The following is a 144,179-nucleotide window of genomic DNA, read 5'->3' as shown; positions in this document are numbered from 1 at the left end:
GGGGAGGGAGTTAAATCCCCCCGGCCCCCCTCCATCCAAATGCCCCTTCCGCTACGCTGTCCTGACAGAGTCAGAGAGTTTCCGGAATGGTGGAAAAAACCGTCTTCCCACAATTTCCCACGACCCGACTTCCACACTTGCCCCTGCCCACCGTGGGAAGATGGAAGAGGAACCAGGAGAGTGGGGAGGATAAATGGAGGGTGAAGAAGAGATCTGGAAAACAGTGGGTTTCGAGCCTTCTTGTGACCCGTTGCCTGGTGATTTTGACACTGAGGTCAAGATCTTGTTTCATTATTATTATTATTATTATTATTATTATTATTATTATTGGAAAACAAACCCATTAAGATTTCCCAGAACCGGCAGGTGGGTCTATCCCACTGTAATCCCCACCACAATACTTCAGTTCCCTATTTCTTTACACCCATCTCCCCTACGTTATTTTCAAGAGTAAAGTGAATTGGCACCTCTCTCTCTCTCTCTCTCTCTCTCTCTCTCTCTCATTAAGAGATGGAACCTCCCATTCCATCACACTTCCTCTCCTACCCCTCTCCTCCCTACCCACTCCTACCCATACCCAGACACCCTACCCACACCCAGACACCCTACCCAACCACACAAACACGCAGCCGTAAACAACGAATAGCACGCACGCATGCGCGCGCACACACGCGCATACAAAGCCATCATCAGCGTGTCGTTAGGACTTGACGATTACGAAAATTGGACGGAAAAGAGAGAGAGAGAGAGAGAGAGAGAGAGAGAGAGAGAGAGAGAGAGAGAGAGAGAGAGAGAGAGAGAGAGAGATTCGTTTCTTCTCCTACGAATGGAAAGAACCATTAAAATGTATAAAAAAATAATTACGAAAGAAAAGAGAATTTTTTAAAAGAATGAGAAAGAATATGAGGAATGTTTGATGACTGGAGGGCGGATGATCAACATACCAATTTGCAGCCCTCTAGCCTCGGTGGTTTTTAAGATCTGAGGGCGGACAGAAAAAGTGCGGACGGACAGACAAAGCCGGCACAATAGTTTTCTTTTACAGAAAACTAAAAACACTGTACAATGCTGATATATTTGCCAAAATATTAACATTGGCCGGTTATTGTCTAGTATTAAAATCGAAGACAAACAATTATTAGGAAAATTGAGAAAACTCAATATAAAATTAACTCCAATTGTGTGGCCATGCTATTTAACAGTACATGTTGGAGCAAGGGCCTAATTCCTTCTATTATTATTATTATTATTATTATTATTATTATGCAGAAATGAACCCTATTTATAAGGAACAAGCCCACCAAAGGGACCACTGCCTCGAAATTCAAGCTTCCAAAGAATATGACGGTTTTCATTTGAGAGAAATAACAGAAGATATATGGGAGAAACACAAAGAAGAGATCAGTTATTAGAGAATAAAAGATAATATTAAACTGATAAATAACAAATAAAAATAGTAATAAATTATTGCAGTTGAGAGAAAGAAAGAAAGGAGTTTTCATTTCGTTTCCCTTCAGCCACAAAACCATTTGGGGGCAAATCTTTCTTTTTCTTATCCTAACCCCCCACCCCTTCCCTCTCTCTCTCTCTCTCTCTCTCTCTCTCTCTCTCTCTCTCTCTCTCCCTACAGGGGATGAAGAACCCCTGGTAAGCTACTGTTCTTTCCCGGCAGCTATTTCCTATGTGGAAGTGACAGAGCTCATGGAAGGAGAGAGAGAGAGAGAGAGAGAGAGAGAGAGAGAGAGAGAGAGAGAGAGAGAGAGAGAGAGACGAGAACACTATTTCAAAGATCCGGTCGTTTTGTCTCAGAGAGGTAGACAATAATGGCGGTATGTCAATGTCCTTCTTCTTCTTCTTCTTCTTCTTCTTCTTGAAATAGCTCGGTACGATCCTCATTAAGATCGTCAATCTACTGCGATCTTGCGGCCCCAGTGGCTTGCTTCGGATCGTATGTTAAAAGGGGGCGTTGCCTGGCCTCCAACGGCCGTAAGAAAAAGTCTCGATTTGTTTACATTTTGGATGTCGAAGTTTTCAGTTGTTGGAAGGAAGTATTATTATTATTATTATTATTATTATTATTATTATTATTATTATTATTATTATTATTAACAAGTGGTTTAACATTACATGTTAAATTTATATTCAGCAGGATGAATTTTGAATAGATTTCAAGACAATGAATATTTAACACTTGGCAACTCTGACAAACAAGCCTGTGAAAGATAGTTTTTACTACTATAAAAACAAGTAAAAAATACTGTTTTCTGTACAGCGTATAATGCTGTATGAAACTCTCAGCCTCGGCCCATGAAACTCAGCCGCGCCCCATAAAACTTTCAGCCACAGCCCTGTGGTGGCCTGTGTTGTTGGCACCTACGGCAGTGCCAGACGCACGACCATGGCTAAATTTAATCTTAGGTAAAATAAAAACTACTGAGGCTAGATGGCTGCAATTTGGTATGTATGATGATTGGCGAGTGGATGATCAACATACCAACTTGCACCCCTCTTGCCTCAGTAGCTTTTAAGATCTGAGTATGGACGGACAGACAAAGCTATCTCGATGGTTTTCTTTTACACAAAACTAAGACTGTGCAGAGCTCAGTAATCCTGAAAATAAAGTTTGGAGAAACAGTTTTTACCACAGTATAAAAAATCTTTAATCTCAGATTTTAGAAATTCTGATAAGTAAGTCTGTAGGGGTAAGTCTTACCCCAGTGAAAATCTAGATTTTATAAGATTTCTGATAAGAAAGTCAGATTTGAAAACAACAAGGAAAGTCTTCAGTCAGTTTTGAAAACAGTTTTTACCACAAGGAAAATCTTCAACCAGTTGAATAAATTTCTTACCACAAGGAAAGTCTTCAACCAATTGAAAACATTTTTTACCACAAGTAAAGTCTTCAACCAGTTGAAAACAGTTTCCACCACAAGGAAAATCTTCAGTCAGCTCAATACAGTTTTTACCACAAGGGAAATCTTCAGCCAGTTAAAAACAGTTTTTACCACAAGGAAAATCTTCAGCCAGTTGAAAACAGTTTTACCACAAGGAAAATTTTGTGTGAGCTTTGAAAACAGTTTTTACCACAAGGAAAATCTTCAGCCAGTTGAAAACAGTTTTTACCACAAGGAAAAGCTTCTAGACACAAAACTTGATCAACCTCATTCAGTATTCAACCTTCAGAACTTGGGGAAAACCGGGCCAGAAACTCTGCACTCCCAAACCGTCCCCTAGAGGAACAACGGAACGACAATTCTTCTACCCAGAGGTACGTATGTATGCACGTACTTACCTGCGGAGCTGGTGTACGTACAGTAGGTGTACGTAGATCCCCCCAAACCGCGGAGGTGTTCATAGGTTACGATATTAGACCTCTAATTTCCCAGGACTTATGCTACGTATACGCCAAGGACCGTAGTTACCGAAAGTCACCAAGAGTTACCACATCCTGTTGCCAGAGCGACGATGACTTCCAAGGTGATTCGATAGAGCCCTTGTTAATGTTTACCCGTTTACGTTTCGTTCGTTTTCTAGCTTCTAAATACAAACTGGCGTTTATTTATAGGTTAATTATTAAAGCAGAAGAGTTTATCTTTCCGTTAATTACGACAAATAGCGTCCAAATAACGGAGGAATCAGTTAATGACGCCATTAAACGATTTGGGAAACAAGGCCTCTGACAATGACTGACGAGATGGTGTGAGAGCCCAAGTTAGGTTTACGTTTTATTAAAATTCTAGCTTCTAAATACACCTGGAATATATTTACACGTTAATAATTAAAGTAAAAGAGTGTATCTTGCAGCTAGTAATATTAAATAACGTCCAAATAAGGAAGGAATGTGTTAATAACTGCACTAAACGAAGCTCGGGAAAGATAGTTTATTGATCCAGGTATGACTCATAATTAGCTCGCGTGGAAACTTGCGGGCTGGACTAACAGGTGTTGCTTATGGTCGTATATTTGAGAGAGAGAGAGAGAGAGGATTACCTCCCCGAGGCAGTCCCGTTTCTTAAACTGTGATAATATAATGATACTCCTGTTGGTGAGGCACTGATTACTTATGCTTAATCCGTTTTAGGATTACCTCGTCGAGGTCCTCATTATTCATGTTTGTACTTTTTTTGTCCTCTCTCTCTCCCCTGTTGTAGGATTACCTCGTCGAGGTCCTCATTGTTCATGCTTGTACTTTGTTTTTATCCTCTCTCCTCTTTTGAGGATTACCTCTTCGAGGTCCTGATGTTTTATGTTTGTATATACTTTGTTTTATCCTGTCCCGTGTTTTAGGAGTACCTCTTCGAGGTCCTGATGTTTTATCCTGTCCGTTATTTTAGGATTACCTCGTCGAGGCCTTGATCACACATGTTCAAGCCTATTTTATCCTCTCTCTCTCTCTCTCTCTCTCTCTCTCTCTCTCTCTCTCTCTCTCTCTCTCTCTCTCTCTCTCTCTCTCTCTCAAAAACTAATGGATCAGTTTCACCCAAATTCTGAGAAGAGACCCACAAGTCTTCTTAATAAGATGTATAGTCCTACGAGCTTGGTAAAGAAGGAAGACTATTAGGAGAACCAGGGGAAAACAAAAGCAGAAAGAGAATTCCAAAGCTTAGCAATAGAGGGAAAGAAATCTGGAAATGATATGAATTTAATTTATGACATAAAAAACATGACTGTAAATCTCAAGAATCTTGAAATTTATGACAGGATGGAGACAGGGGCTGATTTATGACAGTAAAAATAAAGACAGGCTTTAATATTATGGCTGGAAAACATGACAGGGCCTTGATTTATATGACATGAAACGCGAAAGAATCCTGACTTTGGCATGAGTGTGGCTTAGAGGTGATTCATGACAGACACTTATGGCCGAATAGACATGAGCTTCCACTGATGACATGACAAGAGAAATGAGAGTTAATTTGTAAAGGAAGGGGAGATATTATATCATTTATGAAATGCAGAGGAGTGTGGATGGAATTATGACAGGAACAAGTAAAAAATGCGCCGAAATTTCTTCTTCTTCGGCGCAATGGCGTTTTCTGTACAGCCCCTACAGCGCATAATAATCAAGGCCACCGAAAACCGATCTATCTTTCGGTGGTCTCGGTATAATGCTGTATGAGCCGCGGCCCACGAAACTTTAACAACGGCGTTGTGGTGGCCTATCCTATAGCGTTGCCAGGCGCACGATCATGGCTAACTTTAACCTTAAATGAAATAAAAATTACTGAGGCTAAAGGACTGCAGTTTGGTATGTTTGATGACTGGAGGGTGGATGATCAACATACCAATTTGCAGCCCTCTAGCCTCCTCAGTAGTTTTTAAGATCTGAGGGCGGACAGAAAAAGTGCGGACGGACAGACAAAGCCGGCACATTAACTTCCATATTTTGTTCAAAAGGTTCCGCAAGATGGTACCTCCCCCCCCCCGCCACTGTTTTTAAAAGGTTCTGCAAGGTGGTACCTTCCCCGCCACTATTTTTAAAAGGTTCCGCAAGGTGGTACCTTACCCCCACCATGGTTTTTGCATGCCTTCTCATTTAAAAGATTACACACAGCCAAAGTACCTTTATCAGTCTGACAGCCGTGACCGGGTCACTCTAAACGTGTGAATCCCCCGAGGGGGTGTCTAAATTGAGCACCTCCTATTTCAGGAGGGGCGTAGGATCTCTCTCTCTCTCTCTCTCTCTCTCTCTCTCTCTCTCTCTCTCTCTCTCTCTCTCTCTCTCTCTCTCTCTGCAGGATAAGTCTCCAGGTTGAAGAGGCTCCTATAAGAGATTTGGGAACCACTTGTATTTTTATGTTTTGGGGGGAATTAATTTGGGCGAATTTGTGATCAGTATTTTTCAGGTTGATTAATTTTTTGAGTTCAAGGTTTTTCAAGTTCGATGTTTTTCAGATTCATTATTTTACAGGTTTAGTGTTTTTCAATTTCGAAATTTTTCAAGTTCAATATTTTTCTGGTGAATTAATTCTTCAAGTCAGTATTTTTCTGGTGAATTAATTTTTCAAGTACAAAATTTTACAAGTTCAAAATTTTCGTGGTGAATTAATTTTTTGAGTTCAGTATTTTATAAGTTCAGTGTTTTTCAAGTTCAATAATTTTCTGGTGAATTAATTTTTCAACTTCAATATTTTTCTGGTTAATTAATTTTTCGAGTTCAAATTTTTCAAGATCAAAATTTCCCAGTTCAATATTTGTCAAGTTCTAAATTATATTTTTCAGGTAAACTCAGTTATTAACTCATAACCCCAGTTACTGAATGAATTAACCTTATGTGATTCAACTGTTGAAGGAATAATAATAATAATAATAATAATAATTCAACATGTGACCTTGAAGAATACCCATTACGAAGTGTTCACTTTTAGAGGTCACCTGAGGTCACGGTCAAAACATCTTCGGGGCATTGTTAGAAAAGATGCCAAGCTTCTCTCTCTCTCTCTCTCTCTCTCTCTCTCTCTCTCTCTCTCTCTCTCTCTCTCTCTCTCTCAATATCAAGTTTGGAAGATAGGTGACAGATTATACTATTGTTATAGTCTTAGTTTTTATTATTATTATTATTATTATTATTATTATTATTATTATTAATTCAACACTACCTCGGACAAGCACCCTCTCTCTCTCTCTCTCTCTCTCTCTCTCTCTCTCTCTCTCTCTCTCTCTCTCTCTCTCTCTCTCTCTGTGAATGTAATTTCAATATTATTATTGTTATTATTTAATTCAACACTATCTTGGATAAACCTTCCCCCTCTCTCTCTCTCTCTCTCTCTCTCTCTCTCTCTCTCTCTCTCTCTCTCTCTCTCTCTCAACATTGAGTCTGACTGATTATATTGTAGTCATAACCTCAGTTTTGTTATTATTATTATTATTATTATTATCATTATTATTATTATTATTATTATTATTATTATTATTATTATTATATCAACACCATCTCGGTCTATGACGTCATCAACCCCCTGACCAGGGATACCAACCTTTCCAAAATCCATCCACAAAAAAAAAAAAAATCTCAAAATCTCAAAATCTGAAAAATGGCGACAACATCACCCACAATTCCATCCTTTGTCTTCCCAATCCTCAAGACCAACCCGCAGTGGTCACGACTGGTCTGTCCCTGGTCCCACCGGTCCCCAAAAACACGTGGGCCAACCAGCCAGCCAGCCAGCTAGCAGCTGCTCCCGAAAAAATAAAAAAAAGATTAGAGATGGCCCCGGGGTATTCGACTTCCTCTCCCACGGGGCTGGTGGTAGGACGCGTGATTCTACTACTGAGAGCTGCGTACGTTTCTTGAGATTATTATTATATTAGTTATTACTGGATTATTTGGTTGTGTGATAATCGGTTTATGGTTGAATGGGCTGAGGTGGACGATTATTGAATGGTAATTGGTTATTTTTTGGGTGATGTTGGATGTGATTGAGCCTGTGATTTGATATGATATAATGAAGATAATTGGATAGAATTATATATATATATATATATATATATATATATATATATATATATATATATATATATATATATATATATATATAGAGAGAGAGAGAGAGAGAGAGAGAGAGAGAGAGAGAGAGAGAGAGAGAGAGAGAGTACATCGTCGAAAAGGTTTATATTTTGACGGAATACCATTCACTCGCATATGTCAACTCTCTCTCTCTCTCTCTCTCTCTCTCTCTCTCTCTCTCTCTCTCTCGGTACATAATTCCTCAGATCAAAATAAACATTTTGAATTTCGTCAATGAAACGCTGCCTTACAACCCTCTCCTGGGATCGAACTCGGGTCTGCTTACATTGAAGACAAGCATATCTTTGTGTGGACGTGTGTCAGAGAGAGAGAGAGAGAGAGAGAGAGAGAGAGAGAGAGAGAGAGAGAGAGAGAGAGATGACCTCATTTCCGGTGGTAGGAAAAAACTGAGGGTGATTTTTGCTGTGAGTTTGCAGATAGAGAAATTCCTCAACGTGCGTCGCAAAAGAAATGGTCATTCTCAGTTGAGAGACGATTGGCCATTAATGAGAGGTTGTGGGAGAGTTATTATTATTATTATTATTATTATTATTATTATTATTATTATTATTATTATTATTATTATTATTAATAGTAGTTTGTTGTACGTTAATTTACAGAAATTAGAATTCCACTGAAAATATTGCCAATATGAGGCCAATAAATTTTTAAGTTAATTTACTGTCCTCATTCTCCCTTCAACCAAAGACACAACCAACCACAGTCAACCATCCACCAAGTTCTTAATTCACCCCTCGGGTCCACAAAGGAATTTAACCGTATATAAAAAAATAAAAAAATTATATATAAATTTAACCAAATACATATCGAATATTAGATGGCTAGGATCTTATTCCATATTCCTGCTGTTAATATCCTTTAGGACAACAATAGGAGGCAGACAGGCGCCCCTTGCAACCAGGACGCGTGGCGGGGCTGAAAAGGATCCCAAAGGATCCTAATTAGCCTCAGGGACCGAAGGATATCCTCTCTCAATTCCCACGAGGGACCCCAGAAGGATATGGCAAGGGTATAGTTTAAGGATTTTCGAGACGGAGGTAGTTCTTTGCATTGTCGAGTTGTGAGTAATCCTCCACTCTCTCTCTCTCTCTCTCTCTCTCTCTCTCTCTCTCTCTCTCTCTCTCTCTCTCTCTCTCTCTCTCTCTCATGGACTCACGCACACAGCCATTTAAAAACAACAAACTGTATAACCATATAACTTTTTTTTCAATATATCAATATGTCAAGGTTCCCACATGAGTAAAAATACGTGTGGAATTGGCTTCACAAACACTTAGGCATTAAACAAACGCACATACACACACACACGCATATATATATATATATATATATATATATATATATATATATATATATATATATATATATATATATATATAGATAGAGAGAGAGAGAGAGAGAGAGAGAGAGAGAGAGAGAGAGAGAGATCTCCAGTATACCAAAGCCACCACTAATAAAACCCATTAACTAAGTTGAACGATTAAATAAAAATAAAATACAATATAAAAACTCGAAGAAATATATTTACCTTAGAAAATTTAGAAATATATTTATCTTAGAAAATATACTTAACGAAACCACAAACGTATCTAGACGGGTCAAGAATATGTTTAAATACCTTTCTTCAAGGTCAACCCCTTTTCCCTGGAGGGAAATTGTGATGCTAGTTGGCAACGTAGCTTTTCTATAAGTTTTCACTCGTTTTTTGATATTGAGTTCAAGGGGATGTTTTCTTTTATATATTTGTAATGAGGTTATGGAAGATGATATTTTATTTGTTTTTTTTTATTTTTATTGTTTAATTGAGGTTTTGAAAAATTATTTTTCTTGCTCATAATTATTGCAAATGATGAATGTATTATTACCGATTTTTTTAGAATTGTGTTTGAATAAATATTGGTACTGCTCCAGATTCGTAATACGCGCGCGCTCACATACATACACACACATATATATATATATATGTAAATATATATTATATATATGTAATATGTATATGTATATATATATATTATATATATATATACATATATATATATATATATATATATATATATATATATATATATATATATATATATATATATAAAGTAATAATTTTACTTATATTTAAAATATATAATAATATTATTATTTGCAATACTATTATTGTATTATTTGCATTAAATGTTAGTTAAATATTAGATGTTAATCAAATGATCAATGTTATATGTTAGTCAAATGTTTTCCTTTTTTTCTTTATTCCAAGGAAGAATTATCCGGATTTTGAGATTCCTAGCCGGATACGGTTACCCTTCCGGGAGGAGGCCTCGCTAATGTTACCGCCCTAAACTCTTTAAAAATAACGAGTTGAAAGAAAGAAAAAAAAAAAACGCGAAGGCCGGTTGCTCGTTAGTGGCTACACGAGACTGCTAACGAGCTTTCGAATTGTGGAGAGAGAGAGAGAGAGAGAGAGAGAGAGAGAGAGAGAGAGAGAGAGCTCAAAGGCAGTCACAAAGTAGATACGCCTTTTGTCCGTGTGCGGTATTTCGTTCTCGTTTGTGCCTGCCTTTTAAGTTTGTGGGTCTGCTCCTACTTTTCCTGCTACTGTTTCGCCTGCTTTTATTTCTCCTGCTTCTGCTACTTCTGCTCCTCTTTCCTCTCCCGTTCCTCCTGCTTCCAATTCTCCTATTGCTCCTGCTCCTACTCCTTCCTCCTTCTTCTGCTTCTGCTTCTTCGTCAGAAAAAGCGCGACATGACAAAGACATGTATCTGTATTTACTTGTGTCTGTCTGTCTGTGCGCATGCGCGCGACTTTCAGCGAAGCGTAAGGGATGGTGGAGGGGGTGTCCATGAATTGGGGTGGGTGGGTGACGGGGGTACTACCCCCCTGCTCGGTTAATAGGTACTAAAGATAATAATGACCCACTTTATTTATTTATTTATTTATTTATTTTTTTTTGGAAAAGCCGATGGGGCGGGCAACCGCATTTTATTGAGAGTAGGGTTAAGGGGAAAGTTTGGGGAAAGCAGAAGGTTTTTGGGGGGGAGGTTATGGAGAGAGAATTCCAAAGCTGGATATTGTTTTTTTTTAGTATTTGATTTTTTTTTCTCGTAATATTTTGGTAATTAGTCTTTATAATTTTTGTTTGAATTCTTTCCAGAATTATTCCGTTTGTTTCCTAATTTAAGTTTCCGTTTATTTTTAACCTCTTTCTTATTTTCAAAACTAATCATTTAAGTTTCCAATTAGTTTTAATCTCATTCTTTATTTTCAAAACTAATCATTTAAGTTTCCAATTATTTTTAATCTCATTCTTTATCTTCATAATAATCTTTTTTTTACTTCCTAATTTAATTCTCCTTCTGTTTTCTATGTCATCTTTTGTCTTTAAATCTTCCTTTTTTGTTCCAAACACCAATTTAAAATTTAAGTTACCATTTCTCCTGACACCACGGCTTGGAATTTTAATTTTATTTCTCCTCAGTCCTTCATAAATAATTCAAATTTTTCCAGTTCTTTCAAATAGCTTTATGTGATTAAATTCAACTTTTCTCTTCAGTAATCCGTAAGACATTACAAAAAGCCATTTCATTTAAACCTTCAATTCTATTTTTTGAAATTAGATTTTTGTGGTTTATCTCTCCTAAGAATTTTTAGAATTAAATTTAGATTTTCCTTTCCTTTAATTTTTTTTTTTTTTTGTATTTCAGTTTAACTTTTCATGTCCTGAACTGAATTCTTAACTCTTCATTATTCAAAATTAAATTGAGCCTCTTTCGACACTTCTCTCCATATTCAGTCTCTCCTTTCGATGTCTCTCTCCATGACCCGACCATCCCTTATCAGAATATCAAAATTCCCCAGTCTCCCTTTTTAGTTTTCTGTAAAAGAAAACTGTTGTGCCGGCTTTGTCTGTCCGTCCGCACTTTTTCTCCCCGCCCTCAGATCTTAAAAAAACTGCTGAGGCTAGAGGGCTGCAAATTGGTATGTTGATCATCTACTCTCCAGTCATCAAACATACCAAATTGCAGCCCTCTAGCCTTAGAAGTTTTTATTTTATTCAAGGTTAAAGTTAGCCATAATCGTGGTTCTGGCAACGATATAGGATAGGCCACCACCGGGCCGTGGTTAAAGTTTCATGGGCCGCGGCTCATGCAGCATTATACCGAGACCACCGACATAGATCTATCTTCGGTGACCTTTATTATACACTGTAAAAGCTGTACAGAAAACTTGATTGCGCCGAAGAAACTTTGAGTCAGAAGTTTATTATAAAGTCTTTTTGGGATGAAATTGCGAGCCCCACACTTAGTCCTCATGGATGTTTAAGTGGCTTATTGCTAATGGCGCCTGATAATCTAGGTGATCACCCGTCCAAGTATTGACCAGACTCAAGTTCGTTTAATGAGTTTGTTTGATTTTGTTGATCGAAAGGTTTGAGAGAGAGAGAGAGAGAGAGAGAGAGAGAGAGAGAGAGAGAGAGAGAGAGAGAGAGAGAGAGAGCAATTACTTTCAATAAAGCTTTTTTTGTATATCAGTCGTTCGTTTCCAAAAATTACCTGCGATATAATGTCCCTTACTAGCCCAGGCCTGAAGATACCCCCCCCCAAAAAAACATGGAAATATAAGGAAGAGGAAGAGAAATGAGTTAATAAAACGATAAACAGAACACCGACTAAGAAAAAGTAAAAAAAAAAAAAACCTTCACGTCCGCCATCTTGGAAAGAGACCAGACCACCAAACTCCAGGGGATACCAGATTTAGGAACTCCTGTAGGTCAGTTCGCGCCGCGGCAGATAGGTAAGGTCACTGCCGTAACTTATCGCCACGGCTCCTGAAGGCGCCGTGTTCCAGGTACTGCGGTCTGGAAAGACTGAAACGATTGAAAAAGTGTTTCAAGGCCCCTTCCAGGGGGCTATACACGCGCGCCCTGGCGCATATTTCGGCTTTTGGGGACTGCAGAGACATATTTCGGCTTTTGGGAAATGCAGGAACATATTTCGGCTTTTGGGGAATGCAGAGACGTATTTCGGCTTTGGGGAAATGAAAGGAGTTTTTACTTTTACAAACAAAATGTACACAACTGGAGCATTTTGCAAAAGGACAGTGATTCCATTTCTTCTTGTTTCTTTAATAATTTCCTTACATTTTTATCTATTTATTTATTGATTTGTTAATTTATTTGTTCCTTTTTAATAAGTGAGATCTCTCTTTCTGTATTTTCGACTACCTTCTGTTACTTCTTTGTGATAAACACTGTAATATTCCTTGGAAGCTTCAATTTCAAGTCAGTGGCCCGTTTGGTGGGCTTGTTCCATCTGAATAGGGTTCATCTTCTGAATAATAATAATAATAATAATAATAATAATAATAATAATAATAATAATAATAATAATGATGATGATAATAATAACAGGCTTTTCTCTGAAGCAACCAGTAGACTTGTAACCCCGGAAAAAAGATGGACTAATGTACCCTCAGAGGAGGGTTGGGGAGGGCCAACCCTACCCTCAAAGGGGTGGGGGGAAGGAGGATCTTTGCCTACCCCTAAACCGTTCGTGTGGTCCCAATTCATCATAACTAAGGAAACATTGCGTACTTAAACTCCATGAATAATGCATGTGACTTTTTTTCAGACTTGTGACCTGGTTGAGTTTGTCTTAATGAATGTTTTGACCTGTTCGTCTTTCTTGCGTTCTTACTATGTTCATTTTCGGGTCTCGTTGTGACCCAGTGCTTACTGACAGTCTAGCCTGTATCCTGAAGGAAAGCGAGGACATTGTACATTTAATGTAATTGTAGTTAGAGAGAGAAAATAACAGTTTACAATGACCAGATCAGCTGGTTTATCTTGGCAGAGATTTATGATTTTCCATTTGAATTTCTCCCTGCAGGAAGGTAGGGCCGTCAGTGCGCCTCATGCGGTGCACTGTAGGCATGCTTAAGGTTCCTTTCTTAGGCCCCTATAGCTGCAGCCCCTGTCATTCCTTTTACTGTAATTCCATTCATATTCTCTTTCTTCCATTTCACGTTCCTCAACCTTCTCCTGTTACACCTTTCAACCCTTGTATTCTCAATTTCCTTTTCAGCGCTGAATGACCTTATAGGCCCCAGTGCTTGGCCTTTGGACTAAGTTTTATATTCCATTCCATTCCATTTAATTTCTTGGTTGAATACACACGTCTTACTATAAATGAAATGCAATGATTGTAATCATAGTGTTTTTTGGTATAACCCAGACTTCTGTGCATATCTGTTGCTTAGTGATATTTCTCTATGGTAGGTCTGTGTAAAGTTAGTTTTCAGACCACAATACTCCTTATAGTGTCATTTTAAAGTTGAATAGTTAAACTTTAGTATAACTTGTTAAAAAACATGACTAACAAAAATAAAAGATCAGAATAACGAATTGAAATTAGACAAAGCAAAAAATTTTACATTTTTGCCGCAAAGAAATATTCAGCAGAGAAAATGCAATTTAGAAATAAACATTGCACGCACCAAGCATATTTTAGATAAATTGCTTTTCCAGTTCTACACAGATTATTGCCAATTACATCGGCCATTACACGGTAAAATACTTTACTGCCATTTTTTGAAGACGCATCGTATGTATATATTAAAGATTAATGATTGTTTTCATTTGCATTTATAAGCAGAAAGGTAGGATTGTAATTCAGCAAATACAAAAATGAAGTTAATGTACACAATATAGGCGATGAATTATAAGTATGAAGCAATTATTATTGTAATAATTATTATTATTGTTCAGAAGATGAACCCTATTCATTTGGAACAAGCCCAAAAGGGGCCACTGACTTGAAATTCAACCTTCCAAAGAATATTAAGGTGTTCATTCGCAAGAATTAGCAGAAGTAATGAGAAATACGGAAAGAAGAGATCACTTATTAAAGAAAAAGAGGAAATAAATGGATAATTTAATGAAAAATAGATAAAAATGCAAATTATTTAAGTACAAGGAGAATTGCTTTAGGGTAGTAATGCATTGCGAACTTCTGTAGAAATGATCTGAATTTAGCCATGATTTCTGGTGACACTGTAACCCTGGTACTAATATAATATATAAAAATATTTTTGGCGTTTTAGAAGTATACCTGAAGAAGCATATCTTGAGAACAGGTAAAGAGATTTAAGTATATCTTTGTAGATATATTCCTTAGGTACCTCTCTAAACATGTTTAAATTTTGGGAGAAATTGGCCCATAGCATTCTGAAATATAAGAGGTCTCACATTCATATCTACTGACAATACGCCATCACAAAAACCACCCGACCTCAAATTCCGTTGAGTTCCATTTTCCAAAAGACGACAGTGAAAACGTAAGTCCCTCCCCACCCCCACCACCCCCGCAGCAGAAGGAAGAGGTGCCAGGAAGTGCTTACACCAATTGTTTTGGGAAAAGGAGCCTAATTATAATTGGCCACTCGAGAATTAGCCACCATTGCGCAAACACTGTGCCTGGCGGGTCGAGCTGTTAATGACAGGCGTGCGCGTCGTGCGTTATTGATACGCTGTAATTTCCAGCCTTCTGTTGGTAATTAAAGCAAGGGGCTGGTGTACTCTCTTATTATTTTGCGTGCGAAAGAGAGAGAGAGAGAGAGAGAGAGAGAGAGAGAGAGAGAGAGAGAGAGAGAGGAATCATATCTGTATGCGTTGAATCACGAGAAATAATTTCTCCTCTGGGCGAGTTCTTATTCTTCTGAGAGAGAGAGAGAGAGAGAGAGAGACATGCTTTTCACTCAATTCAGAGGACCACAGAGATGAGTAAAAAAAATAAAAAAGTAGGTCTTCGGTGCTTGGGGAAAGAGAGATTCTAAAGAAATATAGCTTTCGGAGTTTTCAAATTCTGTTTTAGCAAAATGTCTCGAGAACGGTTTGACGAACTTCGATGGAACTTTGTACAGAGGCCATTGTCATTGTTATTAATATTAGTGTTCCCATACTTTCAAAAATGGCGGTATTATAAGAGAGGGTCGAGACACAACGTTGCATAACGTTTTATTATATGTATGTGTATATATAATTAATGCTGATAAGATGTGGAGGGTTTATTAGTCTCTTTCGAAGCAAGAGCCCGTGCTGGAATAATGCTAAGTAACTCCTTCCCTTAAAAGGAACGAAACAACATCAGAATGAATCGTAGGAACAACAGTTAATGCAACAACAATGAATGCATTCAATACAAAATTTTCAGTAACAACAACTTTTGTATTTCATTATACAGTAATTTGTAGTTGTTTTATTGTACTTATTGTTGTAGCCAGTGTTGTTTTGTGGCAGCAGCAGCAGCTGGAGCAACAACAATAAGTACACTGAAACAACACAGCATTACTGTAGCGCGGAACACAAAGAAAGTCAGTGACTATGACAACTGAGTCATTGACAAGGGAGGACTGAGTCACTGATGTAGCTTGAGTCATTGGTAGGGTCCACTGCTCTCTCTCTCTCTCTCTCTCTCTCTCTCTCTCTCTCTCTCTCTCTCTCTCTCTCTCAGAAGAAGAAGCAGGATTAGATGGCAAATTATTTTTCGTGACTGGACGCATGTAGGTATGAGTTGTATTCCCCTCTCTCTCTCTCTCTCTCTCTCTCTCTCTCTCTCTCTCAGAGGAACAGAACTAGGGGCTAAATGAGGAAAGAGGGCGATGCATTGAAACTCTCAGTAGAGGGAGAGAGAGAGAGAGAGATAGTAAATAAAAGAGAGAGAGAGAGAGAGAGATAGTAAATAAAAGAGAGAGAGAGAGAGAGAGAGAGAGAGAGAGAGAGAGAGAGAGAGAGAGAGAGAAAATCTTCTCCCGAACGGTTAAGAAAACATTGTACTCAACATGTAAACATTCAAACATGGATTGCAGGCCGTGCCATTATCATGTTAATAACCGTTCTCAAAGACTATAAGGTCGCGAGTGGTCTGGAAAAATCACACAGGTGACCCTCGAGAAATGCCGTTAATTGCAGGTAATCATTCATCCAGCCCTCCATCCTTTTTTGGACAGGACCTCCCCTCCCCTCCCCTCAACCCTCTCAAAAAACCACAGGACTCCCCAAAATCTCAGATCCTTCGCTCAGAAGTCCCTCTTAATAGTCTCCACGATGGCGCTTAGGATTCCCTAATGTGTCTTAAGTCTGCTCCAGCTTGGAGTTGGAGGTTTGCCAGTTAGTCACAGATGGACATCCTTAAGCTTGGAGGAGGAGGAGGAGGAGGAGGACCCAGGTGGCTTTCGGAAATCTCTCAGCCATCATCATCACTACCACTAAAACCTAGTCCTCGAGAGGATCGGTGGTTGGTAATTGCAAGGTGGAGGTTTGTCAGTACTTGGAGTGTAACCTCAAGACGAGTAGCAGAGGTACCAAGGTTTAAATCCAGTCCTTGAGGGAGGTAGTGATTTCAGACTTCAAGTTGAAGTACTAAGTAGTTGGATGTACCTTACAGCCTCGAGTCAAGGCTGAGAAAGCCTCAAAAAGTATTCTTTGAGTGAGTATTTTTCAAAAGTTTCAAGGAAGAAGCTCCCTAGAGCTTCGTAGATAGGGAGACAGCTTCAAAAACTATTTTTTGAGTGAGTATTTGTCAAAAGTTTCAAAGGTTAAGCTCCCTAGAGGGAAACAGCTTCAAAAACTATTTTTGAGTGAGTATTTGTCAATAAAATTCCAGGAAGAAGCTCCCTTGAAAGAGAAACACCCTCCAAAGCGAACTTTTAAGAGGAATATTTGTCAAGATTTCAGGGATTAAGCTCCCTAGAGCTCCCTTGATAGAGAAACAACCTCGAAAATGACTTTTTGGAGAGCCTTATTTGTCAAAACTTTCAAGGATTAAGCTCCCTAGAGCTCAAAACCTGCATTTTGGAGAGAAGTACTCGCCAAGAAATCTCAACGAGGAAGTTCCCTGGAGCTCCCTAGAGCTCCCTAGATCTCCGGAGCAGGTGGCATTCAGAAGCCCACAAAGACCATCCTATTTGACAACCACAACACAGACCTAATCACATGCATTAGCGACGACCAAAGCCTGTCATCTCAGACTAAATGAGACGGAGGACATCGTCTTCGGCAGGAGAAATGGACCTCGAAGACGAATCCTGTGGACTCTGCGGTGATTTTCTGAATGTACCCCAACGGTGGATCTTAGCCTTGATCTCGCTAGATTCCCGTATATAAGCGCCCCGCGGAGACGTAGTGGCGTGAGGTGCACTGTAGGCATCACTTATGGTTCCTAGCTGCAACCCCTCTCATTCCTTTTTACTGTAGCTCCGTTCATATTCTCTTTCGTCCATCTTACTTCCCACCCTCCATTAGCTGCAAAAGGTTAACATCTTGTAACACCTTTCAAACCTTTCTACTCCCTCAATTTCCCTTACAGCGCTGAATGACCTCGTCACCCCCAGCGCTCTCTGGGCCCTTCGGCCTAAATCTCATATTCCATTCCTGTACCAACCAAACAAAATCCTTCCATTAAAATCAAACCAAGAAACGATCAAGGGAAACCCTTAGAACTCCTTAACTATCTCTAAACAACCTCTAGAGTCTAGAGATAGCGGTTTAAGAGACAGTCTAAGAGTCTTGTCTACATCTGAACCCACCACAGAAGAGTTTCTAACCGCTGCTCTTAGTGACCACTTTAGACCCATCTCACGAAGATGAAGATGATGGCTGGAGAGTTAAAGGGAATATGTTACTGGTTAGCCACAATAAAGACATTAAGTCGGATGAAATCTTGAATCTCTCGGGAGCCTACGAGGACGGGCCGGGACGGTCTAGTTCCGTCTGAGATCTGGGGACGGGGAGGCTGTTAGAGGAGTGGACAGAGGGTGTTTCAAGAGCCAAGGATTACAAGATAATGTTGCTGTTGCTTAGAGATTCTGCAGAGAGGAATAGACAGAAGGTGTTTCAAGAGTCAAGTCTTACAAGGTTCTGTTGCTGTCAATTTTAGCAAATTGCTTAGAGGTTCTGCAAAGAGGAATAGGCAGAAGGTATATTCAAAGCCAAGTATTACAAGATCATGGTTCTGTCATCTTTAGTAAATTGCTAAGCAGATTTTGCAAAATGTGGACCTAATCGACATCAAACTTAAATTTTGCATGAGTATTTAGTGCAAAATTTAATAGCAAAATGCTAGCACAAACAAGTAAAAATATTTATAAATATTTATTATGCATATATTTAATTAAAGATACTTCTAAAATATGCATCCTTTCAGCATAACTAAATGTACCGACGGTTAAATAGACTGAGCCCTGCTATAACTATATATATATATATATATATATATATATATATATATATATATATATATATATATATATATATATATATATATATATAGATAGATAGAGATAGAGATAAAAAATGAATATCAACACAGAGACACGAAATGTAAAATTCATAATAACAAAAGCAGAAGATAAAACATCAGAATTAATACAAATATCCTGGTCAAATATTAACACACTCACGATATTACATTACACATAAAAATAACATGACGTAAGTGCTTCAGTATTTGACAGTGTAATTTGTATACCAACTTTGATGCCTTGCTTTTCCTGGGAAATAAATGTTGAAATGCTAAGGGTGATTGTGATATATATATATATATATATATATATATATATATATATATATATATATATATATATATATATATATATATATATATATATATATATTTTTTTTTACTTTAGAATTTACTGTTTTTCATTTTGGCAGCAACCCACCACAACCAACTAACCACCAGTTACATATCCAATAAATTCTTCACGAAAAGAACCCAAGTTTCCCCTCTGTGGGATTGAACCCGGGTGTCTCACTGTATTAGAGAAAAGGAATTACTGTAGAAGCTTTGAAATAGAACAAATTATTATTATTATTATTATTATTATTATTATTATATTACGTTGAAAATCAATATTTTATTCCCTCATGTGACAAAAGGTGGTCCACTTTAACTTCTGCCTTTGATGTGTGGTACTGTCGTCAAAAGCAGTGGACGTCTAAATTTAACCTATATTCCCTGGCTCTTTTATTTTTTTACTTTTTTTTATTGACGCGCGAGCAATTCTATTCCTCTGATGTTTGCTCTGCAAGTTTGGTTCTTGCAAAACATGCACGTTTTTCTGTCGAACAACTGATCTCTCCTGTCTGTATTTCGTGGTGTCTTCTGTAACTTCTTTCAAGAAGACACCATATTGTTTGGAAGCTTGAATTTCAAGTGAGTGGCTTGTTCTAATAATAATAATAATAATAATAATAATAATAATAATAATAATAATAATAATAATAATAATAATAATAATAATCGACCACTTCATTCTTTAGAAGCTTGAATTTCAAGTCAGTGGTCCCTACAGGCTTGTCTTCTGAATAATAACAATAATTGTAATATAATAATAATAATCTTCGCTTTGTATATTTTTCATACTCTTATTGGTCTGCTTTACAGAGCTTTTTTCATAGCCTTAGCTCTGCTCTTTTCCCCGTGCAATTCCCGTTGCTCTAATGTGCAGAGCATTATAACCATAACAGTGCTATTTTTCAGTTCTTCCCCTTCTGTATCTAACATAAAACTTTAACAGCCGAAAACTAACGGTCAGTCCGTAATAGATCTTCCTATTTAGACAATCTCTGTTCTCCCTTCTTATATTCTTATTGTTCTTCTTCTTCCTGTTTAGATTTCTCTCCCAGTGCCATCTGGACCTCAGGAAGGCCCAGCCAACCACGGCCGCAAAATCCAGCATTAAAGCTTCCCATAACGAGTTTTCAATTGTCGACGAAGAAGCATATGCAAGGGGCTTATGCTTACGCCTCGCGGATTTTACCAGATGCGAGACGCCAGTCCTCAAACTCAAAACCAGGCACTCATAACTCGCTCCCTTCCTCCTGGGTGTTAATTAGGGCCTTTAATTGCACACTTCCAGGGCTCTTCATGAGCTGGCTGGATCGGTTGGCTGGATCGCTGGCCGCAAGTGCCTCTGGAGAGCTCCAGAAGCCAAGGCAGCCACAGTTATGTGGTGGGGCTGTGTAAAAGTTGCAGTGGTATTGTCCTGTTGTTTTGCCAGAAGGCGCAGTTGTTTAGTGGGGTTTTGCACAGGTCTGACTGGAATGTCCTTTTTATTCCAGGAGACACGCTGTTGAAAGTCCAGGAGACATAGTTGATATTCCAGGGGCCACAGTTATGTGGTGGGCTTTGTAAAGGTCTGACTGGAATGTCCTTTTTATTTTGGGAGACACACTGTTGATATTCCAGAAGGCACGCTGTTGAAATTCCAGGGGACACACTTGCTATTCCAGGAGACACGTTATGTGGTGGACTTTTGTAAAGGTCTGACTGGAAAGTCCTGTTGATGTTCCAGGAGATTAATTTTTGGTATTCCAGGAGACTGTTGAAATTTTTGCTATTCCAGGAGGCACGTTATGTGGTGGACTTTTGTAAAGGTCTGACTGGAATGTCCTGTTGATATTCCAGGGGACACATTGTTGGTATTCCAGGAGACACACTGTTGAAATTCCAGGACACAAACCGTTGATATTCCAGGAGAAACATTGTTGGTATTCCAGGAGACACACTGTTGAAATTCCAGGAGACAAACTGTTGATATTCCAGGAGACACAGTTATGTGGTGGACTTTTGTAAAGGCCTAACTGAAACATCCTGTTGATATTCCAGGAGATACATTGTTGGTATTCCAGGAGACACATTGTTGGTATTCCAGGAGACAAACTGTTGATATTCCAGGAGACAAACCGTTGATATTCCAGGAGACACATTGTTGGTATTCCAGGAGACACACTGTTGAAATTCCAGGAGACAAACTGTTGATATTCCAGGAGATACATTGTTGGTATTCCAGGAGACACACTGTTGAAATTCCAGGAGACAAACTGTTGATATTCCAGGAGATACATTGTTGGTATTCCAGGAGACACACTGTTGAAATTCCAGGACACAAACTGTTGATATTCCAGGAGATACATTGTTGGTATTCCAGGAGACACACTGTTGAAATTCCAGGACACAAACCGTTGATATTCCAGGAGACAAACCGTTGATATTCCAGGAGACACATTGTTGGTATTCCAGGAGACACACTGTTGAAATTCCAGGAGACAAACTGTTGATATTCCAGGAGATACATTTTTGGTATTCCAGAAGACAAACCGTTGATATTCCAGGAGACACATTGTTGATATTCCAGGAGACACATTGTTGAAATTCCAGGAGACAAACCGTTGATATTCCAGGAGACACACTGTTGGTATTCCAGGAGACACACTTGATATTCCAGGAGGCACAGCTATATGGTGAGCTTCTGTACAGGTCTGACTGGAATGTCCTGATCATATGCCAGGAGTCACAGTTGTGTAGCAGAACCTGTAACGGAGTATTGCCATCACTGTACCTCACGTGGTGCACTGTAGGCATTACTAAGGGGTTCTTGCAGCATCTTTTAGCCCCCAGATTTAATAAATCAAATCATTTCTTTGATAAACTTCTGTAAAGTCAAAATAACAATCCTGGTCTTGTGATCATAATCATTTCTGGAGGCTTCATCGAGCATCACTGCACATGGTGTGCAACCAACTTGTTCAGCTTCCCTGAGCAAGATTGAAGAGTTGTTATGGTCCTTCTTCCAGTCCAGTGACCATCACAGAGAGGACTTTGGCCAAAACGTGGCTAGAATAGAATACAGAATTTACGCCAAGCGCTGGGACTTACGAGGTCATTCAGCGCTGAAAAGGAAATAGACAGTAAGAAGGTTTGAAAGGTGTAACGGGAGGAAAACCTCGCAGTCGCACTGTAAAACAATTGTTAGAGAGGGTGGATAGCAAGATGGAAGAAAGAGAATATGAACGGAGGTACAGTAAAAGGAATGAAAGGGATTGCAGGTAGGTGCAAAACATCATTTCAGGTGACAAGGTATTTTACGTTCACCCATCATTTGTTATATTTGATTAATAAATGATTTTTGTTGTTTCATCTATTATATATATATTAATATATTTTTGTATATATATATATATATATATGTGTATATATGTGTGTGTGTGTGTAAAGTAAAGGACGACAAGTCGAAAGGCCTTGCAGCACTCCATTGTGCCTCTTTCATTCGTGGATTTTGTCTTTATTTATATATTCAACGCGTTCCATATTTTCGTGTTTCAGTTATACATATATATACATATACATATATGTGTGTGTGTATGTATGTATGTATGTATGTATGTATGTATGTATGTATTTCAATATCAGAATTAGTGTTAGAAAGAAAAGGAAGCGTTGAACAAAGTCTCTACTGATCTAAAATTAAATTATTAAACCATTGAACAAAGCCTCTATAACCTACTATTATTAAAAAAAAAAAATAAGAACTTTCCCGCCCCTCAAAAAACCAAACGATTTCGGGCGCTAGTTCTTTTTTTATGATTATTTTTTTCTCCCTTCCCCAAATGACTTGCAAATTGGTCCCGTACTTCTTTGTGTTTGAAATTTGTCAGTGTGGTTTTGCCACGGTACCATTTAATATTATTTCTTTTTTTAGTTTTTTCTTTAGGGGAGCTTTCTTAATGCTGGCCTGGAGAGAGAGAGAGAGAGAGAGAGAGAGAGAGAGAGAGAGAGAGAGAGAGAGAGAGAGAGAGAGAGAGAGAGAAGATATATCTTGGGATGTAGGGAGAATAGGAAGGATCAGAAGGAAGAATGCTGGGAGACATATAGATGGTTATATTGATGATGAATTGTATTTGATGATGTAATAATAATAATAATAATAACACAAATTTATCTTGCATGCATAGGTAAAAGAACAATAATTAGTATTATGTTATAATCACAATCTACACTCTATTTATTAATGACAGTAACTAAGTAAACACCAGCAATAATAATAATAATAATAATAATAATAATAATAATAATAATAATAATAATAATAATCCCTCTTTCCCCTGCGTAGAAAGTCAAATGCTAAAAATCGTAAAATTATATATAATAGCCCCTTCAAATGAGATTCAGCTAATCTCAAGTACCAATAAAGATAAAACGAAGTAAAAATGGTTTTTTCAAAACCTCGATTCGAGACGGAAAGGTCGGGAGGTCGCGAAAAATGGTCCTCCCGAAATTACAAAGGTCATGTCAGCAGCCCACCAAGAGTATGTCTGATGCAATTCGGGTCAGTCTAATTGGTGGGGGAAAGGGAACGTTTTTATTTTTTATTCTTTTATTTTTTGTTTTCGTTTTGTGTGTGTGTGTGTGTGTGTGTGTGTGTATGTATGTATTTGTGTGTGTATATAGTGTCTACACACGTACACACATTCTCACAACATACACACCTTTTCAGACACACAAATCCACATCAATTCCTTATTCCTGTCGACACCTTACAACACTCATGGGTCGCCTTTTGGTGAGTGCAAGTGCTGGCATAAGGCTCACTTAATGTAACCCACTACCAGACACGTATATCTCGCCTCGTCTCTCCAGTGAGGAACCGGCGTTCGATCCCGGGGCAGGGAAGAGAGATTTGGGTCGCCTTCTCTAATATCGTGAATTCTTTTGACGTAAGCAGTTAATTATGTATGTGATAGTTAGTTGGCTGTAGTGGGTCTCAGCTAAGGTGAACGAGGGTATAGGGCTCGCAGCCTCATCCAAAACTGTGAAATGAATGGCAGAAATGTTTAGCAATCCTCGCCTGTATTTTACCCGTATGCTTGAGAGGAGAGAGAGAGAGAGAGAGAGAGAGAGAGAGAGAGAGAGAGAGAGAGATTTACCCGTAGATCTGCTCAAGAGAGAGAAAGTGAGAGAGATTTACCTGTAGATCTTCAAGAGAGAGAGAGAGAGAGAGAGAGAGAGAGAGAGAGGTGCTATACCCAGGGCATTTTTAATCTCATGAATAGTCTCTTGTTACCTCTGTAATCTGGGCTACCTGATATTTTGTCCCAGAGATTATTAATAGTACTGATGATGATACGACCTTAATACCCAGCTGTATGTAGGGGCGCCTTCCTGTATGGATAGATTACGAGGAGAGAGAGAGAGAGAGAGAGAGAGAGAGAGAGAGAGAGAGAGAGAGAGAGAGAGCCAACAAACCTTGCATTTTTACCTATCACTGCAGAAAAGGCCAATTATACCTAATTACCTGGACATTTTACACAAGCGATTTCCTTGACACACCAAACAGTTCCTTTTTTTTTCTAAGTTCCTTCAGGAACAGAGTTTCTCTGAGAGCTGTCAGACCCTTGGGAAAGTTTCACTCTTCAAAAGGAGGGATGGAAGGAACAGTTAGACTGTTTAATTCTATTTAATAATCTCTTTCCCAGCTCTTTATTATTTTTTTCCTTCTTGCACCAATTTCCGTTCTGAAAAGTTAGGCTTTTTTTTATGGTGTATTCTTTTCCCCAGCTCATTTTAGTTTTCTGTTAAGGGAAAACTATCGTGCCGGCTTTGTCTGTCCGTCCGCACTTTTTCTGTCCGCCCTCAGATCTTAAGAAAAACTGCTGAGGAGGCTAGAGGGCTGCAAATTGGTATGTTGATCATCCACCCTCCAGTCATCAAACATACCAAATTGCAGCACTTTAGCCTCAGTACTTTTTATTTTATTTAAGGTTATAAAGTTAGTCATAATCGTGCTTCTGGCAACGATGTATGATAGGCCACCACCAGGCCGTGGTTAAAGTTTCATGGGCCGCGGCTCATACAGCATTATCCAGAGACAATATCAACCCAATACCCAGTATAATTTCATTTTCTTTTACAAATACTACGACGCAAAGAGCATAGTTCAAATCCTCTGTATATCATATGAGAGATCTTACGTAATATTTGAGCGGTTGACTTATTTAGCCCATTCTTAAGTTATTTGTCTAATACTAACAAAAATCAGAGAGGCTAATTTTGCAAATTGCTTTAAAAGTTAGTCGATTTTGTTAAGGTATCATTCTCAATTTCTTCATACTTTTTGGTGAATGAGGTTCGAACCCTGCCACGAGTGTCAGAATTTCCTCATTTGTTTCTTCGTTCGAATTTTAGGCTTTGTAGTGAGAAATCTATCCGGAAAAATGTGAAGAAATTGAGAAGTTAGGAGGATTTTGCAGTCAAAATACATATTAGTAAAAAAAACGTGACCAGCAGATAATAAGACATTACTATGTACTCTCTCTCTCTCTCTCTCTCTCTCTCTCTCTCTCTCTCTCTCTCTCTCTCTCTCTCTCCTTCTTCATCTACTCATACGGCTTAAATGAACCTTCCCAACATGTTTACAAGAGCAGTAAATAATATCCAACTCCTACCAAACTTGAGCTAGCTGAAGACCACAGCCTCTACAGGGCATTTGTCAACTCACTTGGTGGGTGGGCGAGAGGCGTTCTGGTCCCTGACGGGCATTCAGTGGGCTTTGTAGGACTCTTCTCCTTCGAAGGATCTCCCGTAGGACCTTGCTGTCACACTCGCAAGCACTGGAGGGCGCCAATGTTGTACATAACGAGGACCTCCTGAGGACTTCAAGTTTGTGAATCGAGGTCTGTTCTGGAATCAGAATTTGTCTTTGGGATTCCAGGTCTTGAGGTTTTGGTCCTGGGGTCAAGCTGGATTTGGGGTTAAGCTTAGTTTTGGGATTAAGCTGAGGTTGTTTCGTTCAGATCTTGAAGCTTTATCTCTGAATACAGCTTAATTAGAGAATGTTGTTGAAAGCAGCTTGCTAAGGTATTAATCTTTGCTCTGGAATCTGCGTTTAAATTAAGCTGAAGTTTTGGAATCAAGGTTTCAAGCTTTGTTGGAATTAAGCTTTAATTTGGAATCAAGGTTTCAAGCTTTGTTGGAATTAAGCTTTACTTTTGAATCAAGGTTTCAAGCTTTGTTGGAATTTAGCTTTGCTTTGGAATAAATCTTTCTCTTAAGAATCAAGCTTTTTGTCTTGGAATCCGGCTACGTTCTGGAATCAAGCCTGTTTTTAGATTTATGGAATGAAGCCTAAGCTTTAAATAGACTTGTAAATAAGCTGCGCATTGGAAACAAGCTCAATCTATCAAGTTTCGTCTAATTCCAATCTGCGTCCCTGAGTCAAGCTTAAGCCGAAGTTTAGACTCAAACTTTATCTTGGCGTACACTAATAGGTCTACATTTGCATACTAAATCACTGCAGCCTTCCGAAATTGGTGATTTTTCTTAATTCAACTCTCTTGGGATCGAAAAGATTTGAACAGATCATTTCTTTCAGTTTCAATTCTTGTGAGAATTCAGTAAAATAAAGTTATTTCTGCCTATATTTTCAGATTCACCAATTTCAGTCTCTTGTAGATTTGAATGTCAGTGATTTTTTGAGTTCTGAATAGATTATTTCTTTAAGTTTCAATTCCTTTGAGAATTCAGTAGAAATAAAGTTATTTTTATCTATATTTTCACATTTTCCAATGTCAGTCTCTGGTAGATTTGAATCTCAGTGACTTGCTTGAGTTTTGAACAGATTATTTCTTTCAGTTTCAATTCCACTGAGAATAATTCAGTATAATTATAGTTATTTCTATCTATATTTTCAGATTTCAGTCTCTGTATAGAGTTGCTCTAATAACGAGTTATTCATATCTCGAAAAGGACACAGGCAATTAGCATCATTTTTATATCACTTCAGTAAACAATTAGCTTCTTTATCTTTTAATTTAACAGGGCGTGCACACACACACACGGTCACCAAAACAATAAACCACATTTAAGTCCATTCTTCTTCTTCCGAGAATTGTCCTTGAGGCATAGACGGTTCGAAGATCCCCAAAAAAAGAAACACTAGTTCACTATTTATTTCTGCACTCACTTCACCCCATATTCGTCCAGCAAAATTTCTCTAGATAAATCCATTTTAAACTGCTCTACATTCGCGCTCGCGCAGAGAGCAGTTAACGCTATCATGAAGTCGGGGAAAAAACACGGCAACGAACGGAGTTTACTGCTGAAAACCACGAGGTTTAATAACGCTGGAACCAAGAGAAACCTTATTTCTTTTGGACGAACGCGCGCGCTCCACAGCTGACGTGGGGCGGAGTCCGTTGTCCCGCAAGGCGAGTAGGAGACTAAACACTCCGGGACCCAAGAACTCCCCTTTGCGTTGTGTTTACTCGGGGAAAATTGAGTTGCCATGTCGGGATTTTTTTTGCAGCGTTTATTAGTTGTTTTTTTTAAATTTTCTTATTGATTATCGTTAAGTGATAAGTAATGTTAGTTATTCATGAATGAAAAATGTTTTAAATGGTAATTCTTCTCTCTCTCTCTCTCTCTCTCTCTCTCTCTCTCTCTCTCTCTCTCTCTCTCTCTTTGACAAAATTACAGGGGACAGAAAATATTTCTTGAAGTATTTTAGGACGGTGTATCAGACCAAGTCATCCTCTCATCTGGTTCATATTCACCACAGTTGACTGACCACCAGGACTATGACATTGTCTAGGCCATATATATATATATATATATATATATATATATATATATATATATATATATATATATATATATATATATATATATATAGAGAGAGAGAGAGAGAGAGAGAGAGAGAGAGAGAGAGAGTTTTCTTGTCCTTCCATATTCTTTTTCTTCCCTCCTTCGGGCCTGGGCTACTAAGGGACACCAAGTTGCCCGTCTCGATGCCCCTTGGCTCAGAAAAATACGAGAACTCAAATTTATTTCATGACAGGTTATTAGTATAGTTAAATAAGTCGATAATTGAGTTTTTAACATTTTTTTAGCACTGCCAAAATTAAAATTGTTATTTTTTATAAGAAACTAAATATTTTTTTATTTTATTTTATTAAGTTTATTATTATTATTATTATTATTATTATTATTATTATTATTATTATTATTATTATTATTATTATTATTATTATTATATCCAAAAAAATAAGAATGATATAATTCAGAATAACTGTTAATTCCGTTCTTAAACCCAACACTTACTTACAAAAGAAAGTGCCGGCGACAAACGGCAGCACTTAAGCAGGTAAAGTGCCTCTCTCTCTCTCTCTCTCTCTCTCTCTCTCTCTCTCTCTCTCTCTCTCTCTCTCTCTCGTTCAGCCAGGTATTAAATCCATGGCGTTAATTACCACTTGATTCAATTATCATATCAAGTCGAAGATTAGGAGCATTATATTACTATTCTCTCTCTCTCTCTCTCTCTCTCTCTCTCTCTCTCTCTCTCTCTCTCTCTCTCTCTAATGTGATTCCGACTGGGGAAGAAATAGGGACTTTCTCTCTCTCTCTCTCTCTCTCTCTCTCTCTCTCTCTCTCTCTCTCTCTCTCTCTCCCTGTCACGTGCTTCCGATTGGCGAAGAAAGGGTACTTTCTCTCTCTCTCTCTCTCTCTCTCTCTCTCTCTCTCTCTCTCTCTCTCTCTCTCTCTCTCTCCTTCCTCATCGACCACCGGAAGTCACGGCCCAGTGATGAGTGCTATGGGCCTTTCGTAAGCAATGTCCTGGAGAGAGAGAGAGAGAGAGAGAGAGAGAGAGAGAGAGAGAGAGAGAGAGAGAGAGAGAGACGTAGGCGTTAATTGTCGAATATATAGTAAGAATGTGAAGAATATTATTGTGAAGGATAAGAATAATAGTGTATGAAGAATTAGATAAGATTGATAATAATATGATCACAAGAGAGAGAGAGAGAGAAAAAAAAACTCAAAAGTAATATTATTCCTAATATTGATATGGTTCCATCGAACATGGATATTAATGGTGTGCGCACCTCAAAACCTTTCTTAGCCAACGTCACTTACGCCTCTCTTGTTCTCCGTTTGATTAAAAAAATTTTTTTGGATAAGCTTATTTCTGTAAGCAATAGATTCTGACAGAAAATTCTGTTATATATATATATATATATATATATATATATATATATATATATATATATATATATATATTGGAAACATACCCTTAGCATTAAAAAAATGCCTGACCCAAAATAAAACAAAAAAGTTAAGTCAAGGTCATTAAAAATCAAGGTCCACATCAAAGTCCAAGGTCAAAAAGACCCCGTGTTGAAAAAAAATTTTCTTACAAAGAAAATCCAAAGCGTGACGGACAGACGAACGGACAAAAGACAGACCCGACCTCGTTCTGGGCAAGCCAAGGTCACCAGCTGAGAGACTGGAGTTTTTTCTCTGACCCAAGAGGAAACTGAGGCATTTTTGCGGTTTTTATTTTTTTGGAATCCTGAACGACTGAGTCACTTTCGTTCAAATTTTAGAAGTTGGTGGTAGTTTTTTTTTGGCTGTTTATCAGATAATTGACTGTTGTTTATGTTAATTTATTTGTAAAATAATAGCATACTGTTTATGATATTATTTGTAGAATAATAACCGGCTGCTGTTATTTAACAAAGAATAACATAACCAGTACGCTATTATTTTACAAATAATAGCCTACTGTTCATGCTATTGTTTGTATACATAATGTTTGATATATTGGTTGGAGAATTGATGGTAATTATGTCTATTACAAATTATTTCTAATAATAATAATAATAATAATAATAATAATAATAATTACTGACTTGTGAAAGTCAACCTTCCAGCAACAGAAAAAAGTCAACACAGACAATTCCAGCTTCCAGTAAAATAAAAAAAAGCAACACACACAATTCCAGCTTTTAGTAACAGGAAAAAACCAACACACACAATTCCAGCTTCCAGGAACAGATCAAAAAGCAACACACACACAATTCCAGCTTCCAGTAACATATCAAAAACCAACACACACAATTCCAGTTTCCAGTAACAGAAAAAAGCAACACACACAGTTCCAGCATCCAGCAACAGAGAAAAAAATCACCACACACACAATTCCAGCTTCCAGCAACAGAGAAAAAAATCAACACACACACAATTCCAGCTTCCAGGAACAGATAAAAAAAAAAAAAGACAAAAATCAAACTTCCAGTAACACAGAAAAAAAAAGCACAGACACACACACACTTTCTCCAGTTCACAGGCCCAGCAAACCTCGAGCGACAGAATCTTTTTTCACACCTCATTGGCAAAAGTCTTCTTAAGAAGCCAAGAAGGACTTGGGTAAGTTGTCTTCCAGACATGGAGTCATTAGCTCCAAACATTATATTTTTAACTTGAGCAGAAAGGTCTGAGAGAGAGAGAGAGAGAGAGAGAGAGAGAGAGAGAGAGCTTAAAGAACTTTTTCTTAGCTCAAATTGAAAGCTAGGATTACATGTCTTGTCACACCACTGGTTTGCAACCAGTTGTAGTGATGGTATTATTATTATTATTATTATTATTATTATTATTATTATTATTATTATTAAATGCTTAGAAACTCGCAACAGACCTTACAGTAGGAGACTGGTGTAAGCGACAGTCATACCTCCAAAATAAAACTAATTTCAGAAAACTGTACCACCTCACTTCTCTACAGTTTGAGAACTTGAGTTCGGCCCCGAGCCCGGATAATGAGCCACAATGAGGCCCGAACGCTAGCTCCCCCCTTCTTGACGTAGCTGTATCATCGCTCCCTCCCCCCCCCCCTTCAAAAAAAAAAAAAAAGAATAAAAAAACTTTCTCCGTAATGATAACAGTTGAATGACAAGTCTCTCTCTCTCCCTACCTACTTTTAGTAAAGAACTTCCTTTGTTCTTTTTTTATATAATTCTTTTTTCATTGGCTATTGTTCTGAGTGCGACTGTCACACGAGAGAGAGAGAGAGAGAGAGAGAGAGAGAGAGAGAGAGAGAGAGAGAGAGAGAGAGAGAGAGAGAGATATGGTGTAAATTTGAAAATATATTTATGTAAAAATGAGAGAGAGAGAGTGAATAGTTTTGAATAGAGATAGAGAATAATATTGCGAAATTATGGAAAATTTTAAAGATAGGGAGAGAGAGATAGTATAAACATGAAAACATATGTAAAAATGAGAGAGAGAGAGAGAGAGAGAGAGAGAGAACTGCAAAAAAGTGAATAGTTTTGAACACTGTAGAGAAAGAGAATAATATTGTGACATGGAAAATTTGGAGAGAGAGAGAGAGAGAGAGAGAGACATTATTGTCGAGAACAAAAGAATTATTACTCATTTTTTCACTGTTTCCACATTAATATTTTCCTAAATTCGTTGACGCTGGTATTACGGTCCGGTAAGAGGTATACATTCGTGTGTATGTGTATGTATGTACAGTATGGTCAAGACCTCATGTATGCATGTATGTATGTACGTATATTTATGCTCTGACATGTATGTATGTAAGTATTATTGGGTACATATACTGCATATCTGTCAGAATCAATATCAGAATATCAATATATATATATATATATATATATATATATATATATATATATATATATATATATATATATATATATATATATATATATGGTCCAGTGTTTATTTGCCTCTCCAGCGAATCCCGGAATCGATACCAAGAGCGGGAGAGAGTCTGAAAAACCTTTCACCGGTTCATTAAAAAATCATTTTGTATTTTTCAACCAAATCAGTGCATAATATACCCTGGTAATTAGTCGACTGTGGTGGATGGCAGCCATGGTGGAGAAGGACGTTGGTTTAACAACTTCATCCCAGAAGGGTTGCCGAGAGAGAGAGAGAGAGAGAGAGAGAGAGAGAGAGAGAGAGAGAGGATAATTTTTGCCAAGATAACACGGTGTCATTAGCAATCTAGAGTCTCTCTCTCTCTCTCTCTCTCCACCCCCTTTTCAGCATTTCCGGACATCAACGGAGATAATAACCCGCTCTCTAGACAAAATCGGACATAAACACAGCCCAGGAAGTATTTTGGAACCAATGGAGAGAGAGAGAGAGAGAGAGAGAGAGATTGCGCAGCGCATACTGGCAACTTATACTTCTGACTTTATATATATATATAAATATAAATATATATACTGCTTGGAAGTACGTTGACACTTCGGGTATTCGTTCGTTACATCTTTGGTTGCAACGGAAAACGGTCCGTGGACGCGTTTCTTTGACAGGCTTAAAACGGTTTTGTGTTTTTTTTTTTCACCAAGATACATATTTTGGGTTTCATGAGTGAATGAACGCCTACGTCAAACTCTCTACCACTCATGGTGTGCGAGCAACTTGGCAAAATCGGCAGGATCGAATGGTTGTGGCTGGCTGTCTTCCAAACCAGCTGCCAGTATTAAAATTATTAAGGTAAACTCAACTTCTCCTACTTTTTCTTGAACACCGTAATATTCCTTGGAAGCTTGAATTTCAAGTCAGTGGCCCCTTTGGTGGGCTTGTTCCATATGAATAGGGTTCATCTTCTGAATAATAATAATAATATTTTTTCCAATTTTCTTCCAACTTGTTCAATTTATGTTTCGAAAACTGATAAGTATCAAGACCTGAAAATCGAAATAAGACGGATATGGAATATGCCAGTGGAAATTGTACCCATTATCACAGGAACACTGGGCACGATTCCAAGATCCCTGGAAAGGAATCTGGAAAAACTACAGTAGATATCGAAGTAGCTCCAGGACTCATGCAGAAGAGTGTGCTACTAGAAACACCGCACAGAGTGAGAAAAGTGATAAATATTATTTCTTAAAACACGTACCAAAAGCTGACATGTTGACGCTGTTTTGATAAGTGCTGTCAAAACAGTGTCTGTTATGACAGCTCTGATGATGAACGGTGGGTTTTAACAGCACTTTTTTTTTTTATTTACGGAGGCCGTCGGTACTGGCATCCTCGTGGGGATAAGTATCCCAGGTCTGAAGGGAATAAGGGCAGTTGCAAGACGCTTCAAGTCAAATCAAGTGTCTAGAATAATTAAAAGAGTCATTTAGAAAGGTGGTGTCTCAAAAGCAATGGTCATAGATGCCAGAGAACTGTAACCAGTGTGTAAAAATAGATTCTCTCTCTCTCTCTCTCTCTCTCTCTCTCTCTCTCTCTCTCCTCTCTCTCTCCAATATGTTTTTGTAAGTCAACCATCTCTCCATTGCATACTTTTACAACTCTCTCTCTGTCTCTCTATATATATATATATATATATATATATATATATATATATATATATATATATATATATATTTATATATATATATACATATATATACACATTTAAAAATCAAATCAAAACAAACCAAGCAACTGTCAAGAAATGCTTGTCTTACACTTTCAAAGAAGGTTTGTTCCTGACCTTTCTATCCCTTCTGCGTAAACACCTCTCAACATTTTTGTTGGTTTCACTTTGCAAAACCTCTCTCAAGCATAGATATATATTGTGGGGTAATCTCTTTTGCAGTGTACCAGACTATTTTTTTTTTTTTTTAAGATTGGCTGAATGCACTAAAATGGGCAGGATTATGTTTGGTGCTTGAATTTTTCCTGGGTGTTTATCACCAGTATTTTGTGTCTGTGATATTACAGCACGCAGATACACACACACACACACACACACACACACACACACATATATATATATATATATATATATATATATATATATATATATATATATATATATATATATATATATATATATGCTATACCTGACAACTAAAATGAGATAATCGAACTCAAATTCTCCATCAGGGTTTGAACTCGAATCATCTGAGTTACACGCACACACCTTACCATACTTTCACAATCTCTCTCTCTCTCTCTCTCTCTCTCTCTCTCTCTCTCTCTCTCTCTCTCTCTCTCTCTCTCTCTCACCAGAATCATTTAGCTAACAATGCCCTGGTCTGGTCATCCCATTAAGGTGCTAATTGGCTGTTTTGTTAGTTGGGAAACTGCTTTGTTTACCAATGACAGAGCAACAGGTGTTCGGGGCGCGTTCGGCAGGCAGTTGGGGAAGGCGGAAAACGGTCTTCTTGAAGTTTAGGGGAACATTGTTTGATACGAGGGGTAAATTGAGCGTACTTTTTGGGGATGTTGATAAGTCTTTCTATGTAGTATAATAATAATAATAATAATTAACCTAAAATTTGAAAATGTTAATTGGAACACTTCAGGAATTGAATTATGCCAAACTAAAAGTTTATAACAACTGATAATTTGAAATATCATAGACAAAATTTTTTAATATAATTACATTATTGGAAATATTATTTTATTATTATTATTATTATTATTATTATTATTATTATTATTATTATTATCATCCATTCCTAACCCAAACCTAATAGTATTAACCACCTGGATTACCCAGTTAACGGACAGTGTGTGAAAAGTATCGACAAAGATTAAGAAAGATCGAAAAAGAATAAGAAACACCAAGAAAGATCGACAAAGATCGAGAATCGAGAAAGACCGAGAAAGCTCAAGAAAGATGAAGAAAGATCGAGATCCGAGAAAGATCAAAAGAGAGACTGAGAAAGATCGAGATTCAAGAAAGATCGAAAAAGATCGAAAATGTTCAGGAAAGATCGAGATCTGAAAAAGATCGAGATCTTATAAGAAAGATCGAGATTCGAGAAGGATCGAAAAAGATTGAGAAAGATCGAAAAAGATCGAGAAAGATAAAGAAAGATCAAAGTACAGAAAGATCGAGATTCAAGGAAGCTCAAGAAAGACCGAAAAAGGTCGAAAATGTTCAGGAAAGATCGAGATTTGAAAAAGATCGAGATTCGAGAAGGATCGAAAAAGATCAAGAAAGGTCGAGAAAGATCAAAGTACAGAGTCAAAGACCACGCAGAGGTAACTGCTGATCGACTGATAAGGTGCCTGGGTTCGATCCCCTAAAGATAACTGAGGGGGGAGGAGAGAGAGAGAGAGAGAGAGAGAGAGGTGGGTATTTGGGCATTTGAGGTCAAATGACCCAATACCCTCTAGGGCAGGACAGGAGGGCTTCCGTAAATGAGGTTTTCGAAGGTGCTTAGATGAGGTTAATGTGTTTTGAGGTTGGTGAGAGAGAGTGAGAGAGAGAGAGAGAATAGATAGGTAAAGAGAGAAGTAAATAATTGATAAATAGGTAGATAAAAAAAAAGGGCAAGAACTGTAATGAGAATTAGAGAATTGGAGAGAAGGTTAGAAATATGAATTGATTGATTGTAAGGTCTGTGGCGTCACAAGAGAGGAAGAGAAAAAGTGAGAGTGTGTGTATGTGTGTGAGAGAAATAGAGAGAGAGAGAGAGATTGATTACATTATGATGAGAAAAATTCCCATCAGAATAAAATAATCAGTTACATTTTCATTTTAATTAAAAGACATTGAAATTTACTTCCCTTATCTGTTAACTCTATTTCGATTTGGGTCTGGGCAAGTAAAATACCCCAGCCATGCCCCTCCCACTGACCTTTCAGTTCAAAAACAAAGTGGAAGAAACCAAAATTAATTCTGAATTTTTTTGGCTTTGCAAAATGAAGCTGAGATTGTACTAATTTTTTTTATTGATTTTTTTCTTTTCTTGGAATTTGATAGGAGCTGTCAGGGAGCAGGAATTGGAATTGAGGTTTTTCTGAAGGGGAAAAAAACAGTTGGAATGTTTTTTTTTCTAAGAAAAAAAAACGGAAGGGGTATTATAACATGTCTAGAATTTATAACAACAATATGAAAGTTGGGTGTTGTAATTGAATTGCTTGTTTGGTTACTTTCTCTCTCTCTCTCTCTCTCTCTCTCTCTCTCTCTCTCTCTCTCTCTCTCTCTCTCTCTCTCTCTCTCTCTCAAAAACATACATACATACATCTATATATATGTATATATTATATATAAAGAAAGAAAGAGAGAGAGAGAGAGAGTTTTCTCTATATTACTTTCAGTCTTAAACTTTAATAATAATAATAATAATAATAATAATAATAATAATTATTATTATTATTATTATTATTATTATTATTATTATTATTATTATTATTATTATTATTATTATTATTATTATTATTATTATTCAGTTCCTCGCCAAAATTCCGAGAGGGCCTCTAACAACCTCAGGTAACCAGAGATCCCAATCGCCAGGTTCTCACAGCCGAATGTTTACCCCAGCGTCATAATGAGAACAAGGAATGAAAACGAGATCCAATCTCCCCTCAAGGAGTTGGGGAAAAGGTCACTGAATGACCACTAAGCTGGAGATTAGAATGATTGGGACCCTGAGTCATTCATATTGGTAAACTTTCTCCCGTAGGGCCGCAGCAAAGCCGTCTGCGCACCTCATGCGATGCATTGTAGGCTTTAGTTGATGCGGTTCTTTGCGGCGTTCCTCAGGACCCGATGTGCAGCCCTTCTCATTTCTCTTTCATCCAGTTTGCTTTTCACCTTCTGACAATTGTTAATTTAGTCCTGCTCTCTGCTGCTGACTTCTGGATGTCAGGTGTATCAGTTTTGTTCTCTCTCTCTCTCTCTCTCTCTCTCTCTCTCTCTCTCTCTCTCTCTCTCTCTCTCTCTCTCTCTCTCTCCCCAGGCTGAATTCGCTTCGGAGACCGCGTCTTCAGCCGAAGATTTAAAGCAAGAAAAATAAAGGTTGTTAAGAAACTTACAGAAAGCACTGCTGAGATGTGATAATTTGAACTGAGATGTTTGTGAGTATATTGGAGTATCTATTCACAAAATTAGGACATTAATGACCTAATTATTAAAAAAAACCTAGATGGCAAATTGCTTATAGATACGAGGTCTTCCAGAATTAAGGAAATTTAACTTCTTGTTCTGTTATAAGAACATTTTGTCAGTGTAATTAATTGTACAAGTTTTTTTTAAGAATAGATCTTATTTGAAGTGGAAAAATTATGGCCAGCAAAGATCTTTGGCACAGAGTTTATATTTCAGCTAAAGAATCATAAAATTTTTCAGCTAAAAAATCATATTTTTCAGGTAAAAAATAAAAAATTTTCAGCTAAAAAATAATTAAATTTTTCGTCTAAAAAATCACAAGATTTTTCAGCTAAAAAATTCTAAAATTTTTCAGCTAAAAATCATAAAATTTTTCAGCTAAAGAATCAAATTTTTTTTCAGCTAAAAAATCATAAAATTTCTTAGCGAAAAAACCATAAAATTTTTCAGCTAAAAAAACAATTTTTCAGCCATCATTCAAATTTTTCAGCTAAAAAATCATAAAATTTGTCAGTTAAAAAATCATAAAATTTTTCTGCTAAACAATCTTAAGATTTTTCAGCTAAAAAATCATAAAATTCTTCAGCTAAAGAATCGTGAAATTTTTCAGCTAAACAGTCATTAAACTTTTCAGCTAAACAATCATAAAATTTTTCAGCTAAAAAATCAAAAATTTTCAGCTAAAGAATCATGAAAATTTTCAGCTAAAAAATCATGAAATTTGTCAGCTAAAAATCAAAAATTTTCAGCTAAAAAATAAAAAATTTTTCAGCTAAAAAATCATAAAATTTTCAGCTAAAAAATCATAAAATTTTTCAATTAAAAATCATGAAATTCTGAATAAAATAAAAATTGAAAAACCAAAAACCACATTAACATCTGAAGCACTTAAAAACTATTAAAACCAGAACTCAAACCCCACCCAAACCGAAAACGGAACAAAACAAAACAAAATTGTAAGAGCATAGCTGGAGAGATCTTAGAAGTGTTGAAGGAAATTGAGAGAAGAAGAAGAGTGAAATGAGGAGAAAAAGAATATCATGTGAGGAACAAGTCACGCGGAAGGAAGGAGAAGGAGAAGGAGATTTTCCTCAGCTGTAGGGAGAAGCAATGTGACTTTTAATCTTATATATATAATGGCACTGCTAAGGCATCTGTCTAAGAGAGAGAGAGAGAGAGAGAGAGAGAGAGAGTTCAGGAAAGACTTTTACCTTAGTTGTAAAATGGGATATGATATTGTTTGACCTGAGAGAGAGAGAGAGAGATCAAATCGTCATTGATGGCATATATATATATATATATATATATATATATATATATATATATATATATATATATATATATATATATATATATATATATATATATATATATAAATATATATATATATATATAATATATATATATATATTTATACAGTATATATTATGAGAAAAACATAGACAGATTCCACTACCACATCCATACTATAGCTGCAAAATTTTGAGACCCTTGTGCGGAAAACTTCCACAATATTAGCAAACTTCGCATACGTACGAAGGATGTTCATCAACAGCTTGTCAGATCCTTCTTTATACACTGCACCATTCACCTGGTTTTTGCACCTTCTCGGTATTGAGACTCTTTCCAAGTGTTCCTCTCCTACCTTCTAACATTTCCCAGTCATATCCTCCTCTCAGCAGCCTGAAGTTTCCCATTCCTCCCACATGAACAAACCACCTGAAAATGATCCAGCCTTTCACCTAAAGTAACCTGTATACCAATTTTACCTACTCATGTTTTTCAGTCCTTCCGTTCTCCAAACATTTCCTTTTCATTTGCATGCGACATTCCCCATCTTCTCTCTTCTATTCAGCCACCCATCTACACTGAAGCCCTTGCCATCACTTTGCCATCACTCACCCAGGAATATGTCGGTTTAATGGCCCCCCATTCCCATAAAAAAGCACATAAATGGACCCCATTTGCATATCATCAATTCCTCTTGTTGGTCAGACATTTCGCATTAAGAGGAACATAGCAACATTAACTTACCTTTACTGGAGAGACTCTTCGACAGCAGTCAGCTTTTAGTTTCAGCTTTTAGTGTCAGCTTTTAGTCAGCTGTTGTTGGGCTGTCAGCGTCGGCGTCAGGTGTCCACCACACGTCTCAACACGTCCAAATTACCCGCCATTAGCGACGGCTGACAGCCAAAATGGCGCGAACTTTCTGGAAGGTGTTGGATGTATGGTGTCACTCTGAGGCGTTTTGGGGGGTTTTTCCCCCTTGTCCCCCCCCCTTCCTCTGCAGGTACTTTGACGTATGAGTTTTTTCTTTAATGTTACCAGGAAGAGGTTGAATCATTTATTCTTTTTATGCAAAATGGTTTACTAACCGTTATGTGCAATATGCTGATGGCTCTGGTAATCTTTTAACGTTGAGATTGCTCTCTCTCTCTCTCTCTCTCTCTCTCTCTCTCTCTCTCTCTCTCTGTGTGTGTGTGTGCATATTAACTTGAATGCTATAGTTGAAAGCTCTCTCTCTCTCTCTCTCTCTCTCTCTCTCTCTCTCTCTCTCTCTCTCTCTCTCTCTCTCTCCACACACCTCATGTAATTCATTTACTCATCAGAGCTAGGAATTTCTCTCTCTCTCTCTCTCTCTCTCTCTCTCTCTCTCTCTCTCTCTCTCTCTCTCTCCACACTTCTGTTTGCATAGGATCTCTCTCTCTCTCTCTCTCTCTCTCTCTCTCTCTCTCTCTCTCTCTCTCTCTCTCTCTCTCTCTCCACACACACACACACTCACACACACCTCATCGCATAATTCATTTACTCATCAGAGCTAGGAATTTCTCTCTCTCTCTCTCTCTCTCTCTCTCTCTCTCTCTCTCTCTCTCTCTCTCTCTCTCTCTCTCTCTCCATGCCAAAACCAAAGTGGTCATCGATTCAAAATTGGAATCAAAACTAAAAACCAAAGTTAAAACATCTCAGAAAATAACTTTCACCCTACACCAACTGGTTCTGCAGACCTCACTCTGTACCCTTCACTCACTCAAGCCGGTCCCAAGCCTGGACAAAAAGAGAACGGCTCAGAAAGAAAGCTTAAGAAAACTGCACCAAACCTTGACTGTGGTGTGCAAGAGTTTATGGGTCACATTGAGGCGTTGAAGGTAATTGTGAAGTGTTGATTTAGCATATCTGAAGGGATCGTGGTAGCTAGCTTGGCTGGCTGTTATAGACATCTGTCGCTGGTCTTAAACCTGTTATTATTTTCTATGTCTCTATTCCCGTTATACGATTTCTGTTTGTTTGTTTGTCTGTCTCATACAGATAGTTATGCGCGTGCGCGAGCGTTTTGACGGACATAAGTATTTTATTTGGATTTTGAATTTTTTTTTTTCCAATTTTTAGATATCTGGAAACGACAGAGTTCCCTCTCTCTCTCTCTCTCTCTCTCTCTCTCTCTCTCTCTCTCTCTCTCTCTCTCTCTCTCTCTCTCTCTCTCTCTCTCTCACAAAAATTGACCCTTACAAAAAATTATAATCTTAAATATTTGTACTCACTAAAACTCTCTCTCTCTCTCTCTCTCTCTCTCTCTCTCTCTCTCTCTCTCTCTCTCTCTCTCTCTCTAAATGGCACAGACGCAAAAATAGAACCACAAACTTAGCTCATTGCCCTAATGCGTCAAACAGGTAAATCCTTAAGATGCAAAAAAAAAAAAAAAACTACGCACTCAGCAGCTCGCGGAAGCCAGTATAGAAACCTGTCATTAAGAGCTGTAAGAGTCTTCTCTGCCATCTGGGGACTTGGGGAGAGGGGTGGGGGAGGGGGAAGGCTTGGTCAGCTAGACCTATCTAACAGAGCGTACCGTGACAAAACCAAGATGTTTTCTTCACACGCGACGAAGGGAGTTCTCCTGAGAGGGATACTTCCCCTTAGGAACGCCGCCAAGATAGGTCTCAGGAGTGGGATACCTACCGTTAGGAACGCCACCAAGATAGTTCTTAGGAGAGGGATACTTCCCCTTAGGAACACCACAAGACAGTTTTCAGAGGGGATACCCCTTGACCCACCAAGACAATCATTGCAAAGACCACAGGACAGCAAGTTAAGACTCAATCTCTTGCCAAGAATAGTCTTAGGGCGCCGGAAATGCCCCTTAGAACGTCAACCAAAAAGACAGTTCTTCAAAATTACCTGACCCATAAAGGCTGCAATCATTGCAGAACCACAGGACAGCAAGTTAAAACTCATCATTTCCTACTAGAATATTTTTGTACCTAGAAATGCTGAGGTATAAAATAGAGGAATGATGATAATTACCTGACTTATAAAGGCTCACTGGGAAACCATCTCTCTATACCTCTCTTATAGGTTCCATCATCAGACCTTTAGAATTAGTATATAATATAGATATTCCCTTCTCTCTCTCTCTCTCTCTCTCTCTCTCTCTCTCTCTCTCTCTCTCTCTCTCTCTCTCTCTCTCTCTCTCATCACAAAAACCACACACCAAATCCCACATCCAAGATTCAGAGTAAGATATTCCCTCAAAATGAAACGACCGCCCAATTCATTAAGATAATCAACTCGCTCGCTAAGTAAGACGTTAATTTGTTTCTCGTTGGTTGGCAACATGTGGACAATGAATGCAATTGCTTTCTGCGGTCATTTTTTTATTTGCATGGATATGACTGACCGCTGTTTTTAATTTCGTTGTATTTTTATGAGCTAATTTTATCACTTTAAGTGGTAATTGGATTGTGTCAGGTGGTATATATGTATGTATATATATATATATATATATATATATATATATATATATATATATATATATATATATATATATATGTCTTATTCATTATGCCTTGAGAATGATTTACATCGTCCCTTCGTAACCAAACCTGAAGGCCCAGGTTCGAATCCTGGCCTGGGACAGATGCACTTACCAAATATATAATTCCCCTCGAGTGGAATTTGATTCCCAAGGCACGGTTGATAGTTTGTGAATATAAGATATATATATATATATATATATATATATATATATATATATATATATATATTTTTTTTTTTTATATATATTATTTATTTTACAGTAAAATATAACAGATTAAACCCAACGTTTGTCAGGGAGACTTACAATAACTTAACAGCATAATCCCCACACACCCACACACCCACACCCACACGCTGCTTCGGACACTAACCAACCGCAAATGAACGTGCAAAACTCGTAAATCATAAAAACACGGAAAACTACAGATATAAAAACTCCTATTTAGGCTAAGGCGGTTTTGCGTCTGCGGCCGAGTTAGCGAGTGAACGCAATTATCGCCCCGAGAGAGAGAGAAGGAGAGAGAGATTGAGAGAGAGAGATATTAGCATTTGAAGTCGGTTAAGAATTCTTTAGGCATTTGTCTTGAATTGTGAGTTCAATGAGATGCAGAGAGGGACTGGATGCTGCGTGAGAGAGAGAGAGAGAGAGAGAGAGAGAGAGAGAGACACTTCTATAATATGCACTGGAGAGAGAGAGAGAGACTTCTATAATATGCACTGGAGAGAGAGAGAGAGAGACTTGTATAATATGCACTGGAGAGAGAGAGAGAGAGAGACACTTCTATAATATGCACTGGATAGAGAGAGAGACTTCTATAAGATGCACGGGAGAGAGAGAGAGAGAAAGAGAGAGAGAGAGAGAGGTCAATAAGATGCATAAGCGGTTAGTGGATATTGCACGGAGAAGGGAGAGGGAGAGAGAGAGAGAGAGGTAACGAGTTTGACCATAAAGTAATGAGTATGACGTTATACATCTCTCTCTCTCTCTCTCTCTCTCTCTCTCTCTCTCTCTCTCTCTCTCTCTCTCTCTCCCCGTCACGATTCGGTCTTGTTTTTCATAATGGCTTGTTAACTGAACTGCTTAACAAGTCATTTCTATCTGTTGTAAACAGATAGATATATAGAGAGAAATATATAGATAGAGTTAGTTGTATTTCAAGTATTTGCCTTCATTCTTAAAATAATATTCTATACAAACCATATCAAGTAAAAAATGCTGTATGAGCCGCGGCCCATGAAACTTTAACCACGGCCCGGTGGTGGACTGTCCTATATCGTTGCCAGACGCGCCATTATGGTTAACTTTAATCTCGAATAAAATAAAAACTACTGAGGCTAGAGGGCTGCAATTTGCTATGTTTGATGATTGGAGGGTGGATGATCAACATACCAATTTGCAGCCCTCTAGCCTCAGCGGTTTTTAAGATCTGAGGGCGGACAAAAAAAAAAAAAAGTGCGGGCAGAAAAAGGTGCGGACAGAAAAAACGCGGACAGAAAAAAGTGCGGACGGACAGACAAATCCGGCACAATAGTTTTCTTCTACAGAAAACTAAAAATAGCCAAGTTGACTTAGACCTTAAATCAACAAAAATTCTCAAAATAAAATTCGCCTTTCAAGATCCGCATCTTAAAGATAATAGAATTATCTTAATTAAGTTAGTTTATTTGGAAAACCCTGTGTCTTGGATAGTTGATTTTCGGCCTTGAAATAGGTCAAGATGACCTAATGTTGCTGGCATCAGATTCCTAAGGTATGATGCAAGATCCGTTAACAAGAGGGGAACGTTTATTATTATTATTATTATTATTATTATTATTATTATTATTATTATTATTATTATTATTATTATTATTATTATTATTATTTATTCAAAGACGAACCCTATTCGAGAAATATTTTAGGGTAACCACGCAACCCAAATTCCTACCCCAAACTCTCTTACCTGGACCTGGGCTTTCAACAACGAGCACCCCTCATGTCCCAAAGTCAGTTCAGACAACCCCTTTGCCCCCAAAAATCAACGAAATTCGGATAAGCAAATGTAGCCCACCTGGTGGGGTGACCATATGTCATATTCAGGAAGGAAGAAGTATTAGAAATTCTCTCTCTCTCTCTCTCTCTCTCTCTCTCTCTCTCTCTCTCTCTCTCTCTCTCTCTCTCTCTCTCTCTCTCTCTCTCTCATGCCTTGCGCGCTCCATATGGTCATGAATTCCTAACTATTATTATTATTATTATTATTAAAAAATGCTGAGATACATTAATATGCTAAGCAAAATAAATAAATAAAAATAGTATTAAAAAACAATTTATTCACAAATACACAAAGCTCATTCATACGCCTCTTTCATACAATCACAAACCCTCATTTATATTCATTTTTGTATTTAATTTTATCGAACTTCACGCACCTATTCCTTACTTCCGCGCGCGAGACCGCCCTAGAGCGGAAGAGATTTGGAAATTTTTATGCCCCCCCTGGCTTAGGGTGGGGTGGGGGTACAGGATCTTACGACATCTGTCAGTCCACAAGCCCCCTCTTTATATTGACAATCAACCCCCTTAGTTCCACGCCTGGGAACCTCATTGTGTCCATCATTCAGTCGAAAAATCTTTCAGAAAATTCTCTCTTAACTGCAATTATCCTCCACACGCAATATATTTTTTCTTTCCATCAAAAAAATCATTCAAAAAATATTATCATAATTGCAATCATCTGCCACATGGGAAATGGAACCATTAATTAAGCAGATATAACTCCCTGTCTCCAATTCCAGAATCGACTGGAAAGGGGTACTGGTAACGAGAGCTTATGGTTATGGCTGGAATCTCCTTACCTGGAATTAAATTTAGAATTCCTAGGATCCTGTAATATATAGGCATTTAGGAAATCTCTCTCTCTCTCTCTCTCTCTCTCTCTCTCTCTCTCTCTCTCTCTCTCTCTCTCTCTCTCTCTTTCTCTTTTAAAGGTACACTTATTGTGTATACATGGGTTTTTCATGCATGGAATGATTATACATATTATGCTTAGTATACAGCAGAAAATATTAATAAAATAATTATTATTATTATTAATGGTAAAATTAATAGCAATATTTAAAGATTCACATCCATTATTTTAGGATTCATTATTGAACATAAGTAATTTAAAGTTCATTATTATTATTATATTATCATTATTTTATTATTATTATTATTATTATTATTATTATTATTATTATTATTATTATTATCATCATCATCAGTAGTAGTAGTAGTAGTATCAGAGTAAACTTCCCTAAACCGCCCCCACCTTCCACACGGAAAACCCCATACATAAGCAACGGAACGAGATAACCCACATTATGCGGATATTGAATATGACACCGGTTAATCCCATCTGCGCTATACCCCACATCCGCGCGGATAAAAGGGAAGTAGGAGGAAGGAAGTGGTGATAGGAAGAAGCAAGGAAGGGAAATAGGAAGACACACGACTGACAGAAAGAGAGAGAGAGAGAGAGAGAGAGAGAGAGAGAGAGAGAGAGAGAGAGAGAGCATCAGGGGATATTGGGTTTCATACCTGTCATATACATGTACGGAGAGATAGACGGATATTGGTGTTGAGGTGTTATGAGGGCGCGCAAGCCCGCGTGTGTGTATCTCTCTCTCTCTCTCTCTCTCTCTCTCTCTCTCTCTCTCTCTCTCTCTCTTATTCTGTGTGTTCATTCATTTCATAATTGATATTCACTGGTTATGTAAATTATGATAATGAATGGCAGAAATTTTGATGAATATATTTTCATACTGTTAGTGTCAGTTCTAAGTATCAATAAAAGCCTGGTTTTTGTTGGCTTAAAAAATTATATATCACATGAATGCGACCGTTAGATTCAGCTGTAATAAAGAAAAGAAAATATATATTTAAACATATTATGTATAATATATATCTGTCTTCTCAGAAAAATGTTTGTATATTTATATATATATATATATATATATATATATATATATATATATATATATATATATATATATATATATTTTCTTTGATAGATAATATTTCTGTCTTCTCATAAAAAAATATTATATATGTACATATATATATTTTCTTTATTTATAATATCTATCATCTCAGAAAACATATTTGTACATATAAATTTTTCTTTATATATATATATCTATCATCTCAGAAAACATATTTGTCATGTGTATTTTTCTTTATATATAATATACCTGTCTTCTCAGACAATATATTTGTACATATATGTTTTTTGTATATATAAAATATACATTTGTCTTCTCAGAAAATATAATTTTTGTTTGTATAAAGTATATCTGTCTTCTCAGAAAATTTATTTGTTCGTTTCTATGTTATTCTTTATATACAATGTAACACATCAATATCCTCAGAAAATATATTTGTACATGTATATTGTTTTCTTTGTATACAGTGTAATACATCTGTCTTCTCAGAATATATATATATATATATATATATATATATATATATAATGTATCTTTCTTCTCAAGTCGCTTTGTTTGTGTAAGACAAGAAAAGATGGAAGCCAGCTCCCTAATCCCTTGTTTATACAACTGATAATACCATTAGGAAGCAACCTAAGCTCCATTCCTCTGTTGCAAGTTGTTCGGATGAGCGAGTGGTCACTGGAGCGTGAGGCCACTCATTTGTCGACTTCGGAAGGGTTTGTTGCACAAACTGTGTTTTTGGGATGCCTCCGGGATTCTGGACTAGGGGCTCCCTTCCTCAGGGAACCGTGTTTTTGGGACGGTCTCTCTCTCTGAGGGCTGTGTTTTGTGAGGGATTGGATATTTGGAAAGTTATGTCTTCGTTCCATGGTCATAATTTGGGATTTATCCATATACTCAGACGTGGGGGTGTCCGGATTTGGGTAATGATTGAGTCAGAAGGATTTTTGGAATACGTGATTTGGGAAAACTTCAGGATTTGGAATCCTGAGGACATGCCCCCGGTTTGGTCATGGAGGCCTCAGGGGAATATATTGAAGCCATAATCTGAAGACCTGTCCTTGGGACTTGAACATGGAGTCCTTGCAGGATTCTCTGGAGCTTTTATCTGAAGATCTGACCTCAGGATTTGGACACAACAGTCCTTGGAGGGATTTTTGGAACCTTCGCCTGAAGCCTTAGATTTTGAATGCTGGACTCGGGATTAGGACGTATTGCTCTTGAAAGGATTCCTGGAGTTTTGTCCCTCATACAGAACCCGAGAAGTTTCATGTTCCTCGTCTGGAGACTCCCCACAGGTAAGCAATCAAATTGTATTTTTTAATTATGCCATCTGCAGGTAAGCGATGAATTCATATCTTTTAATTGTATAATCTACTCAAAATAAGCCTTATCTCAAAAATAATTGTAAATGAAAGTCATTCCCTTAGAGATGACTGAGGTAGTTCTTGAAGTGAGGCATGTTCAATTAGACGGGAAACACAGAAAAGATAGAAAGTTCCAAAATATGGAAGTGAATGGTTAGAAAGATTGATGAAACCGCTTGGGTATAGTTCTTAGTAGTAGTTCTTTAATTCTTGGCATCAAAAGTTTATTGCAAAATTGTAGTTCTTGAATTTTTTGGTCGAGAACATATTGCGTAGTTGAAGTTCTTGTAGTTTTATCTTCGAAATCAATCACTTGTTTGCAGATCTATCACATTTGGTATCATGAGTATATTGTGTAGTTTAGGTTCTTTTCCTGCCTCCCAAGCAGATGCTCAATAACAGAAACATCAGCTTAGGCGAGAAAAAATATATTGCGTAGTTGGAGCCCCTCCATTTTTGGTCAGAAATATCTTGAAGGTCGTTCTCCCAGCTTCTGAAGAAAGTTACAACCTTACCTAACGTTACTTTACGTAACCGTGACAGCTGGAAGCCATAGCAGTTCCTTGGGAGAGAAGAAAATTCTCTTTTGAATACTGTGACTGATTATTGCTGTTATCTTTTCAATATTATGCTGTTTGTCACAGCAGGGAGTGGCGCCATGAAAAGCCAGATGTCACTGGTGTATTCATACTTTGCTGAATTAAGAAAGAACCTGTAGCCTATGCAGAGAGCTTTAACTACATTACACATTTCATACACCTACACAGAGGATTCATCAGGGGCCTCCTATACCTCATACACACACACACACACACACACACACACACACACACACACACACACACACACACACACACGCTAAGTTATTCACCAACACCTCACAAGCAATTTAGAGCATCATAGGTTCTAGGATCCCAGTCCAAACAGCCTCATATCCTCACCTTTAAAGAAACTATTCAGAAAGCTCCCCTGAATCCTATATTTCTGACTCCTGACTACCTCAGCTATAGAGGTTTCGTAACCCTTCGAAGCTCATTAGGTGGAAGATTAGAAAGAAAACAGGGGGTTTTCCTTGAGGACTGACGTGTGACAGGTTTCTGCGTCGTAGCGGAGGATGTGGAGATTTCAAAAGCTGCCAGGAAAGTGGGCGCATTAGAGACAGGAGAAGGCGAGCATATCAGGAACAGGAGAAAGCAAATGTACTCGAAAAGGGAGAAAGCGGGCATACCAGAATTGGGCAAGAAAGTGTGCTTACCAGAAGCTGGTGAGAAAGCAGGCATACCAGAATCGGGCGAGAGAGCGGGCATATCAGAAACTGGTAAGAAAGCAAACATATCAGAATCGGGCAAGAAAGCGGGCATACCAGAAGCTGGTGAGAAAGCAGGCATACCAGTAATGGGCGAGAAAGCGGGCGTACCAGAAACAGGCAAGAGAGCGAGCGTACCAGAAGGGAGTACGAAAGCTGGCACGCCGGGGATAGAAGAAAGCGCAAGTATCAGAAACACCTAGGAAGCAAGCGCATAGAGGTCGAGAAAGAGAGCGTACCAGAAACGATAGAAAGCGGCTGCACCAGAAAAGGGCGGTGAAACGGGCACACCAAAAGCGAGCATGAAAACAAGAGTACTAGTACCCAGTGAGCATACCAGCAACTGGAGAAAGTCAGTTTACCAAAAACAGGCAAAGAGAGAGGGCATGCTCAAGCTGGGCTAGGGAACCAGGGCACACCAGAAATGGGCAGGAAAGCAAAAGAGAACTGGAGGTGGCTGGTGAAGCTGGCATACCAGAAATAGGAGAGAGTGAATGTTCCAGAAATGGACAAGAAAGTGAGCACTCTAGAAGTGGGTGAGAAAGCTAGTATACGGACGAGTAAGAGGGAGCGAACGTACCTAGAACAGGATAGAGAGCAAGACAAGCGTCCTCGAGAAAGGCAAGTGAAGGGGCGTACCAGTACAGGGAAAGAAAGCGAACATACCCTTTACCCTGAATCGGTTAGAAAGCAAACAAGAAAGTGAGAAACGGACAAGAGATTGAGCTTACCAGAAATGGGAGAAAGCAAGCACACTTAGAACAGGACAGAGAGCAAGGTAACCAGGAACAGGCAAGAGACAGGAGGCAAACCAAAAGCTGGTGATGGCGATCACACATGCATAGCAAGCAAGTTAATTTAAGTAGCGTTTTGTTCATTGTTCGTCACAGCGATAAAGCTGATAAATAGTAGTAAATGGCCATGGAATTAAAGCCTTGTCACTCACTTTGTGGTTCACTTTTGGTGTCCATCCATTGGAATTCAGACTTGAGCTGCTCCTAACTTGCACCTGCTAAATTGCTGCTTGCTGGACGCAGCCTTGAGTGTCCTGTCATATATGACAAAGAAGGTTTCAGTCAGAAACAAAGAATGGGTAACTTTAAAGTGTTTTGGTTTGATTATTATTATTATCATCATCAGAGTACCTGCTCAGTCGGAATAAAAGAGAGATATGAAATTTTGTAATGTATCCAGGTACATTAAGCTACCTTATTTTCTTGTTCGAGATTTTGAGATGATAATTCACGGAGTCTAGTCCCCATAGACTATCTGCATCACACATAGAAAAGTATGTATGTATGAATGCAAAGTCATATTTCACATGTTAAGTTTACTATCCACTTGTCTTTCCAGTTAAATTGAGCAAGTGTGAAGTTTCGATGTTTCCATAACTATCATTGTCATCATGACATGCAAGTTTTGACCAGACCGTGACCATGATTAAGCAACCTTTTGCGTCAGAGTCTCTGTAAAATACCATAACAATCTTTATCATTGCTTTCATGCATCACAGCTTTGGAATTGTCATTTAATGGCACTGGCTGCTATGCTGACACACTCCAGTGCCTGGCGAGTTCTTAGTTCTGCTGGAATGTCTGCAGGAGGAGTCAGACTTACATTTGCATTGGACCGTGATGGCCTTTGGGCTTAGGAGGACCTCTGTGGTCTTTGGTTTCAGCATGAAGTGCCCATTTTGTAGGGTATCCAACTGTGGATCCTGCAGAGCAATGGCTGCCTGTGCCAATACCTTGCTCGGGCATGAAGTTGTAGTGCTTCATAGCTCCAAATATTGAAGGAGCCTGTCATATTCTGCTGTACAGTTGTCAAAGAGATGCCCTCCCAGTTGAGGTATTGTCTTGATGTTGATACCCTTGGGTGCATAAGATGCACTTACAAAGGAAACCACTTTGACAGCATTCCTTGTGTCAGTTAATGCTTCACCCAGAATCATCTACAGAACAATAATAACACTATCATCTGCTGTTAGGTGGACATGCAGTCAGATTATGATGAAATTATCCCTGTTTACTGACATTTATTTATTATTATTTAGAAGATGAGCCCCCATTCATATGGAACAAGCCCACCACAGGGGCCATTTATTTGAAATTCAAGCCTCCAAAGAATATCATGGTGTTCATTCGAAAGAAGGATCAGGAAGTCGTGGCAAGCACAGAAAGAAGAGTTCACTTATTAGAAAAAACAGATCAATAAACAAATCAATGAATAAGTGAATGAAAATGTAATTAAATTATTAAAATGCAAGGAGAATTGCATTAGGGCAGTCGTGCATTGCATCTTCGCTCGAAATTCTGAAGTTCCAATTGCACTACTTCTTCAGGGAGTCTATTCCCAGTGACCCTACTTCCAAAATTAATAAGCACACCTTTTTTCAAATTCTCTGCAGTTGATCTTACAACACTTGGGAGTTTTTATTTTGAGGAAGTGAGGCTTAATTCATTTGCGGGGAATATCAGAATGAATAAATATTTGAATTAAATATATTGTTTTGTTACACTTTATATAAAAAACGTACAGCGGAAGTCCAAACTGCGCGTGCACCCAATTAGATTACTACCAAAGAAAGCAAGTTTTTTATAATCCTCTTATTTCCCCTCACACTGGCCTTATACCAGCAAGGACTCTTGGCTCCAAAAGCATCCCGTTTGTTTTTATAGCAGCCTGAACATAACGGGGAGGTCCATTTGTAAGAAAAATAATAGTCATAAGCAAAACTAATGATAGCAAATAGACCATTAGTTGAAGAGTCATTTTATGGTAACTATATATTACACGAAGCCACTGACAGATCAAATAGATAGCCGGCAATCCCACAATAGATTGAAAAATAGATAGCCCTCTGTCACGGAACGATCTGCAGCCAGCCGCCACCACCACCGCCAGAAAAGATGGCAGGCATCAATCAGTCCCACCAGAGGTAGCAGCTGTCATCATCCACTCTTGAGTTCAGGATTCACGCGAAATTTCCCTCGTTAATTGCTGTTCTCGCGTAGGTCTCGGAGCAGCCGAGGGTGCCGCGTGAGAGATTGAGAAAGAGATATGAAGTCTGTTGATGGAAATAGAGAGAAAGAGAGAGAGAGAGAGAGAGACGGAGATGAGGATTTAAATTTTACGAGTGGCACGTGCTTAGATAGGGCGATGTGAATGTTTTTGTTTTTGTTATTCTTCTTCTTCTTTTCTTCTTCTTCTTCTTCTTCTTCTTCAGGTTTTATTCGTGAAGTCAATGTACTCTCTTGTTGAAATGAGACACACACATATTTATTATCTATATACTTTGTGATTTTAATGTGTTTTGTCTGTATATTTTTCCCAGTAGAATATTCAAATTTCAGTTTGATTTGAACCTCAAACTTAAATTTTAAAATGCTTTCTTCTCTTACTGTATTTTATTGACGGTGTATATTTTAATTACCTGTATGATCGCTGGCTGTATTTTTATAACTGTGTAATTACCTGTATAATATCCTCCATAGCACTGTATATCATGCATAGAAATGAGTTCTGTGTTGATATCAACTTTGGGAGAAGGTCAGCAGGGAGTGAGTATATTGGCGTATTTTCTTTTATTTATCTATTTATCTTTTATTCATAGCAGACTCTGTTTATCTTTTATTTATGGCACCTGTCTGCTGAAAGAGAGAGAGAGAGAGAGAGAGATTTGGGTTCTGGTAACTGTTTACTATGTCTACTGAGAGAGAGAGAGAGAGAGAGAGATTTGGGTTCTGGTAACTGTTTACTATGTCTACTGAGAGAGAGAGAGAGATTCAGGTTCTGAGAGTCTAGAGAGAGAGAGAGAGAGAGATTTGGGTTCTGGTACCTGTCTACTGAGAGAAAGAGAGTGTGGTTTCTGAGAGATTTGGGATCTACTGAAAGAGAGAGAGAGAGAGAGAGAGAGAGAGAGATTTGGGTTCTGGTACCCGTCTATTGAGAGAGAGAGAGAGAGAGAGTGGGAGTGAGAGTGATTTCCTCTCCTAAGATATTCACTGAGAGATTGTGAGCATGGCAAGGAATTTAGAGATCAGATATGTAAATTGGTTTTTCTTAAATGCCTATTTCCCATTTATAGTCGATTTTATTGCTCATTATTTTTCAATTTACAGTTTATGATATTTATTTTTTTCATTGACAGATAATTTTATCAATAAGCAAAACTAATCGCTCCAGAAAATAGATCATATATCTTGCAACAAACCTGAGGAGGAATTTGGTTTAAGCGGGAATGGGTAACAATGAGGCCGGGGACGGAACAGAACTAATTGAGTCGAGCCTCACTTGTCTTTCTGACAGAAGCAGGTTACACGGCTCCGGAAACACAGAAGCAGGAGGAGAATTCCTTATTCCTGGAATCAAGTTTCACTAAGGAATCGTCAGACCGGTTGACTTTAAAGTTGCCAATTTATTCTAGAGGATCTTAGGTCTCGTTGTGACCCGTGTTGACCTTTTGATTTTCTGCGCGTCTTTACGGGATGGGGTTGCTAGCCCAGGCCCTTTTTCAACCTGGCTGTTGGTTAACAGAGACCGTGATTTATTTTCAAAAGGAAAACAGGCCCGAGTCGCTTCTACCCCGTGGGATCGATCTCAGGTCTCTAGTCGAAGAGGCTAGTTCATTCACTACAGCAAAGGGAAGCAATATATATATATATATATATATATATATATATATATATATATATATATATATATATATATAGAGAGAGAGAGAGAGAGAGAGAGAGAGAGAGAGAGAGAGAGAGAGAGAAAAAATGCACGGAGATGGAGCAAAGTGATGTTATTCTGTCAGTCAACAATCAAGTATGTTTTCCACTGTATGGGGTCACTTTTGGGCGTTTAGCATTTGCATGATAATTGTCTGGTTAAAGAACTTCGAAGAGTGAATAATGAGAGCCTCGTGGACGATAAGAGGTGAGAATGAATCGAGAGAAGAAGAAAGAATTTGCGATATCAGGTAACGAGAATAAAATAATTGAAAAGCATTTAAAAGAAATAAAAAAAAACAATTGCTTAGACAGAGACAAAGAGAAGAAAATTGCAATCTCTTGCAGCAAAGTCCTTGAGCACAAAATATCCTTAGATATCGCCGGAGAGAGAAAAAGAGAGAGAGTGCTACGAAATCCTCCAATCCTGCTAATGAGATTGCTTGCATAAGAACACCCGCCTATCTCAAATCTGCAGTGGAAAAAAATGTGAAACAAGCAGAAGCCCCTAAAGGACCCCCTGTCAGTGCTGCGTCTTGGGCAAAGAATAGTAAGTGAAGCCAATCGTTCGCAAAAGACGAGAGAAACTGCGCTAATCCCTACGCTGAAGAACCGGCACTCCTTCCTACCACTCTCCCAACACCCCCAGGCCCCGAAGATTACCCTGGATTGGCACATTAACGAAAGCCCTCCAGAAGAACCTGAAGAGTATATAAAGGCGTCGCCTGAGGTGACCCCTCACAGCTTCATCCGACTTCGAAAGCGACCAACGACCCACCTTGTCCCCAAGAGAAGTTGCGAAGTTGCGGACAGAGGCTGTTTACTAAAATTCCAAAAAGGAGACGCATTTGGGCCTCTGGCACAGACAGGAGGGTGTGAATACCTGCTACAAGAAACGGATTTAGAAATTCCGGGACAAGCCAGGCTGTATCCAACAAGGCATCTGCAGCTGTTACACGAACATCTGGAAAACTCGCCAGCAGTGAACTACTAGCTAACCACTTCCGTTCAAGATGAGCAACGCAACTCTTCCCCAATTTTCTTACTATGCGTAGGTTCAGTTTTATGTTTTGCCTTTGAGCTTTCACTTTTGATCCCCCTCCCTATTTTTTTTTAGGTAGGATGCTGACCAGAGTCCTAATCCCCCCGTGAAACTGTATCTAGGAAACCACAGGACTCTTTCAGTACAGTCAGATGGTGGATTTTTTCAAGGCTCCTTAGCCTGCAAACCTGGACCTACAATTGTGTCCCATCACAGCTGATAACAATGAGCTAATCTCACCTTTCACTCCTATTTCCATTTCCTCTTACGATTTATCAGTCTTACTAATATGACTGTATGGGATATTTGTGTGGCTAAGGTGGTAGTATGTATATGTATATATACAGTAACTCTTCATACATGGGCACAGAAGCTTCATCACAAGCACGTTGATTCTCCTATATTTCATATAATAATTTGAGTGTTGTAGCAAACATATTGAAATTAGAGGGCTGCAAAACCTGTGGCCTGGCCATATGATGGCCTTTTCACCATGGCAAGAGTGTCGTCATTTTCATCCCCGACATCATGCTTAATAAGCTGACTGATGTTGGTCTCAAGCAGAGGAGCTTGTATGCTAGTATTTAGGGTAGCATTCTTCTCCAAAATGAATTCACAACCTTAAATAATGTAGTTCTCAACCATGTTTCCTTGCATCTTTTAACATATTGCTTCTAAATCTCTCTTGAATTAGCCAGTATTGGTGGTAAAAATTTTTTATGTTTTTACTTGCGAGATATCACCTCAGTGAACATACATAGCTTCATTATTACACCAGTATAGATACAAACATTGAGAACTTGCTGCAATAAATTACATGAAAGTGCTAAAAAGTGCCTGAAAGTGAATTCCAGTCTTGCACCGTTTGGGAAAGATTTTGGCAACTTAGTGCAAAGTTTGGTGTATAGATTCTAAACGAGTAGAAAACACGACTGCTTAACACTACATTTACTCGCATCATGCACCAGATGTAGTTTTTGACAGGACCCACCATTTAACGGATCTTTTCTCTGCATTTTTGTCGTGCCAGATCTCACCAGGAGGTCTATTTCGGGTATCCCGAAAACGTCAAGATCGTGGACTTCGTACCAGAACACATGAAGCACATGATCCACCAACACTGGTACAGTTTCCCTCCTGTCAATCCCATGTGGCATTACCTGCTGGGGATCATCTATGTCTTACTCGGTTTCTTCTCCATCACTGGCAACGGACTGGTGGTCTATCTCTTCATTGTGGCTAAGGTAAGCAAGCGTAAGTTGGAAGTATGTTGATGTCTGCCTGTGTTTGTCTGTTTGTCTGTGAATCTTAGCTGGATATCTCAGGAATGAGTGAACTAATCTCATCAAGCTTGTTAGTTGGGTATGTGAGCAAGGGAAGGATGCCTCAAGATTGGATAAAGGATTTCGGTGAATTTTGTCAAATGTTTTCATTATAAGACCTCATCTCTTGTACAATTTTTCTTTGGTATGGCTTGCTTGATTCTAATTCATAAAAGTACTATAGTTGGTTTCAGTAATTCTTGATTTTTCACAATCTAAGTACTACCTCAACACACAATCCTACTTTCATGGAAGAGTTTGGCTAAAATTCAAAAACAAGCAAATTTATTTAAAGATAATGTAAAGCCCCTACCACGAAAACAAGTTGATATGTCTATTTGATACCTAAGGCAACTGCTTTGGTAAACTAATTCTCCCAAAATCTTTCCCAGGGCCTCAAGACTCCAGCCAACCTTCTTGTGGTCAACTTAGCCTTATCAGACTTGATCATGTTAACAACTAACTTCCCCTTCTTTGCCTACAACTGTTTCATGGGCGGGCAGTGGATGTTTAGTGCTCTATACTGCGAAATATATGCTTGCTTAGGTAAGTCGGTTTTGAGGAACAATGTTCTGTAAGAATAGACAGAATGGGGCACTTGATGCCTTTATGCAGACCGGTCTCAAAGGAAAAGTAAAATAGAGAGCTGTAATGCTTTATTTAGCCCAAGCCATTAAATAACCCAAGGGAGCTATTAATGCCAATATTTGGAAAAAGTAGAAACGGAAAGATAATAACATATGAATAAAGACAAAGCTACTAAACCAGGTCCCATAACTAGATACTGGGGACTACAGGTAATTATTCACACGAGGTGCCATAGCTAAATGCAAGTTCTACCAGACGCATTAACCGCATTAACTGACTTTCCTCCCTCACCAGGTGCCATAACAGGCGTGTGCAGCATCTGGTCCTTGGTGATGATTTCCTGGGACAGATACAACATCATCTGCAATTCCTTCAATGGCCCTAAGTTAACCATGGGTAAGGCAGTCATCATGTGCCTCTTCTGTTGGGCCATGGCAATTGGCTGGGCCCTCCCTCCATTCTTCGGATGGGGCAAGTACATTCCAGAGGGAATCCTGGACTCATGCAGCTACGACTACCTTTCGCAAGATTGGATGGTGAGTTCTGATGAGCCACTTTCTCCCATATCAGTAGAATCTATATTCAAAATATATCTTTCTATATACCTAGTAAAGTCTAAAATGAATTTTTGTTGGGAAAAGGACCATTGTCTCTATAATCAGTGCTGCAATCTATATCTGGCGTCTATAGGTAGAATCTATTGCTGGGGTCTTCAGCTAGTGTCTGTAACTGGAATATCTAACTAGAAACCTATATTGGCAAGTGCCAGTGTTTCTGGAACCTGTACCTGGTAACTATAGCTAGAATCTGTCGCTGGAATTTTTAACTAATAACCTCTGTTGACAAGTGCCAATGTCTCTGGAAGCTGTAGCTAGTCTGTAGCTGGAATCTCTAACTCGTAACCCCTACTGAGAAGTGCCATGTTTCTGGATTCTGTAGCTAGATTCTGTAGCTGGAGTTTCAAACTCTTCACTTCTAGTGACAATTTCCAGTGTTCCTGGATTCAAGGCTGGTATTCATAGCTGGAATTTAGCTGGAGCCTTTAGTTAGTCATTGTAACATCTGACAAATATCTTCACTGTTCCTGCATGGAACTAAAACGTAGCCACTATCCATTGCTAGAACAAGTAATAAGGCTTCTGCAGCTAAAATCTCTATAGAGACCTCTCTTATGTGCCTCCTTCCTCCTCCTTGCAGACAAGGAGCTACAACCTCGCCATCATGTTCTTCGATTTCGTGTGTCCTTGCACCATCATCATTGGATCCTATGTATTCATCGTGAAGGCCATCTGCGCTCACGAGAAGGCGATGAGGGAACAAGCGAAAAAGATGAACGTCGCCAATCTTCGCTCTGGAGTAAGTGACACTGTCTGTCTTGTTTTTCCATCTTGCCCTTTACCTTTCTTCTGTCTATTTCTGTGTCTCTGTCTTTTTTGTCTCTGATGTCTCAAATACCCTTGAATCTATTGTGCCTCTGTTCACTAATCAGTGAACTATTACCTCCTTATAAGTCGACTAGTAGTTACTGTTATTGAAGTAGAAAGCCCTCAACGAGGTAATCTAAATTCATCACAAGAATGACCTCGATAAGGTTAATCCAAATTTATCATACCCTTTTCAGGAAGCCGATGCCCAGAGAGCTGAAATTCGTATTGCCAAGACAGCCATTGCCAACGTCTCTCTGTGGCTCATCTGCTGGACGCCATATGCAGCTATTACCATGCAGGTAGATGCACAGAGCCATTAATATGCAGATAAATGAATTATTATCTTTATATTTTCTTTTGTTCTTGCTAAGGATAGTAAAGGGGGAAATATTTAGGTTATGAAACAGGGAGATCATTAATCCTAGGATGTGGCTAAAAATATGGGAAGTTAATTTTCTTTGGATGCAGCTGAAATGATGGGTGAGTATTTTTTACGTATATTCCTAGTCAAGGATAGGTTTTGAAACTTCCATTTCCATGTTCTTACAGATAACTTAAACAATATTATCATGAGCACCACTATATGCTGGGCAATAAGAATTTTTTATGTAGCTTTTATGTAAATCTACCAATATTATTACAGGCTTTACTGTGCGGTAACAACAGAAATAACTTTAATGGCATTATATCCAGTTATCAGTCTTCAAAATAAATTAGACAGTATTATTCAGGAAACGTCTTCTGTAAGTCCAGTTTATACATGTAACTGACAATCCTTAAACTGATTTTAATCAGTAAATAAAAAAAAATTGTACTGTAACTGAGTATGGGATTTCAACCTTTATTCCCTTCATCATAGGGTTGAAAATTGCTTTGGGAGGGAGGTACACTAACTATAACATAACAGCCCAATTGCTAGTTAGTATACTACAATAGCCCTAAGAAAACTTGTCATTGGTAGTTAGTTTTAAGATAGTTAGTAAGTTGGTTTAAACTCCAAATATACAAAAGATGTCATTTGTTCACCCAAAATTCTGATAAAAACATTTTTCCAACAGGGTGTCTCTGGCAGCCATGACACCATCACTCCACTGGTGACAACACTGCCCGCCCTCTTGGCCAAGAGCGCCTCTTGTTACAACCCCTTCGTTTATGCCATCAGCCATCCGAAATTCAGACAGGTAAATTTCAGAACACTAAATATGAGATTTATGTTTTTTTTAAGTGTACAAATAAGGACCATTTATCTATATTGCTTAGATTAGTTGATTTCTTTCTAAGTGAAGGGTTCTCCTTGGTGTCAGAAATTAATATATCTGCTGATTCTCTTAACTGTCAGTGAGTAATACTGAGTAAGACTCAGGATGATTGACAGTCCGTTGAGCATTGCTCACTAATCATAAACCTGTTAGCTGATCTTTCACCAGTAACTGTAAATTTTAGCCATCTGTTTCGTAGACTCAAGAGTCTGGACAGAACCATGAATTGTTGAATTAAGAACAAAATATCTGGAAAGTGAAATGAAATAGTTGCCATTACTGAAAGCAAAAGATAAAACAGCCACAGTTTCGGAAAATGAATGACAGCACAACACACTTTTCTGAAAGTAAACTGCCCCTGTTTCAGAAATTAAAAGGTGAAAGAACAACTGCCTGAAAATAAAGGAAAGAAAACATGTTTTCAGAAACCTGGCCTTGTACAGGAACTGTATATAACCTTTCGTAAGCACCAGCCTGGAGATGGCAGAGTCGACCTTTGTGCCCCAAATAATCTTCGTTGTTCTTTTCTCCCAGGCCATTACCGTCCACATGCCTTGGTTCTGCGTCCACGAGCCCAGTGAGAAATCGACTTCAAGCGACAGCAAGAGCGAAACCAGCGTCACCACCACATCAGAAGAGAAGGCGTAGATGAAGTTTCAGTCACCACAATGACGTATGTTGTGAAGGCCTGTTCTCTTTGACCAAAATAATCTAAGTCGTTCTAGTGCCGTGTCTTGTTTGTTTGCGTGAACTGTTCTCTCTGAGTAACAAATATAATTGCTTGGGTTCTTGGGACGAATTCCACGTCAAAATTAAATGTAAAGGTTTCTGGTAGAAAGTTTGCACCAAAATTAAGATAAATATTACAGGAATAAGGCAATCACTGAATGCACAATCATTCGAAACGGCGCTTTTGTTTCAAATCTCTTCTCGTTAACTAAAATTTTACTTGAATTTTTGGTAGATCGTTACTTTCAAAATTTAAATAAAGAAATTAATTAGTCCATACTGTGATTAAGAAATGTTACTTTCAGTTTAATACAGTTGGCTATTATTGAGTACCTTTAAACTCAATTCACTGTGCTTGAGTCACTGAGTATATATGAATACTAAGTCAAGTTATCTATTGAAATCGTTGGCAACTTAGTTCCTGAGTATATAAATGCATCTGGGAATCTTAAATGATGGCTAGAAAGATGATGTGCATATGTGGTGTGCTGGCTTTTCAGTGCCCTGTAACAAAATTCCTTAACTGTACCATTCATTGGTAACTAAGTTTTCAATACATACTAAGTTATTGACCACAAGTGTAGCCACTAGTTATAGACAATTGTTGTTAAGTTTATTGACAATAAAGTACATTATCTTCTAACTTTATTGACTGCAAAGTAAATCAATTATTGAGCATAGTTAGCCACTAAGTATTTTGGCTGCTAAGTTTATTCATAACTTACTACGTTGGCTAGTAGGTTTACTAACAGCCAACTATACTGGCTCCTTGGTTCACTGACAGCTGACTATGCTGGCTACTTGGTTCATTGAGAGCTGACTATGCTGGCTCCTTGGTACACTGACAGCCGACTATACTGGCTCCTTGGTTCACTGACAGCCGACTATACTGGCTCCTTGGTACACTGACAGCCGACTATACTGGCTCCTTGGTTCACTGACAGCCGACTATACTGGCTCCTTGGTTCACTGACAGCCGACTATACTGGCTGCTCAGCTCGCTGACAGCCAAACTTATTGCTGACTAAGCTTACTGACAGCCAATTATATCGGCTATAACATTCATAGACTATTAAATATCCCCTTTTTATCCCAAACAGGTACAAAAAACTAAAAGTAAAAAAAAAATCCATGTCAGCACTTTTTCGAAGACGGATGTCCGCTGAGATTTCGACAACGCGATAACAAGTGACCCTTCACCTTTTTGTATTGATGAGTTGCTGACTGAAAGAAGCAACAACAAGCAACGATCTACAACCTACAACCTCCCCGTTGTGTTTTTTGTTTCCATGACTTGCAACAACAGAGTTGAAGTGTTGCAGGCACCGAGGCCTCGGTAATATGTCTATATTAAAACCCTCCTTAGCAGCATTTGACGAGTATTTCATTACCCTCTTGAAAGCTTGTTTACATTCTACTACATCTTCTTCTTCTTCTTTAAGAATGAGTTTTGGAATCTTGGGTCAGAGAACTGAAGAGGAATAACTTGTTTCACTTTCAGATGTTTGGTATACTGAAAAGGGGTTGCATGGGTCATATGTAACAAAACTCAACACTAAAGGGGTCATTGTATATAAAACTAACTGATATATATATATATATATATATATATATATATATATATATATATATATATATATATATATATATATATATTATACATACTGTACACACAAGAAACTCTCTGCACTCATTAATATAAGAAAATTAAAGCTATTTTCCTCCAGTGAAAATTTTGCCGTTGATTATTTTTAAATTTCTGTGAGCCGAAAAACAATATGTTAGTGGGTTACACACACACACACACACACACACACACACATATATATATATATATATATATATATATATATATATATATATATATATATATATATATATATATATATAATTAGACTTTATAACCCACTAACATACAAGGCCAAAAGTTTGTTTACTGCTGTACATTTATCAAGGTCAATCTGAAGTGAAAACTGTTTTTACCATCTTCTATGAATCTATGTCAGTTCCCTGGACCTATTCATTGGATGAGGTCAAAACTGTTTTCTCTGTCTTTGGCATAGTTCTGATATTTCTACACCAATTGAGGAATAACTGAAAGTCAACAGTGACTGAAGAATCATATATATATTTCAGAAAGGTCTACGCTACATGATATATGAAGACCAAACTGTTTTCATTGCATTATGTATAAACTGAATAACACATTCCACACGAAAGGATGAATGAAGGAAAAACTGTTTTTTATCACTTCATAAATAGGAAATCTCTCTATGCAAGGGAAGAGAGTGAGGACTGTTTTTATTTCATTTATAAATATTGATTAAAACTGCATCACAGCACTTTGGAAAGGATTACTGTTTTTGTCACCTCATAAATGCTTGATGAAATGTTCTACGCAAGAGGAAACAGGAAACTTAGACACCTTTTTTCCATCTTGTAATACAAATAATTTAAAACCGTTCAGAGCGTGAGTTGAAATTCATTTTAGAATTTGATCTGTATCTTTTCTCGTTTGAGAAATTGTGGCACTTTTGTTTCAATACTTGTGTCTTCTTTAATTTTATATATATATATATATATATATATATATATATATATATATATATATATATATATATATATATATATATATATATATATATATATATATATATATATATATATTTATATTTATATTTCTATATAGCAACATATACAGAAGACCACACAGAGTCTCCATTTTCAAAATGAGAAAGAAACATGAAGGAGAAGCCATGTTTACGCATGACTTGATAAATTCCCTCGAATCCACACCACCAGTTGTAGGGGAGACCCGAGGAACGAGTAGGGATCCCCCAGGGGAAGAGAGAGAGAGAGAGGGAGGAAGAGAGCCCCCCAGAGAGATCCCACGAGGCAAAGGCCCTACCTTACACAACGTCAGGTAATCTGTTTTGCGGCAATTACCCCCGAACGGCCAAGCCTTCTTCGGGTATATAAGGAAGGTTCTTCGCTCCAGTCTTCGTCAGAAGCCTTCTCCTCGACCGGTTCTCCGAAGACCTTCTGGAGCTTTCGAAAGAGTTCTCCTAGAACTTGGGCATCAAAAAGCTAGTTAGCCCTCCATCGACAAATACTGTGACTCTCTTCTCCAGAATGGCGAATTACACTACAGGTCCTCGTATGGAATACTACAGGTGAGGGGCTTCGTAGGGATTTGCCTTTCACCTAAGGCTCCTCGAAGGGGGTCTTAGGCTCCCTTTGCAGTGCCTTCTTTTTCTGCTTTCCCTTTGTCCAACTTCTTCAACTGTATCATCTTCCGTTTTGTATTCACACGAAAAATAAATCTCAAGATAACTGTGTAATATTCCAGAAATGATTAATTTTCTAGCCAACTGCATCGTCATTGACTCTGGCAGGACCACCCCAAAATGCTTAATCAGTCAAAATCTAACTTTAAAAAAATATATGAATGATTATTGTTGTCAGGGGAAGCTGGCCTTATACCAGTAAAGACTCTTCTCTTCAGGGTAGGCTGTTAACTCATAGATGTGAATGACCCAGTATATACAGGTCTCATGTCCATTTTCCCTTCTTAAGTCTCTTGAATAATGACGAATTACTCCTATCCATACCTATTTGGAGTCTAGTTCACCCTATGGCCAACTGCTGCTTACACCAAACTGCTACGGTTTGTTGTAACTATCATTGATTCTTATTTGTTGCTTCTTAACAAGGCAGGGCCACTCATTTTATCTTCAAACTTCCCATTATCTGTTCTTGGGGCAAGCATCAAATATGAAGTTCTATGGCAAAGTTCGTTCCTTCACAGTTTATTTGTGACATCATCCTTTCCTTGTTTTAACTGTGTGACTTTATTCAGAGATCGTCACGTACCTTAAAAAGATTTGGACCTTTCTAAACTATCCTTTGAAAATTCTGGTTCTCCTTTCCCTTAGTCAGACTCTTAAATGCATCAGCTTATCACTTAGTCTGCATAACTGTCTCTGTCCAAAGATTGGTACAAACCATACCGAAGTTGAAACCATTTCCACCTGTCTACTGAAATTTCTGGTTAACTCATATCAATAAGTATTTCTCAAACCATTCTCTTGACTTTTTTTTTAAATCTCTTATCCTTCACTTGGAGCCCCAAGTGTTATGTTTTCCCTGAAAACTTCATCTGATACCTGTCTTGTCTGCGAAACTTGCCCCTTTCTGTTGCTCCTTATCGCGAGAAGTCTTATTTTCCTCAATGTCTATGTAATTCAACACCCATTGTCAGCATTCATTGAGTTCACCTTTCCTCAAACTATTTGTAATTTAACATCAGTTGACAGTGTTCATTGATATAGCGCGACTACCTACTGCTTAGAAATGTATTTTACCAGCCTGTCACGTTTTTCCTCACTTTGACCACCTTCCACAGAGGTGTGAATTGTTGCAACCCATCTGCTTAAGAGACTCAGAGATCTCCCTTCATTCCTTTTGCGTCTGCAATACGTTCTTTCAAAGCTGAGGTTTGGTGACCACCAAAGCATATATAGTACACCCGTGACTGTCTGTGGTAGCAAGGACGGGAGGCTAGCAACAGCACTCTCAGTCATCGTTGCTTAGAAACTTGCGTTAGACCTTGGGAGTCTGGTATGAGTGGCTGGTTCAGAACGAGACTGAGAAGCCTAATAAAAAAACACACGAGCCCGTCATACTTAACAACAGTTTTAAAGACTCTGTAACTTCTTGGCTGCTTAGAAATATGTCCATATTAGAAAAGAAAGACCCTTTTCTCTCCCTCTAACATTTCTTTTGAATATCTCAGAAGAAAAGAATCATTTCAAATTCATTTGTGTGCTCTATACTTTGCTGTTTATTCACACATGAAAATTCTGTCATTGGCTTGTGCTATTTGGGTGTTTTCTCATGAATAATAATAATAATAATAATGATAATAATAATAATAATAATAATTAGAGAGGGGACTTTCTCTGAGGGCAGTAGCGTTGAACGTAATAGCTGTCTCCACATTTAATTTATAAAAGACTCTTCTCTATGTGTCTTATAATATTCATGTTATCAGCTGGTATATCAGGTTCCCTAAGGTCTGCATTAAGATAAATGTTATACACGTATGTATATCCATGTAACATGTATCTAAATTCAGCTGAAATAAAACTACTATGAGAGACATGTTTGTGTGACCTCAGAAAACCTAATATACTAGCTACAAGCTGATAAAAAGAAGGTTCGCAAGACGCACAGAGAAGACTGTAAGAATTAAATACTGTAGAAACAGCTAATATGTTCAGTGATAATAATTATCATCTTAATCTTTTACCTATTTAGTTCACAAAATCCTGTTTTTTGCCAGAATCATGATAAGAACTGGACCTTTAGTGGCAGGTGCATTCCATGGGAAATCAGTAAGATGGAGTTAGTTAACCTAACTCAACCTTTCCCAACTTAACCCAACCCAGACAGACTTACTAAGAGGGATCTTGGCTCCTGCTCGTAGACCTCAAATTCCTACTTTAGTCACAGTTTGTGTTTCTGTATTTCCAGCCAGGATGTTACGTTCGGCTACCCAGCCGGCGTGACAATCGTCGACTTTGTCCCCGAAACCATCAAGCACATGGTCCATCAGCATTGGTACAGCTTCCCTCCGGTGAACCCCATGTGGCACTACCTCTTGGGTGTCATCTACATCTTCCTGGGTTTCTTCTCGATTGTAGGCAATGGGCTTGTGATCTATCTGTACATGAAGAGCAAGGTGAGTGAATTTCTTATTGTCGAGCACTCACAAATGACCTGTTCACTTTCTGCATCTGACAGACTTCCAGTTGGTAACAGTTGGTGCTCTTGGTAAATTTTAGATCTCTCTAGCTGGTCGTCTCAGCATTTCCAACTCTTTGGTTCCCGTAAAATGTGTGAGATTTGGAAAGCGAAGTATAATCTCAAATATCATTACAGTCCTCCATAAACATCAAGGTCTTACAGTTATATTTATTTTTTTTTTATATTTCTAAGATATTAACTTAACAACTCATCGCATCCATCCTTTGTCTCTAGGAGCTGAAGACACCTGCCAATCTTCTCATCGTCAACCTCTCACTCTCTGATCTGATCATGTTGACCACAAACTTCCCTGCATTTGCTTACAACTGTTTCAACGGTGGCAAGTGGATGTTCAGCCCCTTCTTCTGTGAACTCTATGCTTGCCTTGGTAAGAAAGGCTGACATCTTTCCTTCGTCTTCATGATCCTCAATTGGTAGATGTTTATCCTGTTTAAAAATGGTTCGGAAATCCATGCATTGGTTTACCATGCTTCACAGACATTCTCTTGCAGGTGCTGTGACTGGCGTATGCAGCATTTGGTCACTGGTGATGATTTCCTATGACAGATACAACATTATCTGCAATTCCTTCAATGGACCAAAACTTACCCAGGGCAAGGCCATTGGCCTGTGCCTGTTCTGCTGGGCAATGGCTATCGGCTGGGCTCTGCCACCATTCTTCGGCTGGGGCAAGTACATCCCTGAAGGAATCTTGGACTCCTGCAGCTACGACTACCTTAGTCAGGACTTCAATGTAAGCTCTTGTCATTTCTCATTGTCCTAAAGAAATTTTCATGGAAGCACCGTTTCTTGCACCTTTCGACTTTTTCTATCAAAATTTGTGCTCAGTCATTTAAATTAATTTCAAAACTGAAATTCCCAAGTCTGTGCTTGTGTCCTCTCTTAATAGGCATACAGTAGGTAACTTCAGTTTTGTACCAACATCAATGATATTGGCCATTTGATGCTCATTTTGGTTGTAATTTACTAAAAAAAGACATAGAAATTGTGCTCTTATGACACTGTTTGAAAGTGGACATCTGTTTTCACCATCTTGTCAGCATCTCTGAAGGCCTAAGAGAACCGAGTTGACTTCCTCATCCTTATGAGCCCTTTCTCTTTGCAGACCAAGAGCTACAACATGTGCATCACCTTCTTTGACTTCGTCTTCCCTGCCCTCATCATCGTGTTCTCTTATGTCTTCATCGTCAAGGCCATCTTTGCCCATGAGAAGTCCATGAGAGAACAAGCCAAGAAGATGAATGTCTCCAACCTTCGCTCAAATGTTAGTGGCATTTAAAGTCTTCTAGTGGTGATACATGGCATTTAAAGTCCTCTAGTGGTGATACATGGCACTTAAAGTCCCTTAGTAGTGATACATGTGGAATTTGCTGTGGATTAGATCTTTCCAAAGAACACATCTCACCTGTATTTGATTACTATTGACAGGAAGCCGAATCCCAGAGTGCTGAAGTGCGCATTGCCAAGACAGCCATCTGCAATGTTTGCCTTTGGCTCATCTGCTGGACTCCCTATGCAGTCATCACAATTCAGGTAACGTCTCTTTGATCAGCTGACCTTTGGCCCCATATAAAAGTAATTTTGTGACACAGGACTGCAAAAACAGTCCAATGACAGTCTTTGATAACAGGACCGGGACAAATTTCAATCATTCGTGCGTCTTTCTCTTCCAGGGCGTGTCTGGAAACTACGAGAACATCACCCCTCTGGTGACCATGTTGCCAGCTCTTTTGGCAAAGTCTGCGTCTTGCTACAACCCATTCGTGTATGCCATCAGCCATCCTAAGTACCGCTTGGTAAGTATCTCTACTCTCAGTCTTGGATATTGTTACCCAACGTACCTCAAGTAATATCCTTTACTCTTCCTGATGCAGAAAAGAAGAGATGTTATATTTGTTTTTTTCTTGGTGAAAATGAGCATATTACCAATAGCTTGTGAACTGAATCAGAGCGTAAACCACAAAATGGAACACAAGGAAGGTGTTTCATAGTAAAAACAATAGTTGGTAACAATTTGTCCCAGTGATTCCTCCACTTCTCACAATGACTATTATACTATTCTCCTCCCTTCAGGCTATCACCAAGCACATGCCATGGTTCTGCGTCCACGAGACTGAACGCAAGAGTGATGGAGGAGACGCACAGTCCAACAACACAGTCGCTAACGAGAAGGCGTAAACACTGACAAAACAAAATAAATAAGAAATGAACTTTGAGGTAAGGGACTATGACATATACTTCTTGAAATCAAAAGAACACAGGGTTTAAATTTCTGACATATTGGTCATCTTGGAGTTGGCTCAGGCTAGAGGCAAAACCAGTCAGGATTTACACCATTTGCTTAATTTTTTCCTTACGGTGCAGTACATATACATACATACATACATATATAAACATGAATCTATGTTTGTCATACCACTGGTTTTGTATTCGGTGAAGTTGTGTCATTTTTTTCAACAAGGAAAATAATGTCACACTGTATAAGTAGGTAGTAAGGCAGTTTGGTTGTTGACAGAGAACTTCATGCCAAATTTTACCATAGAATATATTATTAATTTGAAGGACATTAGAGTTTGCAACCTGAGAGTCATGCAGATAGTTGACCTTTTAAAACTTGAGGACAAAATGGACAGTAGGACCTGTAACTAGATAGTCTAGTCATGAAATATAAAAGTTGAAGCCAATATTGACAATGAAATGTAACTATTTACCTAGCTGTTGATACTTTTGCAAACGTCTAAGTAAGAATTGAAATATACCTCTTGACACAATGAATAATCTGTACAAATTTAAAATGGTCACAGAGACTGACCATTGCTCTCTGAAGGCCAATTTGATGACACATGACTGAGGCTAATTCCTTGAGATGCAGCTGAGAGGCTGCAGAGTGACGAAAACATTCTCAAAATACGACAATTTCTCCACGACAGATTATTTTCCTTCGGAGGATGGTCTTCCCCCCACCCCTGACGACAACCGAACTTCGCATATCGACCAGGGACTCAAAAAAAAAAAAAATAATGAATGCTTACCACAGCATAAAAAAACTATGAAAACACTTCCCTTCGCAAGACTACTTCTTTCTCTTGCGACTGGCATAGCAAAGTATCGAGGCCTCGCTATTTTTATGCTATATTTTGAAAAATATATCTCCTTTGCAGCAACCAATCTTTTCTTTAACCTCTATCGTTGTCAAACACTACTAAAGGGTTCGTTTAGGACGCTCTCTGTTGGGGAATAATTGACCCATATTTATCTGTTATCTGCATATGTATTTCTCTATCTGCTCCTTCGCATAGTCGAGAGTGGTTACAGTGTATATCTTTCTATCTGTCTGTTTATTTCTGTCTATCTGCCTACACATGTTTATTTGATAATGCTAACAAAGATTTCAAATCCATTGTGACTACCTTAAGCTGAGCCCTGTTCTCTCAGACGGCCAGAGACCATAAATCTGAACTGCTGTCATTATCAGTCCGAGGCATTTGAAGAAGTTTGGTAAGTTATGGTTTCCTACCTAACATTTTGGTAGTGCAAGAGGCCAGGTAACATACCGGGTGAATTGCCAACTAGGGATTGAATACTGCACATCAAGATAGGTTCTGCACGCAAGTGAGAAAGCCGGACTGAAGGAAATGACTTCAACTGAAGTCCAAACAGCATCCTCTCCTTCAGATACCTGCATGTATGTTGCAACTTGTTTTCTTTTTCCATGATCATTTTTACTGCTCTGCCTAGATAATTAATAATTTCTTCCAGCCTTTGTGGAGTATACATTTTTAGTGACATTTGGTAGTTTACAGTAGTTTAAAGATTATTTTTATTGTCATTTTACCTTGTATGATCTTGATTCATACCACTGAAGCCTAGGCTAACCTAGGGTACCTCTTCAGTCTTATGAATGTTTTGCTTGTCAGTTCAAGGAACCCTTATCTAACTGCTTGGATTAGTTTCTTGTATTTACAAGCTTTATATATTTTTATTTTCAATGTAGTTCCTGTCTTTGCTTATTTAAAGGAAATTTTCTGAGAGAGAAAGAGAGAGAGAGATAGCACCTTTGTAAGTTGTCTCTCCAGAGAGAGAGGACTTTTGTAAATACAGATGGCATTGAGTAGAAGAGAGACTGTAGTATATTAATGTTCTCAGACATCTTGAAAAGCACTGTTACTGTCAAAATTTAGTATGTTTGCCAAAAGTTTAGTGGTGGTGACTTACTTCTTGTTGTTGGGAGATTACACATTTCATCATCAGTCCTCAGATAGTCTTTTATAATAGACAATGCTATCAGGCCCATATTTAACTCCATGTCGAGTCTCATTCAAAGTTAGAGGAGTTATTCAGACTCAGACAGTTTCTTTGGTCACTGTGTTCAGTTTTCTGTTGTTCCCTTTTTTTGATAAATCCATGTCTGTTGCTTCTTTTGCCATAGAAGTTTTTCCTCAGTCTCCCACCTTCCTTTATCACTGTCATCTGTATATGGACTTACCTTTATGTGTGGTTCTTCTAGGTTACCTGGTCATTGAAAGCATTCACTTCCATCATTTAACCTTCCTTAACCTAAATAGCTTTTTCACCTTATTGTTGCATCAACATAAGAGAAAACATGCATCCCTGAGCTACTCAGCTCCAAAGTTGCCATTATTTTGGTTCTATATGCTCTTATAACTAATTTTGTTTTCATTTTTGGGCTTGTCTCAAAACCCTTTAGTTCCTGTCACCATGGTAACACTGTAGAAAATCCCAGAGGCTTTGAAACTTGCAAGAGACTTAGTTGCATAAATCTGCCTCCCAAAACTGTAAAGGCTTCCTCCGTACTATTGCAACCCATTGCTTTAGTGTTTTCCTGCATTTGCAAGGCTTTATGTTCACCCATGTACTCAGTTCTAGCAACAGTAAGGCCAAGGAACACCAGTGTTTATGCAAAGGAAGTTTATTTTGTAGAAACAGTGAGGCCTCAATGTTTCCAAGTTATTTCTCTCACGAAGGTTTAAACGGTGAAACGACCCACTCTATTCACCGGTCGAGGAGGAGTTCGTCATCATCAATGGCGTCAACGAGCAGAAAAACCTGTGAGGGGCGGAAAAAATGGACAGTTTAGGCTGGAGCCATGTCTGAAAAAGGGTTGGTTTGGGAAACAGTTGCGTGACGAAAATTCCTGCTTTTAGACAGAAATTTGTGAGCGTAGTAAGAATCCGCGAGAAACGGTAAGTTCAAGAAGCAGATCAGAGAAGAAATGGTGACTTTAAGAAGTAGACATGAGAGAAAAGGGCTAAAACAGTTAAAAATCTGAGGAATGAGAAGTTTGAAATGCATTTAGAGGAGCCAACATGAAATGTTGCAGAGCTACAAGTGAAACTGATAAAGAAGAAGAAAAGGTTTACTCAAGAACTTGGAGCAACTTTGTCAGTGTTTGATTCAAACTTCTTAATTCAAGAGATTGAAACTGAATAAGACTTACTATTTTTTTGTTATTTTTACATTTCGATAAGCAGCCTCCTTATGCCTTCTCGTTGGCGACGGTGTTGTTGGACTGGCTGTCATCTGTCTTGCGCTCCACTTCGTGGACGCAGAACCAAGGCATGTGCTTCGTGATGGCCTGTTTTAACGGAAATAATGCAAAGTAAGATTCAAACAGGTACAAGTGCAGCAGTGAAAATAACACAAGATGCAGTGCTAACAAGGTTAAACACCAGTTATCATATTGGCAGGGTGAGTGAGAACAGAAAGAGAGAAAGAAACTCACCATGCGGAACTTGGGATGGCTGATGGCGTACACGAAGGGGTTGTAGCAAGATGCGGACTTTGCCAAGAGAGCTGGCAACAAGGTCACCAGAGGAGTGATGTTCTCGTAGTTACCAGAGACACCCTGCAATACAGATATATTGACTCATTCTCAGACGCCCACGTTTGCGTGTATCAGTAGCTGTGAGTTTTTCGTTACATATTCGCAAAGTTTAGAGAAATCTTGTCTGCTTTTTAGTGCATACCTGGATGGTGATGGCAGCATATGGGACCCAGCAGCACAGCCAAAGGGTGACATTGCAAATGGCAGTCTTGGCAATGCGGACCTCAGCACGCTGGGACTCGGCCTCCTGATGGAAGACAATTGATACAAAACGGGTTAACCTCTCTACATCAGTTTTCCATAGCATTAGGCAGTCTGGAATTGGAATCCAAAAATTCAGTGCCTTGTAACTTTCAACAGCTGAGCAAGTGAGTAAACGTGACTTACATTGGACCTAAGGTTGGCAACATTCATCTTCTTAGCCTGTTCCCTCATTGATTTCTCGTGTTCGAAGATGGCTTTCACAATGAAAACGTACGAGAAAACGATGATGGTAGCGGGGAAGACGAAGTCAAAGAAGATGATGCACATGTTGTAGCTCTTGGTCTGCAAGAAAATAACAGGAAAAACCATTAACATTTCTGTGAGCCTATCATTTAAAGTGGAAACACACCTCAGACTAATTTGCTTGGGAACTTTGATTAGCAGCAAAATTTGTAATCGCAAACTTACGTTGAAATCCTGAGAGATGTAGTCGTAGCTGCAGGAGTCCAAGATGCCCTCAGGGATGTACTTGCCCCATCCGAAGAAGGGAGGAAGGCACCAGCCAATGGCCATTGTCCAGCAGTAGAGGCACATAGCCATAGCCTTGCCCTGAGTCAGCTTAGGTCCATTGAAGGAGTTGCAGATGATGTTGTATCTGTCGTAGGAGATCATCACGAGAGTCCAGATGCTGCAGACACCAGTGACAGCCCCTGCAATGATACACATGAATTGTTGAGATTGCTCGGCCATCTTGTAAATGCTCTGGCTATTCAAGGAACCACTTTCACCAACACGATCATGCTCCCGATGTGAAAGAGAGCAAGACAATGCCACGAAGCTTACCAAGAGCAGCGTAAAGCTCACAGAAGAAGGGGCTGAACATCCATTTGCCTCCCATGAAGCAGTTGTACGCAAATGGTGGGAAGTTGGAAGTCAACATGATCAGGTCAGAGAGGGAAAGGTTGACGATCAGCAAGTTGGTGGGTGTCCTCAGCTCCTGTCGGAGAAGACATCACTTGAGATATACGTTTGATTTATACACACGGCAAAGACTGCCTTCAGAGTTGTGGGGAAGTTCGTATCTCAGTGAATTCTGCAAGGGACGAACATCACTCAACGACTGTTGCTTAATTTTACTCACCTTACACTTCATGTACAGGTAGATGACAAGTCCGTTGCCGACGATGGAGAAGAAGCCGAGGAAGATGTAGATGACTCCCAGGAGGTAGTGCCACATTGGGTTGACGGGCGCAAAGCTATACCAGTGCTGGTGAACCATATGTTTGATCTCCTCGGGGACGAAGTCCACGAGGGTGACACCTGAAGGGTAACCGAAGGTGGCATCTTGGCTGGAAGATAGGAGAAGAATATTACTGTTATTATTTTTATTACTATTATTTTGAAACGGGCACGTATTCATACTTAGCAAGCCTAAAAATCTAAGAACAGAGTGCCCATAAGCGAAGAATGACGAAGGTAAAAGCGAGCGGAGAAAGTAATTAATGAATATAGACGAAAATCAACAAACAGCAAGGAAAATATATAAACACAATGACAGCAGAAAAATTATTATAATGAAGTTGAATCAAAACAAGAAGTCTTGTTTCTAGGTTCTCGTAAGACTCTATTGGTGGAGGGTGTGTTCAGTGAGCAGGAAAATTAGTATTGTTTCTTACTGATATACTGCATCTGCTACAGGGGGGCCTGTTATTCTGACCACTTAAAGACCTTTTAGAAATTGGAAAAGAGAAAGAATAGTTGTTTTCAGACACACACTATGAATGTCTATAGCCCCTGCTACAAGAGGCACTCCAAGTCTAAGCACTTTCAGAGTTTAGGAGATGAATAAAGGTAAGTACAGCTCCTTGAAGACGTATTACAAGTGTCTGTAGCCTCTTTTACAAGAGACTCTCCTATTGTGACAACTTGCGGGCTTTAAAAAGTGATAAAAGAAAATTGCAGTTTCCTGGAGATGTACCTTTTGAGTGTCTGTAGCTTTTGCTACGAGAGGCTATCTTAATCTGACCACTTACAGTCTTTAGGAAATGAAGACATAGAGTACATTTTGTGTCTGTAGCCCCAGCTACAAGGAAGCTCACTGCAGACCTTTGAAATAATGGTAAATATTGTTTACTGTTGACGCACTGATTGCGAAAACCTAGCTGTAAAATCTCTCCAAAGTGTGGATCTGCTAGCCTGACCAAGAGCAGCTTTTTGTAAGTATATAGAGCACCACCTCCCTTTTAGAAATACTTGAAGTATGAGAATATAAGAATATACATAACGGTTACTTCCTCACCCGTAATAAGCCACAGAGGGTCCTGTCGAGTTCGCCATTTTATCGTTTACGAAAAGATTGGAGGGGTTGAGGGCTGCCTGAAATGCCCAAGTTCCTAGCTTCAATCCTTCTCGGAGTGATGAAGAGGCTCCTGGATGTAGGGAGGCCGCACGCCTTCTTATATACCCGGTTGGTCTCTCCTTGGCGTATCCGCTAAGGGGGATTAACGTGGCATTATGTAAAGACCTCTTTCTTCTTTTCTTGAAAGTCTTCATGTATAGTTGTAGACTTTGCAGACGATTGAGCGTCAACACGGCTGACTAACATACTTTCTTTCTGTTGGTTCATTATAGTCATTTGTATGGGTTCCTTTCTGTTGAATGTTTGGAAATGTGTGTGTTCATGTATGTGTATGTGTAATAAAATTAATGTGAAATGTCACTTGAGATTTTATTTTTTCCAAACAGTGGAGAATTTGGGTAAACAGACTTTGTCCAGTTTCTTGGCTATATCTCCCAGGATAGAAAATCTATCAAATAAATTCAAATATACCATCTCTAAACATTTTAGATCAATTTAGCAGTCTTTATATATATATATATATATATATATATATATATATATATATATATATATATATATATATATATATATATAATCACTACTGTTTATTTATAATCACTACTGTCCTCAAGAAGGAGAACTTGGATAAAAATCACTACTGAAAATTTAATCACTACTGTCCTCAAGAATGAGAACTTTGATAAAAGTAATTTCTAATCACTACTGTCCTCAAGAATGAGAACTTGGATAAAAGTAATTTCTAATCACTACTGTCCACAAGAATGAGGACTTGGACAAAAGAATGAGAACTTGGATAAAAGTAATTTCAAGAATGAGAACTTGGATAAAAGTAATTTCTAATCACTAATCTCCACTGTCCTCAAGAATGAGAACTTGGATAAAACTCATTTCCACTGTCCTCAAGAATGAGAACTTGGATAAAAGTAATTTCTAATCACTACTGTCCTCAAGAATGAGAACTTGGATAAAAGTAATTTCTAATCACTACTGTCCTCAAGAATGAGAACTTGGATAAAAGTAATTTCTAATCACTACTGTCCTCAAGAATGAGAACTTGGATAAAAGTAATTTCTAATCACCACTGTCCTCAAGAATGAGGACTTGGATAAAGCTAATTTCTAATCACTTGGATAAAAGTAAATTCTGTCCTCAAGAATGAGAACTTGACTTGGAATGAGGACTTGGATAAAACTCATTTCTAATCACCACTGTCTTCAAGAATGAGGACTTGGATAAGATTCATTTCTAATCACCACTGTCCTCCACTGTCCTCAAGAATGAGGACTTGGATAAAAGAATGAGGACTTGGATAAACTTGATAATTTCTAATCACTACTGTCCTCAAGAATGAGAACTTGGATAAAAGTAATTTCTAATCACTACTGTCCTCAAGAATGAGAACTTGGATAAAGTAATTTCCACTACTGTCCTCAAGAATGAGAACTTGGATAAAAGTAAATCACCACTGTCCTCAAGAATGAGGACTTGGATAAGACTCATTTCTAATCACCACTGTCCTCAAGAATGAGGACTTGGATAAGACTCATTTCTAATCACCACTGTCCTCAAGAATGAGGACTTGGATAAAAGACTAATCATTTCTAAATACCACTGTCCTCAAATGAGAACTTGGAAAAAGTGAGAACTTGGATAAAAGTCATTTCTAATCACCACTGTCCTCAGGAATGAGGACTTGGATAAAACTCATTTCTAATCACCACTGTCCTCAAGAAGGAGAACTTGAATAAAAGTCATTTCTAATCACTACTGTCCTCAAGAATGAGGACTTGGATAAAAGTCATTTCTAATCACCACTGTCCTCAAGAATGAAAACTTGGATAAAAATCATTTCTAATCACCACTGTCCTCAAGAAGGAGAACTTGAATAAAAGTCATTTCTAATCACTACTGTCCTCAAGAATGAGAACTTGGATAAGACTCATTTCTAATCGCCACTGTCCTCAAGAATGAGGGCTTGGATAAAAGTCATTTTTAATCACCACTGTCCTCAAGAATGAGAACTTGGATAGAACTCATTTCTAATCACCACTGTCCTCAAGAATGAGAACTTGGATAAAACTAATTTCTAATCACTACTTTCCTCAAGAATGAAAACTTGTGTCCACATCTGGAAAATATTTGAAGAATTGTTATCTTCCATGAAAACATTCAGTCTTGTACTGGGATATAGGAAGTCCTGTACTTTACAAATTCAGCAAGATAGTTTACAGTTAACTTACCACCAAAAACTTCCTTAAGTTTGAAGAACTGTTTCCAGAGTTTTGACATGAGCTGATGAATTTTTACCTACCATGACTTGCTTCGGTTTAATGAAGTGTTCAGTACAATCCTGTGTACTCATACGCGAGAGAGATCACGACAAAAATGTTCTCAACCATATCCTGTAGCGTGAGAGATTTGTGCCCATGGTTGAAACGTGTTTGAAGTCATGGAACTATTGTAGCAGATGCAGTATATCAGTAGGAAACAATACTAATTTTCTCCACTCACTGAACAACACACCTTCCAATAGAGCCTTAGGAGAATCTAGGAGGAAGACTTCTGGTTTTGATTCAACTTCACTACAATAATATTGTTCTGCTGTCATTGTGTTTATGTATTCATGACTTAGATGTTGTGACACCAGTTTTAATAGATATATATACTGTATATGTACCTTGATGTTTGTTTATATTCATTGATTGCTTTCTCCACTCCAGTTTTACCGTCTCCATTCTTCGTTTGTGGGCAAGTTAATAGATTTTCAGACTTGCCTATTTCAGAATAATAGTAATAATTTACTCTTAAATGAATCCTGTTGTCAGATACTTGTGTAAAAAATTAAAACAGATCCTCTTTCATGGTCAGGTGAGTCACGTTCCCTCCTTCTGATATTCTTGTCGCGGGTTCGAATCTTTCCACGGACATCACAATTTCTTCACTCTGTTCTCCATTCCGATCTTAGGCTTCATAGTGACAGGGTCATCCAAAAAGTGGGAAGAAATCGAGAAGTTAATGAGGCATTGTGGTTATTACAGTTACATGCCTATCCGGTGAAAGAGTGAACAGTCGATTCTACTGTATATATATATATATATATATATATATATATATATATATATATATATATATATATATATATATATATATATATATATATACATAAAGAAATCGGAATTAATCATTCTTAGTTCTATCCTGCAGAGACAAGCAAAATCATGTCCTTTGAAAAAAAAAACTATGGAGTTCACAGTTTTCTAACAAATGTGTGGTTCTGAATTCAGAGAAACTCGAATCCTAGTTTTCCAGGATTAGTTTTTCCAAGTCACGTCAAGAAAGAACCTGACTAGCTTCCTAAGTCTTCTCTATTCCTTTTGTTCTATCCAGATATCTTGAAACAACAGCACCCACAAAAGTGTCTTCCTTGAAGATCTTATCCTGCGAGTTCAGTCTTATATAAAAGGTATACTTTTTGCCTTTCAAGTTCATTAAATTTGGAGTTTTTACACCGTTGCTGCTTTAGAAGCGAGGGCTTGTGCCAGCAGGTGGTCTTTGTGGTCTAATCCAACAATTGAATCGAGGCTGCATCACAAGATTCTGACAAAAACTCAGTCCACATAGAAAGACTTTATCAAGAGGGGCATCTCTGTGATCCTCTGTTGCACAAATCCCAAGGCATTTGCCCACAAGACAAGAGAGTTACCCTAGATAAAGAAGTAAGCCTTTTATGAAGTTAGGTCTTGAGACTGGTGATTTCTCAGATGCAGAGGACGCGATGGTTATCCTTGGTCTCACTCTTGAGGAGGACAGTGGTGGAACATTTACAAGCATGCACTTTCTTGCACACTTAGCACTAGCCCCTGGGGTGTCAAATGTATTTTGCCGTGTTTAGTACTAGCCCCTGGGGGATCAAATGTGTTTCACCGTGTTTAGTACTAGCCCCTGGGGTATCAAATGTCCTTAAGTGCATTTTGCTATCTGCCTGAAGTTTCAGGCAGTTCGTGAAATCCCTGCAGTATAAGTATAAGCCAGAGAGTGTCTTTTCATATTGAGTTCACTGTGCGTTGGAAACGACATGCACCCACGGGTAATTATAATTTACTATAATTGATATAGGAATTTCATCCAGCCGTGAGTCAAACCTTAAGTGATATTCCCAAAGTATAGTGAATACGATATTAAACAATATTAGTGGCTTTATATTTTACAAACTTACCAATCAGCAATCATGGTGGACTGGGTTGATGTCGAATCTATACACAGAACCTGAGCTTTATAGTCATATGTACGGCAGAGTCGATATCAACTTATGCCTCTCTTGATGGCCGGGTGGTCAAAGTCACTGTCTACCTTTGTTTTTAAACCAGGCCATGGTTCGAATCCTGGCCTGTGCAGAAGTACTTATCAATTGTAATTTTCTTTTGAGTGAATATGACATTAAACGATATTTGTGGCTTAATATTTTTGTATTATAAGAAAGCCACTTCACAAAAATTTATATATACTTTATGTATATACATTGCATATATACATACATATACACATTATATATACATATATATTTTATATATATATATGTATATAGTGTGTGTGTTTATACATTCTGAATAACTGTTCTGGTGACTCCTAAAAAAAACTATTTCAAATCTCTAATGTAATGTCCTACTCTGCAGACATCTCCGCTAAGAAGCTCAGTAATTTAATTCAAAATTCCCAGATATCTTCTACAATATCCCTGACATTTTGGTCGAATTATAAGAGCTTATTAATTATAAAGTGGAAATGGTACCCTTCATTTGTCAAGAAACAGCTAAATATTTTGTATGGTCAGCTGGCGTAGAATGGTTTAACATATCTTGGCGGCAAGGCAGTCTCAAAGGGATTAGTGACTGGCAGGCCTCTCTCTCTCTCTTGACCAGGCATTGCTGAACATTCCTCCAAGTATAGGCATAGAAGGTCCAGGTCACGCATGCTACTAGAAAGGTCCAGGTCACGGGCGCTACTAGAAAGGTCAAGGTCACGGGTGCTACTAGAAAGGTCAAGGTCACGAGTGTTACCAGAAAGGTCAAGGTCACGAGTGCTACCAGAAAGTTCCAGGTCGCAGGTACTTCTGGAAGCGATTGCAGGAGCATCCATTACCCCAAACAGCTGTGAGACCAAGTAGCATAACAAACCACCCAATTGGTATTACGCGAAGACAGCTAGCAAGAAATGTTGTGGAAGAGATGTTCTTCCCAAGGTAAGCCCTCCACTCCATAAGCCCTTTATTCTAGACGAGAAAATGGCTGTTGAAGTCGAAACATTGATCCTGTTAAGGGGGATTTTCCCAGCTAATTCCAGACGCCACAAATAGCTCCAGTCACATAACTTGAGCTACAGAGGAAAGACGACATCTTTGAAACCCCCAGAAGGTCGTTTTTTGCCTTCACGTTTCACTGGGGTGTTGAAAGGCGAGAAGTCTTGACATACATATTCTGTGGTTGGAGAAATACTAAATATTTTGTTGATGCTTACAAACGTAAGTCACCCAGGAATGGAGACAGTGTGGGATTAAAAGTGAAGCATCTAAGAATATATATATATATATATATATATATATATATATATATATATATATATATATATATATATGGAAATTTATTCACAGAAGTCTTAAGCTTTCAAGGACTAACTGTCCCCATCGTCTGCTAGTCGTAAATTAAATCGTGTTTAAAGAAGGTCCTGTTATTATTTGCATAAATGCACAGTATATTGTGTAAGTAATCAACTCTTATGTATTTATATATATTATATATATGTACATATATACAAATGAATCATTTTATTGTTTTCAAATATTACAAAACGTTCCAAAGGCTATTTTGTTACAGCAAACTGAGGCGAGAGGCTAAAGGGATTGAATGAAGAAATTTCTGGTTAAAAATAGCAATGTTTATCAGTAAAGATTCTGAAAAAAGGATGGTTTAATTCTCTGAAAGTAACTTTTCAAAATCTATGTAGAAAGCTAAAATTAAGGCTTGCAATTATTAATGATAAGAAAGGATTCATCTTTATATAAATATTAATGTAAATATCTCAATAAACGTTATCCTGGATTCTCCTGGAGTTTGATAAAGCTCCTTTTTCATCTTCCCCTAGCTGCTGCAACTGCTTTCATTCCTTTTACTGTACCTCCGTTCATATTCTCTTTCTTCCATCTTACTGTCCACCCTCTCCTAACAATTGATTCATAGTGCAACTGCTTTGAGGTTTTCCTCCTGTTACACCTTTCAGACCTTTTACTGTCAGTTTCCGTTTCAGCGCTGAATGACCTTAGTTGCCCCAGTGCTTGGCATGTATGTTTAAAATCTGTAAATCAGTCAATCAATCCTTTTGCATCTGAATTTCGATGCTGAGTCTGTTTTGTACCAGAGCCATAAAATCTAGAGTATTTCCTTCTCGAAAAAGAGATTCCAGGGGATTTCGAAAGTGATTTGGTCTCGAAAAATGACTGCGGGAGAATTTCAGTGATGAACCTGTCACGAAAAATGACTGCGCAAGAATTCCACTGATAAACCTGTCTCGAAAAATTACTGTGTAAAATTACAATGACAAATCTGTCACGAAAAAGGACTGCGCAAGAATTACAATGATAAACCTGTCTAAAAATGACTGCGCAAGAATTCCAATGATAAATCTATCTCGAAAAATGTCTGTAAGAGTTCAATGATAAACCTGTCACGAAAAATGATTGCGTAAGAATTCCATTGATAAATCTCTCTTGAAAAAGGAGTCCGCTAGATTTCCAGTGATCAATGTTTCCAGGAAATGACTTCACAAGAAAGAATTTCAATAATTATTTTGTCTCGTAAAAAAAAAAACAAAGAAATAAAACTGTACTCGAATTTCTATATAATAATTTTGTCTCGAAAAAGAACAGCACGAGTATTTAGACCCTATCTCGGGAAAAAGGCCTGCCATTAAATTTCGACAATGCAGGTGTCCTGAAAATGACCCGCCCTACAATTTCGAAAAGATACTGTCTTTTGGCAATGACCCTTGACTCGGCAGCAAATGGGAGTGTTTTGGAATTTTTTTAATGATTGTGCCTCAGCTGAAAACAGGACATTATTGTAGCTGATACTAGGAGTGTCTTGGTCCTTTATTTATGAAAATATCTTTGGCAAAAACAAGGCAATCCATTCATTTTTTAATGATGAAAGTGGCATTGGTACAGAAGCCTATGGACTTTTACAGATTTAGGCCGAGGTAATCCTTAAATTTTTAATGAAGAAAGTGGTCTTGGTGGGAACTCATGGAATCTTACTGATTCATTCTTAGGTAAGACTGAAATTGTTGAAACCTTTCCGAGAAGAACTTGATACAGAAATGTGACTGCCCTGGAATTTTAATTAGGAAACAGTGCCATGCAATAGCACAAAAATTCTGGACCCTTGTATTAATTTTGCCATATCCCCCTAGACCAGGAGTTCCCAGCCTGGGGTACATGTACTTTTTTGACTCTTCAGGGGGTACATTGGCTCTGAGAGAATAGCCAGTGCATGATGTATTCTGCATTGAGGTGGCACAATGTCCTGTCTTTTTTTTTCTCATTTTAGTAAGCAAAGCTTTACTCTACACAAACAGATTTCATATTAGGATTATATCACAATATCAATTTCCTTGTTTTTCTTTTTCATCCTCAATTTTTAGGGGCACACAGCAATCTATAAAAGTGCCCAAGGGGTACAGAAGAACAAAAAGGTCAGGAACCTATGCCCTAGACGGACACACTGCTAATCTTGGTTCCAATAATCTTCCAAAATTGTTTTCTGGCTTTTAAAGTCTCCAGAAAATTTGGCAGGGGACGTCTGCATTAATAAGCAAAGCCTCTCGTTTATATTGTGTAAACAGCAACTCTCTGGAGTCATATCTGAGAAGCAGCAAAGTTTATTGAAAAATTCTGAACGGCCTGAATCTTCAAACCCCAAAATCGATGACTCCAACACCTTCTGGGTCGACACAGGACTTCCGTTTACAGTTTACCTCCTCCCCCACCCACCTTTTGATTGGATTACCTCTCAAGCGTACGGTATATAAACTCTGCTCAGAGCTCTGGTCGATGCAAGCTTCGACTTCAAGTCCCTTCTGCTGTCCACCGAATTATTCCTCTCCTGCAGGAAATTGGTGGAGGATTTTTTGAGTTCGTCTCTTGCCTGACTTCAAAAGTTCCCCCCAGACCGTTTTACTCTCAAAATGGCTGTCAACAGTACAGGACCCCAGTTTGCCTATTTTGGGTAAATTGAGAATGTATTTTTTTATGTCTGTTTCTTAGTTCTTACATGTGGCACCTTATACTGGGATATACTCATATTAACTTTGTCATTATAACACCTTATAGTGGGATGTGCCCATATTACCTTTGTCGTGATATGTAGCACCTTATACTAGGATATTCTCATATCTTTGTCATGCAATGTACCACCTTATACTAGGATATCCTCATGTCATAATGATGTGTGGCCAAAAGTCCCCTAGATAATGGTAGTTTATCACAAGGGCCAAAATCCGTGCTATTAATAGTGCGTCCTACTGTTTATCAACTGATCATTCTTTCTAATGAACACTGTATTCTTTGGTGTGGGCATGTTCCACATGAATAGGGTTCATCATCTGAATAATAATAATAATAACACTGAAACATAACGATGGCTACCACTCAGAGTAGAAATATTTCTTGTGGTGAATTTGACCCTAAAAGTCCCATCCTTATTCTCCCTTCAAGATCCATCAATGAACCCATAATAACTGGAACACTGTTTCCTCCCTTTTCTCCACTTTTAGGCAAGAGGCCACCTTTGGGTACCCAGCAGGGATGACCGTGGTCGATTTCGTCCCAGAAGAGATCAAGCATATGGTCCATCAACACTGGTACAGCTTCCCTCCAGTGAACCCAATGTGGCACTACCTGTTAGGTGTAATCTACATTTTCCTGGGTTTCTTCTCCATTACTGGCAATCTGATTGTGATCCACCTGTACTTCAAGGCTAAGGTAAGAGCTATGTCAGATGCCCAATGAGGAGAAGAAAGTAACAAAAGTCAAAAATTCATCTCCATCCTCTTCACAAGTTTGATATCTGGTCTTACAGAGTCAGAAATTTCTCTTTCTGACTGTTTGTCCACTTTATGAAACCATGAAATCACCTAGAGTCTAATGCCAAGCTTAAATATCCAGTCAAGATTTTTATAAATTGAGATTAGCTTTGGAAACTCAGGAATTTTATCTAACTGGTCAGAGAATGAAAAACTTTCTTTTTGGTGTAGTAATATGCTCTTCAAACCAGTGAATTAAGCTTTTCTGACCATTAATTGATGCTATAAACCAATGACATTTCTTCTCTGTCTATCAATAAGCTTCGAAACTAATTAAAATTTTGTCAGTATTCAGTTTTGCAAATCAGTATTAAATCTTTTCTGTTGATCATCAGCTTTTCAAAGAATAGAATTTCTTTCCTGACTGGCTATTGTCTTTGCAAATTAACATAATTCAATTTCTTTTCTGTCCAACAGCCATCTCAAAATCATAACAACTTAGTCTACTGTAGATATCCAATAAGAATTATAACTCATATCACTCTTGACCTCCGTTGCAGTTTCTTCAGACCCCTGCGAATTTATTGGTCGTGAACTTGGCCGTGTCTGACATGATTATGTTGACCACAAACTTCCCTCCATTTGCCTACAACTGCTTCATGGGCGGACGATGGATGTTCAGCGCCTTCTACTGTCAGCTCTACGCTGCTCTTGGTAGGTTGCGTTGAGAAAGCAGAAGCCCCATGTGAAAGAAGAGAATAACATTAGTATTGAATCTTATAGGGTAAGAATTCACCCAGTGTAAATATCACTTTGGAGTTGTGAATATCTCACAACTGCAACTTTGGAGTATAGTTTGTAAGCAAATTCACCCTCACACCTGTACGATTATTCCACGTTGTTTTCACAGGTGCCGTAACTGGTGTCTGCAGCATCTGGTCCTTGGTGATGATCTCCTGGGATAGATACAACATCATCTGCAATTCCTTCAATGGCCCTAAACTGACTGCTGGCAAAGCTAAGATGATGTGTCTCTTCTGCTGGGCAATGGCCATTGGTTGGGCTCTTCCTCCATTCTTCGGATGGGGCAAGTACATTCCTGAGGGAATCCTGGACTCCTGCAGTTACGACTACATCTCACAGGACTTCAACGTAAGTTATGAGGCTTGCCTAATCTAGACAAATACATTTTTTCTTACACTTGGTTTTTTTTTTATTGTGAAGCATTAACTCTTAAATCAAACTCCTATGATCTACAGCTAGTTTTAGTAAAGTATGGTTCTTTTTATGAGGCAGAGATGTTAATCCAACCTTCAGCCCTCTCTTCTCCTCCAGAATACACAACTGCATTTCTGTGCCAAAAAACTTCCGGTATACAGTGTTGATAGTCTTCGACTAATAGCCATTTTCCTCTTCTCACTAACAGACCAAGAGCTACAATATGTGCATCATCTTCTTCGACTTCTGCCTCCCAGCAACATTCATTGCGGGATCTTACATCTTCATCGTCAAGGCCATCTTCGCACACGAAGCAGCCATGCGTCAGCAGGCCAAGAAGATGAACGTTGCCAACCTTCGTTCTAACGTAAGCACTTCGGTCCCTCATATTTGCATTCTATAAATGTTTAAAATGTCTTACGTAAGCTTCTAATCAGTTTTTCTTATCAGACCACATATCTGAAGTAGGTCCCCTTGGGATGTAACACTTAACTGGAAGAACAAATCCTTTGGGCTATCATGTGAGGCCAACAAAGTGATTCAGGATGCTTATTAGATTGTTCTGTGATAACTAGGATACATAAATATAACCTCGAAGGGTGCTATAGGATACTAACAACACGTCATGCCGTCCCAAACAGGAAGCCGAGTCCCAGCGCGCTGAGGTGCGCATTGCCAAGACCGCCATCGCTAACGTTAGCTTGTGGCTCTGCTGTTGGGTCCCTTATGCTATCATCACCATTCAGGTAATTATCACGAATTTCATGATCCTGATGATATACTCTCAAAAATACTTTGGCATTAAACAGTCTTAGTTTCTACTTAGCCTGATTGACTTTCTTCTTGTGAGCTGTTTCAGTGAAGTTTCCATTTCAAAACTCAAACTTATCCTGTTGTTAATAAAGCCCAACTGACCTATTTTGTCAGCTGTGTTGATAGAAATTTTCACCTTCTAGACCCCAAAGTTAGATCAGTTAGTTAAATTTTCTACTTTCTGTTGGACATCATGATGAATGTCTACTTGAAATTAGCTTCAGAACCTTAAATATAATTTTTTTGAGAAAGTAAAATTATTTCTTTTGAGGAAAGCAAACTTATTTAAAGAATAAATGAGAACATCTTCCCCAAATATTCTAAGACTAGATTAGGTTCATTTCCTACCCAGACGAAACTTTCCAAACCTTACGTTGACTTGGAAACCTCAAGTAAAGTTTAACGAAGTAAATTCTTTGCCAAACTTCAGTAACTCGTGAAATGTAACAGGAATCTCAAATCTCTCCCTGAAGGGTGTGTCTGGAAACTACCACAACATCACCCCACTGGTGACCATGCTTCCCGCTCTCCTGGCCAAGAGTGCCTCCTGCTACAATCCTTTTGTCTACGCTATCAGCCATCCCAAGTTCCGTCTGGTAAGAGAACTCCTTCGTCACATCTGTAATATAAGTGTTGAATGCTGTTGTTGCTTTATTTCATTAGGTGGAATGTCTGGGGATCCTTCAGAAATGCTGTTGAGACATGACAACAAAACTCTTATTAGAGGTCTTTCAAAGTCCACTTCAGTTGATTAGGGTCTTCATTTCATTGTGCTCACACCAATAGGTCTCAGGCCACCCTAGGACCCACTCTTTTCAAAATGTAATTAGAAGCAATTTGCTAGAATATAGTGTTTTCTAGTTTGAGTCAAATTTGTCTGTTTGAACTTTTACCACATGTTCTTTCTAATATGAGTCAATTTTATCTCTTTGAGCTTCTACCACGTGTTTTTTACACCCACCCACACAGACACTCACACATACACACACACACGCACATAATTTACTGAATTATACACTCTTTTCACCAACCTAACATCTTTCATTCTTTCCAGAGGACCAGACCATCTGAAAACATTCTTAAACCACCCTTTCTCTTGTACTAAGATTTTTACCACTTTATTTTTGCATTTTTCAACATTCCTGTTCTTCAAATGCCACGTACGCCAAGCAAACAATTCATCTCAACAGCTTCAAATTGTCTTATTTTAATCCACATTCTTCATCCACATTTTCACTTACTTCTGTAAAGGAGAGTTAGCTCAACAGTCCCCTTATATACAATCCCAACTTGGCTCCTACAAACATTCGAAGTTCCTTCCGAGTCTCCTGCAAGCACACCCTGCTCCATCCCTCGCTCCGACCTGTCCTATGACTCACATCTTGTTTATCTCCCCTCTTCAGGCAATCACCCAATACTTGCCCTGGTTCTGCGTCCACGAGGAAGAGAAGAAGTACGACGACAACCAGACGAGTAATACAGAGAACAAGGAAAAGGCTTAAGCGAAGAAGGCAGAAAGTAGGATAGTTTGTCCAGGTTGGTATGTTTGGATCTTAGAGGCTGTCAGACCCACTTGTCATTCTCTGCCGGCTCTTGGGTATCTTCGCAGCTCGCAGTGGCTCGTACCAGATAGCCAAAGCGTGCTGCAAGTTTCCGCAGTGCCCTTACAGTTCAGAGGTGTTGATTTGGGGGTTAATTGCCTTTTATATCCAGCTTTTATAAACGTTGTAATGAACTGACATTCACCATTTCTCTAAAATGACTCATGGCATGTGTTCAAGTATTGTTGGCAATACATCTATTTATTTTCATGCAGCTGTGCAACAAACTTCCCCAAACACCAACGGCGCCATCGCCCAGCGGCAGTGTGGGGAAAAGGGAAGCGACCTTGTAAAACGCATCGAAAAAAATTTATAAAAAAAATTAATCCGAAGCTTCGGTTTTGAAAAAGTAATAAATCCTCTTGCATCAAGTGGAGTTTATATCCCATATAGATATACCCCATATATATATATATATAGGTTTTATTAAAAGAGTGTTTTCCTAAAGAGTGGCTCCAGGGAAAAATAGATGTCTGCCTTATACTGGTAAACACAGGATGCATTCCTTGTGCAAAAGATGATTAACAGTATATATATGTGTGTGTGTTTGTTTGTGTGTAATACAATTACCACACCAATTAAAGAGCCAAGTTTTGATGTGGCTAAAATATTGCCAGCAATAAACTGGTCACAAAGCCCCAAAGAATTTCTGACTTAGCCAAGGATACAGGAACTGTCTGTACCCTCCTTAAAAAACAAACCAAGGTCTGTATCCACCACACAGAGTAAGAATTTCACAACATCAAAATACCTACCAGATGTGGAACAGTCTCTGGATCTTACCAATAACATCTTGCAGTTTTCATACTTTTGTGAGAATGACTCTTGAGCCTTCAGTCTCTCATGAAGGTAAAACGTGCTTCTTAATGAACCACGACTGAAAATGGTTTGATAAAGACTTAATATTGACAGACAAAACCAAAATGTGGTATGGCTGGAGACTTACCACTGAGGGTATCATGCAATGGTGTCTTAAGCATGGGCACAGGTGTTGCTTTGGCTTGTTACCTAAGCGTCTCCTACTCAGAGGTGCTAGTACTAAATATGGCGGAAGTTCCTTGGGACGACGTGTTTAGTACTAGCCCCTGGGGATCAAAGTATTCTATAGACCAGTTTCTATATTGTTTGGTCGACAAATTATATTGATAAACAATGCATATATATGTATATATATATATATATATATATATATATATATATATATATATATATATATATATATATATATATATATATATATGTAAGCAATAATGGACTAAAAAAATTATTGCAGAGATACAAATGTTCTCACTCACGGAGAAACAAATTAAAACAATGAAAATCAGATATAAAAATAATCAAATAACTGTAGAAACAACAAAAGAAAACTTGCAGTTATGAAGCAAAATGGAAAAACTAAAACAAAATGAACTAAAAGAGAAAATAAACTTGCAAACTACCGAAGCGTGCTCAGAATATAGTTGTTACCGAATGTAAATAAACCCAGCTTTTGAACAGCGAAGGACCAGAAGATAAAACTACGCACAGTACCCTTCTGAATCTTCGACAGTACAGTCAAACCTTTGTCAGTGGAAAGGTGTTTGTTTGGGTTAAACTTTGGTCTGTTATAGCTGAAGACGGTGGTTTAGAAAGACATTTTGTAGACTCCTTTGTGCCAAATTTGCTGTCAAGAAAACGGCAGCTGAATCCTACATAAAAAGTTGACAGAAAGAATCGCTAAAATCAAGCATTTCTGAGACTCCCGTGGACCAAAATTTGGTGTCAAGAAAATGGCAGCTGAATCCTACATAAAGTTTACAAGACGAATCACTATAAAATAAATAATTTCTGAGACCTCTGTGGACCAAAATTGGTCACAAGAAAACTGGGACTGAATCCTATACGAGGTTGACAAGAGGAATCACTAAAAAGTTCTCATACTAGGCCAAACAGATTATGACCTGGTAAACATACAGATGACCTCGGAAATCAGGCCAACAGACCAAGATTGACAACACCCGGGGTCAGTCACCTGGAATATTGGGTCAGTCACTCACCAGTTGGTCTACGGATACCAAAGAATTGAAGAATATAGGCCTAGTTGAACCCTTGCCAGTAGATTTTCGCCAACAGCACAGTATCTGAGGTAAGGCGGTTTGTCAGTCTTAGAAATAATGTTTATTTACGATTAAGGAAGCAGTTCTCACGCTCACAGGCACACACACCCTCTCTCTCTCTCTCTCTCTCTCTCTCTCTCTCTCTCTCTCTCTCTCTCTCTCTCGCTCTCTCTCGCTCTCTCTCTCAGACAAACAAACCCACTCTCTCTCCCTCACACAGTCTCTGTCAAACACACACACTCCATCTCTCCCAGACAAGGTCTTTCTCTCGCACAGACACAAAAACACTCTCTCTCTCTCTCTCTCTCTCTCTCTCTCTCTCTCTCTCTCTCTCTCTCTCTCTCTCTCTCTCTCTCACAAAACGTCCACAAACCGGAAGCCCTAACCGTGTTTTGTCAGCCGAGGCATGAAAGCAACTCAGAGAAGCTCTATTAACCGATTTGACGGGAAACTGAACCTGCTTCACCGTGTCTGAAATCTCTGTTAGATTCCGCTTGATACTCCTGTAAGAACTCTAAGGAGGCGTCTTAACACTTCCAGGGATTCTTAGTTAGCGTGAAATTTTTATAGAGACAAAAAAGGGGTTTGGTTCTGTGGTTGTCTGGTCAACATGTCTGCCGCAAGAAAGGGGGGAGGGGAGGAATAATGATAATAAGGTTTCCCTTCCAACAGATACATAATATATATATATATATATATATATATATATATATATATATATATATATATATATATATATATATATATATTAATATTATATATATTTTTATATTTATTTTGTTATTTTGTTTGAGTGTTAATCTTATTCTAAATATTTTTATTTTTGTTATTTTGTTTGAGTTTTTGATGATGGTGGTAGGAGTTTTTGGGAAATATTTTTCTTTTTTGTTTTATGCATGTGTGAATACTGCTTAAATATGGATGGATAGACAGAATGATAGATAGATCAATGCTCTGTTTATTATATATGTGTGTGATGTGTTGAAATGCACATTGCACATTGAGAGTAAAGGTGGTTTGACAGGTGTAACAGGAGGAAAACCTCAAAATAGTTGCACTATGAATCAAGTAAGATGGAGGAAAGAGAATATGAAAGGAGGTACAGTAAAAGGAATGAAAGGGGTTGCAGCCAGTGGCCTAAGGGACGCTCCAAAGAACCTTGAGTAATGCCTACAGTGCACCGCATGAGGTGCACTGACGGCACTACCTTCCCTACGGGGTAAAACTTCATTAGACTGTTTACGAGGGAATTGCTTTCTTAAAGTCTTATCAGTCCTCTCCATCAAATCTAGTTCCTAGGATGGTGAGAAATATTCAGACAGTCTTTCTCATTCCAAGTTTTAAACTTATATGCCTAAAAAGATCGATATTTCTTTCTTTATCATATGTTGGAAATTTGGCCAATCTGTTCTAAGTGTAAAATTACCTTTGCCCCCACGTCAAAATCAATTTTATTTTAAAAACACGCCTAAAATTTTTCATTTTTCATTTTAAGGACACCTTCCCAAAGTGAAGTCTTGCCTGTGTTAAATATGAATTTAGTTGTCCATTGATTCTCACCATCCACGGAAAGCCATCCAAACCACAAGGAAAGCTATAATATCAGATACCTTTGTTGTAAATGTAAGCATAAGATTCTGTATTAAGACTTGGAAGTCCTTGCACAGTGCATAATCATTCTGTACCGATTTCAGAGTACCTGTTGACTGAGCGACATAGCCCCTTCATCTATAGTTTCAGTGCTGCTGTGGGAATTGGCCTAAGAAGAAGTGTTCTCTGGAACTTCAATTTCTCCTCGCGATCTGTTCAACTGCTGCTTCAACTTAAGATGGTAAGAATTCTTCTGCTTCTTTTTTTTTTAGTATTCTGTAAAAGGAAACTATTGTGCCAGCTTTGTCTGTCCGCCTTCAGATCTTAAAAACCACTGAGGCTAGAGGGCTGCATATTGGTATGTTGATCATCCACCTTCCAGTCATCAAACATACCAAATTGCAGCCCTCTAACTTCAGTAGTTTTGATTTTAAAGGTTAAAGTTAGCCATGATCGTGTTTCTGGCAACGTTATAGGACAGGCCACCACCGTGTTAAAGTTTCATGGTCCGCGGCTCATACAGCATTCTACCGAGACCACCGAAAGACAATCTATTTTCGGTGGCCTTGATTATATACGTTGTAGCAGCTGTACAGAAAACTCGATTGCGCCGAAGAAGAAACTTGGGCGCATTTTTACTTGTTTATATTATATATCTTCGTTTTAGTATTTAGGATTAATATATATATATATATATATATATATATATATATATATATATATATATATATATATATATATATATATATATATATATATATATACATACAAATTTTTATTAGCTCTATAAGGTACGAAAAAGCCCTCTTTAAACTTAATACCCTGGACTACCAGACCTCCCAAATAGGGAAAGGACCCATAGCACCTACTAACTTTCCCTTTCTTGAAAAAAAATCTGTATTAAGAGAGATTTACGATCGCCTGAAGAGAGAAGTCCATTACTGTGCTTCTTTCCTCCGTGAGAGAATTCTGTGTGTTTTTCCTCACTTTTCTCAGCCACCGTGTATGTGTAGATGTATATAGATGTATTTATATTTTCGTTCTTTTGTTTATTTTTAGTTTTATTTAAGAGTTCGTTACAGTGTTGCACTTTGCTTTGTCTTTTAGACAGAAAGATAGTTTATTCCCTTGAGGATTCGTATAATAATAATAATAATAATAATAATAATAATAATAATAATAATAATAATAATAATAATAATAATAATAATAATAAACTAGTCACAAAATGTGAGGGATGACAAAACTGTATCTTTCCTAGATAGTGACCCCCAAGGGTTTTAACCCGGTGTGTACCCACCTTTGCGGCGTGTTCAGTACAAGCCCGTTGGGGATTCCCGTAAAAACACGAACAAAAGACTCTAAGTATCATAAAGATAATGACCCCCAAGAAATATTAGCCCTAGAAAACGACCCTGAAAACCCTTGGGGTTCACTATCAGAAAGATCCCCAAAATTTTTAATATTCGTATGAAATGAAATAAATGGACGATGGATATTCAAGAATACAGAAAAGGGTTACAATTTTGTATTTTGTAGTATGGGCTCTGTGAATTGAAAACCTGGTCTTTGAGGAGAGTTACCATCGATTGCTTGGGAGCTTTCGAAGCTGTGCTGTACAGTTAAATGGCACATGACATTTAGTTTCTTAATTGTTTAGATTCCATTTCACTGTTGGGAAATATCTTTCCCTGAATCTTAGGCAGGCTTAAAAATAATCAGTTATCATACGCAGGCTTAAAAATAATCAGTTATCACAGCTTACAGTGAAGCACTTTCAGTATGGACAGTCATACCAGAACTGCGAACAAGAAACAGTTTTAAAGTTCTTGTTGCATTTACTTCAGTTTGTGTACTGCAAGCACCAAAGCAGGTCTTGTGCTTTTATTCTGACACTCCTCCTTTCCCAACAAGTTGGACTGTCTTTACTGGAACCAATTCCCTTATTTCTGGAGGCTTCTCTGGTCCTGCTTCGCACTTACTTTCATCTGAGTCGTTAACTAGACAGTGATGTGGATCACACTTCACAGTCTAGCTTCAACCTCTTTCATTCCTCTTACTGTACCTCCATTCATAGTATCTTTCTGCCATCTTGCTGTCCACCCTCAGCTAACAGTTGATTCATAGTGCAACTGCTTTGAGGTTTTCCTCCTGTTACGCCTTTGTAACCTAACTACTCAGTTTCCTTTCCGGCACTGAATGACCTCATAGGTCCCGGTGCTTGGCCTTTGGCCTAAATTCTATATTCAATTCATTAACTTTCACAGTCTGAACAAGGCGAGAGATTCCCTCTACCATCTTGGCGTTTCTCCATCAATACTTACCTTGAAGTTCCTCTGTCATCCATCTTCTAAGAAGGCCTGTCCAAAACTAGAACCTTAATATACCCTAGGGCCTAGACCCTAGCTACCCTTACCAGCCTTCACTCAAGGATAATGAAAGACCAGTTTTTCATATCATATCAGAGTGTATATTTTCACAAAAATATTCTCATATTCAAAAGCAGTGAGAAAAAGTGGTGTTGACGGACTTCATATCACCTTGAGTATCTTCAGAAGAAGTAATGATTTGATTGGTCGTCTGATCAAATGTCTTTTTGACTTCCACTTGTGGAAACACAGGTTCGAGATCATGTTTAAGGCACGTTCTATTTGCCAGAGAGGAGAGACGTGAACCCACGGTGCATCTGTGTTACGGAAGGAATAATGCGCTTTCTTTGAAGTTTGCCAGAGAGGCGTTGTGTGAATTTACAACCTACTTGATTCAGGACATTGTGAATTTACATTACAGTTTGAGTTCTGGAGAGTCCTTAGTTATACACAAAGAACGTTGGTGCTGGAATACGCTTTGTGACAAAACGAACGCGCCTTGAAATTGACGTTTGCCCCCACCTTGTTTTCTGCACTGGGAAAGTTCTGTTGCAGCAGCTGTACTGTAACAGCCGAGCTGCTTGAAGTGTGCAAGTGTAGCTGTTTTCTAAGTAGGTGCTCAGTTACCTGAAGTTGTACCCAGTACAACACTCTCTCTTTACAGTCTTTTCATACAAGCTTTCACACTCTACCATTCTCAGGGTGGTGTTCAGTCAAACCTGGCTACCAACCATGGACCTAACTACTCTAAACCTGGCCACACCTGAAAGAGGATACTTAAAGTGCTTGTCAGCTAATAATAATCATAAATTCATATATGAACAAGGGTGTTCAGGTGAAGCAAAGCCTCTATCCCAATTAGACAGAACACTGGACCCTAGGAAGTGTCCTTTTGAATAGTCAAATTTCACAATATTTTTTAGGTGAGTAGGCCAGTTCTGCTGTAGCTGATTTGACTGGGAACCCTCTGAGTAAATAGATGAAGGACATGAATTAGCAAACATAAATGGAACAAATGCAGTTGAAGACGAATGTATACAATGATTTCCCTCCCTAAGCAGACACAAACAGACACTTTGGTATGATGGAGAGACATATACAGGTGCCAAACTAAATTAATGAAGAATTGGGACTTGAGATTTTTTTTTTTGTTAGACCATAGGTTCAAAGGGGTTACAGCCCGTCTTTATTATTCCTTGGGATTTCAAAAAAGTTGTTAGTTTTACTGATTTTTTAACATTTCCTTTCCTGGTTGGCTAGAAGACAATCTTACCTGCCTGTTGGGTTCATCTGTAGTAGAAATTTGAAGAACTGAATGTCTTTATATTTTGACTTCTTTTCCCCATAAGAAGGAAAACCTGAAAATGTACAACTGAGTCTGCATGCAAATACTAGATACATTTTCCACTTTTTCAAAAATATGATTTTAATGAACCATTTTTCACTATGCTGGCTATCAATATTTCCAAATGTTTTCAAGATTAACAGTAAGAATGAGCAGCGTACAATCCTGACTCCCCCAAACTCCATTTACATTTTCTGTAGATGAAATCTGATATTGAGAAATTTAACTATCACCACAGAATTAGTGAGTCGATGTTAAAAGACGAAGATTTATCTGAAGACTTGCAAATCCCGTCTGATGCGACTCGGTGCTGAAAGGGTTAAAAACTAATAACGAGAGATATCAATGAAGAACAGGAATATTTGGTTCTTACCTTATACGAAAAACATCAACATATTCAACAGATTCACTTTTAGTTACCATTGTCTGTCCATTCTTTGAATTTTAAAAAATTCAAGGGATTCAAAAATGTCTTCAATGTCCACATAAGATGACACACTTTGTACCGCTGTTGCACTCACATTGGAAAAATGTCATACTACTGACTGGAAAAGATTATTTTTTCGGATTATGAGGCACGTGAATGTGATCTGTTTTTTAAATGCATCTTGTAGGCCTATCAAATTAGGCCTGTTTTTTTCATTCTTGTTGTGGGTAGCCGAGTAGGTACATTGGCAGAAACTATAAGGATATTGGAACAAGATTTGAATATGATAAGCAAGCTGACAGAGATGGAGCTGTGGAGCATTTATGACAAGTTTCAGCATAAAATTCTCTTTATAATAGACTAGCCAATATCTTGCCAAAATCTACACTAAATCAAGTCATACCTCATCAGTACTGAAAAGATCCTGTGTGCTCTGTTGTGTTGCGTGATGGGAGAATCATCTGCTGAGCACTCTTCATCATCCTATAGCTTAGAATATATTTCAGAGATCAACCTTTGACCTCTCATTTGGACAGGTCCTTTTTAGACCACCAAGTGGAACCTGTTTTGCTGGCCAGGTTTCTTAAATTTTGTAGTACCTTATTCTTCAGTCTTTAAACAGATGTCTTCAACTTCTCAAATGTCCACAAGCGTACCTAATTCTAGGTACACTTCAGTACATAGAAGTCTACCTATTACCTATTTCTAGGTACACTTCAGTACATAGAAGTCTACTTGTTACCTACTTCTAGGTACACTTCAGTACATAGAGGTCTACTTTCATTTGACCACTGACCTCAAACCCAGGGTCACGTCATGACCTTAGCAGCACGCCCTCCCAAGGTCTTAGACTTTAGTTTTCCGACTTACAAGGGAAACTCTGGTACATGTTATGTACATTCAGCTGTAACTTACTGTATTCCATTTCTGTATCACATTTTGTTGATGTGTTCTGTGTAGGAATGCCACACAAAAGTTCATGGGATTTTAATGATGATAATTCTGGAGATTCAAACCTTCTTTTATAGGTTAAACTTTGTATCTTCATATTGAGGTCAGGCTAGTTTTTTTGTCATGTTTCTCATTAATTAAACATTTCAGGATTACAGTTTTTTTCATGTTATGAAATGTAATTGGGGATTACGTGAGTGTCATGTTATGTCATTTAACCTGGAATTCTTATTTGATGTCAATTATCTAATTACTTTTTATCGTGACACATTTAACGACGAATCTAACATTTTCTGCCACGTTTCTTAATATAGCATTCAAGGTACGTTTTTGTCATGCTTCTCATTTCAAAAAGGAGTTCACAATGGCGTCGCTTCGTAATGTTTCTCAGAGTCACGCCACGGGTCCTCGCCAATATATAACATTACATCAACATTACACTTAATACCGACTAAGGATAGACTCCGTTCATTGTTCTCCAACTCACCAACAGAACTCGGAACACAGTCCCTCTGAAAGCTCAAGAATTATTGTGCCACTCAACAACGAACACCATTGTTGTAGTGATTCTCACTTTTCCTGCTCAAACAACGACAACAATACTACGCCTCATTGCTACATCTCTCCACCCTGATACTTTAAAGGCATTACAGAGCGTGCGTGTGTCTCTTTTTAAATAGGTCCAGTGCTACAAATGACGAGGACGATGGAAAAGATTGTGGAGTGGAAACGATTACGGGGAGGTAGATCAAAGCTCGGGTCGCGTGAGAGAGAGAGAGAGAGAGAGAGAGAGAGAGAGAGAGAGAGAGAGAGAGAGAGAGAAACACATCAACAACAGAATGTTCATTAGCGCAGTTTTTTGTTTTTGTTTTGGCTTCTCATTCTTCTTCTTCTTCTGTCGTTTGTATCAAAAGATAGATGAAATCTATCAGTGTGTTTCTTTACGACCGCCATATTGAGTTATTTCTGGAGCCGATACAAGCGTCTGATCCCTTTTGTGCTGTTTTAAAAAACACAGGGGCTACGCTGGTCAACACCCATTGTTTGAGAAGGCTTTATAAAGCTGTATACAGCTTTATAAAGCTTTATAAAGCAGTTTAAAACGAGGCAACTCCGGATAGACTGAACTAGGTGTAAACAGATGAAGTTCAGCATTGCAGCTGAGACTGGGAAGCCTAGACCTAACCTCTTCGATCAACAGAGATTTCCAGAGTCGTAGTTTCCTCACATTAAGCCCCACTAACTCCGGTTAATGCTTGGATGGGTGACTTCCGTTGTCGACAATCATTAACACTTGCGACAAACCGTAGGAGTCTCGTGGAAGTTACAACAGGTCAGAGTGAGACCTGTGATTCCATCTCGTTGATTATATAATAGCATCCTTATAATACTTTCATTAACTTAATATATATATATACACACATATACAATCAACAAAATATTCAGGCCATTTTGTAAACAAACATCAAACTATTTATAATCATGAAGACACCAAAATTTGACAAATAAGACTGTCTTTCCTGTTCTTAGAACTTTTCCTTGATAGATTCACAGAGAGAGAGAGAGAGAGAGAGAGAGAGAGAGAGAGAGAGAGAGAGAGAGAGATTAGCGCGCACACTGTTTGTAAGCTTACAACTTTGACAACTTGAAAGATGAGCCGATACAAAGGTATATCAGGAAGAGAATCCACACTTCCGACACTTCTTCAAGACTCAGGCATCACTGATCAGAGACAAAAATTCACCAATATTCTTAGCCTAGCAGAAACAAATGAAAGATAAGCACACTGTCCTTGCATTATATACTACAAGACTAACACTACCTCATACAAAAGTGATTTTGTTGTCATCTGTGGTCTGTGGGACAGCGTTGAATGTGTTCAGAGCCTGCAGTGCGAGCTTGTTGGCCAAGTTGCCCCTAGAAGTCAGCCAGCGATCCCTAGCCACCTTCACGTACTGCTTGTATAACTTCGTCTCCTCCAGTTCTCTCTGCTCCTGTCGGATGAAGTTTGCCATCATGAACACTATCCCGAAGGAGTAGAAGGCTAGGACCACCACGATGTAAACAACGGCCTCTGAGCCCTCGTCCTCCGCTTTCTTCTTCCTGTTCCAGAGCCAGAAACGCTGGGGGATGGTGTCTAGGGATGCCTCCGTCAGGTTGACGCAGAGGCGTGTTTCATTGCACAGCGTGGGAAAGAGGAAGAACAGCAGGGGTAGGCAGTCCCCTTGGGACACCCCTTCCTCGGCAGACGAGGCGTCTCCCTCTCTGGGGTCGGTTGCGTTGCCCTTTCTCACGTCAGAAGTGCAGTATCTGATCGTTTTCGTGGGCTGCTTCTTCATCATCATCTTCTCGTTTTCCTCGAGTCTGCTGGCCCTCGCCCTTCTCATCAAGCACTGCCAGAGGTCCAGTTCGTTCTGGTATCTATCTACAGATTCTAATGAGGTATTTCTTGCGCGTTCGGCCCCCCCAGGACTCGCACTGGACTGGCCGCTTCTGTCGTCGCTCGTGTTCATTTGATTGAAGGACGGAAGAGCAGCAGGCACTGCGGACTGGCCCCCTTGGCCCCCTTTCTCATGGCTGCAGTTTTTGGTCTGAGGGCCAACTTCTGGGCCAGGACTGCCCTTGCTGTTCCTGCTAGGGCTGTTGACCCAGAGAGAGCAATTGAAGTTTGGATAAGGAGATGCTGTAGATTCGGTTGCCATCTGTCCCGCCAGTACCAGAAGGCAGAAGATTGTCAGCGTTGTGGTCGTCATGGCTAGGTTCGTGTAAGGCGTCTCTTCTCCCTGAAAAGAAAAAGTACAAACATGGCTTGTTAGAGCAATCAGTATCAATACTGTGGCTAGAGACAAAACATTCTCTTACCTACACACTACTATTGTGAAATGAAAGTGGTTCTTATAACAAGAAACATTTAAAAAAACTAAAGGTTTTGCAAATATTGGAAACAGATGAAACTGGCTGACTCAGCAAATCTTGACCTAACCTAACCTATGGTCTTTGAACCTTAACTTGACCTAACAGAGCTTGGGCTCTCTTGAAATACCTGTAAGGTGCCATAACCTACAGTTTATCTAAAGAGAATTACTGGATTACTTTTACCATGTACTTATGCTGAAATGTAAAACAGAAATTTAACATGTACAAATGGGTAAGGAAAATGTTAATGATTTCAGGTTTATGTAATCTGTGGAAAATAAAATCACAGGTTTTGCCAACTCTTTACAGAAAATGTTTTCAATAATGTTAAATGTAAAATTTGTAGAAATATGTATGAACAAGGATAGATCATATTTTCTCAATCCACTTTTACCCCATATCACTGTGAAATATAGACTCCCCATTTATCTCTGCTGGTATCTAGGCTAGGACTGGGCCCTCCTCACCAAGGGCATGATACCTTGGTCTGATCTTCAGAAGGGTACGTAATGTCCCTAGAGTCTGTACTTGCTGTCTCGACCCCCTCATGCAATATAGACACCAATATTTTAAGAGATTCTGCTTAAGATATTGATCTTGGCCCAAATACAAGACCTTCCCAACAGGAACTACCTTGATGTAAACACAAGCTCCCAAGTTCTCTTGACGTGTTTTCAGTGGAAGCAAACAAAAGTCTCCCAAGAAGAACTGAAATTCAACAAAAGATTTTGAAAGAAGAGGAAAGATTTTGGAAGTTCTGAAAGGGAAGATTCGTGTCTTTATTGGTGTGGGACGCCAAAATTGCCTTCATAATCTTTGCTTGTGGTATCTTAGTTGTTTGTTGAAGCTTTGAGTGGCGAAAACATTCGAAAGTCGTTGACCCTTTGCGTCTTGATGTATTAGGAGAAGGGCTTTTCTCTATCTATCTATCTATCTATCTATCTATTATCTCTCTATCTATTTGATTCTGTTCGTTTAATCAGAATATGGTACAGCTAGAGAACTTATCTGTTTACTTGATACTTATTACAGAATGAGATATTCTTTCTGTTTCTTTACATGCCATAAAAAGGGAAGCTCTCTCTCTCTCTCTCTCTCTCTCTCTTAATTAGACACCGACAATATTTCCCTGTTTTTTCTATATTTCTCTTTTGGTCTAGTCCCAAAAAGCTGTCCAACTTCTTCATTAGAATCTAGAAATGTAAATAAGCATCCTCGTCAAATCACTGAAGAATGACAGATGATGAAACAGCTGTAAGGGACTTGACGTCTTAATGGAAGATTAATATTTACTGAATTCTGTCCTTAACCTCACTACGACCTAGATGTTTTCCGTCGAGATCAAAGGAGCTGCAACGAACCAATTTCCCCCCATGAATTTCCTCTTCTTTAATCTTGAACAGGGAGAATTAATCAGTGCTTTGGAGCGGGTTTCCTATTGGTTGGTATCTGGGCTGGCTTCCTATTGGCTGGTCTTTCAGCAGGTTTCCCACTGGTTGATGTTCAAGGCTGATTCCTATTGGCTGGTCTCTGAGCTGGCTTCCTATTGGCTGGTCTTTGAGCTGGCTTCCTATTGGCTGGAAGATATGCTCTTAATTAGTTCAGTAAGTCAGTCTGCTTGTAAGCAGAATTACATAAAAACTATTGGATGGATTTTGATGATATTTGGGGAGAATACCCACTGGATGACTCCCTGAAGATGAGTAACTTTTGGTGAGTATTAATGAAGTTTAAACTATTTTTCCCCTTTCAGGGCTGAGTGCCCTCATAGGTCCCAGCACTTGGCCTTTGGCCTAGGTTTTATATTCCATTCCATTCCAGAAAAGGGGAGGAACCTAAACAGCTGTGGTCACTAGGCCAATCCTAGCTATTGCAATGGCTGATTAATCCTGCGATACCAGAGTTATTGATCTGATGGAAACACTGCCATTTTTCCAATTTAAGCAGTTGCAGTTAACGAGTGACTGGCTGGCTGTTGGGAAGCTTTTAATCTTGGCTATAAAAGGTTTATGTCCAAAATTGCAACATTGCAAAGTTCTGGGGAAAATAGGTTGTCATGCAAAGCTTAATTGCTTTTATCTCAATTTCTCCTGCCTTGGGTTTTGATTTTAGTTAAGCATCTTAACTTCTGTACATTTTAAATTATTATGATTTTACTTCTTGATGGTTTTCCTCATCTTGGACATATTAAAAACTCATAATTAACCCAACCCTGTGAAATAATAATTGACCTTGACCTAAATTTTCAAGATGACAGACCATTTTCGATGCAGAAACGTCTAATTCATCCGAATGATTCATTCATTTTGGACAGGTAGAGGCACCAGTTTGACCTCACCATTTGACCTAACATGAGGTCGACCTTGACCTAGTATTCAGGGTTACATGGCCTTTTTTAGGTCAAAATATCATTTAACCTTTCACAATTTTCTTAGTTTTTGATAGGGATCTCTGATTGGTCATTGAATTATTTGTGAATTATTTCAATGTACTTTTATAATATGTTACTATTGTAATCGTTATTATTATCTATTATTTCTCAAAGGGTCATTGATGTACTAGTGTTATTAAAATCATCTCTTAAACCCTAAGAAACAGGAGATCAGCGCCTGCCCTATGAGCCTACAGAGGCCCAGGACTTTAACTTTAACTTTAACCCTTACCTCTTTGTCTTTAGAAAGTTACATCTTTGTCTTTAGAAAGTTCTTTTGGGATGAAGCTGCTAAGCCACACGCCTTACTTTACCCAGACTCCAGCTTTCCACAGTTACCTAACTACCAAGTACACGAGACAAAAAGGCCCTATGGGGATGCTCATAAGGCTAAAATACCATACACCAAGCCTAAAGGAATAGGTTCGAATCCAGGCCAGGGTTAGGTTAAGTTATATGTAAAGTTCGCTTTGAGTACAAGTTTCAACCATCGATTTCTGAAAACCCTCTCTCTCTCTCTCTCTCTCTCTCTCTCTCTCTCTCTCTCTCTCTCTCTCTCTCTCTCTCTCTCTCTCTCTCTCTCTCTACAGAGGAACCACTGGAAAAAAACCCAAATTGCCATATTGCGTGCCCCAGAATACCATTACATAAAAAATGGTTTCCGCTGGAATGTATTAGACTGCATTTCTGTGTTCCTGTTGCCTGTGACGTCATATGTCAAAGGTCAATGTAGGGAGGCTCCCCGTTTCTGCACTGGTTGGAAGTGATCGAATGCATTCTCTCTCTCTCTCTCTCTCTCTCTCTCTCTCTCTCTCTCTCTCTCTCTCTGTGTTTGTTTGTTTCTTTTAAGTATTAACAAAGTATATTTCGATCTATCTCTCTCTCCTCCCCTCTCTTTCTCTCTCACTGTCTTGTTGTAAGTCTCTCTCTCTCTCTCTCTCTCTCTCTCTCTCTCTCTCTCTCTCTCTCTCTCTCTCTCTCTCTCTCTCTCTCAGACCTTTCCATGTGTCCTTAAAATATAGAAAAAAAAGAAGAAATCATTTCGTTCCCTGGAATGAAGTCAGAAGCAGAAGTGAAAAACATCATCTTATGTGTTTTGACCGTTCTCTCTCTCTCTCTCTCTCTCTCTCTCTCTCTCTCTCTCTCTCTCTCTCTCTCTCTCTCTCTCTCTCTCTCTCTCTCTGTCTTCTAATTCCTTTTTAGTTTGGATTTTAGTTCTTCTCATTCTATTATTTTGAGTACTTGTGATATATTAACTATGTTTATTTTAATTCAAGTTTTTCTTTTTATTTTTATTAGGTTATTTTTTATATTTCAAAGGAAACTGAATTAATATTGCTATTGTTTCAGTGTGTGGTTTTTATCATTATAATTCAATGCTCTTCTTCGTAATTGTCTACTGATGTTTGTAACTGCTATTATTGCTGGTACTATTATTAATGATACTAATAATAATAGTTCAGTGGCTGTATAAAGAAGATAGTAGTATTTTTAACAGCAACAATGTTTCTGTAGTTCATATTTGATGCAAAAATTTAGAAAGTCTTTAAAATAGAATTTGTTTACAGACTTTATAAACTGTAGCCAAATGAGTCTTCACTCTTTTCCTATGTAAGTTTGTGCTACAGTTAGTTCGAGTCTTTAGTCCATTGCTACTCTCTCAAAATTATAGTGGCTAAAATGGTTAGTTTTTTAACCACCCTGTTTCCAGGCAACGACTGTTGCCACACTAGGCCTAGGCCTTGTGTCCTGTGGCCAAGCTAAGCCCAGAGCTATTTATACATTTCTCATCTGATCCCTTCTGCCATCTGACACCGATTTAACATTTTAACCAGTGTTTTTCTATGAAATTTAGGCTTATATATCACATTTAATAGATTATTTATAGTAGTTCACTCACTAGGCCTAGTGCTCCATATTTGATCTCTTCTTGTATCTGATACTGAATTAACTTAACCAATATTCTCTTTGAAAAATAGGTTCATATATCACATTTAATAGATTATTTATAGTATTTCACTCAGCATCAATGTTTGTATATTCAAAGACCTCAGGAGTATTCTGTACAACCATCTTCTTCTCAGGAATTGTCGAGGGAAGTTTGGTCTACTCTTGTGGTTGTAAGTAGCTCACTTCAAGTGATTCGTGGTTTGTTTACTACGTTTGTTGTGAGTACAACGTTTGTGTATCGTTTTGATTGTTTGTTTTAATTGATTTGTCTATAAATTATAGTATTTTTTTATCTATATACGACGTAAGACCACAATTTGAAAGAAATCTGAGGTTTTACTCCAAGTTAAAACCAGAGAAGGCATTCGATTCACAAACGGCAGCCGTAACAAACCTCTTAATCAATTGGTCTCTGCGGGCCTTATTGAAACCCATTGCCCCTCGTACCAGACCCCAAAAGCCAGCTGCAAGAGTCTCAAGTCTAGTTTTTGGGATGAGGTTGCTTAGGCTTATACCCACAAACCCTTTCTGATGTAAATAAATAGAAGATGAAGTTGCTCAAGAATCTGGTAGACAGAGACTTCTGGTGAGAGAGAGAGAGAGAGAGAGAGAGAGAGAGAGAGAAATGGAAGTGTATTAGGTAGATAATTTGGAAAGGTTTTAATCCTCTATACGTAAAATTAAATACCATATATTATATATATAGTTCAATAGAGAGAGAGAGAGAGAGATTGAGAGAGAGAGAGAGAGAGAGAGAGAGAGAGAGAGAGAGAGAGAGAGAGAGAGAGAAATGGGAATGTATTCTGTTGAATTTGCAAAGGATTTAATTCTTTACAGTAAAATTATATACATATACATATAGAAACCTCAATAAAGAGAGAGAGAGAGAGAGAGAGAGAGAGAGAGAGAGAGAGAGAGAGAGACTCCATCACCCAGCCGGTAAGACAAGGACAGGCAGGATCCCAGTAAGGACTCAGTAACCCCGTGCTGCGAAGGTCAAACGAAATTTCCTTCCCCTTCAGACTTCTTCAGTGGGAGACATTGACCCATTTTGAAACATTGACCCTTTGTAGAAATTCCCTTTAAGCCGTAGTCAGTTTCCACCATTGTCCTTAACATACGGTAGTGGGCAGGACATTATATATATATATATATATATATATATATATATATATATATATATATATATATATATATAATATATATAAATATATATATATATATATATATATATATATTATATATATATATATATATATATATATATAATTTTATTGATATTTCAGTTAAATACATGTAGTAAGGTATCAGGTAATTTTATTTGAATTAACTCTCTCTCTCTGTCTCTCTCAAATTTAAATATATAAATGTTTATAATGCTTTGTATAATTTATTAACACCTGTACAAATTATATCTAAATAAACACACACACCCTTTTTATTATATCTCTCTCTCTCTGTCTCTCTCTCTCTCATAATGCAAAGCAAGGCCTTGGAATATTGCATGCAACGTGCAGCCATGCATCTTAATAATGGATTTAGTCAGTGACCTCACAGTTAATTTAGGATGGTTACCCTCTCTCTCTCTCTCTCTCTCTCTCTCACAAAACATATATAACTCTTGACTCATTAATAAGAGGACATGGGTTGGAATCCCAGGTAAGGCCGGACCGATAAGGTCTGTAGCAAGTTTAATGAACACAGGTGATAGCCACCCTTCCAGGTAGTGACCAAACCCAGTGTTAATGGTGGGTGTTGTTAGACTATTAATGTAAAATGTCTATGAGTTCTAAGGAGTTTTCTACCAGCTTCTGTTTTCCCTATTTTATTGCAGAAGGCTTATGGGATTGTATCCTTCCTGCCTCTTGGTGGAAGGAAGGTTATATGAGAGACGGGATAGCAAAAGTAACGAATAAAAACGGTCAGTAAAGACTAAAGAACCGGTGTCTCTTTGAAAACCAAATTTGATCACTAACAAGTACAGAGGAGGATCGGAATTGAGACAAGTTCCATACCTCTTTGAAAAAACTCTCTCTCTCTCTCTCTCTCTCTCTCTCTCTCTCTCTCTCTCTCTCTCTCTCTCTCTCTCTCTCTCTCTCAAACCTCCTTCTTCTTCTTCTTCTTCTTCTTCTCCTCATCACAACAACCACACTTCGATCTCGCGTAACTCGAACCTGCGAACTCCTCCCTCTCTGGACCTTAAATAACCCCAAACCCAGCCCTTGCTCACGGTTCACGGACCAGACGAACCCTTTTCCATCCCATTCCGTAAAAATAAAGAGACAAACGAGAAGAGAAAGAAGAGAAAAAAAAAAACAAGAATATAGGACAAGATAGAGCGATACGGAGAAACATCGGTGTTGTGGAAGGAGGGAGTTGGACTGGGTTGGTTCAGGGGGACAGGTACCAGTATCCTCCTCCTCCTCTCTGGTTGTCATGGCAACCGGTCCAGCATGGTGAGGGGAGAAGAAGAAGAAGAAGAAGAAGAAGAAGAAAGGGGAGATGGAAGGTAGGTGGGTGGGGCAGATAGTAGTTGGGGGGGGATATAGGGACACTTTTATATCTCTTACGACTTGTTGATAGCCATTTATAACCGACGACTTCTCCAGCCAGGGACTCCAGGGGAAAGACGGCTAATTGATTGATGTGTATGTCCTTGCCTGAGTCATCCCTGTCACCATTCCCTTCGTCAGGATGGCGAAGGCCGTTGTCATTTGTACTCATTACTCTCTGGAGGTCATTTACTCTAAGGTCAGCCCTTCTGTTGCTTCTTTCGAATGAACACCTTAACATTCTCTGGAAGCTTCTTGAATTTTCAAGTCAGTGGCCCCCTTTGGTGGGCTTTTCCCCTATGAATAGGGTTCATCATCTGAATGATAATGATAGAATGTTGGGGCTAAATCTTGTTAGCATCCTAAAAGGATAAATCTTTCTAAGAGAGATGTCAAGAGGTCTCTTCTCTCTGATGTGGTCTGGGTTTGACATGTGTTTAAGGACTTTTTCCAGAGTAACTTCTGGGATAGAGAAATTTAGAAATGTTTATCTTTTAGCCTTTTTTGCACCCATTGGATGATGATGGATGGACTAACTGCCCTCTGGTTTCTCAGTAAGTCTTTAGGAGTGAGACCACAAGCCTTACACCCTTCCTTTTGACTACTGGCTGGGGATAGAGAGGTTTACCAGTTAGCCTTTATCTCCAAGATGTTGAGAAGTTTAGAAATGTATATCTTTTAGCCTTTTTGCACCTCTCGGATGATGATGGATGGGCAAACTGCCTTCTGGTTTCCCAATGAGTCTTTTAGGAGTGAGGCTGCAAGCCTTACACCCTTCCTTTTGACCATCAGCTGGGGCTAGCACCCATTTGCAGCTGGACAAACTTGTGAGCGATAGCATTCCAGTCTCATAATTACAAACAAATTCATTTCTTGTGACCTCAGGGAATGTTATTCCTTTCCAGTTTCCACCACTGCTTCTAGGATGAGGCTGTTAGCCCCATGTCCTCCTCTCTAGCTGCGACACACCACTGTCGATTCATTGCCAGGTCAGGTCTGAGTTAAATTGAGCTATTTGAGTAACTCCCTTGAGTTGAATTCTTGAGTTGGATTCTTGAAATGATTGAATTTTTAAAGTTTAGGTTAAACCTTGATCTAAAGCAACTGCAGGAGATTTTGGGAATCTGATGCGGGCGGCAGTTGGTCCCAGTAAACTTTTAAGAGCCAGCACGGGCTCTTGCTCGTAAATGTATGTCAAAAAATTGTCAAGTAACGAAGGCAAAATTTCAGTATTTGGAAAACTTTCGTTGATAAAATACGTATTTTTCTTGACCCTGAAGATGATCCTGTGTGTGTATGTTTGTGTTTGTGTATGTATGTTTGTGACCCTATGTATGTATGTGTATGTTTGTGTTTATATGTATTTGTTTGTCTTGAAAACAAAAAACCAAAACATTGAGTGTTGTACAAAAATAATCTCATGATGACCACGTGGATATTTCAGACTCTCTCTCTCTCTCTCTCTCTCTCTCTCTCTCTCTCTCTCTCTCTCTCTCTCTCTCTCTCTCTCTCTCTCTCTCTCTCTCTCTCATATATAAAGTAAATCAAACATACCTTTTACCCAAAAACCTTCTTCAGTAGCAGCGCAGGACCATCTTATCTTCTCACCCCACTGACCTGATCTTGACCTGAAAGTACGCGAATATTTCCAGACTTTCCCAAACCAGTCGAACCTCCAGCGACTTCCATAACTGGCCTGGAAGCCAGTCTGAACACCAGTCACTCCATTGGGTAACAGTTTTCACCGCCAAAAGCAGGAGAGAGAGAGAGAGAGAGAGAGAGAGGGAGGAAGAGAGAAAGAGAAGAGAGAGGGAGAGAGAGAGGAATGGTCCGTCACTTCGAGAATTCTACTCGATTAAGGATAAGCGATTTGCAAGTCACCCTTGTTTCCCCTCGCTCTGGGCCGGACTGAGGGGAAACTCCATGCTGCTGAGAGACAGCCTGTTGCTCTCTCTCTCTCTCTCTCTCTCTCTCTCTCTCTCTCTCTCTCTCTCTCTCTCTCTCTCTCTCTCTCTCTCTCTCTCTCCAGCGCAAATAGACCAGCAATGGAGCACTCTCTCTCTCTCTCTCTACCTCCCCTCTCTTCCGGCCGTAATAGATCTCGCCGCCGGGAGAGAGACAGTGATACTGAGAGAGAGAGAGAGAGAGAGAGAGAGAGAGAGAGAGAGAGAGAGAGAGAGAGAGAGAGAGAGAGAGAGTTGCAGCCCCTATCCATTACAGCACGATAGATGGAGATACAGAGAAAGAGAGAGAGAGAGAGAGTGTGTGTGTGTGGTGTATATTAGTAATAGCTGCAAAAACATAAAAAAAAATAATTTTTCAAACAAAATACAATCCATATATACCTTTATATGACTGAACTGCGCTGAAAAGTAATTGAAAATGATTAAAACTCCATCAGAAATCGATTAAAAACAGCCGTGGGCCGAAACCCGAGGGTCCAAAGAAGCGAGTTTCATTTGCTCAAACTCGATCCACAAGAGAAAATAAATCACCAAAGTTTTTCCGTTGAAACAGATCCTTAAGTTTCGGGTTTCATCGTCGAAGTTCTTTAATTAGCCGTCAAGAATTCTTCAAAATTGAAGAAGAAGAAGAAGAAGGAAGGAAAGATAGTGACTATAAAGTTGAATATCAAGAAGAAATTTTAAGTATATAGGTCTATTGGGTTCATCTGACATGTCCTGAGATTCTTAAGCCATCCAGAGATTCTGTTGTTGACACATCATGTTTGTTTTCTAATATCGATTCTCAGGCCTCATTTTTACCCACTGCTACTTGCAACAGACTTCTAAGGTTCGTTGCAAGAGTCAGTAAGTTTATAAGTCTAATTTGGTCCCATTGCAATGTCAGACTTCTAAGGATTGTTGCAAGATTCAGAAAGGTTTATAGGCCTAGTTCTGACCTATTGTTCCTAAGGATTCTTGCAGGTTCCAGCAAGGTTTATAGGATTATTTTAACCCATTGCTGCTTGCAGCAGATGGTTAAGGTCCATTGCAAGTTGCAGGAGCACTTATTCTTATAAGACAGCTGGCCACTTCACTTCCTGAATTTGTTTTTACAAGACTTCCAAGTGACTGAAAGATTCATGGCTACCTTTAGAGTTCGGCCCCGCCATATTTAAGCCCATTTTCCTTTTCTCGTCATCTTTAGCCTAGCCTAAGTTAATCAAGGAGTAATTATACCCTTAATGAGACATTACATCATCATAGCTCTCATTATAGAGTCAATAAGGTCATATAATCTTTGCCAGTCACTGAACACTTTTAATGGTTCTCTGAACTTTGGATTATGTATTAGTGTACGTTACTTTGATCTTTATATTATTATTATTATTATTATTATTATTATTATTATTATTATTATTATTTTTATTTTAAAAAACCTGTTAATTTCTATTTTCATTGAACTTCCGAACAGCCATAGAAAGTTACCCTAAACAGAGATTGGAAAGGAGAAAAAATTCCTTCAGAAATGGAGATGAAATTCTAAAGTATTCCCGTAAAGTGGTCTTTCACTTTTATTTAATAGAAATTGACCGAAAATGAAAAATTTTATTTATGTACTTGGAATCTTTTTAATGAATACTTTATTTAGGAAATAACCAAACATCATAATGATTTTAACAGCCCTTAAACTTTATATTTAAAGCCAGTTGTCATAATGAAATTACTATTCCCTCAATTTAGCCACGATCTTAAAATGGCGTAACGAAACATTTTGTTTTTCAGCAATTTTCAGTAAGTAGCTGCTAAATAAGTCAATACTTTATTGTATATATTAGTGGAAAATTGAATTTACATTATTAAAAACAAATGTGCCTGGAAATCTGCAACAAATATTTCTACTCGGTGGAAATTTTGGTGCCATTTACCAGGGTACCTCAAGGTGGGTATCCAGAATGACAGTACTTTGCAAAATATAGATGGGACTAAATGGTACAATATAATGTATTGGGCAATGACGTGATGGTGATGAGCCTTCTTTGTATTCATATGAAGTGGTTGGATTTGATGAAGCCTTTTTCTTTGATGTGGGTCAGGTTCATCATTAAATAATTAATTAGTTGATCAGTTGGTGAATCATGGAGGAGTAACTATTGTCTGGTTTCTTGTCCCTTCAGCTGAGGGCTGTCTTGGTGAGAGCTATACCTGCCTTTTGGTTTTCTTGTATGTTTTATCTTTTTACCAGTCAGTTTTGGTTTTCCCCTCTTATTACTATATATACATATATATATAACTATATATATATATATATATATATATATATATATATATATATATATATATATATATATATATATATATATATATATATACATATATATATACATATAAATACATATTATTGCTAAAATTAATACAACCTTGATTGCTTAACTAGAAGCGGTTTTTTTAATTTCTAAAATATGAACCGACCTCTAAGAATTTCTCATTACTTTCAGCATTGATTAATTTTATTCATATTTATAATAAATACAAATACTTATTATGTAGAAGAAACTGTGAAACTTGAGAAAACTACGAAGCCAAGAAAACATTATTGGAACAAGACTACATATCCCTAAGTATTTTTTTTTTTTTTTGCGTATTCTATTATAAATTTGTTTTGTATGACATTTTAGCAATAATTGTACCATTCCAGTGACAATTATCAATTAATAAAACGAATTTATGCCTTGGAAATCGTTTCGTAGTAGGTCTAAATTTATCCATAAAGTAGGCATAGGCCTATGACCACCCTATGTTGATTTATAGAACTATTTTTTGTAGCGCACTTCAGAGAACGTTATTTAGGCCTTATTATCAATAATGTTTGTGTTTTGTATTTTGTTATCCTCTGAAGCAACCATTATTATCTATTAGGCCTAGAGCAGGCTGCATGGGCCTAGTCATAGGCCCATTTCAGAAGCCATGTAAGAGTCTTGCAACATGCCTTGGGAGTCATGTGGGAGAGGCAGCTGTTTGCAGTAGGCAACATTAAAAATGATTAAATTATCACTTTTCAAAGTTTTATTATCTTAGGCTATTCAAATTCTGTAGACAGTCTGAGTCTTTGCTGGAAGTGGCGAGGCTTAAGTAACCTAATGTAGATTAGGTTTTGACTTAATTTCTATGGGGGTCAAAGGTCAAGCCATTGTATCCAAGGTTAGGAGAGGGAACGTTTGGTTCGGTTAGTTGTCATTGATTTCCGGTTGTATTTCGGCCTAGAGCCGTTGTTTTCTGTTAGGAATCGCAGACGTTTGCTCAAATTTCCTATATCTAATCCTTCAGTGTTATCATGGCTACATAAATTTTGGTGAAACTGAAGACATTACTGCGATTGGATGATTTACTGCCATTCATGTATGTTTTTGTTTATGTTAATGATTTATTTATATTTATGATATTTACTGTCTTTTGTTTAGGTTTTTACGTTTATCCCCAAGGGCCTGGTACCAAGTACGGTGCCCATTTTGCACATGTTTTGGTAGTTACCAAACCGGGGGGGTACGACAGTCCTAAGTTTTACCGAAAATTGTCATGATTGAAATAGTATAAATGTTCCAAGTCTGTGGCGTCTGTTCATCAAAAAGTGTTGCAATTATGCTAGCCTAACCTAAAATGACTTAGCAGTACTTAATTTAGATTTCATACCCACAGGCACCATTGATGTCATGTGAACCCTTTAAGGTTCATGTGACGTGAAATTCATGTATGTCAGGCAGTGCTGAACCCTTGAAATTCTGATGATGACATTGGCTGAAATTTTTGAAATTTTTCAGCTAAATTCAAGTTTTTTTTTTCATTCTGTTTCCCATTTATGAAGGTGCTTAATTCAGCTTTAAACTTATGTCAAAATCACTTTTATATGACAGGAAATGCATTTGGAGCGAGTAATACAAGAAAAAAATTGTCGTTTCCTAAACTGACTATTTCCATCTTTGAGTTTTGTGATTCCCCAACTCTCAAAGGGTCAGTGTATGAGTCTGTAGCCAGATTTTACCAGAAATCTTATTTATGGCATCATTTAAATATCAGCTTCCCAAAAGGAGCCTGGTGTTGACAATTTTCTTTAGACTTTCCAGGAATATCTGTAAAATCTTTCTCTACAGCAATTTTAAGCCCAAATTTGCCTTTTTAAAATGGTAGATATCTGTTATGAAATGTTTCTATGGCCATGATAACAAAAAAGTATAGAATTTAAGTTAATTTCAAGCTGACATCATGTTATGGGGTTAGAAACTTTTTGCGACATATAGCATACATATTCTAGGTCCAAAGATTGCTGCTTTTGCAATCGAAGCATTTCTGAAGTCATGGGTTTGTATGTTAAAAGATTAATATCATAAATATATGTGTGCTCATATACCTTTGTTATTTCATTGTACATTTGTAATGATCCTTTCATTGTTAGTATGAAATTATAACACTTTACCATAGAAAATTATTTTTCACCTCCTTGTGATCTCTAAAGGGTTGAATGGGCCCAGGCCTTCCCCCAGCCCCAACTTAACCTGACCCTTAGACTGATTTCCTTAGGTGGTCTTCCATTATTGGAAGGCAAGGAATTTTGGTGTTGTAACTGGTTAACCTAACATTTCCACCCAAAAGGAAATTAAAATATATCAAATTCACTACAGGAACTGTCAGAAAATCCACATTCCTCATGTAAATTTAAAAACACATTCTTCTCTAGGTTAATGAAATCAAATCATTCTTTTTATAAAATGCTCAATTTTTAAAATTTTACCTCATTTACCATTGATTGATGATTTCTCAGATGTTTCAATGACTTGACCAATATGATATGATTCCTTGCGTCTTTTTTGTTAGGTAGTGTAAGTTATAAAGGATTTTGGTTCGTTTTTAATGCATTATTAGGTGATTTTTTTTTTAGAATCTTTTAAGAATCAACCAAGGATAATTTTGCTCATGCAGTTTTTCTCAAGTACAAAATTTGTTGTCGACAGGTAACAAAGTGTCCTCAGTAAGGAAAAGGCTGCTTTTTCAGGAATCAGTATTCATTTTTAGATTTGTAAAGGTTCCTAAAATTGCAGTTATTCCAGAAGTGCCTTTAAATGTCTAAAATGGATTTTGTAGCAGTTTGTTGAATTGGTAAACTTGATCCTGATTTCTCCTTTGTGCAACTATAATGGTACACCACAGTGACAATATCTGTGACAAGGTTTATAATTCAGTATTGTGTATGATTCACTGTCCCCTAAATAGGTTAGGTTGTGGGGTCCTGTTTTCATGGGTGGAGGGGGGGACCAAAATACAGCACCTGGGATACGTCAAGTTAGGATGCATCTCTGTATTTTGCTAGTTATATTATCCCCCCCTCTCAAAATCCTTGGCTTTCCCCATAATTTTTGAACTTGGGATTGGGGATGTAGTGATTAATTAAGTGTTTACAACTGAAAATTAATGTCCAATTTGTAAAAATACCCGTAAAAAAAAAATCAGGAAAGCTACATTTCCACCCACCTAAAAACCCCCAGTTCCCAAGAACTGATCAAACCTGTTTTAATAGTTTGGCTCCAAAGAAGGGCACATTATTTTGTATATAATAGTTATAATCTGATACTCTTTGTCATACAGTTATTTGCTATCTATAACAGTATGGTTGCGACTCCAGTTTACACAAGTTAGCTTTAACAGTCGTTAGAACTTTGGCTAATTTAGGTCAAATAGGATATGGACTCTGTTTTTCCTGAAACTAATAATGTTTACTCCTTCAGGATACAGGTCTGTTGTCTACTTTACCTTTTCTTATTTTTGGGTGGAGCCTGGACTAGGAAATAACAATAGTATAGAGAAAAAATGTAAGTGAGGTTCATGACAATCTCCTGCTTGCTTGTACCTTGCAGAGGAAAGGGTGTGTGTGTAATTGTCTGGTGAAATATTTTAAGTTTTGCTTTTCATTTTTGATACATCATTGTTTTTGTTTCTTGTCAGTTGTGTTCTTTTTATTTTTAAAATTTCTTTTACACTACAGGTAGAGGCAACAAGATTAGCATCACATTTAGATAACCAGCCAAAGCAAAGGCTAGATTTTCACAGCATATTCAGGCAATACGTAAAAGGAACAGAGGCACTTATTTATTCAAGGCGAGTTACGTAATTTTAAGAAGTGTAGTAAACGACATGTAGTTGATGTATTTTTATAAGTTTTGACAATTGATTACCTTGGTGTTGGGGTTACATTAAAAAAAATAAAGTGCACAGTACAGTATAGGCCTATGTGTCATTCTTTAGTAATGCATTGGTATAATGTGTTAGGTCAGAGAATTTGAGTTGTGTTAGCTGCTTCTAATAAATGTTTTTCTATATATTTAATCTTTTAAAAGTTTCTGAGGGCTCCAAAACTCCTCAGGGGTAAAAAGACACTACTTTATTCTGGCTTACAGCTTTGAAGCTTTTATATATTTGTCCTATCTGTTAAGCTTACATATATTTCTGTCATACCTGTAGTTAGCAAAACCCTTTCATATTTATCAGGTCTTCATCATGTAGCCCAACATTATCTGCTGTAGAGCACTTTTAATCCATTTTAATAATGGCTTTGGAAATGATTAAGGTTTGAGAACTTGGATAATTTGTATAAATTAATAATAGTGAAAGTTTTATTGCTGCCAAGGTTGAGCTTTTATAGCTGATATTTGAAAACTGGGATAACGTAGTTTTTGTCGTAGGTAACTTTTTTAGTGTATGTAGATTGCAGGCCATAGTTTGAGATGCCATAATATAATGGTAATCTTCAGTTGAAGTAATTGTGTGATTCATATTTTGTAAACACTGCATTGGATGGAGTTCATTTAAGAGACAGGATTTCTCCAAGATGTTTTCAGGTTTATATTACTGAAGGTATTGTGTGTGAATGGTCAAGTTTTGGTGATTTACAAAGGTAATTCACATTACTCTAAACTCCAAAAGTAAAACAGCTTTGGAGTTTAGAGTAATGTGAATTACTTATCTTTATTTCAACATTTGGCCTTTTCCAATTTGATCTGTTTCGCTTTTAATGTAATTTATGTATTCCAAGATTTTGTCTATTATAGGTATGTAACTTTTTTGGTAATGTGTCAGATGGGTTAATGCACATGCAGCCACTTCCGTGCAAGTTCAAGTTAGTTTCAGTGTTATTTAAAGCTTCCTTTGTGGTTCCTCCAGTCAGATGCTTGCTACTACCTTGGTGCTTCTGTTGGGTTTGAAGGGCTTACCACTTTAAAAATGCCAGTCAGTTAGGAGAGCTTGTCATCTCCCCTTCCATTCCTGCATCCTCGAGCAATCTCCGGGGCTCTTTAGCGAGAGGTGGACCTGTCCTTCCACATGTTCTAGTTCACAGGGTTTGTGGTAGCAGCTGCTCATTCAGATGGAACTATGGTTAAGTCAAGGAAGGTGCCAGACATTTACCTCGTCTCTAAAAAGGACACCCGTAGGCCCGTGGCTGTTGTTCCTTGGTCCTATAGTGGTGCTTGAGCAATTTTTTTATTGTAGCGTTCTCAGGCACCAACAGGGTAATTATTGTCTGCCAAAGTTCATGATTGGGTTTAGGTTAGAGAAGTGCAGCATTAGATGCTAGGTCTCCTCTTCCCCTTACTAACTGTAAACAACTCCAGCCATATTTTTGCAAACAGAAGGTCAGATGTAGAACATTTTCGTTCATCCATTGATGATGTTTCTGCCACCTACATATATTTCCTGTTTTTTTTTTGTGGGCATGACAGGTTCTCTGAGCTTCTCCCAGAGAATACTTTGCTTTGGTGGACACATTAACATAGGACTTGATCAGCCTCTTGCATTGGATACCAGGCTGTTTAGGAGGTTACAGCTCAAAATACTTGATTGGGAATACGGGATTTTCAGGTGATGACAGAATGTCACTTCGTTCTCGTGCACTTGGCACAGACTTTTGGGATATGGCAGAAGTTCATAACTTTTGATTCCAGTTCCTTTGAAACAATGCCTGCCTTGCTTTGCAAGGCAAAAGATCCTGCTTATGGAGCAAATCTCCATGTAGAAAGTGAAGGTTTGTATGTTTGCATTATTGTAAAAACAAATTATTGGAAATTTAGGGTGATTGGGATATATCCTAGATATACACACCTGATGTCTGTATTACCATAATCCCGGGAACCATCTCTGCATTTGTCCCTTGTAGTCAGAGGAAAAAGGTTGGGTGGTATACAGTCACCAACTACAGTGTACCTTATTTACACAGACTAAGTCACTACTTTTTTGTTATGTAGATTCACCTTGTGATCTGATATTTGAAGGAGTCCTTCCTGTTACTGCTTTTAAGTAAAAAAAAGAAATTTAACAATTTTCAGTTGAACTTTGAACTTGAATGTGTCATGTCCAAAATATTAAGATATCTTAAGTGTTATGCTGGAATGGAGTGTATGTCCTTGACTATTTATGTCCATAATATTCAAATGTGTTTGAATAATGTCCCATTTCAAAAGTAACTTGTACACTTATAAATTAACTTGGAAGCATAAGGCATACTTTCAGTGTAATTAATCTGCCTTTTAAGATAACAGTATAAACACTAGTGGAAAGCTGGTTATACTAAGATCAAATACTTTTGTCATATCCTTTTTAATGGCTTTCTTGTAGACAAGAGGCTAAGCTCTGGATCTTGATCCCTTTGGCTTCCTTTGGTTATTAACCCTGTCAACTTTTTGTCTTGTAAATGTTTATGGTAGCTGCTGTGAAACACCTAAGGATGTTAGGAAATTTTAACAAAAGAATTTCGGACTGAAGAAATGTTTATGGTAACTGTTGGGAAATTTCAACAGAATTTTGGACTGAGGAAGTGCAAAATTGAATTTCAAAGGAAAGGATAAGGACTGAAAAAAACTATTTGTACATAATTTATCCATTTTATTGATACAAAAGCTATTTTACAGAATGCATCTGAACAAAAGCAATGTAACATCAGATTTGTGTTCTTTATGGTATGTTTACTTATATATTCCCCACTGTTTCAGGAAAAGCAACCAGTCACAATCTTAAGGGCAAAACACAAGATAAAGAGAAAAACCAGCTTCTCTGCAGTGAACAAGAGCCAGAAGCACTAGTCATCGAGTGCCAGCACCAATCAAGCAAGAGCCAGTGCCTCCCTAGCAAGGAACCACCAACCAGACGTCACAAACCATGCTAGAGGCAGTGCCAGTGATGAAAGATTCTGTACTCCAACCAGGCTACAGCTAGTCTTATAAACCACCAGCCAAGCTAACATTAGCAAGATCAAAGCATCTTAGGAACAGCTGTGTTGGTGTTGCCCTTCATTTTAAAAACTGGGTCTGAGTCAACCACACCTTAATATCTCTAGTTCCAGGAGTGTCAACACTAACCTGGTCTGAACACCAAGACATGATAAGTCTCAGCCCTGTGATCCTCTTCTATGAAAGCCAGCAGCAATGTCACAATTATCCAGAGCCGGTCGTAAGAGCAAGATCTTAGCATTATAAGCCTCAGTGATATCATCTTGGCTTAGCAGCTGCACCAGTTTATCTTGACCAAGCACGAACATGATAGCCATGCTGTAGCACATATAGGACAGCACTACTCAGGCCATCTACTGCCACACAGGCCAACACTTCAGCAGCAAAGAACTCGAATTAGTGCTCACATCAAGAGAGGCCACACTGCAGCACATCTATACAAGCCAATCGAGTGAATGCCAAGCCCTCATCTTATCAGCCAGGATGAAAATGATGGTTATCTGGTATCAATCTAGCTGGGAGAACTAGATTCCAGAGATCTGGATGAGATTTTACTAAATAATACAAGAGACCTGAAGTGCAACTTGTTCGGCTTAGTTAATCTTGCCTGCCATTTAGAAATTAAACCACACTGGGACCCCAAAGTTCGTCATTTAGAGTTGACTTATGACTGGTTGGGCAACATTAGATGATTAATGAATGGGTTTGGGTAACATAGTGAGCTAACTTAAGCCTTAAAATAATCCCATTACAAGCAGAACAAAACTACTTTGATGGGTAAAAGGGCACAATTCTTCACAACTCCACCTTCAGCCGGTAGTGAAACAAGGGGCCAAGAATGTTAGTAATTAAACCGCTCTCTGGGAAAAGCAGTTCGTCAGCACCTTGTTTCATTACTGGCTGTAGGTGGGGTTGCGAAGAATCACGCCTCTTACTCATCACAGAAGTTTTGTTCTGCTTGAAATAATTAGTTTAAGATCAAGTTCAATCAATTAGTTACCCAATCCCATTCAGTATAATCCTCTGTTGCCCAAAGTCATAAGTCAACTCTAAATGATGAACTTTCAGTCCCAATGACTGTGGTTTAACCTTTAGAATTTATTAATGGCTTCAACTTAGGTGTTAGCATCTTAATTAGCCAAGTTTTTCTGTCCTCAAGTAGGTAATTCCTATAGAGACAAAAATTCTGTTGCCTAAAGAACACAAACCTAACATTATGTACCAACATAACCTAGAACACATATTTGGCAGTCAAACGTTTACAAACAACATAAATTACAAACACACAAACAACAATCATGTGGAGTCCACATCTACACATCTTTTCAATATCTTGTCTTTTATACATGAAAAAACTACTCTCAAATACATTGCAGTTGAAAATATAAAAATATGCCTTGGTATAAAATTTACTGGAAAAATATTGATTTCACTGGAAAAATATTTTTATTAAAATATATTTTGCTGTAAAAATGCTTTTATGATTTAACCAACAAAACAGCTAATACCTTCTGAACAGCTGGCAACAGAACAGCTACTACTTTCTGAACAGCTGGGCAAAGCCTAAATTAAATTTACTAACAAAACTTCTCTTTGGAAAATGTATTTTTTTCCTGATATATTATGGAAGCTCTGCTTGGAACCTGTTTACAACAATACAAACATTTGTTCTCAATAAAGGATGACAAAATATAATTTTGTGCTGAAATATATAACATTTTGTGTAGCATTCTTCTTTGGTATAGAACAGTAAAAGCAATTACACAATCAGATCCTTCGAGTAATCTCAAAAACAACATAAAGCATTCTAAAAGCTCAACAAAATGATCAGTCATCACATGATTATTAATCATGATAAATGCTGATCACGTTTCTACCGAGATTCATAACGGAACAATAATCGTGCTGGAAAAGAACCTGTGAAGAGTTAATGGCACTTATATTACAAGAAGGCAAGCAAAAGCATCAACAGCTGCATAAAGTAAAAAAAAACCTGTACGGCCACCCATTTTATCTAATGTTATAAATGAGATATGGCATCTTTCTGGACACAAATTCAAACTGAAGTACGGTACTTCGGGCCACAATATTCAAAGGTGCCTAGTTTTCCTTCTATATACTATATAAGTATTTGTAGAATTATGGTATGGGCAACAGCCCTCTAAATATTTTACCTTCCAGTTCTAGTAATTTTATTTTTAAATAAGCAAAAATTTAATGACTAAACTAGTTGATGGCCAACGAAGCTGAATATATAATAGAAAAAAAAAGTAATAACTTGCTACAGCTACAAATATTAATATAAAATCCATTACTCCATTAATTTCCCCTGAAGATCTTACACTTTAAACTTACATACACTATAGTATTACTAAAACCTTGTGTTTCAAATTACAAATTTGTCCAGATATAGCCATGTCTGTTTATGCAACGAAATCCCTTGCCAACAACTAAATTCAGTAGAAAACTTAAACAGGAAATAAGAATATAATAGCTGTCTAAACCCTGTCAATTGTAAAACAGAAACAGATCTAAAGTGACTCGCAGAAATGTACTGCAAGTGAAGTACGCTTTTGTTTTGGACTAATTATAATCTGCTACAAATATTCCTATTCAAAATACACAATCTCTGTAATACAATGTTTACATATTCTTCAAACACCTAACAGATAACAGACGGACAATAAATTGTGTTACGAATAAAAATTGCAACCAAACCTGTCATTTAAGGTTCTTAGTCTAATGTGTTTTCCAATATAGATGAACTACTCTATATAAGCTACTGTACAGCTGTCCAAATATAGATAACTATATCTAATGTATCTTTAAATATATCTATATTACTGATAACAAAGTCAGCTTATCTTTAATCATCAAAATATATTACAGTGCTAATATTTGTAGGCCTTACACCATGGCTTGTGCTACAAATGTGATTCATCAGGATCAGCATTACATAAATTCATTACCATAAACTTAATGCATGAATGAAAATGAGTGAATTCACCAAAAAAACAATACACTGTCATGGCATACATTATGCTTCTCATATCTATAATTACAGACCTGTATTTATGAATCCATTTTGCTGATCTCGTAAGTCCCCGTGCATTTTTTTAGTTACAAAGTTTAAATGCATATTATAGTAACAAGTGTACTTCAGATAATTCGAGGGTTAGGCTATGTAGAAAGTTAGTTTGTAAAAACACAAATTGACATAACTTTGCCCTATTTCCCCCAACTGTCAAGCTGATATTACGTCTCCTTAATATAAAACAGAAACTGCAAGTTCAGGCATAAACATATTACATATTCAATTTCTGCCTGAGATTAAAGTATTTCTTAAGTTATTAGTTAAGATTCAAGGCTTGCAATGCAGAGCATTAAAAAAAACCGTATGAGGAAATTGAGGAGTCGAGATATTGATGTGCCCACTGGAAATAAATGGTTTTGAATTTGGTCATGATAATTAGCTACTCAAAATGTACCCACCAGATCCTTAAAAATATTACCTATCAAACTATCCAAAAGATACTTATCCTAAAAAACAAAAATGCAAAATTATAAGAAATTTAACTGCAAAATAACACTCCAAATTTACCTCCTGCCTTATTAAGGAGCCAGTGTTCTGGAAAGTACATGGATTTCAACAGGAGAAATTTAGGTCCCTATTTAGATAACTGTACTGAACATTTACAGATGTAATAATTAAACAAAAGCAGTTCAAACTCCAATTCTTCTCACAACCCTTGTAATTAGTACTTCTTGTCACAGAAGTTCGATAAGACCTGTCAGTAAAAAGGACAGCCACTCGGTGTAATAATTTCCAAAGGCATACAAACTTTATAACATACAGTATTTGCAAAGTGAAAGTTACATATTTTACCATAAACTGCACAGATACAAATATGCCTAGAGAATGACTGCCACAAATCATTAAATGTGGTTTGTATGAGACGTTAAAATTTCAAACATCAGCAATTAAGGAAGCCCTTTAACAGAAAAAAGCCAAACATAAACAAACACAAACTATCATGGCATATTAGAGATGGAAAACACCTCCAATAAGCTTAAAAGGCATTGTGATTACTATTTACGTCTGAAAACATCTACATTCAAAAGACCTACAGTACTACACTTTCAGCAGTAACTCTAAGTCGGGCATAAATGGCTTCATCTGTTATTTGTAGTTCCTTTCTTGATGATGTCTTGTTCATGAAAAAGTTCATGTAATGTGTTGCTGAAATACTTCTAAAACATGAATTACAGAACTTAAATTTCATGGCGATTTTGACGAACAAAATGCTGGACAATTTAACACTGTCATTTTGGACACCTACACTATACTCGTATGTAATGCATCTACTCTCAAAATATCCATCAAACCAAAGAAAATACTGTTTCTTGCAATAACCTTTCATTGACATTTATCTCAAATGACATTACAATTTACACCTTTTTTCATAACACCCCACTTGAGACACAATTGCTTGCAAAAGCCCTGTAGACATTTGCATCTTACAATATTATCAGGAAATCTTACCCACGTATACACAAATATGAAGAACCAACCCCTTACACTATTAATCCTAGGTGAACACATACCATATATCCAGCGTGCATATTAACCCCTTCCGAATAATATGTAGACTTTCCACATAACTTTTAGATCAATCTAATGCAGACATATTATTGTCCCAAATACATCTATCAATGTGGGGTTGAAATAGACTCACGACAATGTCAAACAGATTTCTGCACATCACAATTTTGCATGTATCTACTATACACAACAAAACCTCAATCAGATTTTCTCAAATGGTACCCTGGTGTGAATATCAACTTAAAATACAATGCACAAACTCAACGTGAACATTAAACCTTCACATAAGCCCAGTTTAAACATTTAAAACCGTTACTATAACCCAGAAGAGAAATCTACAATTTACAATAATGTTGTACTGTCTATTAAATTAATTTGCAATGTTTGTCCCCTTCAGTAAAATCTTTCAGTTTAAGAGAGCAAATAAGTAATTGGTTCCACATCCAAACACTTTTGAATATGAGACTAGTAGTCTACACAACCGTCTGCTTGATCAAAACAATTACCATGTAACTAGCTGCACTATTAATAGCCATCCTTATGATAGCATAGCAAACGTTCCTTGACAAACCAAAAGAAAATAAACTGCAACTGAATTGCAACATCTTGAGATTCATAGCTATAATACTATTTATATCAAGCAAAGCTTAGCTAACATTACCAAATTCTCTCATTACAGGAGATCTATAGCAGTAAAATCAAGCCTACACTTAAGAACAAATATTTCAGATCTACATAAGTGAAACAAAAACTTCACCACTCAAAGAGACAGTATTACTGTATGGTAAAATATATTAAAATATATAAAATATGTATTTACACAAAAGTTTCATCAACTATATCTGTAAAAGAAATTGTACGCAAGAAACAAATGAGAATATTTACACGCAAAAATATCAAATACTGAAAAGGATCGTCCACAAAAAAAAAAAAAAAATAATTACGCAAAATTAAAAAGCAGTTAAGCAAAGATTGGTTTTACATAATGCTTACTAAGGTTAGTTTCCTTTAAGGATAAACGAAATAGGTATTTAATAGGAACTTGTTAACGACAAAAGAAAAATCCAAGGCCACTACAAAGCACATACCTCAAAGCAATGGGCTACACAACCACTACAAAAAAATTAAAACACTCAAATCTCTTACAGGCTGAAAACTTACTCAGGGTTGCTGAATATGAAAAATATATCGACGGGAAATCTCTAACCACTAACAAAAATCTTTCAAAATACTTATTTTAACTTCTTGAGTTATTTTCTCCATCTTTATACATTGAAAAGCATCATTACTTTTCATCCAAGGCAGAATATGAAGAGAAAAAGTACATTACTAAATGTACTTGATTCAGATATGTGATGGTATTACCCTACCTGTCTTCACACTAATAACCAAAGTACTGTCAAGGTTTTGGATAGAAAGGTGGCACTATTCCCTACATATGGTGTATGGTGTGAAGTGGAAATTTCAAAGATCAAAGGCCACTGAAGAAAATACATTCTCTCTCTTTACCTAAACTAATTTGAATCTTCACCTGTACAGATTTTAGAAATGCTACCAGTTCTCAAGTTAAACTAATTAGGAATGACAGTAAATTTCTTCAAAATCAACCTCGTTAATGGTTAAACCTTTAAAACCAGCCTTGAGGTGGCTCTCTTGATTTCCAATAAGCCCCAAGACTAAATTTTGGCCAACTGTCCTAGCACATTTCATGACTATATTGCAATTCTACCCTAAATTCTTACTAAATACTTATGGCAAAAAAATAATTTACTGTTTCATACAATGTGTATAAAAACCGTGATGAACAAACTTTGGACATCGCAAAGGTCCGTGAATGGGGCATGTAAACATCTTTCTATATTAAGGTTTCAATGCTTTATACCCATGGTATAAAACTGAACAATGAGTGCACATTATACACTACTTGTGATGGCACATAACTACCCAAATACAGTTTCAATCAAGAATGAAAATACTTAAAATTGCCCAAACAGGAATACAGTACAGCAGGCTGATAGAGAAATAACAGGTCACAAAGATTCCAACCAAGTTTGGAAGCCTAAAAACCTTTACAATAATTGCACCCTGAATAAAAAATCTGAGAGAAAAGAAACTTCACTGACTTTAAATACTGTTAAACATACTTTCGATGCAGTGCTTACCGATGCTCCCAGACTTATTGAGGTTCAACCATTATTTCCTTCATGCAATATCACCCCAACTTTCACCCAGGTTTAAAAGTAGAATACCCAACAATTACAAAATAGTCCTCTTGTAAATTGTATCCTTTCAAGTTATTTAATACTTTCACACACACACCATGAAGATACAAATAGGAAAATGTAAATATATAATGTACCACAGATGTTTCATTCATAAATGTGTAGGAAGTTTGTTAGTGCATGATTTGAAATCATGTACAGTAAACCAGGTGTCAAGGAGACTACACAAACTGAGTTGGGGAAAATAAAAATATTAAATTCACGAGAACTAGAAGCAACCCTAGCTTAAAAATTGTACTTTCTGTGTACCAGACTAATTGCTGGAGATGTACAGATATGAAAACATTAAGATTAATAAATAAGGTCTCAAATAGTTACCTGATGGCTATACACTTCAAATGGTTACTGTGCCACCATGACCATTACAAACTACAATAAGTTAAAAACTTAGAAGATTCATTCCATGTTTGGCAAATTAAATTTAGATATCTGATATTAGTCCACTAACCAAGAGACACAACAAAAATATCAGAACCTGCAAATGGACGGAATGAAATGCACTTCAGCTACAATGATAACGAATGAACATACCTATAATATTCTGACAGCAACTCACCAAATTATAAATTCATCATTACAACATTTTTGTCAAAATGTCCCTGTATGGCGAGATATGAGTTTTCTTCCCTCTCTTAAGCCTTGAGCACTTTCTGCCTGAATTAAAATCTGGTCTAGGTTTCATACATACATCATTACCATCCAAAAAGTGACATAGTTCAGAATAAACGTCCGTCAGGATGACTTGGCAGTCTCACAGACAGAAATATTTACACCTACACAACCCAAATGTAAACTTGGAACTGACAAAAATCCAAGACAAAAATGCCTTATCATTTTACGTTAATGTCACTATACTCAATGCTTTAGAAATTCTCCTAAGTCTTGTTCTGTTTTGCTTGTTACAATCGTAAACACTGCAGCAGAAATTGTTCATTACTTTATGGATTCAAGATTAATTACTTTTAAGCAATCCTTCTTAGCCAATATTCTGTTTATTTGTAACTATCCATTGCCAAAAAAAAATAATTCTCAATAAAAGCTTGGCTATCATCAAAAAAACATTACTAAATGTTGATAAAAAGTTCCAAATTTTTCTTCAAATGACAACTGCACCTGACACACTTGTCCTTCTATTGTTCAACACTGCTATTATCAATTTCTGAGACTTCTTTAGCTACTTACTACCTACAGTGTGCCCTGCACAAGATACTCTCAGCAGTTCATAGAAGGTTCCTTGTGACATTTCGTCAGCCCAAATCTATAATCCCTATCTTTTTACTTAGTTGTGCAACTTCTTCCTTATACGAACAAAGCCCCTAGGTGTCAGATTATTAATCTGGTTTGGTGGTGTGGTGAGATTATTTCAAAATAAAAAAGAACGAGAGTTTAGAGAATCACTAACGTTTAAATTCAGAGATGAGTAAAAAGAGACTGAGTACCAGGTATAACTTCATGTAACTGCAAAAAGCTTGAGTCTTGTTTACTGACACAGTTTACTGATAATGAAGTTGTTTGAGTAACATAAAACAATTCCTATCAAAGCAGTGAAGAGTATTCCAATAAGTTTTCTGTTCACTTCACATGGATTTTATGGTATTTACTTTCAAGGAATAGAGCTAAATTTTTCCTTATTTGAAAATGACTTTGAAATATACCGTAATTTGCAGCCGAGATTACAGTTCACATAAAATAAATTTTGGGTTAATTCATTTTTTAGTAATTTGTTTTCCTAGGTATTCAAACCAGAGCCTTTAATGTGGTATTCTTCTGTGTGAGTTGGAAACAGTTGTTGAAACTTATTCAAGGTAGGTGCGTAAACAGGGAGGGAATCCCTTCACCTGGCCTTAATCACAACTTTTTTACTTAGCATCAGGGACTTTGTGGAGTGGTTGAAGATGACTTACGGACAGCCAAAGCCTAACTATTTGACATCACAGGCAAATGCTCACTTGCGCTATGGGAGCTCCAGATGAACCAGACATTGCTCAAAAGCTTGCACAATCAAGTGCTGCAGATTCTCATAAAACAAGAAGTATAGTACAGCAGTGACCTGCTGTATCAACCCCAGCTGTACATGCACGATTGGAATGAAAGGATAGTGCCAACTCTACTCTGTGTACTTTTGCAAAAGTACAGGAGAGAGTGTGGTGCAGTTCCCTGGTCTCAAAAGAAACAGGGAGACATGAGGTCCTGCTGAGCCTTTCTCTTCTCAACTACAACAGAATGCAGGTGCATCTCCCAAAGGCAGGATGACCACTACAGGAAGCTCAATTAGGCTGAGATCCCCAACAGGGGCAGCAAGAGGAGTAGTAGGAACAGCGGATCACTCAGCTGTGGCCAAGTGATCCAAAAAGGTTGCGGAATACCAAGAGAAGGCTTCGTCTTCTGCAGATACTTCAACTGAGAGCGCACACGTGTCCCCTGGCTGCCTCTGAAAGATAGCTGGTACTGAAAACTTACCTTCACCCACCCTCCTCTCTTGGACCACGACAGAGGAGAATGAACAGAAGGGGCAGGGAGAGGAGTGGTAGTGGTGAAGTCTAGGAGAAAGGGGCCAAAAAGATTAGAGCAGTGTCAAAGTGGAATTTTTCCCCCCTGAAGACATAAGCAAACGAATTTTGGTCTTAACTCAGTTCTTGGCAAACTTCCACTGCAAAGTGAACAACACAAGAGCAAAAAGTGGCAACAAAGCCATCTAATGTCATTCACCTTCATAATAAACGCACAAACACACAGACATACATACAGACACAGAAAAAGAAGCTCCAATGAGACAGTTAGTTAAGAACATCAAATAAGTCTGTACCCAAAAACTGGCAAAAAAAAAAAAAAAAAAATTGGATTATAGCAGAAAAGGATTTTGAAAGCAACTATTTGCCCAACTAACTCCAATTAACCTCATTACCAAGTTTCAATAACCGTTTACAGCTCAAACTGACGAATACTCCTACTTAAGGGGCAATAGTCTGTATTCCTGCAGGAACAAATATATAGTTACTCTGATGTTTTTACCAGAAAAGTTCACATTGCTAAGAAGAATGTTTTGCGAAGCATAAAAATTGGTAAAGATGCACTGTACAGAGATTCTAAAAGCTACAGGCTCTGATGTGTTAAAAAATGAAAAGTACCAGTCCTTTTCAGACCAATAAATTGAAAAGCAAATATTTACAGATATAATGATATGATAAGCATTTCAATAAAAATTCAGGAGGACAATGTTGAAATTTAAAGCATGTTAAATTAAAATCACACTGTAGTTTCCTGAACAATTTTAGCTGGCTTACTCGGAGAAAGAGGAACAGCAGCTTCGTCGTCGTCGTCGTCCAAACTTCGCAGACTTCCTCGCAAACTTCCGTTGGCTATTGTAGTTCCATTGATGGGTACCGTTCTTGCACCCTTCCTCGGCAGCATGGCCGGAAAAATAGTCACCGAGAAATATATCATGAGACACACCCACGACGAACTCATCTTTATCCAGACAGCCGACCAGGAACGACCAAACGTCATGAGCTGCGCAAACTCCGGGGTGTACCATGCAGTCAAGCTCATCATCATGTACATGGTTGCCAAGCCTAACATGACATGGAAAAGGGAATAACTGTAAGCCAAACCACCGGCCTCGTTTCGAATCACCCTCTGTCCTCCGATGTCTTCGACATTGTGCCGATGAATTCTCTGTCTGGTTGGACAGCTTGGGAATTCTATAGCCTGGCAACTGTCCGTGGAAGATGTTCCTACGGCAGAGTACATGACTGTCGTGAACGTAATGACGAAACTTACGTACGGCATTATTCTGTCTGCTTCGGTTCCTTCGTCGTCATCTGGTCCGCAGTAATACTGTTGCTCTGTCGTAAGGATTCTGGAATTGGTGTGAAATCCTGGACCAATCCAGATGTTACGGCTATCTGGTTTTTGGAATTTGCGTGGTGCACTCCCTATAGCAGTCCAAGTAAGGTATATTACGTACATTGAGACGAGCGATGAGTGCAGGAGACGCAGACGAATATCTTTTGGACCTGGAAATGTTAAAGTTAATATGAGGAATCTGAACATGAGATTTTATATTTAAGTTTGTGACTCATTTTCCTGGCTGTTATTTGATCTCACAAAGACAATAAATAAATGGTTACTGGAAGTAAGAGATAAACAAATTATAATAAGCAAGTACTGCACAGTAAAGATACTAAGGTCATCTAGGCATACAGGACATCCACGAGTTATGGTGTTTTTTCAAATACATTTATCAAGAACCGGTATCTAGTTACGGCACCTTAAGCACCGTCAAAGGAGCTTACAACAAGAATAGCTACCTAGTTACAGTGCTGTAATCATGTTACGGCGCCGTAAGAGCCCACAGCACCTATTATTAATTAGTACCAACTTACAGTGGATACTGACTTACGACGCGTCACTGGAACAGAACCCCCCTGTAAGCCGGGGACTGCCTGTACTATGAACTGATACCATACTGTATTAACAACGCAATTTATGGTTACTAATACTTCAAGTCATACAAAAATATGTAATAACTGCTTTGTATAACTCAGCTGAAATCAATGAAAGTATGGGTCCTTGCCTCCAATTTCATTTAAACTATTTACAAAAAATTTGGCTCAGGAAGCAATCAGTAGGGAGAGCAGTCTTGTTGTCACAAGATATTGTTCTCTCTTTCTTAGCTTAAGATTACAGAAATAATATTACAAATTAACTTAATGTAGTCACATTTCTACATTCTCATAAGGCTTGTCAGAAGGCTCTGTTCTTCAATGTGAGTGACAATTGGACCAGAGGTTAGAGAAATTTGCAGCTGGGTTGGAAGTGAGCAAAGGGAATGGATGAAAGCGTAACATAATACCAGTTTTTCATAAAAACATCACATGCAACCACATGCGAATACATTAGTAAATAATCAATGATAAAGTTTAAACATTCACACTAATGATACATAATTAGTGACAATGTAGCATTACTGTAGATGTTTCTTATTTCCACAGTTACCTAAATCAGTTGCTTACTTGGTTCTGTTCAAACCACACAAATTGTCCCAATTGCTTTTTCTTTTGCACGAGACCAGCAGTTTAATGTTTATGTAAAATATAAGTTACTATCTGCATAATACACATATACAATTGTATGTGATTTATCAAGAACAACTAATACTCTCAAATAACGTATGCAAGCTACAAACACGACGTAGATAAAGCAATCCCCACCTTGTTTTACAACTGCAACAACTGAGACTAGCACACAGGCTGCAGTGTTAATAAGGATGAACCACCTGTTCCGATCGCATCCCTCCTCAGCAGCAAAATAATAGTATAGGAGGATGACAGCACAGGCGCAGACGCTGTACGCTACTATTGACGCAGTTAACGCTACATCTGTAAAGAGAAAAGATAGTATTTTGACTACTTCTCACTCACATTAAACATTTTACTTTATAAATTGACAGTGAGCTGAAATAATTCATAACGAAAGCTTAATTTTAAAATATTAAAATGATCATTATGCACTGCTCAAGATGCCACTACTGAGCTGAATTTTCCTGCTTTTGGACAACGCTGGCAATATGGACATGCAAAGTTGTGGTGTGATTAAGATGAAACATCTACTTCGACAAATCAAATTGGCGTTGGATGATGGTTGTAGAAATCAAATCATCTTTTCCTAAAAAATATTTGAAGATAAATAAATTTGAACAAAAATTTCCATCTAATAATGGTAAGGTATTATCTTCCAAAAATTAACTGCAACAACAATTTTTTCAAGATATAAGGCTTAACCTGAAACTAATACAGATATTAGTCAAACTAACTCACTTTCAAAGCAAGCACTGCATGTGTACATCTTAAAATTGATATTCTTTGAAAGTTCTCCACAAAAAAGTGCAAGCAAAAATTCTAAATTTAATTTCTTTAGTCAGACAATATACTAAAAAGTAGCAATGATTATACAATAATTAAGACACTGGAAAATCTACAAAAAACTTTCACTTCCCAATGAGGCAACTCACATCAGAACATGCATCTGATATTATAGTTTTACCTGACCCAGTGTGAGAGTGTAACTATCTTTTGACAACAGTGTGAGCAGTAACCCTGAACTTTGTATTACTGTATTAATGAAGCTTGCTACATACAGTTCTTTAACACTGGCTTCAAGGATCTCCACTTGGATAAGGGACTGAAATTGAAAAAATACAAAGTTGAAACTTAAGTGATGGGTGATAAAAACATATGGAACGGGTGAAAAGTATGGGGGTAGAACGAGTGACCTAAGTCAGTATTTTATATGAATGGATAAGTACTTGAATAACTAAGAAACAACTCGACACTTACAGCCATACCAAAAGCATCGTGAACCTCCATTGTCCACCCGGGCAGCAATTTTGTCGGTCCACGAATGGTACAGGAACACGAGAAGCAATAGTTGGATCACTATGAACAGAGCAGCTCCAGCCATTGCCGTATACATCCAGACTGGATTTGGAAAGATAGTGAGGAATTATAATCAAAATTAAATTGGAAAAATACAACTAAATTCTGCCATGGTAAAATACCTCATTGTTACTAAAGATATCTAATGTATTAACCAGAACTCAAATAAACCATTGTATCTTACAATATAAAAACCAATGTATGGTACAATATCTACATCAATGAAATAGGCCTTTGATGATCTTAAGAAACAGGATATTACCCCTAAAAGACTGATCTACAACTATGTAACCAGCTTTCTTCCACCTTCAGACCTACAAGGAATAGAATGTTTACTATTTATGAAAAAACTATCACCACAAAACCACAGAGGTATTTTTGATGTAAAGTAGGGAGATGTTCACTGGATAACAATAATTCAAGGGGGTCATTCTATACTACCTCTACCAAAGCAATCCAATTGGATTTTACTTATAAATGTTCTTTAAAAAACTAATCAACAGTAAATTTTGAATGCCTTGTGTCTCTACAATTGCAATTCTTTATGCACAGTACATGCAAGTCCTCTCACATAAGGGATATCTAATGAGAAAACGCTAAGTATCAGAAAAATGTTTACACTGACCTTTGCTCGAAATGACAACTTACGTTCACCCCTTTATGTTTGGGACTGTGAAATTCCAAGTTTCCCAAGTTAGTTACGTCATGAGACTTTGTCAGAAATAAGGATTTCTTATGAACATAACTGATTTTTTCATACAAACCTATCACTTATATATAGCAAACATTCATATTCTGAATGTCCAAGACACTGCAATCGTTGATCTAACAACAAACGAAAAGTGATAAAATAAATCGCACTTGGACAGGAATACAGAATTTAAACCAAAGGACAAGCGCTGGAACCTATGAGGGCATTCAGCGCTGAAAAGGAAACTGACAGGAAGGAGGTCTGAAAGGTGTAACAGGAGATAAACCTTTTGCAGTTGCCCTATGAAACAATTGTTAGGAGAGGGTTGGGGAAAGTCAGGTGGAAGAAAGAGAATATGAACGGAGATATAGTAAAAGGAATGAAAGAGGTTGCAGCTTGGGGCAGAAAGGATGCTGCAAAGAACCTTCAGTAATGCCTACAGTGCACCATTTGAGGTAGGCTGATGACACTACCCCACTATGGGAATAATTGCACATGCTTTTATATGAACGGTGAAGTTGGAGGGAGATAAATTAAAGTAGCTGAACAGCTAAGTGGGTAGAGACCAAATGGAACTAATACAATGGAAAATACAAAATGCAATGCAGCAGGGGCTGGAATCACACAGCATGTTTGACATCAACAAGATCCTCTTCTACAGAATGAAACTGAATTCCACAGAATGTATCAAAATTCTGGAGAATGATTCAAAGTTTAACAGACTAATTTTCTGGGACCAAGAAGGAATTAACAGGAATACTGTATACAAATGAAAGTGAAAAATCTAAAAACATCATTTGTCACTGGATCCTCTTTCTTGAAAAAAATGCACTGCACATGAATGTAGGCCAAAAGAAATATAATTCTGGGTCAAGTAGTACAGATTCCTTTACACTGTATCTTGCCTGGCATGGCAAAAAGGTAATTCTCAGTTACCTAACAATGGAGAAACCAAATGGCCTCATCCATCAACATAAAGTTCTTATGTTCGATTTTCACTTTAAAGCGTTCAACATGAAATGAGTTCTTTATACTGATTTGTGTGTTGTGAACTTTCTGTCTGAATTCTTATGTGGTCTTGGTCTTCGTTTGTGCACTTCTTAAATTTCTGCGCCTTCTCATTGGTCTTCCTATGGTACTTTGACATCAACTACTACTCTGCTTATGCCAGTCAACCTTTCTCATCACAGGTCCAAAATATCTCAAGATTTTAATTTCCCTATTTTCCAGTCCACGAACACCACATATGTCAACACCTTCACTTCTTTCTTTATCTTAAGAAACCATTTTAATTTTTTGGGGGGAAAGTAGGGCTTCCCACATCCTTCCTTGACCAACTTGACCAAAATAACCTATAATCCATCTCTCTGGTACTTATTTTTCTGTGATCTTACAATAAAACACAACAACTCATAAAAAGAAAAATATCATGTCTTCACGCATGAATTTCGATTTGTATCTAAACTGACAGCCAAGGACCGACTAAAATGTTAAGAGTTCTTGCAAAATCTATCTAGTACAATTAAAACATATGTTACAATCATCAAAAAGTATTTCTAAAGCTAAACGACAGGAGCTCTAAGAAACTTCTGATAAGAATTTAGGAGAGTGGCATCATCTGGGCAAATTTTACGCTGATACAATCTTTGTGCAAACATCACAAGCCATTACTATAAAGTTCTTTAACGAGAACACTGAGTCAATTCTCAGATCCAATAGGTTCTTAACTGAGAAAAGGCAACTGCAATAAGGTGAAGTTTGACAGCAATATGAAGAGACCAAATGGAATGAATGAGTAATAAAGGTAGATGGCCCTGTGGCTGGGAGCAGAGGAATATAGATATATGAACCTCAAGTACTGAATAATGACTCCCTTCTAAGCTGCTTAAAGGTCTTGGTTTTACTGAATTTGTCTACTAAACACTTGAAAAGTTTGGTGTCAAAAACAAAATTGAAAATTTCATGCAGCTGAAAGCACTGTACAAAATACTGTAGAGAAATTAACCAAAATAAAAGTAAAAAGTCTTTACTAAATTGATTATAATTAAGAGTCTTAATTATAAATTAATATACCCATCGATGCATTTCAACCTTTATGTTATGATTTGTATGTACAAAAATATAAGGATACATGAACACATGCAGAATAATTTAATAAAAATAATTAAAAAAACTTTTTATAAGGTGCTAAAATAATCAAGGTATAAAATAACATTGAGAAATAAAGTGATTCATTCTCCATTAGCAGATCATTAAGGAAAATTTATATAAGGTGCAAAAAAAATATGCTTGATGGTATTCACATCTAGAAACATTCATGAAAAATTACTATTGTGTAAATAGTTTTCACTGGGCCGTAAAAACGAAGGTAAGGGAACCTCTTACTCAAGTAAACATGTCACACACCTGTAGTCCTTGTCACAGGTGTACTTTTATGGTTCAACTATGTATATTTGACCACAATTAGTGGTCAAAGGATAGGTGTATTTTAGTCCCACCAGCAAATGGGTTTATCAAGTTTACCTGGCAATACCTAAAAATGGGGTGAAAATCTTCCAAAGTATTGGAAGTAGACATCTTCTGCCCGAGTCTCCTGGAGAGAGATGATTGCTGTTTCAGACTTTGCAAATCTTGTCTTAATATATTTTAATATTATTGTCCACCAAACTAAAATACAATTAAGCATTCAATTATCACTCATATCCTCAATAATACATTAAAATTTGTACACACAGCTTCTGGAAAGCTTGATACCAAGTATTTATTAATGCAATGTAGTTTAACGAGAACTTCAATCACCCTGTCTAGTCCAAAGAATTTGTTCCTGAGATATGATAACTGGAACAAGGAAAAGTTGAAGCAGCTAAACAGCCACGTGGAAAGAAACTAACCCTTTTTAGCAATATTAGTACTCTACTCTAATTATGATTATAGCTAAACAATATGAAAAATGTCATATCATGTCATATGTTGACCAGTGTCAAGATACGGGCAAAAATAAAAGTAATTTAGGAGGGTTGAGACAGCATGTCCCAACCCAAAAGACATTATGTACCTTCCTGAAGCTCCGATTAAGGTACAGTACTTCAATCTGCATATTTATACAAGGACCAACGAAAGAAAGGCCAATCCCAGGCTAGATTATGACAAATCAAAATAGGGAATGTTTACTTATGAACTTGTTTTTACAAATACAAATGTACTTAAGTATATAAACTGTTTTTCATATTGAGATATTCATTGCATTAAGCATGCACTATATGTCTGTACCTAGTAAGTTATCAATGGAAACCAAGTACCTTGTAAAAAACTAAAAAATAAAGGTACTAAAATGCATAAAAATGAAACAATATCGAAAATTAGTGGGGTCAAATGTATACAGCAGGATATAAAATGAAAAATCCTTGACCTGTCCTCTCTTCAAACTGATATTTTTCCATCTAGATGTTAGTGAGTAAGGTAGCTATGTCCTCATGACTCACAGGCATTATGGATACAAGGAAGATAAATCAGGGGACTGGAATCTTGCCATAAAAATATATCACTCACAAGGTTTTCAACATTTCTTTTTGTATATTAGTACACTGATGTTTTATAATATAGAAACGAGAATTATTTTCCACTTGAATGACAAGGAAACAACCCTACATAATTGCTTATATCAAACATCGTAAAAAGTTAAATTTTGTAATACATCACCATACTTGTAATAAATGACTAGTAAACAACCTGCAGTAAACTGTGTATCAAACATACCTGTGATAAACCAGTCTTGAGGGTCTGGGATAAAGAACGCCCCAATGCAGAACGTTAATAGGAGTATGAACTTGTAAAACCACATGCCGTTGTGCAAACCCGCTCGGCACTCCCGACTACTTGAAACACCTGTTAAAAGGAACGAAAGTGATGGGATATAGAAAATGTAAAAGCACTTGTAGTTCCTGACACATTCAACATTACAATACAAAACTCTTTGTATTTTCATGTTCCATAGAAACAAACCTACTGGTTTTTGCCGGTGCCATCATGGCCAAACGGTTCCTTTCCACAAATGAAGCAGTGGTTTAAAGGACACCAAACCTTCCCTGCCAAAAGGTGTCACTTTTAGATCACTTTTATCAAAGTCAACAGAGCTAATCGCATCCAAGGGGAACATGAGAACTCAGAGTAAATGTTCCGAATCTATCTTGTTTTGTTTACCTCAGGTTCTCCCTTTACAAGGAAAACCTGCCTGAATTTGATCAGATGCCAGGTCTTTATTTACGCCAGTTCTCCAAAAATTTTGGGCCTCTCACAGCATAGCCAAACCATCTCAGTTTATTTTGGTTTTAGCTTCCAGACCTCACATTTCTTGGGAATTTCCTAATTTGTCACGATCTTCCCAGTGCACTGCAATTATGAAGTCTTTGTTTTGAAATAACCCCCATTGAAAATATCCACTTTCTGTTGGGTTCATGAAACAAATTGATTTTACAGTGTTTTGATTTCTTCATATTGATGACAAACCTATTAATTCTACTTCCAAGCCATCAAAAGAACTGCTCTGTTAAAAATATGCATATCACTGTGGTTATCCATAAAAATAGCTTTCATTTTCAATGGGTAATAGTAACTTTTCTAACATGAAATGTAAACAGTATACTGCACATAGGAATAAGGATCAGTAGATTAATGTATATGGGACACTCAACACTACTTGCATGATAATTTCAACCTTTCAATGACAAGGAATTAATAGTTTACTAAACTAAAAGAAAGATGAAGAAAGTCACTAAAGTGACCAACTATAAACTAACCAAGAATTAATATCATATAGAGTAATTCAAAACCAATGAGTCACATTTAATAGATTTTTGTGGCACTAGGCATAAAGATTTTTGCCAAAAGGTGACCATATAAGAACAATTTCTACCACTATGGGATCACCTGCTTTTACCAAGACTTTTTACACAGGTTTGCAGTTTATATGAGCACAAGCTTCATCATCTTAACTATGTTAAAAACAAACTCGCTTCACTTACCACAGGTGACTAACATGAGAAGAAAGTGATAGCAGGTAAACGCGAACCCTAATCTGTACACCGCAACGTAACCGAGAGCATCTTGACACTGGTCTCCAGCCCCGAGCCACTCGCAGACTATGTTTTCATCTGGAAACTGTTGAGTAAAATTAGCAAAATCAAATCACTGGTTAAGTGATTACAAATCATTTAAAATATTACGGAATACTTGCACTATAATAACTTATTTCAAATGAAAGGTAACTACTAATTGCTTTATTTCAATGATCTCAGATGGACTGCTCTTTCTTGCCTAAATTCCTAAACACTTATTACAAAGTTTGCAATGATCAAGTGTCAAAAGCTTCGTGCATCAGAATGAAATTCCAAATTCATACTGTGTTGCATTACTCAGTAAGTTCAAGAAAGTTATACAATAGTACATACTTATGAAACATTTGTTGTTGAGTGCTAGATAACTCAGATAACTTTAATTTACTTTATCTGACTGTATAAAGGAATGATTATCACGTTCTTGAAAATCCACTTCTATAAAAAGCATTACAATGTAAAAGACACCTACTTTGTGAACAGTGTTTGACAGGTATCAATATTTACTATTAAAATCTTTGCCCTTGACTGAATCGTGGATATAAGAGTGCAGTAGCTGTCACTTTAAATATCACCAACTCATCCTTGAGAAAACATTTTCTAAATACAGTAGTCTTCACCACTGCTCCTAATGAATTTTTATCCCTCAGAGAAAATCACGGTCAGTCACCCTTGTAACATGTGAAGAAGTAGAAACTTTGAAATTCATAACTTCTCTTCAAATCTGAAATATTCTTTGTATCAGCAAAAATAATGAAAATTTATGAACTACTCTACATTTTTTCTCAAGTCTTTTAGACGGAATGCCTTTGGCAAACGCTTGAAAGTGGGACTGGTTACTGAAGCTGGGTCATAAGGTAGTTAACCAGTGGCAGATAAATGAAAGGGTGAGGGACCTGCCAACCCAATATGTCCCCATAGCAAAGCAGCCAAAGAAAAAGGGGCACCACACACAAAGTGTGTGGGTGAGTCAAAATCATTCACTCATCTACCACTAGTTAACCACCCAGTTACAAAGCTTCAACAACAGATCAGCTTTTGAGCTTTTGCTGATGGTATTGCATATAAATGACAAAGGTTTGTATCCTTTTCGGAGCAAATGGAACACGTAAGTATCTTTTGTAATCTTAAGTTATTTACACCTCGATATTGGTTTTTTATTCCATTTTATATTTTTTTGGTATCATTGCAGGGTGCTAATGGGTAATTTTCAGAACAGAGCTCGGTATTGCCAAGGCAAAAATCGAATAAAGAAACACAGTCACTGCACTTTGAAGCTTTTCATTCGTTCTTAATTAGAATATTTGCAGTCTTTTCTTACACACTAAGTCTTTTCAATCTCGTTCCATGGAAAACATACCAACTCCATTATCCCTTCTTTTACTGGCACGGATATCATGAGGGCCATCATAGCGACACTCAGCATCAAAAAGAAGATATACACCAAACGTGTTGATGTCGACTCCGACACACTCGGACAAAATCGGCAGCAACAGCGACATGACGACGTTCCACAAAGGCATCCGAACTGAAAAGGAAGAGACAAGCTATAACAGTGTCTAAGATGGCATTTATCCCTTAAAACCATGAATGCCAAATGCAATGTATGTGTTGGCAACAGTACTATGGAAATGTTTTTATTTGAGGTACTTTTGGACATGATGAGAAGAACAGGAGTTACGTCAGAAAGCAGTAGATGAAGAAGCACAACCAAGGCCAAACGTAAAACACACACAATCAGAGAAAGATACAGGAATGAAGAGTTAAATCTGATCGCATTCCAGACAGATATTGCACAAGGTAGAATGGAGTGGAGAGTGTTCATTTCACATCTAACCCCAATTAAAGGAAAATCTTTCACTAACAAACAGTTTCTCCCAAAACTGTAGTTACAGTGAAACCCTTTTACCTATTATTCTTCCAAATCCCTGTGATTTACCCAGCTCTCCCTAGACTACTTGTGCTTGTGTCAAAATACTTCCTCTTAGGTGGGTACGTGTCGCAGCACGGCAAGTGTGGTGCCCAAACTGTACTGCTTGTCGTTTCACCTTCCATATATTCCATATGGTCCCTTCCATTCTAACTTTATAACTTCTTTACCTTTATAAATCATTCTACATCTAACCTTTCTTATAAGACCTAATCCTTCAGGCGAGCCCTACGAGAATCTATAAATGTGACTCATTTGTCTTTTTAGACTCCCCAATAATAATGTCAAAATCACAACTAGTCTATTTATGTAATGTCGTGACTCATTAAGAGATGTTGATCTAGATTTTAACTTCTACATGGATAGCTTGAAAGATGACAGGGAAGAAGAGCGTAAAAATTTTACCAAATTTATTTGCCACTGAACAAATGCAGCACGGGAAAATACGTCATTAGGCTTTGGTTTCCGTACTCGCAAGTTTGTGCATTACCAGACCACTGACGAATATTGAATACCATCTTGAAATCCATAACAATTTTATTTAAAGTCTAATAAACAAAAAATCTTTTTTACATACCCTTAATTTAATATTTCCTCTAACCTCTATTTGAGACTGTCTTACTTAAAGAACAGCAACCAAACGTCTACAAATATAACGATATAGGCAACCACTCGATAATGCAAGGCAAAACTGCTGTTATGTCCTTGACTGCTACCAATAAATTTATATATAATTTTTCCTATAGATAGTTAAACATGAATAAATTGGCTCAACTGTCCCCAATCAAAGAAGCAGATATATTTGATATTCATTTTTGTAAATGCATATTTAGCCCATATCCAATGAAATGAGGAACATCAATAAAAAGTCATAAATTTTGGGTCAGTTTCAATGATATTTGGTTATTAGGTTTAGATGGGTAAGTTATATTAGGATATATACAATAAATATATATGTTTTTTACTCATTTTCAATCATCCTCTACCTCCTACTAGCAGGCCATGATCATAATCTATAGTGAATTATATATTTAATAATTAATCAAGCATTTTCAATGATAAAAAGTCTTTAAAAACTTATATAGTTCACGTCTTAAAAATGAATACTAAGTGTCTATAATTACCAATATGATCTATCTAAGGTATCTATCCTAACCTAGGCTGGCCTATGCTTTTAAGGTTATAGGTTAGGTTAGGTTAAATAGGATTTTCTTTTAATTAAACGAGCCTAACCAAGCCTAAACTATGCATCCTATACCAGAGTTGTTATTTTTATTAAGCTTAAACCTAACTTGTTGGGCTAAATTAAAAAAAATATATATTTGACCGTAACCCTTTACTTAGGTCAAGTTCGGCGAACGGACCATACAAATTACCCTAATCTACCGAGATTAGATTAACCTAACTGATAAATACGATGCTAAATCGGTTAATTTAATTAATCCTAAGCCTAACAGGTTCGACTAAATTGAAAAAAAAGGATAAATTTAAAAAAATATAATACTCGATAATCCTAATTTTCGGCCAAGTTCGTCGAAGGGGCCAACCGCCTTATATATCTCACCTGGGGTCGACAACAGTTCCTCTCTTCGACGAATTCTTCGTCGCCATACATTGTCGACATGTCGAATATTCCGTTTTCGACGGGGAATAAGGAGAGGGGTCAATGATACGCGTAATATGTCACTCGGAGTAGAGAAACCGCCCTCGACACAGTCATCCTGCGAACATTTCCCCCTTGACTTTTTGTTATTGTTTGTAGATCAGGGTCGTGTTGTTGGTTTGACCTTTGCCGGAATTAGGTCAGTTTAATTGATGTATATCTAATTTGTTGCTATAAAATGGCTTAGTTTTAATATTATATTAAATTCGTTATGAGATAATAACGTTTTTATGCCGATATTTAGGTTATTTTTATCGATTTCGTTTCGATAAACCGACTCGTATTTCAAGGTTACCTTTTTGACATTAGGAGCGAGCTTCTTCTGCCTGAATGAAAATCGAAGTTTTTCATCAATTTCGCAATTTCCGATGTTACAATGACATTTTTAGAGGAAAAATATAACGTATTTTCTCCCTTTCGTTTAAAATACTTTAAGATTTATTCTATTAGTTACGAGTTTCGCGAATTACGTGACAAAGTTCAAAGTTTTTTGGTTATACTTTGTAGCACACGACCATTTTACAGGTTTTATAAACATTCGGAAAATTAACAAACAGGCCCAATAAAAATGACACTAGTCTACCCATATATCCAACAAATAAACATTATATAAAAATATGTTAAAATGATGTAGCTATCCAATTACCTCCAAATTTAACTACGTTTTTAAGCAGTAAGTTAACCAGCAATTCAACAAGGCAGGGGGAAAGTATTTACTTTCGGTAATAATAAATCACCAAATAAATAGGATGATATTAAAGCTTATCATATTTTAGATTTTATTCTGAAGTTTGATAAAATTCAAATACCCGTTTGGTTTTCTTTACATTCTTCATGACAGGGTCAGAACGATGCGGGCAGATCCACTAACCACAGGAATTATTCAATTATTCGACAGGGCATTACAGCAATCCATACCCACATGGGCAAAAGCTACCCCTTCGGAGTTAGGGGATCGTTGGAGATTCTAAATTGGCTGTTACAGAATTCTGTAGTTGACAAGCGGTTCATCTATAACGTGATCTCTCTCTCTCTCTCTCTCTCTCTCTCTCTCTCTCTCTCTCTCTCTCTCTCTCTCTCTCTCTCTCTCTCACACACACACACACACACAATATATATATATATATATATATATATATATATATATATATATATATATATATATATATATATATATATATATAAGAATGCAACCTACAAAAATATAACTTTATTATACATACATATAAACCAATTATGAATAAAAATTATATTGAATATTTAATACAGATTAAAATAATATACAAGTAAAACTACATTGCTGTAGTAAAGAAAATAAATATGAAGAAAGCCTCTCGCCCTCAGAACAAGATAGACACACAGAAAGATAGACAAAACAGAGGCAGAGAGATCGATAGGCCACCATTATAAAGGATTCCCTTGACAGCAGTCAACTCTATTCAAAGGGCTTATATACCCGGCCGGAAGTGGGTGGAGCGACAACACCCAACCAAAGAAAAAAACAAAAGGTTATTCTGTTGACTCAGACCAACATCTCGTTCGATAAACAGCTGATCGCTCGATGCGTGAAATATGATGAAAAGTGAGTATAATTATAACGACTGGCTCCATCTACTATTACCGCTGATGATGCGTGCGTAATTTGGTACTTTCATGGAGATCGAATGGTCATTATCGTCTGTGTCCTAAACACCTGGTCATTAAACTGTAGCCTTTGGTATAAATGCTTAGACAAGATGTAATTCTCTAACCGTGTAAATAACGATAATGATAACGTGTCATTTGCAAAACACGAAACATATTTTGCATTTTGACTGACCTAATTTGACCCGACTTGTCACATTTCTCTTATAAGTGACCGTGTAAACAACGATAATGATAATAAAATACCACTGGGAAAACACAAAACATATATTATACTTTTGATTGACCTAATTTGGCGAGACTTGTGACATTTCCCTTATAACCGACCCTCTAAATAATAATCACAATAAGAACACGTCACTTGAACACACAAATCTAATCTTTCACTCTTGCCTGACCCAATTTGACCTGATGTGACGTTTCTCTCGTGACTTCAGCGGAGGAGAGGCGGACCCTTTGAAGCGTCAATTGTTTGGAGGGGATTCGGTGATTTATCCACCGGTCGGGACCCGCTTATTGGGGACAGATGTCAGAAGTCAGATTCCGATGGCCCGACCATCAGAGGGGAGTATCGTACGTCGGTTGATTGGTTCTCTTATCTTGCGATAATTGTCGGGATTCCGGCGATTCCACGATCGAGGGGATATCGTAGGTTTGTGATCAGTTCGCGTTTCTCGAAGCGGGTGTCGATATTGCAAATGATTTCTGGGTTTGGGGTTATAATTCACACGGTCGTATTCCGAAGAATTTCGCAGATGTGTCGAGATTTGAGAGCTACGGTGATAACCTAGAGTATATATATTTTATTATGCCACCGTTTTAAAAGATATATTGAATGAATTATCAGTCTTTCATGATTAGGAAGCTTGGGTGATAATCTAATGTGAGTATTTTAATTGCCATTGTTTTAAAAGATATATATATTGAGTGAATTTAAGTGTTCATTGGTGTGTATACACAATATGGTCATTCCAACAAGATTGGATATTTGTTTCTGTCCTTCTTGCAAATCAGTGACCAACACTCTGAGGTTTTTGGGTTGTTTTGTTAACTGCAAAAAGCTAAGTTTTATTTAACAACTTCTTGTAAAGTGCTGAGGTTGGCAGGACAAAAACCTAATGTCCTTTTCTATCCCAGACCCGCTGGAAACCAAGGAAAAGGAAAAAAAAGAAAGGTGAAAGCAATTGATCTGCATCTTAAAATGATGGTCTTGAGTGTCAATAAAGGAAAGCAGACGCAAGAAGAAAGTTCCTAAGCTCGGCAGTAGAAGGAACAAAAGTGTCACGGAACTGTGCAATCCTCGGGAGACTGCCAATTTCCCGTAGAGTTAATGGGGGAAGAAATAGCCTGACAGGTGTTACAGCACCTTTAGAATCTTTAATATTGTTGAGCTGAGGATCTCCTAAATCGTAAACCGAAAAATTAAAAGTTTTCTTTGTAAACCTTGACTTTCACCCATGGTTAAAGGTCAGCGCTTGGCGAGAGGGTCTTGATCTGAAATGCATTCCTCTTAACTACGATAAGACAGTCGTAGATGAAGCCTCAGAAAGGTATAAGGAATTTGAATCGTTTTAACCCACTTTCCATTAAGTAAATCACAAGGTACTTATTTATAAACTTCAGAATCTCGGAGTGGGTGGATATGTTTTAGGATTACTTCAAGATCTCCTTACAGGTAGGCAACAACGAGTTGCTGTTGATGGGATCTTTTTAGCCAACCAAGACCTGCTGCGTCTGGGGTTCCACAGGGTGGTGTTCTTGGGCCACTGTTATTTTTAGTGTCTACAAGTGATTTGGTTGTTGGCCTGGAAAACAAGACTTGTTCAGTAAGCCGATGATGCAACACTTGTGGGCGTAGTAAAGTCTCCACTTATGGGAAATGAAGCCGCCCTCAGCCTCAGTCGTGACAAGGACTCGATTAGTGAATGGTGTAGTCGATTGGGTATGAGGCTGAACTCCAGTAAAACGAAAACACTCTTGATTAGCAGATTTTCCCATCATCCCTTCAGGCGGACGGAACTCTGCTGAATGAGTCTATTCTAGGCGTAACTTTTGACTCACATCTTGCTTTTGAGAAACATCTAATGAAAGTTTGGTATTGTACGTAAGGCCTCATACAATACCACTCTCAGGAGAACCAAAAAACGCCTCCTAAACTTCCACCCCCCAAAAAAAAAAAGAAGTTGCAGCATGAAAAGACCAACTTCCTTGAGTTTTTTTACCTCATCCCTTCTCCGTGACTCGAGATATCGATGCCAGAACGTCTTTCAGAACTTCTTCCTTTTCACTGGTCGTGAAGTTTTGAGGATCCTAGGAGAGAACTTCGTCCTGCCTGTCATTAATGTGGGAGTTTTCAGGAGTGGAACTTTTCAAAACTGACGGAGGATATGAAAAGTAAAAGGGGTTCTTTTGAGTTCCTGAATGCTTGAGACTTAGTGGATTTCACGCGGAGGACACACTCTCACACACACACACAGAGAGAGAGAGAGAGAGAGAGAGAGAGAGAGAGAGAGAGAGAGAGAGAGAGAGAGAGAGGAACACACTACAAAAGGGAAAGAAGGACGGAAGTAGAGCGAGAGAGAAAGAGATATAGTGTGGTGGTTTTCAGTTACAGATAATTATGAGAGAGAGAGAGAGAGAGAGAGAGAGAGAGAGAGAGAGAGAGAGAGAGAGAGAGAGAGAGAGAGAACCACCACAAATCATTTTTTGAAAACTTAAAACTGCCCAGACACTTTCTCTCCCTTTCTAAAACACCTTTCCAAAAACTGTTTTGACGTCCATGCATGACTCTCTCTCTCTCTCTCTCTCTCTCTCACGAAAACCACAGACGTCTGAAAAGAACTCGAGGTAATGACGTATAATGACACCGACGCCATCTTTGTCCAACCAAAATCGGCGGTTGGGGAGGGGGCAAGACTGACATTCGTGATTGATGAGTCCCTTGAATTCAGGATGGGTTGGGGGTCTTATTGAGTCTCTCATTGGCCGGAGGCTGATGACATGGACAGATATCTAATAACGTGGCAGGGTTACTTATATAATAATAATAATAATAATAATAATAATAATAATAATAATAATAATAATAATAATAATAATAATGCACTCAAAAATATGTACCAATATGCAATAGATGCTGATGTATTCAGTTACAGTAATGAGAGAGAGAGAGAGAGAGAGAGAGAGAGAGAGAGAGAGAGAGAGGGAGAGAGAGAGAGAGAGAATAATAAACAACCCCATCAAATCATAAAAAATGAGAGAAATAATTAACGAACCAAATGCCCAAATCGACTCATACCTACCATTACATAAACACTGCTTACAAACTCCCTCCGTCAGTTGGACTGTAGCCGCCGTAGGGTGAAGACGTACGCTCGTCCTCTTGGGATTTGCGACACGTGATTCCCTTTTGTGGGAGAAAAATATGTTTTCTTTTTTTTATTTATTTATTTACTTTCGTTTCTTGCGTCGCGAAGATACTTGATGAGGCGTGGA

General features: G+C 37.8%; 7 protein-coding genes and 1 long non-coding RNA gene across 9 annotated transcripts in view; 4 read left to right on the top strand and 4 right to left on the bottom strand.

The window, feature by feature from the left end:
• LOC136856118 (uncharacterized) overlaps positions 1 to 27,592 on the bottom strand; it is an 88,264-nt gene extending 60,672 nt beyond the window's left edge. The window contains 1 exon segment of the mRNA XM_067133766.1: positions 25,854 to 27,592. Coding sequence (XP_066989867.1) covers positions 25,854 to 25,894 — 41 coding nt within the window. The 5' untranslated portion in view covers positions 25,895 to 27,592.
• A 26,320-nt stretch (positions 27,593 to 53,912) lies between these two features.
• On the top strand, positions 53,913 to 60,913 carry LOC136856117 (compound eye opsin BCRH2-like). The gene is made up of 9 exons (XM_067133765.1): positions 53,913 to 54,224; positions 55,246 to 55,459; positions 55,930 to 56,083; positions 56,420 to 56,661; positions 57,323 to 57,481; positions 57,747 to 57,851; positions 58,611 to 58,733; positions 59,346 to 59,484; positions 60,641 to 60,913. Exons 1-8 carry the CDS (start codon positions 54,187 to 54,189, stop codon positions 59,457 to 59,459), a joined length of 1,149 nt encoding a protein of 382 aa, XP_066989866.1. The 5' UTR covers positions 53,913 to 54,186; the 3' UTR covers positions 59,460 to 59,484; positions 60,641 to 60,913.
• Positions 60,914 to 62,539: 1,626 nt separating this feature from the next.
• Positions 62,540 to 68,533, top strand: LOC136856116 (compound eye opsin BCRH1-like). Its single transcript, XM_067133764.1, has 9 exons — positions 62,540 to 62,713; positions 65,076 to 65,283; positions 65,583 to 65,736; positions 65,861 to 66,102; positions 66,475 to 66,633; positions 66,798 to 66,902; positions 67,043 to 67,165; positions 67,443 to 67,586; positions 68,300 to 68,533. The coding sequence occupies exons 1-8, from the start codon at positions 62,673 to 62,675 to the stop codon at positions 67,545 to 67,547; spliced, it is 1,137 nt and encodes a 378-aa protein (XP_066989865.1). The 5' UTR covers positions 62,540 to 62,672; the 3' UTR covers positions 67,548 to 67,586; positions 68,300 to 68,533.
• A 1,750-nt stretch (positions 68,534 to 70,283) lies between these two features.
• On the bottom strand, positions 70,284 to 73,868 carry LOC136856115 (compound eye opsin BCRH1-like). The gene is made up of 9 exons (XM_067133763.1): positions 73,718 to 73,868; positions 72,560 to 72,767; positions 72,262 to 72,415; positions 71,887 to 72,128; positions 71,602 to 71,760; positions 71,357 to 71,461; positions 71,113 to 71,235; positions 70,828 to 70,965; positions 70,284 to 70,436 (listed from the first exon to the last, which is right to left on the bottom strand). The coding sequence occupies exons 1-8, from the start codon at positions 73,753 to 73,755 to the stop codon at positions 70,867 to 70,869; spliced, it is 1,128 nt and encodes a 375-aa protein (XP_066989864.1). The 5' UTR covers positions 73,756 to 73,868; the 3' UTR covers positions 70,284 to 70,436; positions 70,828 to 70,866.
• An 8,029-nt stretch (positions 73,869 to 81,897) lies between these two features.
• LOC136856114 (compound eye opsin BCRH1-like) lies at positions 81,898 to 86,855 on the top strand. The gene is made up of 9 exons (XM_067133762.1): positions 81,898 to 82,056; positions 82,604 to 82,811; positions 83,413 to 83,566; positions 83,763 to 84,004; positions 84,279 to 84,437; positions 84,712 to 84,816; positions 85,357 to 85,479; positions 86,287 to 86,419; positions 86,700 to 86,855. The coding sequence occupies exons 1-8, from the start codon at positions 82,016 to 82,018 to the stop codon at positions 86,383 to 86,385; spliced, it is 1,131 nt and encodes a 376-aa protein (XP_066989863.1). The 5' UTR covers positions 81,898 to 82,015; the 3' UTR covers positions 86,386 to 86,419; positions 86,700 to 86,855.
• A 1,166-nt stretch (positions 86,856 to 88,021) lies between these two features.
• Positions 88,022 to 116,601, top strand: LOC136856113 (uncharacterized). Of its 2 annotated transcripts, XR_010858239.1 has the most exons (5): positions 88,022 to 88,609; positions 90,275 to 90,411; positions 102,694 to 102,777; positions 112,832 to 112,915; positions 113,089 to 113,772. It is a non-coding gene; the product is annotated as an uncharacterized lncRNA (long non-coding RNA). The 2 variants fall into 2 exon arrangements; XR_010858240.1 differs by lacking the exons at positions 112,832 to 112,915; positions 113,089 to 113,772 and adding an exon at positions 116,087 to 116,601.
• Positions 92,618 to 107,067, bottom strand: LOC136856112 (uncharacterized). Its single transcript, XM_067133761.1, has 2 exons — positions 106,666 to 107,067; positions 92,618 to 98,045 (listed from the first exon to the last, which is right to left on the bottom strand). Exon 2 carries the CDS (start codon positions 98,013 to 98,015, stop codon positions 97,086 to 97,088), a length of 930 nt encoding a protein of 309 aa, XP_066989862.1. The 5' UTR covers positions 98,016 to 98,045; positions 106,666 to 107,067; the 3' UTR covers positions 92,618 to 97,085.
• LOC136856111 (probable serine incorporator) lies at positions 115,959 to 139,137 on the bottom strand. Its single transcript, XM_067133759.1, has 7 exons — positions 138,942 to 139,137; positions 136,808 to 136,975; positions 135,358 to 135,493; positions 134,093 to 134,221; positions 129,547 to 129,687; positions 128,422 to 128,589; positions 115,959 to 127,224 (listed from the first exon to the last, which is right to left on the bottom strand). The coding sequence occupies exons 1-7, from the start codon at positions 138,999 to 139,001 to the stop codon at positions 126,455 to 126,457; spliced, it is 1,572 nt and encodes a 523-aa protein (XP_066989860.1). The 5' UTR covers positions 139,002 to 139,137; the 3' UTR covers positions 115,959 to 126,454.
• Between the last annotated feature and the right edge of the window lie 5,042 nt (positions 139,138 to 144,179).

This window comes from Macrobrachium rosenbergii, chromosome 34 (genome assembly GCF_040412425.1).
Source record: "Macrobrachium rosenbergii isolate ZJJX-2024 chromosome 34, ASM4041242v1, whole genome shotgun sequence".
In the NCBI taxonomy this organism is placed as follows: domain Eukaryota; kingdom Metazoa; phylum Arthropoda; class Malacostraca; order Decapoda; family Palaemonidae; genus Macrobrachium; species Macrobrachium rosenbergii.
This window is presented reverse-complemented; position numbering and strand designations above follow the sequence as displayed.

Excerpts from the sequence above, each read along its gene's own strand:
- LOC136856115 (XM_067133763.1), bottom strand. The coding sequence starts at position 73,755 with ATGGCGAACTCGACAGGACCCTCTGTGGCTTATTACGG. Across the intron at positions 71,761-71,886 it reads ACATCTCTCAGGATTTCAAC|ACCAAGAGCTACAACATGTG; the intron begins GTAAGTTTGCGA and ends ATTTTCTTGCAG. Across the intron at positions 71,236-71,356 it reads ATGCTGCCATCACCATCCAG|GGTGTCTCTGGTAACTACGA; the intron begins GTATGCACTAAA and ends TCTGTATTGCAG.
- LOC136856117 (XM_067133765.1), top strand. The coding sequence starts at position 54,187 with ATGAGCAACGCAACTCTTCCCCAATTTTCTTACTATGC. Across the intron at positions 56,662-57,322 it reads ACCTTTCGCAAGATTGGATG|ACAAGGAGCTACAACCTCGC; the intron begins GTGAGTTCTGAT and ends TCCTCCTTGCAG. Across the intron at positions 58,734-59,345 it reads GCCATCCGAAATTCAGACAG|GCCATTACCGTCCACATGCC; the intron begins GTAAATTTCAGA and ends CTTTTCTCCCAG.
- LOC136856112 (XM_067133761.1), bottom strand. The coding sequence starts at position 98,015 with ATGACGACCACAACGCTGACAATCTTCTGCCTTCTGGTACTGGCGGGA.
- LOC136856114 (XM_067133762.1), top strand. The coding sequence starts at position 82,016 with ATGGCTGTCAACAGTACAGGACCCCAGTTTGCCTATTTTGG. Across the intron at positions 82,057-82,603 it reads CCCCAGTTTGCCTATTTTGG|GCAAGAGGCCACCTTTGGGT; the intron begins GTAAATTGAGAA and ends CTCCACTTTTAG. Across the intron at positions 84,438-84,711 it reads TTGCCAACCTTCGTTCTAAC|GAAGCCGAGTCCCAGCGCGC; the intron begins GTAAGCACTTCG and ends CGTCCCAAACAG.
- LOC136856111 (XM_067133759.1), bottom strand. The coding sequence starts at position 139,001 with ATGTCGACAATGTATGGCGACGAAGAATTCGTCGAAGAGAGGAACTGT. Across the intron at positions 129,688-134,092 it reads TCAAGACTGGTTTATCACAG|TCTGGATGTATACGGCAATG; the intron begins GTATGTTTGATA and ends TTCCAAATCCAG. Across the intron at positions 128,590-129,546 it reads ACGATGCTTTTGGTATGGCT|ATGTAGCGTTAACTGCGTCA; the intron begins GTAAGTGTCGAG and ends TTCTCTTTACAG.
- LOC136856116 (XM_067133764.1), top strand. The coding sequence starts at position 62,673 with ATGGCGAATTACACTACAGGTCCTCGTATGGAATACTACAG. Across the intron at positions 65,284-65,582 it reads ATCTGTACATGAAGAGCAAG|GAGCTGAAGACACCTGCCAA; the intron begins GTGAGTGAATTT and ends CTTTGTCTCTAG. Across the intron at positions 66,903-67,042 it reads ATGCAGTCATCACAATTCAG|GGCGTGTCTGGAAACTACGA; the intron begins GTAACGTCTCTT and ends TTTCTCTTCCAG.